Source organism: Barbus barbus (genome assembly GCF_936440315.1).
Source record: "Barbus barbus genome assembly, chromosome: 24".
NCBI classification, from domain to species: Eukaryota; Metazoa; Chordata; class Actinopteri; order Cypriniformes; family Cyprinidae; genus Barbus; species Barbus barbus.
Window position 1 is genome coordinate 12,119,317 of NC_136752.1, and position 144,179 is coordinate 12,263,495.

Sequence of the window (144,179 nt, forward strand, 5' to 3'; positions counted from 1 at the left end):
TTAATGAGAGGCTTAATAACAGCCAGTTTGAAGGTTTTTGGGAAACCTTCATGCTTAACAACACCCACTTAGCTGTGACTGTATTCACAATATACCACTGCCTCTCATACCTTATTGTTTAATTTCATTATTACATACTCAAATTATAAGCATTCATGCAATTGTCATTTAATTTTTTTAATACAAAATCCAGAGCACTAAAATGATTTGGCAATATATACTGTACAACTTTCTCTCAGTCATATACCGTGCACATGCAAACATAAGCAACCAGATGTCTTTAATGTAAATGAAACTAAAAGCGAGTGTGGTGCTGGTCAGTTTGCATATATCAGCTTTAGGTTTTTGAATAAATATAATTACGCATGCCATAGTTGTACTCATTGTAACACCTGCATAATTAATTTCTTCATGTTTGAAAAAACTTCAAACATAGAAGCTTTTGTGACAGTGTCCATATGTTAGAAAGGGCTTAAGTTATTTGAGACTGTCAAACAAGCTAGAAGGATGTATAACTATAGCATGAGTGATGTAATATTTGTTTGTTTAAAAGACTTCTGTAAAAGATTAATACAATTCATGATGGATTAAATAGAGTCAGAAATGTTGTAACTACAGCACAGTATTTAAAAGTGTTTAGATAAGAACTCAATGTATTTAAAGTGAAAAATAACATTCTGTCATCCTTTACTCACCCACGTTCATGACACTTTCAGAATCTTCAGAACACAAATTAAGTTTTTTTATCTAGATACATTTTCTTATCCTTTTTGTCCATTAACTGAAAGTTCACACAACCAAAACTTTCATGCATCAAATACAAAAAGAGATTTTAAAGTAATCCATATGAATCAAGCAGTTTATTTGAAGCCTATTTTAAAAGTGTTGTATACGATGATTTAATATTTAATTAACAGTGATCAGCACACATACTGTAAGAGCTCATCAAATACAGTATATGGAAGCTCAACCACACTTGCTATGTGTTAAGCAAGCATCAGCTCCATTTACCAAATTTAATGCGTGACTGATTCATATAAATCTGTTGAAGTGACTTGGAGAGGAAGACTTGGAGTAATGTAGATCAATATGGATTATTTTTTACAATATCTTTACTAAAGCCTTAAAAAGATACAAACCCGATTCCAAAAAAGTTGGGACACTGTACAAATTGTGAATAAAAACAGAATGCAATGATGTGGAAGTTTCAAATTTCAATATTTTATTCAGAATACAACATACATGACATATCAATGAAGAAAATGTATCATTTTAAGGGAAAAATAAGTTTATTTGAAGCTATTTCAAATTTCATGGCATTAACACATCTCAAAAAAGTTGGGACAAGGCCATGTTTACCACTGTGTGGCATCCCCTCTTCTTTTTATAACAGTCTGCAAACGTCTGGGGACTGAGGAGACAAGTTGCTCAAGTTTAGGAATAGGAATGTTGTCCCATTCTTGTCTAATACAGGCTTCTAGTTGCTCAACTGTCTTAGGTCTTCTTTGTCGCATCTTCCTCTTTATGATGCGCCAAATGTTTTCTATGGGTGAAAGATCTGGACTGCAGGCTGGCCATTTCAGTACCCGGATCCTCTTTCTATGCAGCCATGATGTTGTAATTGATGCAATATGTGGTCTGGCATTGTCATGTTGGAAAATGCAAGGTCTTCCCTGAAAGAGACAACGTCTGGATGGGAGCATATGTTGTTCTAGAACTTGGATATACCTTTCAGCATTGATGGTGCCTTTCCAGATGTGTAAGCTGCCCATGCCACACGCAGTCATGCAACCCCATACCATCAGAAATGCAGGCTTCTGAACTGAGCGCTGATAACAACTTGGGTTGTCCTTGTCCTCTTTCGTCCGGATGACATGGCGTCCCAATTTTCCAAAAAGAACTTCAAATTTTGATTCGTCTGACCACAGAACAGTTTTCCACTTTGCCACAGTCCATTTTAAATAAGCCTTGGCCCAGAGAAAACGCCTGCGCTTCTGGATCATGTTTAGATATGGCTTCTTTTTTGACCTATAGAGTTTTAGCCGGCAACAGCGAATTGCACAGTGGATTGTGTTCACCGACAATGTTTTCTGGAAGTATTCCTGAGCCCATGTTGTGATTTCCATAACAGTAGCATTCCTGTATGTGATGCAGTGCCGTCTAAGGGCCCGAAGATCACGGGCATCCAGTATGGTTTTCCGGCCTTGACCCTTACGCACAGAGATTGTTCCAGATTCTCTGAATCTTTGGATGATATTATGCACTGTAGATGATGATAACTTCAAACTCTTTGCAATTTTTCTCTGAGAAACTCCTTTCTGATATTGCTCCACTATTTTTCGCCGCAGCATTGGGGGAATTGGTGATCCTCTTGCCATCTGGACTTCGGAGAGACACTGCCACTCTGAGAGGCTCTTTTTATACCCAATCATGTTGGCAATTGACCTAATACATTGCAAATTGGTCCTCCAGCTGTTGTACATATGTACATTTAACTTTTCCGGCCTCTTATTGCTACCTGTCCCAACTTTTTTGGAATGTGTAGCTCTCATGAAATCCAAAATGAGCCAATATTTGGCATGACATTTCAAAATGTCTCACTTTCAACATTTGATATGTTATCTATATTCTATTGTGAATAAAATATAAGTTTATGAGATTTGTAAATTATTGCATTCCTTTTGTATTCATAATTTGTACAGTGTCCCAACTTATTCGGAATCGGGTTTTTTAGTTCACCCAAAAATTTAAATCATTAATTACTCGTCCTCATGTTGTTCCAAACCTGTAAGACCTACGTTCTTTTTCAGACCCTGAATAAACAGAAATGCAAGTATAAATGTTCAAGGCCCAGAAAGGTAGTAAGAACATTAAAATAGTCCTTGTGACATCAATGGTTCAACCTGAATTTTATGAAGTTATGAGAATTCTTTTTGTGCGCAAAGAAAACAAAAATAAAGATTTTATTCAAACATTTTTTCTCTTCCATGTCAGTCTTATAAAATTAAGATTGAACCACTGATGTCACATGGCTGTTTTAATGATGTCTTTACTACCTTTCTGGGCCTTGAACATAGTAGCTGCATTGCTGTCTGGATGCAGAGTCTGAAAGCTCTCGGATTTCATCAAAAATATCTTAATTTGTGTTCAGAAGATGAACAAAGGTCTTACAGGTTTAGAACGACTTGAAGGTAAGTAATTAATAACAGAATTTTCATTTTTGGGTAAACTGTCCCTTTAAAGGGTTGACGGAATGGACTTTGAATAGAGGGACAGAATTTTCTCTGGTTTCCTTAAAAATTATCTTTGTTCTAAAGATGAATGAAAGTTTGGAAGGTCATGAGGGTGAGTAACTGATGACATAATTTTCATATTTGGGTGAACTATCCCTTTAAATACCCATTTAATGCATTTCTAATGTTGCATGTACACTGAGCAAATGCTGTCACAAATAATCATGCGACAGGTCTTGTGGCACATCCCCAAAGTTCAAATGAATCCTACACCACCGATCCGTGCCGTCTTTCCTCTGAACCCATCAAAACTCTGCTCACCCCTCCGGAGTTCTCACAATTTTTTTTTTAACCGTCTCATTTGTTATCCAGGTGGAATCTGATTCTTATTCTCTCCTCTACATCTCCAGCTCCCTCTTTTTTATTTTAATCAGATGAAGAATATGATCCCCCAACTCTTCTAGAATTTAATTATAACAGAAACCTTGAGCAATAACAGAGCAACTGGCCGATCAATAATGCATATCTGAGTTTTACACTACACATGCACATATCCTGTGCTCTCCAGCCTTCAGATGTTTGATTGCAGTATCCTAATGGTGCTATCCGTCAATTCTGGACACAGTTTTAATATTCCTGTCAACACTCTCACGTAAAAACCTGCCGTCCATCTATACTCACCATGACAGAAGCTGCATCTGTGGTTGGACACCCAAACGAAGGCCTGATTTATACCCAAGGAGGAAGACTAACCCTCACAGATAGACAAAGAGCACATTGCTGCCGTGCATTGTTATGACTCTCGCAACATCTATCAGAGAGAAAATTGGGGCTCTGATAATGAAGCTACGCTAACGTGAACACAGAGCACGGTGCGAAATGTCCTCCCTTGATCTGTGCTCGCAGACTAAACCGTTAATCTACGCCATCTCCACATCCAGATCATCTAACAGAAATAGACTGACGTGCAGAGGGGACTCGTAAGCGAGTGTTTCGCTAACAATTAAACGGAGAAGAAATCATGACTCCATTTGTGTCATTCTGTCACTGTGATTATGTCTGGGGCACAGAATGGAGAGCAGAAGAGAGCTCTAAAAATACCGAGCACAGTACATGGTGTTGGCAGCCCTCCCGGCCTTCTTCATCAATGTTACAGCTACTGTTGATTTAGCTGAGCAGGAAGCAGATGGAAGGAGCTGCAGTGCCTCTCCCAACCTGTAGGGTGCAGTGTTTCCATTTTAAATGAACAATGGATGAGCGGTGGATGGGATAGTTTGTTTTCTGTTGTCTTGTGTGTGTGTGTGTGTGTGTGTGTGTGTGTGTGAGTGAAGAAAGGCCACTTACTTTAAGCTGAGGTGAGGTAAACAGCTGTTTTTTTTTTTTTTGTTTTTTTCCTCATTCTTTTCTCTCCATGTCTCAAGCTATATTAGAGCACCAGTGAGAGGTAAAAGAGCTATTATTAACAGTCTGAGATTGAGAGTGTAAGCTTGGTGACATGTTTTAGATGTATTTTTTATTAGGTTAGATTCATCATTACCCAGTCCTTACAAAGAATTACCCATTCGACAGCTGATCAAGAATCACATGGCAGATCCGGAGGACACCACGTGTCACTATTCATTTGAACAAATCCTGTAATCTTCAAGGTTTGCATCTGCTTTCAAAGGTACTACACTTTATTAGTCCCCAAAAATATTCTCAGCGGGTCATTAATCAGTTACACCTGAGATACAGGGGCTGATGTCACACTTTATATCGCAGGCAATGTTCGTTATGGGTTCAATCTCTGTTTTGGTATTGACACATATTTTAAAGACTTCAGCGGGGTATGTTGTCACGTGGGGTAAATTGTCACAATGGAAACCTGCTGTATTTTTTAAATATATTATATTCTTTTTTTTTTTTTTAATTCTGGAGTAAAAGAAAAAGCCATTTACCAGTACATATTTAAAACTGTATTATGGCTGTATTTCTTTTATGTATTATATATTTACATACATACAACAAAATAAAATAAATAATAATAATAAATCCAAAATTATACCATAGATAACAAATATCAAGTAATACATTTCTAATGAATCAATTATAATATTATATTATATTATATACGATAAGCATGACAACCAGGGTATAATTGAGATTTTTGTATTTTCTGTTTTCATTTTAAATTTATCTAAAGTTTTGGGAATTTTATTATGTCATTTTGTTAAATATTTATATCGTTTTTATATTTCATTTTTAGTTTCAATCAACATCGTTAAACTAAATGAATGCGAGAAATGCTGGCTTTATTTTTGTTTAATTACCTTTGTGACAGCTTGTTCTGATCTGACATTTATTAAAACACATTGTCCTGAGAACATAATTAACTATTTACAGTATTTTCATGAATACATTTTACCAATGTCCTGTATCTTATTGATTTTTTTATTTTTTCAGTGCTGATTTTATTATTTCTGAAGTTCAAACTGTAGTGTCGCACTTGCAAGACCGAGATCATGGGTTTGAAAATGTATAACTTGAATGCAGTGCAAGTTGCTTTAGAAACAAATGTCTGTCAAACACACAGATGAAAACATATGATTTAACTTACATATGGAAAAACAATGCAAATTATTGTGCATTTGTTTTGAGACGGTCTTATGCAATTAGACTATTGACTCAAAACCTTATATAGCAATTTCAGAATTCCAGCACGGCATCTAGCCCTACTTTCCATTATATGAAAATACAGATGCATTATGCAGGTAAACCGCATAAGTCACCTGCAAGAGATAAGTCGCTAAAGGTTCTTGATTGAAATCAAGAGATTGAGAGAGATTTGCTTAGAGCGAGAATGAAGATTTGCAATTAGACTTCGATGAAATCTCTCAGAAGCGCTGCATAACGACATAGCAGTTAAATTGAGGAATCAAATTGCAGATGGGTCTATTCCTTTGGCAATACAAACTTTCTGTGGGGTTTAATTAATTTGAGGATGTGATTATGCTGTGCCTACGTGCCCCAAATAATGTGTTGCATCTAAATGCATTACTATTTTTGCCATTACAGAATTCAATATTACTTCCTACTTCACCCAAACAGGCAGCAGGCCCAAAGCCCTAAACAAACCCAACATGTGCATTTAAGCTTCTCTGTTTGACAAATTTCTCCCCAATGCTGAAAGATTGAGCTGATTAAATAGATTTGTTTTAACCGACACGTAAATAAATCTATTTTATGCTTCTGTGTGATACCGCACACCCGAGTCCCCTGTCAGTGTGCTGTGTGTTGCTCTGGCTGCATAATATCAGCTTTAAAAGAGTTCAATCCTCAGAACAAACAACTCACTTCTGCATTTCATTACAAAACTGGTGTAGATAAGCTGACCTCTGATTTTTCTTCAGAGGCTTGAGGAATGTTTTTATAGGTGCGGCTTGTAGTTTTTTGGATGTTAAAATACTTTTTCATAACTCAGCTTAATGTTCGTTCGTAGCCTGGTTCCCTGAAATGTAAACATTGTGGTTCTGTGGTGCTATTAAAACTATGATGTGTTTGTTTGAGTGTTCAACCAACCCAATGGTCCAAAGTTTGGGGCAGGAGTTTTGTCTGACCAGTGGTAGACAGCAAGATGATCCCCAAGACTTTTGGGAAAATACTCTGTGGACTGACGAGACAAAAGTTAAACTTTTTGGAAGGTGTGTGTCCCATTACATCTGGCGTAAAAGTAACACAGAATTTCAGAAAAAGAACATCATACCAGCAGTAAAATATGGTGGTGGTAGTGTGATGGTCTGGGGCTGTTTTGCTGCTTCAGGACCTGGAAGACTTGCTGTGATAAATGGAACCATGAATTGAGCTGTCTACCAAAAAATCCTGAAGGACAATGTCCGGCATTCCATGTCATCATATAATTACACATCACATGTTAGTTTCACGCTATATATGCAGTCATGATGCCATTACCAATAGGGAGATAAATGTAATTCCAGGTCCCTCTCACAGCCAGACCTTCACTGCAGCCAATGTAACCAAGGAAACCAGAACTAAGGTGGTGACTGGCTCATTTTAGATAATTAGTACAGAGCTCTGTGCATTGGCTCAAAGGAAGGTCTTGCTCAAAACAGCCCTCATATTTAGACAAAAAAGCACTCATGCCCATCTGCATACGGACATTCAAAATTAATTTCACCAGATATAAAGATCAATGACAAGAAAGAGTGTCCACAATAAAGAAGGGGGGGGGGGGGGGGGGGGTGAGAAATCTAGTTAAAAGTAATTAAGCTTATATTTTTCTTAAATACATGTGTGAGTGTATCTTAATATTTTTTCCAAAAGGATTTAAAATATATTTTTCAAGGTAAATTTTTCAATTAATTCATAAATATCATTACAGTTTTGTGCAGTAACACTGGATGACATTTTATAACCTCAACTAACCTTTCGTTGTCATAAAAAGGTCAACATATCTAATATTTTAAGAATTTTCTGGAAAATGACACACAGTTTTGAGGGTTTCCTTCATTATTATATAATTTCCTCTTCTGTTTTTTTTCTTTACATGTTTTGCATATTGGTTGTACCACATGACTTGGCGGATAAATGTTTATTAGCAAAGCAGTTTTGACATTTCTTAAAATTATGAAATTATTTTTGAGTTGTTTTGAATAATCTTCTATTATTATTATTTCTTATAATAATACAATAAATGTGTTGCATTATTGTGTTAAGGAATAAAAGAAGATGTAGATGAGTTTGTTTCTTTATCAGAACAAATTTGGAGAGATGTAGCATTAAAATCACTTGCTAACCAATGGATCCTATTCAGTTAATGGGTGCCGTCAGAATGAGATTCCAAACAGCTCATAAAACATCACAATCCACAACTAATCAACATGATTCCATCAATTAAAAATTCCATTAATAATACACTGTTCAGGCATTTTAACTTTAAACTGTTACTTCTGGACAAAATACAATTCCATAATCTATAATAATGCTTCCTCCTGTTGTCCTCTCACATCAAAATCCTCAGACATATTTGTTCAGAACTGTTTTCACTTGTAAACAGTGCATATCTGTATATATTTCTTTCCTAATTTAGACAAGATGACTTTTTCACTGGAGAAAGCGGATAGACTTGTATTTTAGCCGGAAGCAATGGTTTGAAGTTAAAAGAAAATGTCTTTGTGGATTTGTTTATTACAAACACACAGCTTTTGGATTCATAAAGACGTTAATCAATGGATTGGTCAAGTATTTGTAAAATATTATGAGATTTTTATCAGCTGTTTGGACTCTCATTCTGACAGCACACATTCACTGCAGAGCATCCATTAGTGAGCAAGTGATGTAATGCTAAATTTCTCCAAATCTGTTCTGATGAGGGAACAAACTCATTTAAATCTTGGATAGCATGAGGGTGATATGTTCAGCAAATAGAGTGAACTATTCCTTTAATTCAGAAATGGAAAAACATGCTCCTTATAGACAGGGTGTGTTCAAGTCAATGTATGTATGCAAAATAGCTCTCAAATGTTCTCATCTTGAGTAAATGATTGAAATAGATGCAGGAACAATGGCAGATCAAAGCTCCAAGTCTGGGATATAAACAATTACTGCACAGCGGCCCAGTGACTAACGTTATGATTCCACTATTGCAGTTAAGCAGATATCACATGCCTGTCATAAAAGTTATGAGCCTGTGAAGCATATGAGATCAATGGGGCATGAAAGAGTGAACGAGAGAGAAAGATTGCTCAAATGAGCATGTAGCCTCATACTGTGTCTCTCTGAAGGTGGAGCAGGACTACTGTGTTCTTTGGTGTTGGGATGAGCATACAAATGCCCTTTTGCTTTCTCAGTTTCAGAATGCATATCTTTTTGTTCAAAGCCAGACAGAAAACGTATATATAGCATGTGACCCTCAGTGCTTTTCATAAACATATTAGAATCCGCAAAAGACAGCCAAGGAGTGATAAAGATACAGTCGGAGTCCTTACCATCTCAAAACGTCTTATAACAGCACATGGTTTAATGTCTGAATCACTCCATTTATCTGACAAGCTGTCAGTCTGTGTGCTGTTTGACATGGAGCGGATGTTACGGCTTTGGCTTCAACTGTATTCGTTGCCTGAGAACTGACAGAGTAACTTCCCATACTGTATATTAAATGTAGGTTATTTGATACATTAAAGCAGTATCACACTCATTTTAGCAAGTGGTAATCAAAATCAATTTGTGAGAATTAGCCCCACATTTATGAGATTTCTTTTAAATGCAAAAAACGTTAAAATAAAACCATCAGAGACTTTCAGAACTAGGCCACAAGGCCCTCAGTGGCATGTTGTTGCTTATTATTTAAAGGCATGGTAGGTGATTTGGTTAAAAAAAACATTTTTATTATGATGTCTCTTACATCTCGATAGCAGCCACTATATTAAATGGTCTAAATGTTTGTACTCATATCGTCTGTGTAAGCCGAAGGACCATAAAATGTTCATCCAATCATATCCCTCAGTCAACGTATGGATTTGCATACCACAGAGCACCCTTTGCACAGACATTGCGTTCCGATACACTATTGCACGTCAACCCAGGCTCATTGGAAATACAACATTTCTACAACATGGTTATTACGTACCTTATAGCATGTTTTGCTGCAGTTTCAAAGTGAAATGTCCAGAGAGTGGTGCTAAAACGCGTTTAAAGGTTAATGCTCTATCATGTTGGTAATATCCCCTACACCAAACCCAACCCTAAACCTACCCGATAGTGTTAACAAATCCAAAAGTGATAAAAAAAAAAAAAAAATTTATTTGTTGATGCAACCGTGCTATTTTCACTTCCTCATACGGATTTGAGCTGTTTTCCAAACCGTAGTTTCACGGTGTTCGTACCGGAGCTCTTCATCTCTCAAGTGCAACACCGTATCACGTGAGCTACCAAGCAAACCTACTGAATTAGAAAGCTGTTTATATAATGACAACGTTTCTAAGTATCAGTTTTTAAATCAAATCAATAAAAGTTGTCTGAGTTTTCCTGCCTCTAGTGTTCATTTCAACTGGAAACTGCAGTGATTTATACATATAGGTATGTTTTTTTTTCAGTTTTGCAGAAATGTATATAGAGGCACGTATTTCCAATAAGCCTATGTTGCAGACCGAGCAACAATGAAAAGGCATTATTATTGTAATAATATGCACTTTGTACTATAACTGTCAGGATTATGGACTGTTTTGTGTGTTTTGCTCCCCACGTGTTCTGTGACCCAGTTTCTTCCTCATGTTGATTGTTTAATTTGATTCCAGGTTTGTCTCCTTACTTCCCTCGTTATCCTGTCTTTAAAAGCCCCAGTACTTTCAGTTAGTGTTGGTTGGTCCTTGAATTGTCTTCCCTGCCTGTGATCTGTGTTACCTTTTGGATTTTAAAGACTCTAATTGTGAATTATCTGTTTCCTCATCTCCTCGTTCCCTGAGAGAACCGTGACAATAAAGTTTTCTCACCGGTGAACGAGACATGAGGTAATCTGACAGTGTTTCAATCAATCCTCCACCAACGCTGTCTCTCATCGTGTTGCTGGTTAGTCTCTGGTCCGCCTGTGTGCGTTTTGTTTTGGGGAAGGAGTGATTTGGAGAGTGATTTGCAGGGAGGGTGGGATCTTAAGCTTTCAAAGCTAGCTTGCTATCGCTCTCCAGAATTGCCTACCCTATACCTTTTATTGATTTAATTTAATATTTATTATATTTTAAAATGCATTTACACTTGATTTAACATGAATAACTTTTTGATACTAATAACTGACCAAAAAGAGTAAGGATTCAACTAAATACTCCCTGCACATTAACTTTGACTTTTTTGTTGTTTGCTATTCTTCATTTTCATTAGTTTTTCTTTCAATTCCAATTTCATTTGCAGTCTTTGTAGTCCTTGCAAATGCGTTGGCAATACATTGCTCCTTTTTTTTTTGATGCCAATAAAGCACATTTGAATTGAATTGAACAGAGAGCGAGAGAGAGAGAGAGAGAGAACATTAGGCTGGAGTGAAATTAGCGTGATTTGTTTTAGCTTTCAAGAATAGCTGAAGCCCATTTGTTGGATGTTCAATGAGTAAAAGACTGAAAAACAAGTAGGAGAGCAGCCCACATCAAAATAATGGGCCTACGGTATTTGAAGATGAGAGCGAGAGCAAACAGTCTCATCTTTCCTTTCTTATTTTCCCAGCCCAAAGTACACATTTGTCTTTTTTTCCATACATCGTCTGATTTTCCCTCAAGGGCTTCTCTCTCTCTCTTTCTCTTATTCTCACCCTCCCTCCGTCTCACATACTCTCTGGTATGTTTGTGTGTATGTTTTCCAAAAGCCTAACACGTGTGTTTTCCCACCCTGCTCCCATGTACAGGGCTGTGGCGTAAATCCAGGACCGGCAAACAGAGAAGGACAGTCTCTTGTGAGAGTTATGGGCTAAACTATAAGAATTTGCTATATCTGTTGGATCTCTGACAGCCCACTCAGTGCTATATCATTGTCATGGCTTTGGAGGGCTATATTTGTTTGCTGATTTACCATGCAGCTCGCCGTAAAAGAAAATGGCAGTCTTATGAGCCCACATTCTTCACCATATGGAAACACTCTCAGACAGCCTGCTGTGCCCTCAAACTCTTACATGACTTTCCTAGTTTTAATAAAGAAAAAGTCTGAGCTAAAGCCAAATTATTATGGCACGCTGCTTTCTCTGGGCTAGAGTAACTGTAGCTGGGGAGGTCTGGAGAGAGTTTTAAGAGCAGGCTTTAGGAAATGGTTTCCTCAAAGAGCTCTTAGCAACGGAGCCTCAGCAAATTTGATTATGAGTGGTAAGGGTGTGAATATGACACAACTGCATGTATCAGAGCGATTACATTTAATCTCTCGCTCGCTCTCACATCCCTGGCTCTCTTCCTGTGAATGTTTATTTGAAAGCATTTAAACTAATGGGGCTGACTTTTGCAGGTCAACAGGAATGAAAAAATTGCATCGAAAAGACGGGCACATTGGTAAGTCGCGCATTGAGGACAGTGAGGGGTAGAGCCTGCGAAAATATCTATAATTAATAAACTCTTAGTATTCAGGGGGTGTTTCAGATAATCCTGTTTGTCCTGCACCCTGGGGACATTTTGCAGACCTTGTACAGGACTAGAAAGTTTGATGTGGTGATAAAGGAATATTCCGGGTTCAGAACAAGTTAAGTTCAATCAATAGTGTTTGTGGCATACAAAAACTAGTTCCTCCTCCTCTTAAGAAAAAGCAGAAATTTAGGTTGCAGTTAGACATTAATAATTGAAGTCAATGGAGTCAATTTGTAAATGTTAAAATACTCTTATATTTCTATAGTATAGCCTCAAGATGTGATTTTTAATATGATTTTATTGTGAGAAAAAAAAAACATTTTGACAGAAGAAAAGTGCTTTGATAAGTTATGAATAAAAATGAATGAATGAATGAATTAACTATTAATTGTATAGTAGCTGTGGTTGCCAGAACTTAGTTGCTTTTCTACAAGCTGAGGTAAATACTAATATATAGAAGGTTGATTTATGTTTTATCACTGTAGATGACTTTTGTACTGTTCCAAAAGCTGTACATTTAACAGTATTTTACTGTAAAATTAGGTGAAACATCCCATTAGCTCTATTACAGTTTTTTTTGTTGATCATTAACAAGTAGAAAATAATGAAAACTTGGTCATCATTTATTAACCCTCAAATTGTTCCAAACTTGCATCAGTTTCTTTCTTCTGCTGAATACGAAAGAAGTTGTGTTGTTGATTGAACTTATATTGTATTGAACCCGGAACATTCCTTTAAGCATAGCCAAGCACTTCAAACTAACAAACAGGCCAAAGACACACCTGGAGCCAATCAGCAGACAGGAATGTGTTTTACAAAGCCCTGAATCTGTTTCTTATGCTCTCTTACTGCGTACACTTTTGAGTTTATCTGGGTGGGTTTTGAGAACCATTCCATGTGAGGGGCTGTTTTTAAGTCTGATGTTTGTTCATGATCCAAAATAACTCAGTGTAACTGCTGAGGGTGGTTTTAATAAGGGCCTCATTCGATCCTGAGTTATCCCAGTCTCTCTCCCACTCTCCTCATTTTCGTGTTTTCTGAGTATCTTATTCCATTCACCTGGTTGTATCTGCCCTCCAGATGTCCCCACAATCCCTTTCATCTCTGTGGGAACCCTTGTCAGGAAGAAGTTATTTGTTTTAACATTTTCTGCCAGGGGAAAAAATCCTGGCATGATACTGCCCTACCTTTTGGTCTACTGAGAACAAGATGAAAAATATCATTTCCTGGATTTGAACAGTGTGAACACACAGCAATGAAGTTTTCCCTCTGACTAGACCACATCATAGAACAAATAAGCACACGAGAACTTGTTTTAAAGGGATAGTTCACTTCAAAAACAAAAATGCTGTTATTATTTATTTGCCCTCATGCCATTCCGAACCCGTATCAGTTTCTTTCTTATGTCAAACACAAAAAGAGACGTTAGGCAAAATATTCACGCTGCTTTTTTTTTTCAGTACAATGAAAAGTAATTGGTGACCAAAGGCAGGCAAGCACCAAACGTGAGATGTAAGAATGTCCAAAGTAAGATGTAAGAGAAAGATGTAAGATGTAAAAGTAATCCAAATTATTTTCAAAGTTTGAAAGCTTTGTGTGTTTGAATTTCGGGCAATGTAACTGCATACACGACATACAAGAGCCAATTATATCTGACATAATTGACATCAAGTGTTTGATGTTTGAATATAGGTGAACATTAATACAATTTAAGAGCTAGAGCAGTGGATTATGAATAAATACAGTAATTCTTGCCTTGTACAAAGCTATCACATGGATTTACAAAATTTTTGGAGTTTGACAGCCCCTGGTTTCATTGAGCAGCATGAACATTCTGCTAAACCTCTCATTTTGTGTTCCACAGAATAAAGAAAGTCATATGTTTGACATGACATGAAAGTAAATAATGACTGAAGTTGCCTCTAATTGCTTAAATTTTGACGCCAACGTACATCATCTCTTTCCTTAATGCCACGTTTCCTTTTATGAGACAAAAATGGAGAAGATATGGAGAACGTGGACTACTTCTCTCTCTTTCTCTGTGCTGGGAATAAACGGGATGGGCTTTCAAGTCCTTCTCTTTCATCGCTCATGAAGGTGTAGGATGACATTTACAGCCCAGATACACCTATTTAACTGGTAGTGCTTTACTTTGGACTTGTTCTCTGTGTGTGTGTTGCTATGAAACATCCATTTAGGCAGTGTGTCAGTGCAGCCTGTCTGTGTTCCCTTTATCTTTCTGCAAAGATAGCATCATCAGATGTAGGTCTTTCTCTCTCTCTATCGCTCTCTCTCTCACACACACATAAACACACACACACACACACACACACACACACACACACACACACACTAATCAAAATCATCTAAGAGCTGCGGAAATCTCTCGAGAGAACTTTTCATGCATGGTCATGTCACTATTTAGAGCTGAAACTCACTAAATATACAAATCATCATCTAACTGATGGCAGACAGCATGAAATATTAAAGAGAGAGTGTGTATGTTGCAGCGTATGATACTAATTTGATACTTTAATGTAATCATTTAAAAGGGATGGCTTTGGTCTATTTAAAATTCTAAGCTCTGTCTTTGGAGGGCTGGAGGGTCTAATGAATATTTAAAGACTATTTTGATTTGAGTGTTTTTCACTGTTTTCAACTAGGAGAAAGCTGAAACTGTCTTGTTACCAAATGAACAGGACCAGTAGCTGTTATCACCCCGCTCTTATAAAAATTATTTCACACACTCCTTCCTTTTGAAGTACCCTTCACATTCTCAGAAAGGTTTTATTGCATTAACTCAACTGATAAAGAAAATATGTGGTTCTCTAAAGTCTAAAGTTTAATTGTGTTGTTGCCTATCTAAATGTTTTTTAATGGTTTGTCTTGAGAAGCTTGACTATTTAAAAATTCATTCATTATTAATAAATAATTTATTATTTAGCATACATTGGTGTATATAGTATTTATATAATGTATTTATATATTAAATGAAATAGTTCACCCAAAAATGAAAATTCGGTCATCATTTACTCACCCTTGTCTTTCCAAACCTATAAGACTTTCATTCATCTTAGAAACAACTTAAGATGTTTTCAGAGAAACTTTATAATATTCTGTCTCTCATTTGAAAGTGTATTCCCTCAAAACTATGATACTCATAAAATAGATCGTAAAATGAATCCATATGAGTTTAGCAATTTAATCCAAGCCTGGGATAGGATCGTTTTATATGATGAATCGATTTAATTTAGCCTTATATTTACGTATAAACATTGAACATTGCACATACATAGAACACATCAAATATGGTAAACGGCAAGGACTTTTCAGCAAATGGAAATCTGTTTTTATTTAAAAAAAATACCTTAATTTGTGTTTCGAAGATGATTGGAAGTGTCTTAAGTTTGGGACGAATAATTGATGACCAATTTTAATTCTTTGGTGAATTTTCCCTTTAAATGTTAATTAGTCAATTAAGGTAGGTAATGTATTTAATTTTTATCCCTTTTATTACACACGTTAGTCTGTATTTTTCAGAAAAGGAATACAGTGTATAATGCAAAATGACACCTGCAGTCATTATTGTCTTTTTTTATATAGTTCCATATCACAAATTTGAATAAAAAACAATAAAACTAGGCTCTGAGTTATTCTGTTTTATAAATATGATGGTAGATGTTCTCTGCTCAACACCGCTCCATGCTGCCATCGCACAAATAGAGTTTGACCTTCCTTTGGTGAGATGGCTGAAGCGATAGTTTTGTGCTCTTCCTGACAATTCAGCAGGGGTTTCATACATAATGCATTCGATGGCATACACTGCAGCTGGCCATGGCCACAGTCTTTAATAAATATCTGTGACAACAGACAGACAGAGAGAAGAAGCATTATAACCAACAACGAGCTAATGTCTCTGTGCACTTTCATGAGGCTGCGAATGCATTATTCAGCTTCAGAATAGATGGCTTCCCACTGCATTTTTCATGCTCTTCTATTATCTACCTTTTTATTTTCTTCCTTGCACTTTCAAATACTTCTTTTTTTATTCTCACTGACTCTGTATGTGTTCTCAGTCAGTCTCGTTGGAGCCTGGAGGTGTGATCGTGTATGTATCACCGTGCAGATTCTGATGTTGTGTTTATTTGCAGGCGTTGCGTCTGCCTGAAGAGATGCAGCTTCACACTGGGGCAAATAGAAAAAAAAAAAAACAGCACTTCTGAGATCTGAACTGAGACGACTTACAGGGTCTTAAGAAAAAATCTGTACAAAGAGAACAGACACTCTGCCATTAAAAGTGTCTTTAGCAACAGATGCATACATTTTCATAGAAAACTCTCTTTTTTCTTGCGGCATTATCTTTTTTGGAGTGGAAACTTTTTCATATATCTCAAATTATCCTTGTGAGCAGTTCAAGGTTGGGTTTACATCTGAATAGTGAGGCAGATCTTTAAAGGTAGTGTTTGTATGCTATTGTAAGGTCTGTTTTGTTTCATGTTCTTGTTTTCATGTCTTTTATTTTGAAGGTTAGTCTCAGTTACTGTTTGTGTCATGCTTCCCTTGCCCTCATGTCTCCTTGCTATTGTGAAGGGAAGTGACATTCAGCCAAGTATGGTGACCCGTACTCGGAATTCGTGCTCTGCATTTAACCCATCCAACGTGCACACACACAGCAGTGAACACACACACACCGTGAACACACACCCGGAGCAGTGGGCAGCCATTTATGCTGCGGCGCCCGGGGAGCAGTTGGGGGTTCGGTGCCTTGCTCAAGGGCACCTCAGTCGTGGTATTGAGGGTGGAGAGAGCGCTGGACATTCACTCCCTCCATTTACAATCCCTGCCGGCCCGAGACTCGAACCCACAGCCTTTGGATTACGAGTCCGACTCTCTAACCATTAGGCCACAACTTCCCAAAATTGGTTCCTCTGTTCAATGTGTCATGTTCTGATTGGTTGTCCTAAGTCATGTGTCTTGTCCCCATTGGTTTGCTCATGCCATGTGACCCTCACCATTTACTATAAGTAGCCACGTCATTGCCTTTGTTTCTTTGTCATGTATTTAATGTTGTTACCTGCTGTCGGTGAGTTTAGTTTGTTTCATGCCACGTCTGTTTCATGCCAAGTCTGTTCAAGCCAAGTCTTTGTTTGGATTGTTTGCATTTCACCATTGTAAATAAACTGCACTTGGGTTCATCACTACGCTTGCCTCCAGTGGACTCCTTTCAGTTATTAGCATGAAGTGAACATGTCATTTTCAGAACATGGCACAGACTCATTTTTTTTTTTGTACTTTTTCTAAATTCTTCCTATAACTTCGAAATGTACTGTTTGTATTGCTGTTGATTTCATTGTTTTGAGAAAAAGTACCAGTTTTAAAGGGGTCGTTGGATGTAAAATTCACTTTTCAAGTTGTTTGAACATAAACATGTTGGAAGTGTGTGTACACGTCCATCCTATAATGATAAAAATCCACCCAGTGTTTTTTTTTAAATCCTTATTTTAAAATCCCCTTTCTCAAATCAGGCTGTTCTGAGATTCCTGTCAGAATGACCTAGTTCTATAGAGGCTGTTCCCACGATAGATGATTGACAAGGCTGCCTTACCTTAGACCCGCCCTGAGTGAGCTGTAATCAGTCCACCATTGTGTCGACTCCGGTGCAGGGGAAGACAAGATGTCTCCGATTAAGCAATTGAGGTGTTTTGTTGTTGGATGTAATAATGTATATAGCATTTACTCTCGACATCTGAGCTGCTGAAGACACAGAGGATTAATGTTACTTTCATTTTGAAAGGAATGCGCCGATCCCTGATCTGCCTAAATGCTTCTGTTTGTGCGACTCATTCGTGATCCAGCCTCACCTACCGAAGAAGTGAGTATATATATATTACACTTGAAGATGATCTTACACGTATTCAAGGTGTGGGAAAAATACATACGTTATTACTTTTTTTACCTGATGGTTACATTGTAAAGAGTGATAAGTTGACTTAAAAAAAATTGAGTGAACCTGTTGCCTTAAAATGATCAAATAAATTATAATTTAAAAAAATAAGTTAAGTGAACCTGACAATTCACTTAATTATTTACTATTTACTAATAATTTTAAGGCAACGTATTTCCTAAATTTTTTTAAGTTAAGTCAACTTATCACTTTTTGGAGTGTACACCACATGACTCTTTTGAGTCATTAAATTTAAACCTTTCTTAAAATTGTAACTTTTTTTTTTTCAAAACCATGAAACCAACATTAATACAAAAAGTAAGTTATACTGTATTTTCTGTTGGCTACTGCATGCAGGATATGTGAAAACACAAGCACACATACATAATCTGTATGATTGTTAGTTGTAAAACGGAGTTATCAAAACAAAAGCAAAAACATCACCTCTAATATAATCGAATAAACATGTTGAATTCTTGGAAATAAAATTCAAATAACCTTGACAAAATAATTGGTAGTCATGCAGCCTTTGTGGCCTATGATGACTTCCTGTAACCATCTAGCTTGCTCTGAATATAGTTTTCTATTCTTGCCCTCATCTTTTATGCTCTATAATGTGTTTGGACCGTTAGATGACCCCTCAACCCCAATATCAGGCTTAGTCTAAGAGTTTTAAAGTGCTAGTTGAACATATTTTGCTCTAAAATAAAACTTTTCTTCATATGTCTTCACATGAAATACAGTGGGCTCTTCATTCTATAGCTTGTCAGGAATGACAAGCTTCAGTCTGGATGCAACCCTTAAAAGATCTGAGATGACCGAACACCTGAGAAAGATGATGCCAACCCCTCAGAGGACTTCGGAGGATGCCAACGCTCAGACAACATACAGAATTACCTAATTTTGTCATAAGTTAAATATATTAAGGTTCTGCAATATATAAATATATTGTGGAAACTTAAATTCCTGTAGAGCTGCTTTGCAACGATTTGTATCGTAAAAAGCGCTATACAAATAAACTTGAATTGAATTGAAAAATTCCCATTACATTTTAGATGGAGTTCATATTAAGGAAAATGCTTTGTAGTCTTGAGAACTTTCTTTACAATTCTGTTTGAATTAGTGCGTGTAGTAGCTGTACTTTACTGCAGCCAGTACCCAATCCTTTCGACTTGTAGAAAGTCGATAGGTGAAAGATATTTGTGTGCTTTTGTTGTCAAGTTTGTAATATTACCAAACTTATTTCAAAAAGCCACGCTTGTATTTAGTCTGTTTTAACACAGTTTTTCAGTATTATAAAGATGCATGTCTGTCTTTTCAGTCATTAGAGTGAAACTACTGCATCTAGAGTTGGTTTATGCTCCAAATCGGTTTGGCAGAGCAAATATGGACTGTGTGTATTTAATGTTAATTTTGAAATATTACCAAATGCATATTTTAAAAAAATGCCACATTTGTAGATTACTTTTGGTTTTATCAAAGCTTTTCCAGTATTATGATAAGCATCTTACTTTTTTGTCTTTGTAGCAAAACTATAGTGTGTCTTGACCAAATTTATGCAATTTGGCAAATTTATTGCCAAGTAAATATGGACTGGGTAAGGATACTTGTGTTTTTGATGTCAATTTTGAAAAAAATGCCAAATACATGTTTCAAAAATGCCACATTTTTATAGAATACTTTTTTTTCCACAGTTTTTCCAGTACTGTACTGATGAATGTCTTTCTTTTCAGTCTTTGCAGTGAAACCATGGCATATTAATATTACCAAATACGTGTTTCAAAAAGCCTTGATTACTTTGTTTTATCAATTTTCTTTTTTTTTTCCCAGTAGTATGGAGGAGGATGACTTGCTTTTCAGTCTCTGCAGTGAAGCCTTACTGCATCTAGGGCAGGTTTCTGGATCCAAAATTGGTTTTAGCAAGTATATAAATGTACTTAGTTACTACTTAAATGTTAACTTCATTTGAAAAGTATTGCATGGATTACATCACAAGAACTATAATCTGGCACTATTTTGTAAGACATAAATGTTGTGAGCAATTGAAATCAAACACATACATACTAAATATGCTCTACTAACAGATCAGAGAGCGTAGAGACTTAACGTTGACTTCAGTGGAAAATCTAGCATCAGATGTTTTTCCGAAGGTACCTAAGGTTTTTTTTTTTCTTAGAACTCTATGTGGGATGCATATGTGTAATATTCCTCACATTAAACCACCAAAAGAAACACATAAGGGATGAAATCACAGTGTGCTTCACAAATGTAACAGGTGCAGATTTACAGAGAGACCGCGACTGTCTCATCTCATATACGATGCTGTGACACAATGTGCTGTGGCGTTTCATGCAATTATACAGAAGAAAAACAGCTGTTTTTATACCGCTTAATGTAAATATTTACTGTTGGTCTATTTGGCAGTTATGGCAAAAAAGTTAACTTTGTGCATCCTTCAAGCGACTAAGCACATTACACAAAGTACTGTTCATATTTCGCTTTAATTGCATAAGGATGTGTTCCAAAAAAGTCAGTTCTTACAAATAAAAGCAGGTGCATGTTGCTGTTGCTCGACGGATTCTCATTTTGTTTAAGGGTTGACAGTGAAGTAGCACTTAAAAGAAAGAAAACGTTAATTTCTTTACACAGTAACACACATACGTACTAGGACAGATACACATCTAATTTATTTTCATTTGTAATGTTGTTGGAAATGGTTCTCACGTCTTTCTAAGTGCAGGGCTAGGTTTGAGTGCTTTGATTAAGGTTTGACAGTGTGATATTCTTTTGATTATGGAGACAGCATGAAGGGGTTTATTCTGCTTCCAGAGATGAAAATTAACTGTCAACGTCCAATAGAAGCACTTTGAAAGGATTGCGCTGAAAAGTAGTCACTTCTATTTTCTTCCGTCTCATTAAAATAAAAAGGGGAGAGATTCTGAAAAGACTTTTGTTTGCTTATTTATATGTGCAAAATCAGCAAATCCTCTCTTGATTATGTTGCTCTGGACTTTGAACACTATAAACACTTTTTTTCCACTTTGTCATATATTTAAATGAGATCAGAATCTATTAATCACAATGGAAAGCTGCACAAATAAAATCTTGTTTACTACACTTGGTTTAGTTTGTTCAACGTTATTAAAACATACTCTCTCTATTAATGTTGGTTTCATATTGTTTTAACTTAATACTTTTAAACTTAAAATATTATCTAATGGTAAATGTTATATTTTAAAAATGAATTATTAATGATTAATAAACATCATCAAGGCAAGAAACCATAATACATCACAGTATTAAGACAATACATTTTGTATTAAAAGATTTATAAAATGTTGTTTAAAAATTCAAATAAGGCACTATCTTATTAAAAATTCACCAATTTGAGGAGAAAACTGAACAGAAATCTGAATATGTGACATATATTACTTCACTTTGTTTATGTACAAGAGCTTTCTTTTTCTTTTTTTAATTATGAGTCTTGATTTTTAATATCTTTTTTAATCACTTTGGAAATCTAAAAAGTTAAAACAGTAAAAAAAAAAAAGGATTTACATATACATATTTGGACAGTTGCACCACATGACATTTTACAACTGAGCTAATCTTGAGAAAAGACTTTGTCTATATTTCTGCATATTGGTCATACCACATGACACTGATTAGTTGGACAAATGTTTTTCAAATGTTAGTAAGCAGTGGAGTAGTTTTGTTACTACTTTTTTGGTACCAAACAATTATACAAATAATACATTAGAAATTAAAAACATTCTCATCATAGAAGAGTATTCCAGTTGTTTTCCTACAGTGGTAGGCATTTTTTCTCTCTCTTTTTTGGTAAACCGACACTTTAACGACACTGTTTTTAGTTACACAGACCCTGTCATGTGGTTCTTAGCGTGTCTTAATCTGTAGTGTGCATGATGTATGAACACACTCAAAACATCCTGTGTGTGTCTGACACCCAGTGTGCGATCTCACACACCTGAAATCTATCTCATCACTGCTGCCTGCTTCTTGAAACGTGGAAAAGTAAATAGTGTGATATATCAGTTTCACATCTGTTGGCATGAGGATTCCACCCTCACTGGTGAATCACAGATTGCGTAGAAATCACTGCATGTAAATGAGACATCACAATGCCGCTTACCAGGAGAAAGCTGTCAGCCATGATTACCAATCACCTTGAAATGATAATTATCTTCCATTTTCTGGGTGTTATCCATAAGCAAGACAGGTCAGGGCTTAGAATGGATGTTCAGGACTTCTCTCCTTATTCAATATTTATTAAAGTTAGCTGGAGAGAATCGCAGCACTTTGCTTTGATTTAGTTGGTTATTATGCAAGACACTGATTAAAAGGGACAATAAAACTCGACTGATTTTTGAGATGCCATTTCAAAGTTTCATAGTGACAAGAAACGCTCTTTGATCCAATTGATTAAGGGATGCTCTGTTCCGAGTATGTAGGCAGTGTTTTAACACATCATTGTTGCATTCCTGAAGTAAAAACTGTTTCAAAAGATAGGCAGCTTAAGATAACTTAAAATGATAGTTTAGATTAACAATAAAAAACTAATATTTTTAAATTAATTATTATTAATAATTGTGCACACTAATTATATTAATTCAAAATTGTTCTGCAATTTAAATGCTCACAGATTGCATGTATTTCAGGCAGTTTTGGGTTATATCGCTTACATTTACTTTTATGCTTTTAGCAGAATTTTATTCAAAACATCACTTGATAAATGGCTGTAATAGAAGAGGTTATGTATAATTAACTTTTAGATTATACAAACAATGCATCAAAAGAGTAAGCTGAATACCCATGTTCCCTTTCAAGGGAACTTCAAACTGCGTCCTCTAGGGGTTGCTATGGGGAACGCCGTCAGCGTGACCCATGTCTGAAGCATACATACAAAATACATACACCACATGTTGGCCGGCGACAGCCTATGACATCACAACTAGCGTGACCACAGTATAAAGGGTGGGTCATCCTCTACGTATACCTATACGTCATCCTCTTCTTCGTCTTCAGTGACTGTTTTGTCTGAAGCGTGCATTCTACGGTAAGAACGTTTTTTTGCTCTTATCATGGCGAGCACTTGCAAGGCGTTTAAGAGATGTGTGGATCTGTGTCCTCGTTATTGACACCTGATGACACATACAATCTTTGCGTCTTTTGTTTGGGCGAGGAGCACGCAGGCGATGTCCTTGAGGGTGCAATCTGTGTTCACTGTGAGCTTTTTTCTATGAAAAAGCTCCGCTCTCGTCTGTCTCTCTTTTCGAGAAAGGAGGAGCAGCCGTCTGTCTCCCGCTGTTCAGGACCCGCCGTTGCTGAGGCACAGAGGAGAATGAGCTCGTGGGGCTCACAGGAGGATCTGGCCCATGAGTTAGAGAGGGAGCTTATCTTCGTCGGCTGTGAGTGTGAGCCGCTAGATAATGATGATGCGATCTCGCTGACATCATCTGATCCAGCAGCTAGTGCTCTGCTGGGTTCTGCCCAGGAAGAGCAAGAGATGTCTGAGGGCAAAGAAGTTGAGACTGAGCCCTCTCAATCCTCCTGCCCTGCATATGATGAGTTGTTGGAGGTTATGGAACGTGCCACGGCGAGACTTGCCTTGCCGTGGAAGCGGGCCAGGATGGTGGCACCGCAGGGTTGTCTCTGTGAGCGTTATCTCTCTGGCCATAGCCCACCAGCTTGAGTGAGCCTTCCATTTCTTCCTGAGCTCCATACAGAGGTTGAGAGGGAATATAAAAGCCGTTTTCCTCTCTCATTCATAGGTTCCAGCTTACTTGTTATGCTAACATTGAGGGGATGCGTGAAAGCAGTTATGAGCAGATGTCCCCTGTAGAAGAGACGGTAGCTAGCTATCTCTCTGGGCGAGACATCCTCTCTCAAGGCTCCCTCCTTGCCATCTAAGCCCCTTCAGGATACATCTCTCTTAAATGGCAGGGCATATGCAGTAGCAGGTCAGGCTGTCGGTTCTTTGCACACTATGGCGGTGCTTCAGGCATACCAGGCTGATCTGCTGAAAGACCTGGATAAGGGTCTAGGCTTGTCACCTGATGAGGAAGCTGAGCTGCGCCGCACCACAGATTTGGCTCTCCAGGCCACTTAGCAGGCCGCCTCTGCTATGGGCAGGTTTATGACGGCCATGGTGATAGTGGAGAGACATCTGTGGGTGAATCTGGCAGATATTGGGAAGAAAGAGAATGGCTTTCTTCTTGATGCTCCAGTTTTGCCTTCCGAGCTTTTCGGTACCTCCGTCGAGATGGTGGTCGAGAGGTTTAGGGAAGCAAAGGCACGCTCTGCAGCCTTCAAAACCTTCATTCCAAGGAGGTCCAGCTCTGAGCCCGAACAATGCAGGGGTCCTGGCCCATCTCGGTCTGAGGGTCAGAGATGGGCACAGAAGGCTAGTGTCACGGCTCGTGCCCCTCCCCCGTCTGCGGGTAGGGCTAGAGGGAGGCGCGGGTCAAAGAGAGGTAGGCAAGACCTGAGAGAGGTGGTCCAGTCGAGGCATTCTCAACGCTCTCGTCCGGACCACAGTAAAATTTGAACATCTACTCCCTTACCTCAGGTGGCCTGTCATTAGCCCTCATCTTCCCCTCTCTAATTCCCCTGCAACCACTGTTAACTCCACCTGACTGAGGTTAGGTGGGAACTTCCTGTGCTCACATTGCAGTCGCTATGCTGGACCTATGATGTTTTGGTTAGGTTCTATGTTTTATAGAAACTACCTTACTGATGGTCCGGACCCGACTCTTCAGACTTCGCCTCCAGAACTGATCTCATGCGCAGGAACCATGGATGGGTGAGTATGATCCATTTCTAATCGTTTCTCTGGTACGTTGTGTTTCCTGACTGCTAGCCATTTTTGCAGTATTTCTGGGACCTGACGTTTTGTGTGTTTTCACCTTGTTAGGGGAGGCCCTCAGTCAGCCACCTCTTGCTATCAACTCAGTGTAGTGATGACCTCACTCGTCGGTACTAGATCCAGGCTAGGGTGATAGCCCTGTTCCTGGCCTCGTACTCCTGGATCATGTGGCCAAGTCGTAGGTTTCTGTGGGAGCCTCCTTGGTCATCAGTTCCCCAGGTCAGCACTGCAATTCCAGGACCTGTGGGTCTTTTTACTATCAGTTTATAATGACTGGGACACCTGCCACTGTTGTTAGGTTACCCACTCAATCATCACGCATTATAATATTTTTTTTATTATAACACCTTTTTTTTTTTTATTATAACGCCTTTTAACGCCACCCTGCAGTTTGTATTACACTGCTCTTTTGGTGAATCAGTGTATCACCCCTCTATTGAGTGGGCTTGAGTACACTCTTTCCCTGAGGAATGAGTGAGAGGTGTTTTTTGCGGGTCTTAAGTGCTACTAGCTCTGAGGAGCAACATCTCTATGCGTGACCTATGCCCCATCATTCTAAGAACGAGGACCGGGGGTGCCGCTGCTCACTATGCAGCCATGTTGAGTTGTACTAGACTCATCTCTATCGGAATGTTTGATCCCCTCTTTGAGCTGGATCCCATTTATCCTTGAGCCCTACCTACATAGTGCTGTCTCCCCTGCTAGGGTTTAAGTAGACAGCCCACTCTTTGTGGTCTGGATAGTCTCAGTCAGTCCCTCTCTGGTAGCTTTCCTAGGTGCATGGCTATCTGAGGATATCTATTACCCCTTTTCCACCAAGGCAGTTCCAGTGCTGGTTCGGAGCCAGAGCCTAGTTTCAAACCGGTTCTTTGTTTTTCGACATCCAAAGCACCAGCTCCAGACCAGTAAAAGCGGTTCGTAAGTAGCACCACAACATTGCTGGGCTAGAAGAAAGAACCGCTTGCGTCAGGGGCTGGGGGCGGGGTTACCGTGACCAACAAGACGAACAGAAACTTGGACCGCCATATTTGAAATAGCAGCTAAACGTTTGATTCGCCGTGTTTGGATGCCGATGTAGGTTCGCAAAGCCATGAACATTAATAGCAACGCAACGTCCCCCATTGCTGATAGTTTGTTTAGGCTTGTCCGGGATAGATCGGCGCTGCGCGGCCCAGTCGGTGCGAGGCATATCGGGGTGCTGCGGGAGCGACTGGAAAGCAGACAGCTCTTTATGCTTTTGGATCGCTCTCGCGGTGCTTTAGTGTGTTGTGTGCCGATCGATTGATCTGCGTGGTGCTGATGCTTTGTACAGATGCCTGTTGTGCTGTGCTAGTGATCCGAAACATGAAACGTATTCAGTGACGTAAGACCTGGCTCTCTAGCTTGTGGAAAAGCAACCGGTTCTTAAAGGGCTCACCAGTCGAACTAACTAAGAACCGGCTATAGCACTGGCTCTGAACTAGCACCTGGAACTGCTTTGGTGGAAAAGGGGTATATGTGCTAACTCAGGGACTGCTCCCCTTCCTGGGGTTTTTAAGTAGCGGTCTCCCTGAGCCCTTGCCTAGAGTGTGCTTCTCCCCTGCTAGGGTGTAAGTAAATAGCCCACTCTTGTGGCAGCCTCTATTCCCAGAGCTCTGTGATTAAGCAGCCTCAGGTTGTTAGGCCTCTCTCTGCCTCCCTGTTAGGTTGCTCTCCTTGTTGGTCGAGTTAGCATTGCTCCCCTCACCATAGAGTGTCACCTATGAGCATGCCGCTCCCTTCTGAGCGTCTGAGTTCCATCTCATTCTGAGAGTTGAATCCTCCGCTCCCCAGAGCTCGGTGTTTAAAAATCCATGTTATGGTAAGTGCACTGTGCACTTTCTGAAAGCCACGTTGTGGTAAGATCGCACTTAAAGTGTTTTGCGTTCTTTCTAAAATCCTGTATGGTATGGGTTACGCGTTGCGGCTTCGCGCCCTTTCTCCTTAGGCCCCACTCTACCTATTTCTCCCAGTGTTTCTGGGCTTGAACAGTGGGTTATTACCAAGGGTCTGTTGAGAAAGTTCCCTCAGCGAGCTTGTGCAGAGCAAGCAGTAGCCCCTGGGTGATAGGCCAGGACCTAGTTACTATCTGAGGTGCTTGGTCGTATCCCCTTAAAGGAATCTTTTCTCTGATTCTAAGCCTTCAAGCTCTACCCTGGGTCCAGGAGTTCCGGCCCCTAACAGGTAAGTTTAGGGTATGCAGCTCGGGTCTTTGGCCAAAGGGGATAATGTCACTGACAGCCATCAAACCATCCCAGGGGCAACTCCCTTAGCCTGGTAGAGTTGGTACTTAGTGCTCGCCCTTGTGCTTGGCTTGCACTCCCCTCAGCATGGTGGTGTGGGTATTCCGTTTCCCATAGAGACCCCTAGAGGACATTTTAGGTTAAGTATGTAACCATGGTTCCCTGAGTAGGGAACGAGACACTGCGTCCTTTGCCGTCCTTTGTGCCATGCTTCGGACGCAAGCTTCAGACGAAGAAGTGGATGACGTATTTTCCCGACGCCCCTTTATACTGTGGTCGCGCCGATAGTGATGTCATGGACTGTCGCCGGCCAACATGTGGTGTTTTTGTATGTATGCTTCAGACACGGGTCACGTTGACGCCATTCCCCATAGTGACCCCTAGAGGACACAGTGTTTCGTTCCCTACTCAGTGAACCATGGTTACATACGTAACCTGAGACGTTTTCTGTATTTTTTTAGGCATTTTCAGTGCAGTACCTGCACTTCTTTTTTTTCCACTTCAAGCACTGGGCATTGTTGCACATTATCCCAGAGAGACCCACCAAATCGAGGTGCTTTAACCTTATACTGAAGGCTTTATAATCAATTAAGTACAAAAGAGTGAATATTGGTATATAAAATATCAGTCAAATTAACTGTTTGTCTGTCTAAACATCTTTTGGCCAAAATCTAAGGCAGTATTAAATATTATTTAAGGTCACATTTACTGTTGATCTGTGAAAATTTGCAAGCAAAATTGATTCATTTCAATAGGTCAGAGTTCCCCAAGCAGCTTTTGCTCATTGTCAAGTTGAATTCACCACTCTGACCAACAGAGAGCTGCTTGGTTTGAAAGTGAATTCTATGTGAGCCATGCTTCATATATATATATATATATATATATATATATATATATATATATATATATATATATATATATATATACTGTATGTGTGAAGATCAAACTCCATTGAAATCAATTGTAAGATTTATCTTTGTGAGGCACATTTAGTTGCTGCTTATGTACAGCAGAACATTACAAATCAGTCATCTGAGGTCATGATGGTTAAGATGCTGCCTTAAAAGGCAACTCCCGATATAGGCATTGACGCAATTTACTAGATTATGCAAAAGAACTAGATTAGAAGAGGATGTCTTGTTCTGATACTAATTATTGAATGCAAAGCTAAAGGTCTGAAGTCTTCATCTGAGACTTCTAATTGTGGAGATATAAAGTGCAGTTCTTCAGATTGCTGAGTGTTTCTGTTTGTATCCTGTATGAACTCCACACTGAGATAAACTCGTTTTCTTATCCACCGACTGAACACATGCCTAGATGTTCTCTCGCTACACACACACACACACACACACACACACACAGGACATGATGAGTGTGTCAGCTAATGCTTTTGTTTCAGATGAGAGCTGTAATGAAATGTGACAGGCTGTGTGTGGGGGGGATGTGTCGATGGCTAATTGCAGGGCTTGTTTAGTGAATAGGCTCATTGATAGACATCCGCAGGTCTGCATAATGTCATGTAAATGGGGCATGATGGTGTCTTAACCTCGTTTAACCATCCCCGCTCATCTGTAGGGCGTCTATCCCCCGATCTGTCCCCCTTCTCTCCCTCTCTCAGCGCTGCAAGGCCATATGATTTAATTCAGATGCTAAATGTCAGAGAGCTTCTGGATCCAGTTCTCTAATTGCTGATTAGTTGTGAGAGGTCCAAGAGTTTACAGAGCGTGCTGAAATTTGTGAACGAGTTGGCAAATCTCTTAGGAGCAGCTCGGTTTTGCAAGCGTTGTCGCTTTTGTTTTCCACTGTAAGTAATAAACGCCTTGGTTAGCAGAGTTTAATTGTAGAGGATATTTGAAACGGTTGTTGCTGTATCAATCACAATTCAGAGTATTCATGCTGTATCGGAGGTCAATGCGCTCTTGCTGGAAGCCATTTGTTCTTGCTCAAGTACCCGTGATGCTGTAGGGCATGAGTGAGATAAGGTCTGGTGTTTTTAATCAAAATACTTTTTTGCTGCTGGTCTCAACTGTGGTGTCATTCACATCAACAGCAAAATATGATCACGAGCCTTGACAAGTGTTTCAAGGCCAAGTCTTTCAAGTCATGTCTCAAATACGTTTTGTTAACAATTCTGCCGGATGTGCTGTTGGTTAGTTTTAAAATTCTGTTTCAGGCCGATTCATTTAGTATAGTTTATTATGATAAATAATATAGCAATGTACTTACATATACAAAACTTTGAGGTCACTGAGATATGTTTTGAAAGAAATTAATACTTTTATTCAGCTAGGATGTTTATAGTTTAATTCTATCCATCAAATAAGATTAAAAAAAAAGGAAATAAAATCAGTATCACACACACTATCTTGGGTAGTAACTGATTAAATGTAATCTAGATTACCTAATATATTTACTTGAATTAGCCCCTTAGATTTTAATGTAATAAGTTAATAAAACATTTGCATGTCCGTGGTTCTCTGGCGTTGGTTAATGGTCACAAGACATCTAGGTAACCTTTAGGAAACCTTGAAGGAGTGTTTAATGCACTTCATGTTGGTAATAACAACCAGTGGAATATATTTTCACATTCTTTATATTTTTTTATATAAATATGGTATAGTATTACCCAATTTAAATTATTGCAATAAATGTGTTAGTTCCCAAGTAATCTAAAAATAATCAAAAGTGGTCTAATTATATTACCTAAAAATGTATAATGTAAAAAAGTAAGTAAAAAAAAGTAAAGTCGTGACGTATTGTCAAGTATGGTGACCCATACTCGCAATTGGTGCTCTGCGTTTAACCCATCCAAGTGCACACACACAGCAGTGAGTAGTGAACAAATGCACACACACACACACACACACACACCGTGAACACACACCCGGAGCAGTGGGCAGCCATTTATGCTGCGGCGCCCGGGGAGCAGTTGGGGGTTCGGTGCCTTGCTCAAGGGCACCTCAGTCGTGGTATTGAGGGTGGAGAGAGCGCTGGACATTCACTCCCCCACCTACAATTCCTGCCGGCCGGGGACTCGAACCCGCAACCTTTCGATTACGTGTCCGACTCTCTAACCATTAGGCCACGACTTCCCCTGTTCTCCCATGTAATGGTTTATATTGCTAAATACAAATTTTTCATGTAGTTTTGAAGCAGTAACAGTATGTCTGTATATTTCTGAAGACTGTACATTACAGTTTGGGGTTGGAATGAGTAACGAGGACTGAGTTTTTATATGTTTTTGAAAGAAGTCTGGTATGTTCATCATCACTGTATTTTTTTTAACCATAAATACAGTAAAGACAGCAATATAGTGAAATGTTATTACAATGAAAAACTGTATATACAAATTCTATTTTAATATATTTATATTTCAATTTTCAATTCAATTTATTTTAAAATGTAATCTATTCCTGTGAAGCTACTGTGTGTGTCTTTCTGTGATGTTGACTTTTTTTTTTTTTTTTTGTCTTTATAGCAGACTGAATGTGCAGCAATGACATGATTACTGACAGTTATTTGAGTAATTCTCTCCTATATAGATCTTATTTATTTATTTATTTATTTTAATTTGATGTTTTTAATTAAGAATTTTATTTAGATATTCCTCATTGTTCCGGAAACAACATTCCTACAGTATGATTAGCACAGGATTAGCAACTGACAGTGAGTCCGACATTTTCATCCGAAATGTTCGCACGTTAAAAAATAAATACGACCTCACGTTGTGTCAATCATGTTTACACACTGCCTCTGAAACATTCGTCCGTCATAAACAAAATTCAGATCAGGTTCGATTTTCTGCATTTTTGCATCCGTAGCAAGCATTTTGATAAGAAAGGATGACGAATATGGAAAAAAAACGAAAAAACGCATACGAAAATTTCGGACTAAGTGTGCAGTGGCCTTAAAACCGGATAACTGTTATAACTGTTATTATGTTTCACACCTTTTCCACAAGATCCAGGAAGACTGTACTTGAGTGAATTCTTGTAAAATGTCAACTTCCCCAAAATTTGCTATCAAATTTTTGGTGTTTATAATGATGACCTGTCAAGCAGCTAATGGCAGTGGGTCAAATGTGGTGACAAAATGAAAATTACTAAAAATTAGTTTACAGTGGCTCAAAAAATGTTTCAGTGATTTGGACATACGCCTCCTACTTTGCCCTATTTCATCAATCACCAGGATGCCGCAGGGTTTTATTGAATTTCTGTTTTCTTAGAATTCACCCACAACATCCTACATGGATATATACAGACAACTACCGTTTTTAAAATTACTTTAGTATTATTTTCAAAACGTATGTTTTCTTTCCCTCTCAAACACTTTAATTCAATTTCATTTAAATGAACAGCCTTTAATAATACAGGTATTGAAACTCTTAATACCCTTAAACTCTCATACTCTAAGAAAAGAAAAGAAAAGAAAAGAAAAGAAAAGAAAAGAAAAGAAAAGAAAAGAAAAGAAAAGAAAATATATTTTTGAAGAATGTTCATAACCAAGCATTTTTGGTAACCATTGAGTTTCATTATATGGACAAACATTTCTCAAGATATCTTTTTTTTTATATGAATTATGATAGAATTTTAATTTTTTTGGGTGAAATATTCTTTGAATGATGAATAAATCGAATTCAAAATATGATCAGAAACTCATCTAAATTGTTTACCTTGTGTGTTCAAAATGAGCATGAGCATTTGTAGTCTGTCAGCATTCAGGATAGACTGCCAGGGAGAGGAACCAATCAATGACTGTGCCTCATCAGAGAGGTCAAAGAGGTGGACATGAGCCCTGTCAAACAAGCAGGCATGGGTCCCGTCAAAGCACTGGGGAGCAGGGAGCTGTTGTCAAATGAAGTCCAGGTCATCGTTACAGCATGCCATCTGATAAACAGAAGCAGTCAAAACCAGATATATTGAAGCAATTAAAAAGCTGTAGGAAATGCAGTGCCCACAATGAGTCATTTGTTTAATGGTCTGAAAATGATCTACTTTTGCCCACTGCTTTCAGCTGGTACATCATTAACATTTTACACAGTTTTATGCTCTTTTTTTTTTTTGCAACTCAGGGTGATAAAACTTTTCGGTTAGCTTGATGAATCCGAGTTAACCCCTTTTTTAATTGTTATATGGGAGAAATTGGTTAACACAAAATAATGGCTTTTGTAAGTCCAGCCCTCAAGATAAAAGTGCTAATAGTAGTGCATATATTTATGAAGACTGCAATTTAATTATCACAGCCATATTGCAATATAGAATTTATTTCATTTCAAAGCACCAACCACTTTATGGTTGTCCTTATGGTAATGGTGCAGTAACGTTGTCATTAAATGTTGAGAAATTTTGGTTTCAGAGATGCAGTGTTTCACCTTGGATCCTATACCATGACTCAAGCTGCTCCAAGATGCTGAAATACTGTTTCATGAGCTGCATGTGTGTAAATGAACACTGTGCCTTCATAGTGTTTCACTCTGAATCTGACAGCAAATATCATTTATTTGCTGGAAATCTCCCAAAATAAAAGCTTACTGGTTTAATTTTTGAAACTGAAGAGATTAAGATGCAAATACTAGTGATAAAATTCTACAGTCCTACTATAAAATGCTACAATTTTTATTATTTGATTAAATGATTTCATTATTGTAATATATTTAATTTTGTTCAATAATTGTAATAATAATCACAATAAAATCAATGGTTTGATTTTTCAGCTTATTTTCTATGCAGATGCACTGCCAATCAAAATCACGCAGTTATTCTATTAAACTCTATTATTCAATAATTCTTTACAATTCTTTTCAAATATAGCTATTCAAGTCATCTGGTAAAAAATCCCGTTTTTGCTTTGTTTTGTTTTCATATCGCAATATATCACAGAATACAACGTTTCATGTATATATGTATTTCTATCATTATTTGAGAATAAGAAATGATACAATACCTTTGCTGTTAATTTTTTATTGATTTGAAATATTTAATTGAAATATGAGTTTGTATTTATTTTACAGTACAATGGAATTATTTATTGCAACATTTTTCATTTTAATATTTTATTTGAATAATAATCATAAAAAAATCAGTTGTTTGCACTGCCTTGGAAAATGTTTAAACTTAATTTCTATGCAGATAGACTGTCTCACCCAATCATTCTAGAATTACTAATTCCTTTCAAATGTAGCTTACGAGTCAAATCTAGCTAAATACTGTTATTTAAAAACTCAATTTATCATGCTTTTCCTGTCAGATTGTCTTACTGATTCAGATATACTTCATTGAAATGTGAGTTTGGAAAGGCGTTTGAGATTTCTGAGCTTCCTTCTCAATTAGAATCTGTGCTTACATAACTAAAAATAGCTGCCTGAGTGTGTTCCCAAGATGGCCACCAGTTCAGCTGACTTCCCTTGAAGGGACTTCAATTTTATTATTAGTTAGTAAGTAATTATGGCTGAAATGTTGACATTATGGGCCATTAACGTGTTATGCTCATGATGGAGTGGCATCGAAGCGATCGTGGAGCGAGAAAGAACACAGACGCAAATGCTCCTCGCTTCTGGCAAAATCACACATACTCTGCTCCCAAACAGCTTGTTTGTTCTCTTCTGGATCACTCTAGTCAGACAGTAATTATTAGTTCTTGTTTATTTAGTCGAGAGTTTAATGTAAATGTCTATTTATTATTGCATCTGTGATTCAGTAGTCAGACAGCAGGGGGAATTACTGCTGGGTAAGCATTGTGAAATAGGGTGAAGGGTGTCATCTGATACTGACTGATGACTCAGCCACACACACACACACACACACACACACTCGCTCACATGTTTGTGTGAAGTTAATTCCAGTGTTTTATTTGGTCATGGTTTTATCTTTCAATTACTCTACTCTAAACAATAAAACTGCAGGATGGCACAGTGTCCAGTCATAGGTCACCTGAGTCATACTGTCACTGCGTATCCACACACACACACACACCAGCATCAGCGCACACACCATTTCCCATGAGTCAATGAGATTTATGCCCTGCTCGGTCCTAAGTAAGGCAGCTGGATGCCCCATGGCCTTCTGGGTAAAATGAAAAGTCTCTGGGAGATAAATTATCAGCGGCCTGGCTGATTTGGCCGTCGTGCTTGGCCACTCAGGCTAGCTGCTGTTTATAATTGATTAGCCTCCCACAATGTTTTCTCATTTAGCGACCTTTGTGAAACACGGTCACGGTCATAAAGCCGAAACCTCTCTCCCTTCCCCTCTGTGAACACGTCCTCAACCGACAGCGACAAACGAAGGCAAAGAAAGACGGAGGATGACGAAAAGGACACTATAGGGCACCTGTTCTGAAGATCTAAATCACTTACAGCAGCACTTTATCCACTTTGTGCTGCTGTATCTGATGCTGGATCAGCTTAAAATCCCGAAGAAAAGTCGAGCGTCAACAGGTGCTGTGCGATCGTACCAAGTCATGAGGATTTTTGAGATAAGTACATCCCCTGTAAGTCTGTTCTCTGCTTTTCGAATAGTAAGAAATGGTGATATGTTGGATTTCCAGCTCAAAGACTTTGGCACTTGGAGCCGTCCTTGACACTCTAATTACCCGGCAGCCGGGTAGGACCTATATATCACCATGTTTACACTTGCGGTATCGATCTTGATGTAATGGGCCAGAGATTTGTGCCTGTCAAAGCTCTCTCGCCCCATCCTCCTGCCTAAGTCTCATTTCTTGAGAGTAGAGAAGGGTAGATGTGGGAGGTCATCTACTCATCTCCCATAAGACACTTTTTTCTTTCTTTTTTTGTATTTCACTGTCTCTCTGTGTGTGTGTGTGTGTGTGTGTGTGTGTGTGTGTGTGCGTGTGTGTACATGTTTGTGTGTGTGTGTGCGTCTTGTCCTTAGCTGAAAACTCAGTAATTATATAGTGATGGGTCTCTAATGGATTTGACTTAGTGCATTAAGGTGCAGGCGCAGTCCCTGAGGAACATGCCCACAGCACAACAATCACATCAAAACAACAACAGTGACTCCGTAGAAAGAACAGCTTAAAAAGTAGTTGCCAAGGGCAGCCGCTGATAATGAAAAGATGAATGGTGACAAGGAGAAACCCAAATTAAAACTAAATGAAAACACAACAGGAATTCAATTTGCCAGGACGTTTTTAATTACAGGATGCGTCAAATGTGTTGATATTATGTAAGATGATATATGATCTGTGGAAATGTTTGAACTCACTTGGACTCCTACATTTTGAAAGTACAAACACTAAATTTTATGCAACATGTCACATATGAATGTTAATTAAAGGGATATACCCAAAAATGAAAATTCTTTCATTGTTTACTCATCCTTCACTTGTCGCAAACCTGTATTTTCTTAGTTCTGCAGAACACAGAGGAAGATATTTTGAAGAATGTTCTTCTATAGTATGAAAAAGAGAAAAAAAACTAGGGGTTGTTTCTTCTGTGTAGTAACTTTTGAAGTCTGTAACCTTTAAAAAAAAAAGGAAGACACTTGTGTTGTAATTTAAGGAAGTATTTTTATATGAGAACACTCATATAAACACGAGGAACATGAGGAAACATGACTTTAATCACACACAACCAAAATCTCACTCTTGTTCAGTATTTCAGATGTCACTCTGGTGTCTTTGAGGATTATTGTACATTATCCAGGACTAAACTGAAAATAGTAAAATATATTTTTTACCTATTTGTTCACTACTCTTATGTATATTTTATTTTCTGCTTTGAGACAAAGGCATTTTCTTTCACTTCTTTTTTACTAAGATCAAAGTCTGTCAAATTATGCAACCACCAAAATAACAACAGCACAGTTAAAGTAGAATGCACTTAAATAAGTTTTAACTCACTGAAAATCATCCATAGTCAAATCTGAAACTCGTTTAAAAATTTTAAGGTCGCTACCTTAAGAAAAATTATGATTGGAAATGTGGTGTCAGCCTTGTATATCTTGTGATGGTTGCTCAAAAATGTATGTGTGTAAAATTATTGCTACAGTAATAAAAACAGCATTCCCAATAAAACAATACAAACATGTTTAGTTTGACACATTTTGATTAGAGAAAATCAGATGAGAGAGAAAAAAGGAAAGCAGTAAAACTAATAAAGAAAAAACCAAATATTTCTTAATTGCCCTATTTTAAGACATGGCAAAAATGACAACACCCACTCAAACCAAAAGCTAAAACATTTACAGTTCACACCTTTGTTGTTCAATTAATTATGATATTATGATGAAAGAAAGCTGTTATAATTTTCTTTGCAAATTGTAGTTATTTTATTCAGATATGGACATGAAAATGGTAAGTATTACCTCTACACTTACCTCTAGCATATGTTGTGGTAGTGTACTTTACAGTATGTTAGCCTATAGCATTGTCAGCAAATAAGCAACTGAATAACTGAAAATGTGTGTTGTGTTCCACTGTGCTGGTTTTCTAATTGTTTTTATGTAAATAAGTGAGTGAGTGAGTGAAGTGACATTCAGCCAAGTATGGTGACCCATACTCGGAATTCGTGCTCTGCATTTAACCCATCCTAAGTGCACACACACAGCAGTGAACACACACACCGTGAACATACACCCGGAGCAGTGGGCAGCCATTTTATGCTGCAGCGCCCGGGGAGCAGTTGGGGGTTCGGTGCCTTGCTCAAGGGCACCTCAGTCGTGGTATTGAGGGTGGAGAGAGCGCTGGACATTCACTCCCCCCACCTACAATTCCTGCCGGCCGGAGACTTGAACCCGCAACCTTTGGATCACGAGTCCAACTCTCTAACCATTAGGCCACGACTTCCCCAAGTATGCACTTCCGCCAAATATGCATTACATGGGCATTTTTGATCAAGTCTTGCAGATTTTTCAGCATCTCACACTTGAGCGCAGCATTTTTAAGAATTCCACTTTTCAACATGAGTTCCCTGAGTTATTTTCCATTCATCACTGCTGCAGCACTGTAGTTGGGTACTATTGTAACATCTTGCCTTAAACAGCAAAAATATGTTCTGTGTGAACAGCCCCTAGTATGATTTTTGATGTGCTGCAAAGCATTTCAGTGAACCTCATAGGCCTGGGGTTTAGGTTAGATACAGTAAAAGTGAACAGTCTATGCATTGTGTGAGCTAAAGTTCATCTGGAAAAAGAGAGCAAGAGAGTACAATTAGTATCTCTCTAACATGAACACTTTGGTTAACTGAGCCGAGCTGATTTATTTACTGCTTCACGTCTACATTGATGCCATCAGTGATGCCACTGTAGGTCATGATAATCAGTCCAATTAACTCTGAGGTTCAGTCAGTGGTTCAATGTCCAGTTGCTAATGTGTGCAAGCGTGTCTCCACAATCCACACTATTGTGTATGAGAAAATGCTAAAGCTAAACAAGGAAATCTTCAAACGATGACATTTACTTTTGATAATTTCATAAATATATCTGTGTAAATCTCCACCTCTCTCTGTCGTGGGGATAGACAGTAATGTGTTTACAGTGCTGATAAAACTCTAACTTCACAGATACAATCACTACTATGATCAGACATGTTCTGCTTTCGTTACTGTCACTGTCTCAGGCTACGTCCACACGAAGACGGATTTCTCCGTATCCGATCTTTTTTTTTTGCCTCAAATTCCGTAAACACGGAGTCGTCTCAGGAAATATCTGCATCCACACGGAATCACTGAAACCGACTGAAAACGATGTAGTACACATGCCAGACCAATATGTGGCGCTGTAATTCTGCCACAGAGATACACAAAAAAACAGAGAAGAAGACTTGGACCATGTGCGTAAACCTTGCGCGCTGAATATAAACTAACACACAAAGCAGAAGATTTTGCTTTAATAAAACTAATGAGCTCAGTAGGTTCTGCAGCACGAACACAGGCACGTAGTCTGACATTGTTGTTGTTGTTGTCGCTGTTATGTGACGTAGCGGTGTCTGATTAGGGGCGAGACGTGGGCTAATGACGTCATCGTTTCAGAAAATATACGGATTCGCCGTCCACACGAAAACATGAAAACGGCGTTTTCAAATTTATCCACCTTGGGACCCGGTTTCAAAAATGATCGGTTTCACTCTTCAAAAACGCCGGTTTCGTGTGGACGAAACGCCTATACGGTAAAAAATGTATGTGTATACAGAGATACCCGTCTTCGTGTGGACGGGGCCTAAGTTAAACTGTCTTTCTCTCTCATTACTGTGGCTTAATCTCTGTGATGTACTACAGTACAAATAATGAACAAAGGATTAGATTAGTTTGCTTCAAAGCCCTCAGTGCAATCAGAGTCTTTTTAGGCCAGTCAGTTCACTCTGTGGCCATCTTGGTAACACCCCGGGGCAGCTGTTTTCTACGGAGGCATACAAATACAGATCCTATGTGCTTAAATGGGGAAAGACATCTCTAAAACTGTTTGTCAAGTTACATTACAGCAACATACTTTATATGTAAAAAATGGCATCATAAATATACCTCAAAATATCTCAAATCATGCTAAAAACTGCACTGTATAAGTGTGCTTCATGTGGTATCAACTAAATTAACTGCTTCTAACCAAGCAAAAAAACAAAACAAAAAAAAACTACATATATATATATAGTATGGCTGCATTGTGTGTTGTGAAGTTTCCTCATGTTATACTGTACTTTTAATTATTTTTTATTAAAAAAAAATTAGTAGTTAAATACAGACTTGCTGAATAATGTAAAATAAAATTATACTGCTTTCAAACTTTTGAACTGTAGTGAAAATAGAGATGATTTTATTGAAATCAAAAATATTATTTTATATACCTGTCAGCCTGATCACTTTAAGTTCAACTTAGTTAAAGTTCCTACTAAATTACAGAGAAATCACAACAACAGAGTTATAGAGGTATTTATTACCAAACAAACTCATGAAAGAATAGTTTTTTTACCTTTAATTATGTCATTTGAGATTTGAGATCTACAGTACCTCATGCCGTGAAAACTTTATTTTGTGGTTTTCAAGGCTGTCACGACTGAAAGAGTTTGAAAAGTCTTTTTTTATAATACATATTTTCTCCTCACCAACTCTTCCTCCTTCATGTTCTCAAGTCATATTCTCACTTGGGTCAGATGGCCTAAGAGCTTCTTCAGAGTTTCACTGAGGTCTGAACTGAGCTGTGAAAATCAAGGGCTCTGTCTCTCTAACACACACTCACACACACATATACACACACTTCTGGAAATGGAATAAGCTTAAAGAAATTCTTACATAAAAGCTGACATGAAGTCTCTCAAGCAAACCTTTCTGAGAAACAGAGAGGGTGGGAGAAAGAAAAAGAGAGAAAGACAAAGTAAACCGCAGACAGAAGAGTTGAGAGAGCAGTGATGGTTTTTGACTGGTTAAACCGGTGATGTAATGGCCGTGCGGCGGCCCTGTGGGGTCAGCAGAGAGCATCCATTACGATTTTGTGGCATTAATGTGATAATCTGAAGCCTAATGAGAAACCGCCTCAGGGATGTTGTTTGAGAACAAGAGGTTGGGATGTCACCTTCAGTCTTTAGCCCTCTCTGCTTTACCCTTTCAGTCTCCGCCGTCCTGTCTCTCTCTTTGTCTGTCTTTGAACTATGAGGTCAGTGCATTAGCCTTGCTGGAGGAGCTGCCTGGGGAGTGAAGTGTGCAGTCCGTGTGTTTAGCCGGAGTGGATGACCCTGCACACACACACACCTGTGGCCCACACATAAAACAACATTATGAAGAACAAAGTATGCTCTTTTTATTTTCCTCTCTGCTCCTTTGAACTTAAAGGACAAACACTACATAGCCAAAGGTATGTGGAAGCCCTCCTCTAATTGGTGGATTTTGCTAATTTAGCTGCACACATACTAACAAGGGCATTAAATTAAGCATAAAACATAAAATCTATCTATCTATCTATCTGTCTGTCTGTCTGTTTGTCTGTCTGTCTGTTCGTTCAAACTTTTTCCAAACGTTCAAAAAAGGCTTTGTCTTTACAAACTTTGTTTTTCTAGTAAAATTAAAATAATTCTACTTCCTTACATTCATATTTAAATCTGCATCCAGTTTGCATCTGCTCTGTTCAAATTAGAGTTTTTCTCAGTTGCTTTGGTACATTTGTCAGATCAGACCTGAAATTCTCAAAACTACTTGTGCAACTTCAACATCATCTAGTCACTTGTGCACAAGCAATGTTTTCTTCTTTTGAACAAATTGTGAATGCTTTTGTACTTTCATGCAATTATTTATGTACTCTTTCTGCTGTGTCCTACATTATCAGTTGCTTATATCATGTTGCTCAAAATATAATTTATACTGGTTCTCTGTATAAGAGTCTTACCTCCCAAAACATCTAAGCATTAGTCCATTGCTTAAATCATTCAATGCAAAATGGTTGAGCTAGTTGTCATAATCTGTCAAGCATACTTTCCATACATTTCTTTTAGACTTTTTTTATTTTTTGGTAAATGTGCTCTGAAATTATGAATTGCGCAGGTGAACCTTGAATGAATGCAAGACATTAGATCAGCCAGTGATCAACCAGCTCTCTAAAAGAGTAGATGAAAGGGCAGGCAGGCAGGCAGACAAAGAGGTAGAAGAGACCAAGGATGTAGCCACGATTCCTATTGTACTATTGATACTGTATATCATACAGTCATCAAAACTGTAGCCTTGGTTATACTGTTATATTGACAACATGGCTAACTTATTCGTGATCAGTGACACAATAACTTGTCATTCTGATGGCACTAATATGTTCACTGACATAAATACTTATTTTTGAGAGATGAACTAAGGATTTGGAGCACGTTACAGGCTTTTGCAAATAATCCATTGTGTGGTGCTATTTGTAAGAAATTATTTTGAGAAATGCACATACTAGTTTGCAAATATTAAGAATGATTCAAGAAATATAACAAATCGACTGAGAAAAACTGTAACGTTCAGGAATTTAATTGGAATTTATCAGTTTATCAAGGCATTCTCATTTCAGTTCTGAATGGTGCACGACCCACGTTATTTTGGCCATGTAATTCAGCCAGGCTACACAAACAAATATTTGAAGTATAATATACAGTTTTGTGGTGCTGGATTTTGCGCCAGTGAGATTTCACAGTGGACAGGGCTACCACATACTTTCCTGTCTCTCGCTGAAGCTGTGGCTTGTTAGGACAGAAATCCTTGTTTACACAAAAGAGATAACTTTTATCTGGTTAGGACAGTGTAAGTCTCTACAACACACCATAATGCCATATTTTGTTCCTTGCAGCACTGGCAGCAAAGAGCGGATATTCCTGTGTCATTGGTTAGTTTCTGCCTACTCGGCCATGTAGTGTAATTTACAATGCCATTTATTAATTTACAAGGTCATTATTATGCAGATCTGTTCCTGTGTGTGTATTTGTGTTTTGCCAGTAGAATCCACCCATCCTTGTGTGCTCATGCGTGTGTGTGTGTGTTATATACTCAATAAGTGTGATGTAGTAGACTAATTCAGTTACATTGTGATTACAGGAGCATATCTCAAAGCTCCCTATCAGGATAAGAATAAGATGAACGAGACTGCCAAGGAGAGTGGGAGGAGAGAGGATCGAGAGGGTGAGAGAGAGGGAGAAAGAAGCGAGAAGGTACAAAGAAGATATTGAGGCAGTCAAGATGACAAATAAAGGAGGGAAGACAGATTAAAAGAGGAGAATAACATGGTAAAGGAGACAGAAAGGACATAAATGGTGTCGTTTGTTGGGATCACACAAGCACACAACTCACAAACACTCGCATCTGTACACGCAATCTTACACACACAGTGGAGCTGTTAGATGTATTAGATTTTCTCTGCGGTGATCTGTCTTCAGTAATGGCTAATACTTAAAGACAGCGTCTGTGATAGTGAAGACGAGCAGAAGATGAGTTAGTCAGCGTAGGGGACCGGCTCTATGCCTGGGGACAAGCCGTAAGGGCCTGACTCTCAAAAAACATCACTAGTGCACCCTGATGCTCGCCCCTGGCAAACACTCAGCACCTTACTCTCAAGACGTTACCTCAAACGCCTTCTCTTCTCTTATTAAGACTAAAATACAGAGAAGGGATTCGCAGAATTTTATTTATTTCATTTTTCCTGTGTGTGCACATACAAAATAATCCATGCAATCATTAGTGAACAAAACCTACTGTTCCTCAGTGAGTAACTTGCAGTTTTATACCTCAGTCTAAAGTTGTGTAGACCTTTAAATCTTTTCTTTCATGTTTTTATCTATTCAACTCATCAATGACCCAAGTACAGACACTGGCACATGCTGCTTGTTGTTTAGCACCCGATTCAGTAAACAAATTGCACAAACAGTGCTATTAATAATGCTTTGTTGCTTCATTGCACATGAAACATAGCACAAAAGAAGAGACTGACAGACAGAAATAACACAAGAAAGGGAAAAAGTGTCCTTACGTTTCACTGATTTGAGTCTTTTCCGTAATTGAATTTTGAGCAGGAATTTCACTGTGCTGGAAACATTATCTTTCTCTTTGGGATGGCTGGGAACTTCATATCATTAAACAGCATTTCCAAAAAAAAAAAAAAAAACGTTGCATGAAACGTTGGGTCTTTTATAACAGCATAAACGTACACAGGCCCAAACACACATTCTTTGAAAAGTGTGAGAGAGATTTTCAGCACGATTAGCCCCACTAGCAGTCCTAATTGTTCGCCTGTTTCCATGGTGATCACTGTCTTCCAGCTGTGCTTGCGATGCCTGACGGGGGGTTGTATTGTTGGGTAACTGGACCTACTAAATTGGTCTGATGAGATGTGCTCCTTTTCACTCATGACTTAATTAAGAGTATGTTTGGCATCTAAATATGTTGTACTCACAAGTGTGGAAAAGATATCTTGCAATATTCTCACCAGCAACTTTCTTAGGTACATTTTTCTACTCTAAAAACTGCTTTGTAATATTTTTAACCCAGATGCTGGGTAAACAGCGCCAAACAGGTTAAATTTGTCAGTGGTCATTTTGTGTTCTTTCCTGAGACAAAACTTGACGGGAATCTTCCTGAATGAAATTTCCTTTAATGTACATCCCAGCTTGGAACACTAGCCTTCTAAATACGCAACATCCACCAGATCTACACTCAAAGCAAACGACGTACTGGTGCCAACAAGGAAGTGTCAGCTCCCGCCAAACGAATGCGCGACCAGGGCTAAAACAGCACGCAACTTCGCTGTTACATGTAACAAATTTCTATGCGCTCCACTGTCTACAATAGGAGCGCTATTGATTTAGTGCACCATTAGCTATGTTTCCATCCAATGTTACAAATTAAACTAATGGGCAAAACTGGAATATCACTAAAAAACTGTTGTGAATACGCATCCAGTGAGTTGAAGAGAACCAAATTGTCACTTCCTGATTAACTTTCGCTAAATATCACAAAGAAAAATTTAATTTGCCGCAGTAGGAGAAGATACTGTATATAATCATTTTTGTATACAATACATTTTGAGCTTCAGAGCATGCAGACAAAACGCAGTCATGTTATCTTATTTTCGGAGCCTGCTGTTTGGGAACTCAGTTCTGGGAGTTAATTATAATGAGGCACTTTGAGGAGACTTTTAAAATGACAAAACTAGCATTTCAGATGCTGTGCAACGAGATCAGACCATTGGTTGGTCCAGTTTTATACTGTCCCAGTGCAACGTCACATTTATGTTTTGATATGCATTAAGGCATTTATTCTGTAAAAGTGTTTCCATCGTAGCTTATGTGCATGTTTTCTTACTTAGTTGAGTGCATTCAGGCTTTTATGCACATTTTTAGAGTTTATGTGTATCTTGGCATTTCCATCCAGTATTTTTTTTATGCAATATCCCAAAATGTGCATAAAAATAGGTGGATGGAAACAGCTATTGTTGCAATTGTGGTCACGATATACGTTTGACAGGTTGAAACTTAAATGTCTGACAGACAAGATTGCACAAGGTAAAGCTGTTTTTTATGTAACTTTTCAATTATGAATATAAGTCATGAATTCATAAGTCATTTAATAAATTGGAACAACTTACCGATAGCAGTTTCTTCCCACCGATTCCCATTGTCTGCTCCTGTAAGGTCCTACAATGTTTACTGAAGATTTTAGAGTGCATTTTTATTATTTAAAATGAAAAGCCTTCAATAGGTTGACTGACCTAGCACTATGTTAAAAAAACAACCCAGCCAATGGGTTAATTAATGTATAAAACCCAACAGGCTGCATGGGTCAAAATAACCCAGCATGTGTTCTGTCTTACCCAGCGCTGGGTTGCCAAATAACCCAGTAATGTTTTATTTTAACCCAGCATTTTTAGAGCGTAATACCGGGTTGGACCCATTTTGTCCTCAGAAGTGCTTTAATTCTTTGTGGCATAGATTCAACAAGGTGAGTTTCTGCCATGTGATTGGCTGATTAGATATTTGCATTAACAAGCAGGTAAGCTTTAATCAATCTTCATTTTGAGGAACCACTATTGATGTTTTTGTCTTTTTTGAAGTCTTTTTGTCTGTCTGTCTGTCTATCCAATTTTTTTTATATTACACATGCTTTTTTGTGTCCTTTTTAAAGATTGCTCACATTTCATGTCTCACATTTCAGAATGGTTCAGATTTTTTGACATTTCTTTTCCATTGGTTTGCCATTGAGTGATAGATTCAATATCGTTCCATTTTTCCCTCAGTCCAAAAAGATTTTTAAAAGGCAAAGGCATTGTGGAACAGCAGTACTTTTCATTCGTACATAGATGCCATATTCACTGATGGCAATGAAAATGAGACCATGAGGGACAGTATGTACACCTGGGTGTCAATCATTCATCTGCAGCAACAATGAAAATGCATCTTTGCTCATATTTCATGTGGACAAAATGCTCATGAATGCAAGAAAAATAAATTGCTGTGTAAATTGCTTGTACATATTTCTACCTTATATATCATTTTTATTATACGTTCCAGTCTATGTCATCTAAGCAATGGTGGGTCAGATTTGGCAACATGCCCTGAGGGACAAAGAGAGTCTCTCCATCCGTTGCCAAACTGCTAATTCATCCGGACATGCTATTAACAAAATAGCCTTTGTCGGGTAAACAATAATTACTATTTCAGGTCTGCAAGTGCTTTTTTTTTTTGTTCCTAGCTGCAGGGAACAACTCACAGGCTTCTGCTCTGTGCTTACTTTGAGACTCTTTTTAAATTCAGGTCTCAGACCCACCGAGATGAGTTTAAGTAGCAGCAGGGAAATGCAGAACATGGCTGTTTTCATGCTGCGATCATAAACAAGCCTCAAAACACTCAAACACACACAAACCGCCTCAAACATACAGGCAGGAGGAGACCTCAGCTGAACTCTGCTGATTCATTAGGCTGCGATGATATCTGCGAAACATTACCCTCTCGCATGAAGAGCAGAAATGTTCATTGTGTCACACTGAGAAAACTATATGTGTCCAATCTAAGATAAAAGCGGCAAATCTGTGCACACAGCGCAGGGCTATAAGGCTGATTTGCTTGAAATTGTAATGTCATTATAAGCCCTTTAATGTTTCTAGCATAGATACTCAAGTCAAAGGCCTTGCTGGAAAGCTCCTGCTCGTGTGATTTCATTGGCTGAGAGATTTGGTGTGTCACACCATCATGGCTGGGCAGATGAGGTCTTTAGTTTGAATGGTCTCGGATTTGCCATTGGACGTCAGAGCAAACAGTCACAATCCAGAGATGAAGCTCTGAGGAGGCTTTTGGCCCAGTTTGGCCCCCAGTCATCTCTCCAAATGCCACTCTATAATGTTGCAGCGTTGGACTCAAGGCCCAAGCTATTTGTCTCTTCCAAATTTGCTACAATAGAAATGTGATGATTCCATTGCATTGTCTAGATTTTATGACTGGGGTGGCCCTGTGTGGTATAGACTCATTCACAAATTGTTAAAGTATATATTTATATAGTATATATTGTTATATAATAATAATTATTATTATTATTGTTACTATTAGCTTTTTACATTATAATAATTTTTAAATAAGGTTTTTATTATTTATATTGTATTATTATTATTATTGCATTTATGAGTATTGGTATCAGTATCTCTTATACATTTTCTGTCTGTTCTTTAATAATTCTGTAGTTTAATGCATTTAGATTTAGTTTCACTTCAGCTGTTCAGCCAACTGTTAAAAATAATGTTCAAAAGAGCAAAACTCAATTTACATAATACTAATTTCACTATAATATTATTCATGTAATAATTTCATATTATTTATAGAGAAAATTAAAAGTGTAATTGAATATATATATATATATATTCAACTACACTTTTAATTATATATTATTAAATCCTATATTTGAATTATTTTATTATCATTTAAATTATATTTAGGTTTATTATCAATTCAGTTGATTAGCCAACTATTAAAAATAATGTTCAAGGATAATAACATAAGAAGAAGAAGAATATATTTAATATATTTTGTATTGTTTATGTACATTTTTATGTTATTAAAAATGTAAAAGTGTTAAAATGCATTTTTATTTATTTTATCAAATGTGTTATTACATATTGTATTTAATCCTGCATTTCAATTACTTTTATTATCAATTAATTTACATTTAGGTTTAGTATCAGTTTTGACTTCAGTTCAGACTTTAAAACTTTCTCCAGTAAATCATTATTATGTTCTCAGTAAATATTTCAGACATTGCTTTCTACACAAAGCAGAATATAACCATATATGAGGTGATGTGACACATCTGACCATGTCAAGGAGAAAACGGATGATCATAGCATTTGGTGTCATGTTCCACTTAACACATTATCACAGTGTCTGCGATGGACGTAATCATTATTTATAGAGTCGCGCTTACACATCTGATTACTTCATGCCTCCTTGACTCCCACAGGCCAAGGGTGCACTTCTGGATCACAAATGTGACAATGCAGTGCAATCGACGGTGGTCTCAGTTATAATGAAAACTAAAGAGGTTCTATGTGGTTTGATTGAAGGTCTGCCTCTGACTCGATAGCCAATCATAATTTAGCATTTTGAAGTGACACCTGGGGTGCCCAATCAGATAGCAGACAACCCATATGGAGGCACCCCTGATGATGGAGCAAATATTACCACAGAATTATTTTCTTTTTTAAAATAACCCTCTTACCCCTCTTTAGCTCAGCTGCAATTTTTTGATTAGCAAATGTGAAGTGTGATAATTGGAGTGTCATGCGTCTGTGCGTGACTTTGCATGCCAAGGCATGCATGCACATGTTAGCCTGATGTTTGTTCCAGACTAAACGATTACCTGTTTCAGAATATATTTGCACTGTATGTCTCATGCGGACGTACTGTGAGCAGAGTCATGTCGTCATGGCAACCATGAGCTAGAGGGATGTTTTTTGGCCATATGTACGCAAGTAACCAGCAGGATGTGGCAGCAAAGTCCTCTGATCAAGGCTTCAAAATGTGATTGCTCTCCCTACACTTCTTTCTCTTCTCTTTTGTCTCCTTCTCTTCTGACTTCATACAGATGCTACAAAACTGCCGGCTAGACTGTCGTTTTGCATCATGTTGTGCGGCACGCTCTTGTTTATAGTGAGAATTTGCAGAAAAAAAAGATGTTCTTCTGATGTGTCTTGTCCATTAAAACCTGCGTGGGATTTAAAACCCAAAACTTTGTCACGAGTACACTCTTTCTCTAGGCATTTCTTGGAAACTTACTAAATACTGCATGTAGAATTTGAAAGACTGTCAAATGCGTACACCCAATAATTCACGCATATTGCATCTTTGAGATCAGAAAGAATGCACAAACTCTCACACACATACATTCACAAAAGAGCTATAGAAATAAAGAGAGGACAATAGGAAAATGTTAAGGATATAATGACTTTCAGGGATCTGAAACATTGATTTGATGCTAATTGCATTGTCTGGTTGCATAGAAAGAGAACATCAGTAGTGTTTTTAAGTGTAATCATTCTCAAGAGTGAGTACAATGAGCTAACTAACACACACACACACATATACACACCCGATAACTGCATTCATCGGCATCCCTCATTCACTCCCTGCCTTTTCTTCTTTTTTTCAAGGGATCTGTATTCATTTGGATGCATCTTCCTTCCTGTTAGACACCCTGCCTAAGCGTGAAATGGTTTCCGTCTGTACTTTCCCCCTGGTTATGCTAATACAGCCTGCTTTTGGTCAGCTGGAAATGAGCCAATCTGGTTGTTTTCTTTTGCATTAACATGCATGAGATTGTGATTTTATTGGTGGGGTGTTATTAATGCTGATACTTCCATAACAAACAAACAAAAAAAATCTGTACACACATTTGTAGTAACAAACATGCATTTGTGGAGCAGAGTTTGGTGTGGGTTTCCTCAGGGTACCCTGGTGACCCCACAATCCAAAGACAGGATGGGTATACTGGATATGCTAAATTGTCTGTAGGTGGGAATTAGTCATGTGATGGACTGGCCATCCATCCAGAATGTTCTCCTGTCTATGGCCTGAGGTGCTGAAATGGGCTCCAGCATCCCAATGACCCAATAGGACAAGATTTGGAAAATGGATGGATGAAAATGTGTTTATGCTTTCAGTTGTTCTCTTTTGATGATGGTGACTGAAAAGCAATATACTGTAAAGCTCTGGAGAAGAAGCTGATATTTGGGTGTCTTTTAAAACACCTTTTTATGCGTTCACTGGTTTGTCTACTAATATGAGTGTTTACATCAAAAGATAATTTTATTGTTTTTTTGCTTTGTTTTGTTTTTGCTTTGTTTAGCTTTGATTTGTCTTTGCTTAGTTTGCTTTGTTTAGCTTTGATTTGCTTTCATTTAGTTTTTTGGTTTGCTTTGCTTTTGGTTTTTTATTTGCTTCTGTTTAGTTTTTGTTTGCTTTGTTTAGCTTTTATTTGCTTTTGTCTATTTTTTGTTTGCTTTGCTTTGTTTAGTTTTAATTTGCTTCTGTTTAGTTTTGTTTGCTTTGCTTTTGTTTTTTGTTTAATTTGCCTCGATTTTGTTTAGTTTTATGTTCGCTTTGCTTTGTTTAGCTTTGCTTTTTATTTAGTTTTTCTTTGATTTGTGTTTTTTTTTCAGATAAATGAATACAAATTAATACATGAAAAAACATTTAATAACATTAAATGATATTGATATTCTTAGTTTGGTCAAGTTTTATTTTTAGATCCAATTCTCGCTAATAACAAACATTAACTATGACTTTTGCCTTAATAAACTACTAATTTGCTGCTTATTAATAGTTAGAATGGTAGTTGTTAAGTTTAGGTATTGGGTAGCATAAGGTACATAGAATATGGTCGTACAGAAAACAGCCAATATGCATGCTAATAAGCAACTAATGAGAATTGGTCCCTATACAAAAGTGGTTACTTTTAGTTTTTGTATATTTGCATTGCACTCATTGCATTTCTGTGGACATTAATTTCAGTTGGCAAGGATGCATTTTGTACCATGTCACCTAAGCAATGGTTTGCAGAAAAGTCTGATTATGTCAAAGGTTTGTTGGAAAATCACAGCAGACTGTGCAAACATTTTCCAAGACCCGATTAAACATGTTCAGTCAGTGAAAACAAACGCAAACAAATGCAAACACGATTAACATACTGATCCACCAAAATCCAACAACTGTTGGATGCCGGTCTTTGTTGGTGGTAGCTAGCCATTTGACAGAAGACTTTTGTGTTACCTGTAAAAATTTAGTAGACAAGACATGAGTGTCATGTGGTAATGATTGCTGTGAAACACCCAAAAATAACTAGTGGTAAAATAATGTTTAACAAAAAACCTGTAAAATCAAAATGTACAGTAAGTATAATATAATGTTGGCACATTGTTGCTTATATAAAAAATCATATGAAAACTATGTGACTTGATTAGTCTAGACTTGGAAGACTAATATTTATCTATTTATTTATTAGTGAAATAACATTATACGTATTTTTTTTTTGGGGGGGGGGGTTAATATGTTTTTCAGAACAATGTGTTGACATTTTGTATTTTGATTTTACATGTTTGATGTTACATTTTTATGATCTGCATATACCTTGATTTTTTTGTTAGTTTTTTTCACTTCTGCCCCGATCAAGGGTCATGGCCCTCTAAAATAAGAATACTTCGGTCATGACCCTTTACCTTTGCAAATTAATTCTGTCTGAATGGCTTTTGTCTTCCATTTAATGAAACAACTATTGCATTGACCATGCAAGCTTGCAAATATCATATTTTCTGGCAAATTTACTCAACAGAATTGATAAATCTTTGGAATTCATTACTTTTGTATAATCTGAAATCTTTAAACATTATTTTCCATCCATCATTAAGAAATGTTTCCTTGTCTTTCCTTGAACAGCTGTGCCTCTGAGCTTTAGTCACATCAGACGAATTCAAGTTCAAATCTGGAAGGCTCAAAATCTAAGTGTAGATTATTCCTCTCATAATCCACTGCTCTCTCATCCAGTGTGCTGAGCGGGATTAAAGCCAGACTCTGCCACTTGTGAACAAAGCAAACCACTACCTTACTCTTAGGAAAATCTTTCTTTTTTCATTAGTTCTTAGAGAGAGAGAGAGAGAGAGAGAGAGAGAGATAGAGAGAGAGTGAAAGAGAGATCAGTGGAAACCTTTCAGTTTCTTAGCCTCCTCCATTAAATATAACATGTATTATTGAAGGTGGAAGTCTGGAAGCACCATGCTAATGCAGGCGATTATCTGCGCTCGAGAACTCTTCCTGAATTTGGCACAGAGCACATTAAAAACATCTCCATTTCACATTAAAACAGTCATGTTTGTGGCTAATTTGTGAAGAAGCGATGTGCTATCTGACTGCCGTGGAAAGGCGGGAGGTACCTATGCAGCGTAACGAGTGAGACTTGTGTAAGTGCTAGGCTAAAACCCCGCAGAGAGCTAGCTGTGAACCGCTAAGTGCAGATCCAAGCAACGCTTCAGCCGCCCGCAGTACTCGCCAAGCACCTAACCCAATTCCCCTCATGCTCAGAGCTAGCATAAAATCACATTAACATCTGCTGAAAGAAGAGCGAGCCAGGGCTGTGGCTAATGTCTCCTACATGGTTAAGTGATAGAAATTCAGGAAGACACTGCTTTGAATACACTCACACACTGAGTTCAAGGCCTTTCCACACAATACAGCCAGACAAGATTTCCATTTATGTGACTTTTCAACAACTGGACGACTAGCCCCTCCTGTCTTGTTCCCTAAAGACACACACACACACACACACAATGTAAAGCACAAAACTATCCAATTGCAGTTTCTTTGTTCTCGTTTCTGGCTGATTGAGGATTTCATAGATGCGTCCAGTTTAAATCCAGCACCTGCAGCCCGAGGCCTTCTCTTTTATGGGCTGAACTCATGTTCTGTGCGAGAGAAAGTGAGAGAGGGAAAAGCCTGCAAAGATATTACAGCTCTGTCTTCTCTAAGGCTGTGTATATGTAAGTGATAATGGAGAATGTATAGGAGTGAAAATGTGATTGTGCGTGTGTGTATGTGTGCTTGCAAGGTACAGTTGAGGAGACCGGCTCTCCTGCCTGCAGCAAAAAAGAATCATAACCAATCTATTCCAGACAGACAGACAGAAGTAGATGGGGGGGGGGGGGATAAAAGAGAAAGTAGAGATGGTGAAAGGGGACTCGGCTTTCTGAGGAGGCTGTGCTGCTGGGCTCAAACACTTCAGCCAGTGTAGCGTTTTGCTCTTTCTGTCTCCCCTCATTTCATCTCCACATCCCACCCTGCTGATTTATCTCTAGTTCAGTGGTTCTCAACTGGTTTTGCTTCAGGATTTTGACATCAAGTGCCGACCCAACACAGTACCAAAATAGTTTATGGTTTTGCTCTAGCATTTCTTTCTTTCTTTTTTTCTTTAAAATAAGGTTCAGTTGGTTAACATGAGTTAGTTAAAAGCTTTAGACATCCTGAAATGAACATACTTTTACAGGATTTATTAAGCTATGTTAATATTAATTTCTACGAGTTCTGTCAAATTGAATAATCACAATTAATCACAATAAAAGTTTATTTACATAATATATAAATATATAAATACACACACATACAATTAAGAAATATTTAAGAAATATATTGTAATTGTAATATATATATATATATATATATATATATATATATACATACAGTATATATATATATATATATATGAATATAAAAATACACAGTACACATATATTATGTAAACACAAATTTTGGATAATTTTAATGTGATATAATTGACCATGTTGTCAAACCTTTATTTTATTACATTCTATCCAAATTTTATATTTAATGGAAGTTAATGAATACTTATGAGTTTGTGCTGGAACTACATGAATTACTTTTAGTTGACATTTGACATTAATTGAAAGTTGACATTAACTGAAAGTAAATTCTAATTCCCACCATGTGATTTGATGGTTGATTATTTATGTGGTATTTTAGTTGTTTTGGGGCAAGATAACAAAAAAGGGAACAGTTATAGTATTTATATTGTCTAAGTTGAGGATGTGCATAATAAATGTGTCAAATTCATTCAATGAGTGTTAGTTTTTTTTTTTTTTTGGCTAAAACCCAACACATATAACATTGGGTGGAACACATAAAATAATAATTCTGATGAAGTTGTATTGATCTAAATTGAGGGAAAACTGTTAATGTAACAACTGATTTGTGTGAAAATGATGTACATGATTGCATAATGCAAATTCAAAGCATTATTCAGCTCATGTTTGAAGGTGCTTCATTGTGACCAGGCTATCAAGCACTTACTGGCACACCAGCTTTTATTGTTCATTTGTTAACAAGAGGTGCATGAGTGGTGCTTGAGATCGTTTTCCTTGTAAAAGTCGAATTTGTAGAAATTACAAATGGATGGAGATTTTCAGTTCTAGGGCTGCTTGATTAAGGCATAACATCATAATGACGAATAGTTTGGTCAATATTGAGATCACACTCATTTAACACGATTACTCATTGGAAACATCATGCATTTATTGGCCTTAAACATTTGTTTTTTAACAGTGGGTATAAATTGTTGCATTTCACTCTGTGACAACCAACTGAAAACATATAGTCAACCTTTTTGTAAACTATGTCGTTTTTGGTCATAGCTGTGTGGGCAGCGCTTCGACATACAGTACAGTACTGCTGCGTCTCAGGTGACAGAAGTTCAAGCCCTAACTCAGTCCTGCTCAACCAACTCCCCAGGCAAAGAATAATGATTCAATTTAAAGCAACATCACTTCTACTCAACCTCGAAAACTCGAACCTTTGACAAGTTTAAAACACAAAGAGAAAAGATATAGTGTGCTTGCAACACCTAGTGTATTGCATCTATTCAACTGTTTACTTAACCTTGTTCATAATGGTTTTAAATTGTAGTTTCTATGAACACAAATTTAACAGCTTACTGTTTCTCAAACAAAGCTATTGAATGTCTATAGAAGAGAATGTAAATAATAGTTATAATAGTTCCCATTTTCTTTGGTTTGAAATGTTGTCCGGTTTCACTTCAACCAATACATGTTGTTTTGCAATGTAAATGTAGTTCAGTGAGTTCAGAGTGCTCAACCAAATCACCTTTCAAAGTAGAGAAGAACATAATGAAATTGCTTTTGTTAAATATATTTAATCACTGCATTGCTGAGCCTTGAGAATATCTCAGTTTAAATGTGCATGCATCTTAAAAATGAATGAAATACATATTTACATGTTGCATTTGACTATAGAAGGTCAATGCGTTCAAACTTGTTTATAATTTTACAAATCAAATCATAACCGGAATGTATTTTGATTATCAGGTATGAACATTTGCTTGTGTAGCTAGTAGAATGTAATGCTTTGAAAGAAACTTATTTTTGTTTTACTAGATGGGTTAAATAAACTTTTAAACTGATGTGGGATCAGTAAATACTTTTTTTTGTATTTTTTTTTAATTACTTAATATTGCTAAACTGAACATACTGTATTAATAAGTGTCCATATATGGACACTAAGTGTACGTTGGGTTGCAAATAAAGTGAGCCTGTAAAATCAAATGATTCCTTCACTTAAGTGAATGCGGTTAATCGGAGGTACTTCAGAAAATTGCTAATCTTGCAAAAACAAACAAAAAAAAATCGTAATTTATTCACGCACACACTCCAAAATGCACATGGGGCAAGTGCTAATTGTGTTTTCTTTTTTTATAGAGCCATGTCATTATGATTTGTCAGAGACTTTCTGCAGATAAAGCAAAATGAGAGAAATGATGAGGGGATAGTGTGAAGTCCTTAGCGGGGAATTGTTCATTAGCATTAGACAGTGATTAGCTGTTATTAGCGTATTATCTTTCTAAATTCTTTAGGGTTTATATATCTTATTCATGGGGTTGTGTATGGGATTGGGGCTTGATGTCTACATTCACAATTTTACACTAGTTTTCACCATCCATTGTTTATTTATGGTATGAAACACTCAGCAAAACAGAAAAGCTGATTCATTTAAATTATGCATAATGCGGCAAATTTGCATACGAGAGAACGGAGCTTCTTTTATTGGAGAGGGTTTGTAAGTTAATCTCTGATTATTATGGTAAAGATGTTAATGATAAAGATATCAATTTATTAAAATGAATATATCACATAAATAACAGGGCAATAAAATATCAGAGTTTTTTTTTTTTTAAGAAATGTCAATGGCTAATGTACAGGCTAATGACATCTTGTCTCTCCTTGTTGTTCAGTTTAAAAAAAAAATGGGTAAGCATTGCTTGTGACAATTTGAGGAATACTGTATGTGATTATGATTAAAAAAAAATATTTCACTTTGATGAAATTTAACATTTTGTCGAGAAGTGCAGCTGTCACTATGCACTGCTGACATAATTTTTTGTCTTGTAGTATTCATGATTTTTATGCCTACTGGTCCGTACTGCCAGATGGTGCTCACTAATTCTCTGTCGACTGAAGGTACTTCTCCGAAGCTCATTTTAGAAGTTAAAGTCAAGTTCAAACTTTATAATCAGTCATTATTATCAGCTATTCTGATCATACCAGGTACTGGAGTACATAATAGAGTGTCTTTATAGAGCTGGGCTACATTTCTTAGATGAAGATTCCCCAAAAATTAATATACTGTAGTTCTAGTTCGAATTTAATTGGCTACCTTTATTCTGCTCTTGAGTCTGGGTTATTCATGGGATTTTTTTTTTTTTTTAATTTAATTGCACTTTTGGGTGCAATTTCCACTTCATTCTTCACGGTGTTTCGGTGTTTCTTTATTCTGTTTTCTCAAATGCATTTGAGTATTAGTGCTGCACATAAGCAATTTTTTTGATTTGTGAGAAGAACCCACACCTCACAATAATGTCAACAGGCACTACTTTTTCTGATTTATTTCACTTTGTATCATTCGCCTCATCAGATCTGAAAACATGTTATCTATTGGATATCAATGGAATTCAATAATTCAAATTATCATGATTATGATATAACTAAAGTATGGAGTAATTCTGGAAGTTTTGCTGTATTTTTCCAGAAAATTAATCTCGCCAGTCAAAAAAGAAGCAGGTAAGTTGCATCGGTGTGTAAAAGTCATATTTTATTATTACATTTAGAAATAACTGTTTTCACTTGTAAACAGTGCTTGATCTGTGCATAATTTTAGACATCTTTTTCATTGGAGAAAGCAAAATTACTGTATGCATAGAGAACTCATTTGAACTTAAAAACAGATTTGGATTGATGTATTATTTTCTTACTAACATGCAGCTTTTCATTTCACAAGACATTAATTGATGCACTGGAGTTGTGTGGCGTACTTGTGAATTATTGCAATGTTTTTATCAGCTGTTTGGACTCTTCTCCTGACGGCACCCATTCACTGCAGAGAATCCATTGGTGATCAAGTGACGTAGCCTAATGCTAAATTTCTCCAAAACACTTTTTTGAATGGTTGACGTTAGTTGCATTATATTAAATAAGTTGCTTTGGAAATGGCAGCATGTTTCACATGATAACAAACGCAACTTATATTCCATAAAATATGATACACTGAGTAGGGAGAAAGAAAATAATTCAGATTGAAAGTGACTATATTTGTATGTTTGTTCTATACTTCAGGACAAACTAGATCTTTCTCATGTAAATTGTCCAGTCCTTTTAAGACGTCTGCTAGAGCTGCTACGATGTCTTGTGATGATAAGAATGTCCTTTTGTGGTTGTTGTCTGATATATCAATGAGATCCAGTTAGCATCAGCTGTGCTGAACTAAATGTTGTTGCTTTGGAGGCTTGGATCTGTGAGCGAGCAGGCGCCTTAGGTCATATCTTTTTGATGCAACTCTTTCCTAAACCCTGAGACATCTCCACTCGCTTCTGCTCCTTCTGTCCTCCTGATCCTTTTACTACTGCTAAGCTTTGCTGTTTTGAAGAGACACTTCTTTATTTCTCTGTTCAGCTTTTGTACACAAACCCTCAGCAGGGTTTTGACCGCACTGGACTGATCTTTGAGGAGCTCTGGGCTTTTGTACTTTTTAAAGCTGTTGTACTTGAAACAAACTGACACAGTCTGGAGCTCTGTCTCCCTGTCTGTCTCTCTTTCTTGCTTTATATGCATGTTAGTAAACCAGTATTTAGGTATTAACCAACATCTAACAGATTGTAAAGGGATTAAAGCAGTCAATCAGTCTCATCTCTCCTCTAATAGACATTAATCATCTGAGCCAAGACCGTATTAGTTATACCAGCTCAGAACCATACCGTTCACATGAGGGCTCCTCATGATCTATCATTCTTACAAATATTATAATTGTGTGTGTGTACACTGGAAAAAAATAAGTGTAATTTTAACTAAAAAAAAAAAAAAAAAAACTACTGAAAAAAATGTTAATAGGTTAACAGTAAGTTCCTGTACTCAATAAAGGGAAAAACTGTAAAAGATCTAACCAGACATTTCATGTAATTTTACAGTAAAATGCTGTTAATTGTACAGTTTTTAGAAGTAAAAATAACAAATCAATGTATAATTTACTGTCAAAAACGGTAAACTTATATTCCCAGAATTCCCTGCGTGACACTCCACATTTGAAAGTATTTTGTTTAAATAATCAGGTTTTTGTTATCAGTTATGTACATTTGGGCTTTATGTTACATCTTCTGTTGTTCAATGAAAGTTTATTGCATTATTTAAGTATCGTGTTACCATGATGTTGTTTTGTGTTTGCATGAATGACTCTGTGAACCTTCTATATATTAATATATACTTCTGCTTGTGGCGACGCTACTTGTGATGAGCTTTGATTCTTCGTGTGGCTTTCTCTTTTACCATCTGCATTATTATGGTGGTTGTCAGTATGTTAAAGTTACAAAACATTTTAATAGCAGTGTGTGTTGTTCAACTTAGTTGTTTACATTCAAATTTCCTTGTTTGTAAATTACAGTTTTATACCGTAAATTTTACAGTTTTGTTCTGTAAATGTATTTACAGTTTTTCTGTATTTTTTTTTTTTTTTACAAAATTACTCTGGCAACCACAGCTGTGATTTTTTACAGTGTACACTTAACTATAATTTGGGAGCATAGTTGTCCAAGAAGTGAAATAAATCTGACTAAATACATTCTTAGGGACTTATGGAGAACAAAAATGATTAATATGTTATTCAAATACTAAATGTTTTCTTTAAGGTCTATGTTTGGGTTTATATTCTTTCAAATTAGATTTATATAAAAACACTACATACTCACAAAAAAATGTTGGGTTAAAAATAACTATTGGTTGGTATAGCATAAATATAAATACATTAATTTATAAATATATATTTAAAATGTACTATTTTTATTTCAGATAAATGCTGATCTTTGGATCTTTCCATTCATCAAATAATCCTGAAAAAAAAAACTGTTTTAAATATTGATATATAGATTCAATGATCTATGCTATTTATCCTATGCTTCCTTCATTGCGGTGGATGTCCCATCCCACTCCTGCTTCTGTCAGACTGCCAATGAATGTCTTCACCTGTGCAGGTCAAGACAATCAGAACTGTAAAAATCATAAAATATATGCAACCAAATTCACCCAGCTATTTAGTTTACAGAGAAGTGAAGTGCAATCTGAGATTTTAACTTGTGATTTTCACAAGTTAAAATTGCAATGTGGAAACAGTTATTTCACTGTAATATAATGCCAAAAAATATATAATACATAATATGCATTATATATAATATTTAATATAATATTAATTAACTAATGACAAGAACCGGAACAAAACCAAATATGGGAAAACAGGAACTAAACAGAAACCAACATGTGACAATATTAATTAGATAACACTGCAGAGCATTTGTATTATATGCATAATTGATAAATGCAGTGGGGGATTTAGTCATCTTGGCTTTTATGTGAGTGTGTGTGCTGGAATAAGTGCAGAAACTGAATAAAACTTGTTGGAAAATAGGCCAAAACAGTCCACGACATGTTTATTTATTTAAATAGCCTAATTGCATGTATTTATTAAATTATGTATTTGTTTGTTTTTTGTTTGTTTAAAGTATCTATAATTGGCTAAATATTTTAAGATTTAGATCATTATCTAAAATGCAATAGTATATCGATAGATTACAGCAAAAAAAAAAAAATGTAACCCTTTATCAAACAAATACAATTCATAAATAATAATTTATGTAATCTATTTAGTAAATGTATTTATTTATTTATTTCAATAATATAACTATAAGTTCTAGGGATGCTCAGTATATTGGCAGATATTCAATATTGTAAGATTTAGATCATCATCTAGAACTAATTTAACAGATTATATCAAAGATTTAACCATTTACTAAATAAATAAATTAATTTATTTATCTAGTTATTTATTATTTAGTAAATGTATTTCTTTATTTACATAAATAATGCAACTATAAATTCTAGGGACTCACAGTACATTGGCACCATATCGGTTATTGAACAGAATCTGCTTTTTTTATCATTAGTAGATATTTATTGGCAGATATTCAATATTTTTCTATTTTAGATCATCATCTAGAACTAATTTACTGTGATACTGATAGACTTTAGCAAAGATTAATCCTTCCTTTCTTCCTTCATTCATTCATTCACTGGATGTGCAGTATATCGGCACCTTATCAACTATCGGATGAAATCTGCTTGTCTCATTTATATACTAGTTGATATTGGATATTTAATGGTGGATATTCAATATTTTAGGATTGTCATCATCAGTAATACTAACTTAAAGGGAAAGTGATGGATTATGGTCCTTTGAAAGCACTACCTCTTCAAGTGCACACGTCAAGCGAGCTGCAGCGCACATATAACAAACAAAAGAGCTGTGTGCGTTAGTGCATAAAAGTGCGTTTTATTTCTTGTCAAAAGTGCAACGACCTTTTACAAATGTTGCTTTGAACTGTGCAGTAAACTTTCAGACCACACACAAATTCTCTTGTATAACACTCATTTAAATCCACTGGTTATAATGCTCTAAGCTTGGACACCTTGGTGGTCCTGCTCCGACTCTTATCTATGAAGCTAAATTTTCCAAAACCTCCCATACTGCGAAAGTCACTGCCGAGGAAGCCAACTAAAATAAAACTAAACCCGTCAAAGTTCACCGAGACTGTTTTTGCTACAGCAGAGGTATACACACTCCTCCTGAAACACCAAACAATAACATTTCACCTTTATTAATTTTCCATGTATATACAGCAGAGCCTTTAAATTGGCTCCCGTCTGTTCTGGTGCTCTCTCCCGCACATTTATTCATTGTTGTTTGTGTATTCTTCCACGGAAGCTGCACTGTGTTTTCTCATTGCATTACAGCTTTGATGGATTTGCAGGGAAACGCAGCTTTGACATTTTTACCCCTCTGCTCAACGGAGTCTGACGCCAGTTTGTCTTGTGCCCCGCGTCTGGCTTTCAAAGATCACTTTGGGAGAATCATGATTTTTATGAAAAATGACCATGGTGGGATATTCAAAAAGTGGTAAATGTTTCTACAGTGGAAGAATGCCTCGCAGCGGCATGCGCTTTGATCTCGCTGAAATATATTCACGAGTTTTGCGCTTCTGTGACTCAAACCAATGTAAATGCTGATGACTCAAACCCAGAGCTGGAGTCCAAGCTAATTTGTTTTGGCCAAATCCCTGTGTGAGTTTTTAATGCTGTCTTCTGTTGATGCTCTCTGCACATTGTTTGCTAAATGTACGCAGCTGTTTAGATCGTTCTTGTTATTACCATCTCGAAACCTTTATTCTCGCATGGTCAATGTGATTCGGGCTGAAATATTGTCTCTGGGACGGCAGCACTGCATGTGCTCGGAAACTGTTCAATCAGGTGTTATTTCTCCGCCTGTAATGAGGCTACAGAAATATGGTAATGAAACAGACCTCGGCATATTCAAGTTATGGATTAGCTGGGAGTATAAATGAATACATTAAGAATTAATTTACTTTAAAGGCCATACCATACATAAACATGTAGATGCTGATCAGAGGTTGTGTACAAGCTGCTGCACATATACAGAGTATATGTATAAACACAGTTGGCATTTGACCTTTGATTGCATTTTAATATTTATATTTATGGCCCAGCATTCCTGCTGTAATGAGGGGGGCTTCAACTGGGGGTTCACCAATTATTGTTTGATCTCAAACAATTTTTTGTGAGAAAATGAAAATGCATTAAACAAAAACACAGTATTAAAGTAAAGTCACAGCTGAACCATCCAATGTTCACGAATGCTCCTCCTAAATTAAAATGTATGTGTTAATTATGGATGGAAATCATAAAGAATGTAACTATTCTGATTATCATTTTAACTATTCAGATTTCTTAAAGACACAGTTCACTCAAAAATGACAATTCTGGGATTAATTACTCACCCTCATGTAGTTCCAAACACGTAAGACCTTTTTTCATCTTCGGAACACAAATTAAGATATTTTTGATGAAATCCATGAGCTTTGTGATGTTACGAAAAAATGAAGAAAACTAAAATAACGACTATTTATAAATTTCTTCTCTTTCGTATCAGTCTTCAGTCTTCGTATCAGTCTTCAATCTTCAGTCTTCATGCTCATTCACAACAGTACCACAATGCATGTGACGAAGATGAACAAATGTCTCACGGGTTTGGAACGACATGACGGTGAGTAATTAATGAATTTTCATTTTTGGGCGAACTATCCCTTTTTCCAGTTACAATAAAAAAGGAAAGAAAAGAAAAAGTAATTGGTTGCAAGAAATTCAAAGGAATATAAAATGGTGACAATAATTCAGATATTATAGGATGTCATATTGGTGCCTTTATATTTTAGAACTTATGACTGCATATCTCATTACAGTTATGTCAACTGCTCACACACATTTTCAAAACTTTGCCTCTTTTTTTTCAAACTTTACACACAAATCCAAGAATTGCACATACAAAATGGAAAATGCCTCACATCTCTTGCAAAATTAAATGAAGCACTGCATTCAAAATATCCACAAACACATCTCAAAAGTAAACATTTGCAAACACATTTGCCATAATATTAATTCCTGTTTTTCCTGATTTTTGTGTGTTACATAGAGAATTGTGTGTTGTGTTTTGCAAAAAGTGTTTATGAAATTAAAAACTGAGTCAAAGGCAGAGAATTAGTGTATGGTTTTGCAGATTTAGTGTGTGGTTCTGGTGTTTGATTTCCAGGTTTCAGGAACTGTGTGACAAGTAAAAAATTAGTTTGTTAAAAAAAAAAAAATGTGAATGATATAATGTTACTATACCAAGCTACATAATATTAATATACCAAGCTACTTGAACTACTAAAATTCCATCACAATAAGGTGGTAAATTAAAATGTTCATAAACATGGCCAATGAATGAATGAATGAATGATATACTCTATACAATACAATACTCACATACATATATAAAAACACTGCAGTGTTGTTGAACCATATAGAATTTTTCACTAAAACTTTCAATAGACTTTTACTGACATTTTACACTGTTTTATAGGTAACAAATGAGATCCAGTAACTGGCCTAACTATATATTAAAAGCCAATACATTAAACAAACAAAAACATATTCCATTAATTCATTTTCATAAGAAAATACTATGCCAAAACTCATAATGTATGTCTTTAACTAGACCATATTAACAAAGAGTGAGTGACAGCATTAATTTAAGGCCTGTTAAGTATGATAACCATAACAATAAGTATAATGTTTTAAAGGGGTCTTCGGATGCTCATTTTCCACAAGTTGATATGATTCTTTAGGGTCTTAATGAAAAGTCTATAACATACTTTGGTTAAAATGTCTGAATGGTAGTGTAAAAAACGTCTCGGTTACGTACGTAACCCTCGTTCCCTGATGGAGGGAACGGAGACGTTATGTCGTGACGACATTAGGGGATTTACTTGGAAGCCCCGACTGCCTCTGATAAGAGAAAACGCCAATGAAATTTGGCTAGTGGATTTTGCATACCTGAGCCACTCCCCGTGCATACGGGTATAAAAGGGCGACAGGTGCATCCACTCATCAGGTTTTCCGCTGAGGAGCCGAGAACGTGTCCCTGGCAACCAGCGATGGTTCGAGATTGTGGCATGGGGACATAACGTCTCCGTTCCCTCCATCAGGGAACGAGGGTTACGTACGTAACCGAGACGTTCCCTATCTGTCGGTCACTACGAGTTATGTCGTGACGACATTAGGGGTCTATGGAAAGCGCCACAACCTGAACCCCGTCACGAACTTGTGGCATGCAGATGTTGACAAGCTAGCGCGTGACAGACAAATGCGATGCGAAGGTCGCAACCTTCCCGTCGCCCCAGCGCAAATTCGCTAACCTTGGTGCCCGCAGGGACCACTGAGTACATTGCTGCTGGAGATAGCCAAGCCGCTGTTCCTTTCCCCAGAAATCGGAAGGGATTTCGACCTTCTATGAAAGATTGCTTCAAGTCTTTCCTGTTTGTTGTTACAGCCCGGCAGTAACGACGGGGAAGCGAGCCTTCCGGAGAAGGGCGCTACGGAGGCCACACCCTGCCCGAAGGGAGGTAACGTGTGGAGACACTGGTATGGACTGGCCCAAGCCTGGGGCAGTGCTACATACGCCTGGACCCTGGGGCAGATCCTACCTAGGAGAAGGGAGGAAGGCTGCCAGCAGGGCCTGACAGAGCTCTGTCAAAGGGAAGACACGGGTTTACCATGAGGGAAACCGTACCGTGGATGAATACACGTGTGGGATCACCCGAAGGGAATCAGGCCGCACGGGCACCTAGCCGAGTACAGGGGCTGACCGGAGACCCGGGCAAGCTAACACCGGTACTGGGCCTGGCGTCAGACTGCTCCGCCCAGCCTGACTGCCGGGGGTGCTGGAGGAACTCCGCCAGGGTTCGCGGTTCGGGGAACTAACTGGAGGAGAGAATAGGCGCTCGTATCCCCGGGTAAGGGGGAATGGCGCAGCAAGCGTGACACCGGCCAACTCTTCCCGCCACTTACCTGTTACCCAACACACGGGAAGAGACTGGCTCAACGCGGAGACTGTAAAATCTCGCGAAGGTGTTCGGTGTCGCCCAGCCCGCAGCTCTACAGATGTCTGCCAAAGAGGCGCCGTGCGCCAGCGCATAGGAGGAGGCAACACTCCGTGTGGAGTGAGCCCTCACCCCGAGGGGGCACGGCTCGCCTTGGGATTGGTACGTCAAGGCGATGGCATCCACTATCCAGTGGGCCAACCTCTGCTTGGAGACAGCCTTCCCTTTCTGCTGACCTCCGTGGCAGACAAAGAGCTGCTCAGAGCTTCTGAAGCTCCGGGTGCGGTCCACGTATATGCGCAGCGCTCTTACGGGACACAGCAACGCCAAGGCTGGGTCTGCCTCCTCCGAGGGCAGTGCTTGCAGGTTCACCACCTGATCGCGGAAGGGCGTGGTGGGAACCTTAGGCACGTATCCAGGCCGGGGTCTCAGGACAACGTGAGAGTAGGCCGGCCCAAACACAAGGCACTCTTCGCTTACCGAAAATGCTTGGAGGTCCCCGACCCTCTTGATGGAAGTGAGCGCGGTCAGGAGCGCTGTCTTGGCCGACAGGAATTTCAGCTCGACTGAGTCCAGCGGCTCAAAGGGACCCCTCTGAAGTCCAGCCAGGACAATAGAGAGATCCCAGGAGGGCATCAGGGGTGGCCTAGGAGGATTTAACCTTCTGGCACCCCTCAGGAACCTCACGATGAGATCGTGCTTCCCCAGGGACCGGCCGTCCACTGCATCGTGATGGGCCGCAATAGCAGCCACGTACACTTTCAAGGTGGAGGGCGACAGCCTGCGCTCCAACCTCTCTTGCAGGAAAGAAAGCACCACTCCAATCGTGCATCTTCGGGGGTCCTCCCGACGAGAAGAACACCAGTCCGCGAACAGACTCCACTTCAGTGCATAGGCTTGCCTAGTTGAAGGGGCCCTAGCCTGAATGATGGTGTCCACCACAGCCTGTGGCAGGCCACTCAAGTCTGCCGCGTCCCATCCAGGAGCCACACATGGAGGTTCCACAGATCTGGACGCGGGTGCCATATGGTGCCGAGCCCCTGAGAAAGAAGGTCCTTCCTCAGAGGGATGCGCCAGGGAGGGGCTGTCGCGAGGAGGGTGAGTTCCGGAAACCAGGTCCGGGTGGGCCAATATGGCGCAACCAACAAGACCTGCTCCTCGTCCTCCCTGACCTTGCACAGCGTCTGTGCGATCAGGCTCACTGGGGGAAACGCATACTTGCGCAGAGCCCGAGGCCAGCTGTGTGCCAGTGCGTCCATGCCGAGGGGGGCCTCGGTCAGGGAGAAATACAGCTGGCAGTGGGAGGACTCGCGGGAAGCAAACAGGTCTACCTGAGCTTCCCCGAATCGACTCCAAATCAGCCGGATCGTCTCGGGATGGAGTCGCCATTCTCCGGGGAACGTGAGCTGTCGTGAGAGCGCGTCGGCTGCACGATTGAGCTCCCCCGGAATGTGGACGGCGCGCAGCGATTTGAGCTGTGACTGACTCCAGAGGAGGAGATGGCGGGCGAGCTGTGACATGCGGCGTGATCGTAGACCCCCCTGCCGGTTGATGTACGAAACAGCCGCAGTGTTGTCCATGCGGACTAACACGTGCTGGCCTAGAAGCAGTGGCCGGAACTGCTTTAAGGCCAGATGCACTGCCAACAGCTCTAGGCAGTTGATGTGCCAAAGCAGTCGAGGCCCCGTCCAGAGCCCCAAGGCTGCCTGCCCGTTGCATGTAGCGCCCCAGCCCATGCTGGAGGCATCTGTTGTGACAACAACATGCCGGGACACTTGTCCTAAGGGCACCCCGACCCGTAGGAAAGCAAGGTCTGACCAGGGGCTGAAAGAGCGGCGACACGACTGTGTGATGGTCACACGACGTGTCCCGCGGCGCCATGCCCATCTCGGGACCCGTGAGTGTAACCAGTGCTGAAGTGGTCTCATATGAAGCAACCCGAGCGGCGTGACTGCGGCTACGGATGCCATATGCCCCAGGAGCTGCTGAAACTGTTTCAGCGGAACCACTGTCCTGCCTCTGAAGGAACTCAGGCAGTTCAGCACTGATTGGGCACGCTCGTCCGTGAGACGTGCCGTCATACTCACGGAGTCTAACTCCACACCGAGAAAAGAGATTCTCTGCACAGGGGAGAGCTTGCTCTTTTCCCAGTTGACCCGAAGCCCCAACTGGCTGAGGTGCCGGAGCACCAGGTCCCTGTGACCACACAACTGTTCTCGCGACCGGGCCAGAATGAGCCAATCGTCGAGATAGTTGAGGATCCTGACGCCCACTTCCCGTAACGGGGCAAGGGCGCCTTCCGCCACCTTCGTGAAGGCACGGGGAGACAGGGAGAGCCCGAAGGGGAGGACCCTGTACTGCCATGCCCGCCCCTCGAACGCAAACCGTAGGAACGGCCTGTGTCGAGGGAGAATCGAGACATGAAAGTAAGCGTCCTTCAGGTCGATCGCTGCAAACCAATCCGCGGACTGCACGCATTTGACAATGCGCTTCTGTGTCAACATCTTGAACGGGAGCTTGTGTAGGGCCCGATTCAAGACTCGCAGGTCCGGGATTGGCCGGAGGCCACCGCCTTTCTTGGGCACGATGAAGTAGGGGCTGTAAAACCCCTGCCTCATCTCGGCTGGAGGGACCGGCTCGATCGCACCCTTTGCCAGAAGGACAGCAATCTCCTCGCGCAGGACAGGTGCATCTCGGACTGCCACCGAAGTCTCGAGGATGCCGCTGAACCTGGGAGGCCGCCTGGCGAACTGAATCGCATAGCCGAGTCGAACTGTGCGAATGAGCCAGCGAGACGGGCTGGGTAGCGCAAGCCACGCCCCCAGATACCGTGCAAGTGGCACCAAAGGCACAATCGACGTGCCCGCAGTGGTGCAGCGAGGGGGAGTAAGGTTGGATGGAACAGAAGGCGGTGCGTTCTGACTCATCCCCACAAAACTCCCTGAGTCCCCGGGGGGACTGGCTAGAGGTGCGCGGGGAGGCATCGCGTCCCCAGACCGCACTCTCTTGGCCACTGGCAATATGGGTCTCGGGTGAGAGTGAGGAGGCAGTGCGTCGCACACTGTCAGCCCGCAGACCTGGGAACCCGGAGGAAAGGGAAATTGCTCTTTCTTTGACAATGTGGGTACCACTGGCCCTTGAGCCAGTGGCGGAACAGAAAGAAAAGAAAACACAGGATTCTCCACCCGGCCCTCCTCCGGGGGAAGGAGCGACGCTAGCCTCGTCGTCTCCTGGGAAAGAGCAAATTCCTCCATCTCCGGGTTGTGCGCGTCAGGGCCGCTTTGTCGTCTTCCTGGAGGACTTGGCGGCCGGCTGAGGCGCAGGGGGCGCCGCACTCCTGCGAGAGGCTCGACGCACCGGCCTAGGTGACGACTCAGCACGGGGCGGAGCAGCTCTGGAGGACGCAGGAGGGCGCCCACGGCGACCAGCAGACTGGGGCCTGGCCCTTGGGCCAGCGGTGGCAGCTGGAGCATCCCGCCGTTTAGGGAGGATGTGCTGAATTGCCTCCGTCTGCTTCTGTACTGCCGAGAATTGCTGGGCAAAACCCTCGACAGTGTCGCCAAATAGCCCCGTCTGGGAGATGGAGGCGTCGAGAAAGCGTACTTTGTCGACGTCCTTCATCTCGGCCAGATTGAGCCAGAGATGGCGCTCTTGGACCACTAACGTGGACATCGCCTTCCCGAGGGACCGCGCCGTGACTTTCGTCGCCCGGAGAGCGAAGTCAGTCGCCGTGCGCAGCTCCTGCATCAACCCCGGGTCGGGACTACCCTCGTGCATTTGTTTTAGTGCCTTGGCCTGGTGAACTTGCAGGATGGCCATGGCATGCAGGGCAGAGGCGGCCTGGCCCGCAGCGCTGTAGGCCTTGGCGGCGAGTGCGGCCGTCAGCTTACAGGCTTTGGACGGGAGACGCGGACGATTCCTCCAGGTGGCGGCGTTTTGCGGGCACAGGTGCACCGCAACCGCTCTCTCCACCTGGGGAATATCCACGTACCCCCTGGCCGCCCCGCCATCGAGGGTAGTGAGGACGGAGGAGGGAGACGAGCGGCTTCTGGCCGTGAAAGGGGCCGTCCACGACTTCGTCAGCTCCTCATGCACCTCCGGGAAGAAAGGCACCGGGGCAAAGTGCGGCCGCTGGTCGCGTTTTGCGCCGATGAACCAATCATCCAGCCGCGAGGGCTCGGGACTGGGCGGTCTGTTGACCTCCAGCCCGATAGTCACGGCTGCCCGGGCAAGCATGGCCGTCAGCTCTGGGTCCGGATCGGCAGTGGCGACAACACCCGAGGGGGGCAGCCCCGCCGATCGTTCATCCTCAGAGGACGAAAGCCCATCCCCCGATGCCGCGATCGACATCTGATCCTCGGGCGGCGCACCGAATGAAATGCTGGCGGCCCCGTGAGGCGAACCAGCGAAATCACTCGGGAACCGGACGGAACAAGCGCTGCGGGAGGAGTAAGAGGTCCGCGGGGACGTGCCCGGCGGAGAAGCTCTTACCGTCACCCTCAGATCTCCCAGAGCGCCAGCCGGCGGTCCTCTGCTCGAGCCAGAGAGACCGGGACGGGTGGCGGCAGAGGGTGCCAATCCTTTCAGAAAGGAAAGGCGAGATCGCAGCGTTGCCATGTTCATACGCCCACAACAGGCGCATGACTCATCCACAAACGCATCTTCAGCGTGCTGGATGCCCAGACACTGAAGACAACGCTCGTGACCGTCATCCGAGGACAGGAAGCGACCGCAACCAAGAGAACACGGACGGAACGGCATCTTTAAAAAGACGCGAACCGCCCAGTGTTTTAGAAATTTGCTCTTTCAGGTGAAGTGCCCAGGGGAATCGCTGCTGCAGGGACACCGCTGTCTGCACCGTGACGCCACCCAGGAACAAACTCTTTTTCTTTGAGGCAGAAGGCTTTGTGGAGATCGCAAGACTTCTCATCCACTCGGCTCCGAAGCAAAAATCTGATGAGTGGATGCACCTGTCGCCCTTTTATACCCGTATGCACGGGGAGTGGCTCAGGTATGCAAAATCCACTAGCCAAATTTCATTGGCGTTTTCTCTTATCAGAGGCAGTCGGGGCTTCCAAGTAAATCCCCTAATGTCGTCACGACATAACTCGTAGTGACCGACAGATAGGGAACAATTTTTTTTACTCTGACAAAATCAGCTCTGTTTTCAGCAAGCTGTGTTTTTAGTCCATGTTGCTTTAAATGCTAATGAGCTATACTGACCCCGCCCCTCTCTTCTGTGGAGTGACTAACAGACTGTAACCTTCAGCCGCGAAACTGGCTAACTAGCACATTATTAGGAAAGGCGATTTGCAAAGATTCATAAAAAAAACCTTATACTCACTTCTTCTGTAGGTGATGCTGGATCACGAATGATTTGCACAAACATAGATGCATTTCCATTTAGGCAGATCGATATATATATATAATATATATATATATATATATTAACAGCCAATCAGAATCCACCAGAATTTAAAGCGCTTGAGCAGTCAAGGCGGCAAACCACAAAACTGCAGTGAATGCTTATAATAAATAGCATGTTATTGTGAGTTGGTGCGAATGCACATATATTTTTGGTTAAAGTTATCTTTATAGTTTTGTTGTGAACGAGCCATAACAATTAGTTGCAAGCTGCATGTATTTGATTCACTAAATAGAATCGACTCTTAAGAGATATTTATTCAGGAATTGGGTTACAAAGAACTGTACTATGCATTTTTGATTCCCTAAAAACACCTATTATATTAAATCCTAATATCAAAGATTTCCAGTACAAATCATATGATTAGTTTACAATCATATGCGGTAAAAATGATTGTGCGCGTCTACTTTGGTGTAATTTTAAGCAAGAGGAGAGGGACATATTCCAGAGAATGTTTTGTTCAGTCTTAAAGTGTGGAAAAACAGCTCAAGGTGGCTCAATGGAGATTAATCTCTTGACCTACATTCACCAGCTGAATATCAAGCTTAAAAAATTCTTGCTGGATGCCCACCAGCATCCCTCCCGCTGCAGTGAGATTTGCAGCAGTGTCCGCTGCGTTATTTTAATCGTTTCCCCAGGCGTACACTTACGATGTGACACCAAACATGGCCTCTGCGGTCCCCCGAGCCGCGCTGTGCCAGTCCCTCATTAAGCTTCGTAAGGATGTTATTATACTGCCATTACATTGTTATTAGGGACTAACACACACACTTACTCAAAAGACAAAAAGGAATTGATTAACTCACATGTAAACTCACAAAACCACATGTTCCTTGCCACTTTAAGGCCATTACCATATCTTTCAATATGCCAATTAAATAAAAGGGCCAATCAAACAGTGGGTGCTATTTTTCTTATTACTTTTGTGGATAAAGAGGCTACAAAATAGCTCTCTTTCCCATCCTCTCTCTTTTTGATGGGCCTTTATGGATCTATCATCCGTTCAGTCCCACTAGGAACAAAAACGAATCTCCATATTGATTTTTAGAGGGGAGGAATTCATTATATCATTGCAGCAAGTGGCGTGGCCCTGTATTGAGGCTGTAGATGCACCGATTCAAGTGCAAACCCTCGTGATTAGCTCATAAATATCGGTTGTGAATCATTAATATTGAATCTAATTATCCAGCTCATTTCTAGCTGTAGTGAAAGTGTCTGAGAGGTGATGGATCAGGGAGATGTGGGGATGGACCGGGGTAAATGTATTTGTTTATGATGTAGAAATGTGCTGAATTTGATCGATGGGAGAGCGTGAGCAGTGAAGGATTACCGAGCGGCTGTGGTGACAGATATTCTGTCCCACAGCTGGATGAACGCTGGATTAAAAACTCTGTTCTTATCAGAAAACTGCTTAGGGATTACACACACATGCTCTTACTGATTTCAGTACACACACACACACACACACACACACACACTGTAAACAACACACACTGACCAAAGGAAAAATCTTTTAAAAGTCTAGTTCAGAACACATTAGAAATGTGAGAAAGATTACTTTCTGCATTCGTTTTGATTTTGAAAAAGCTTTCTATGATTTGTCAGGAAAGATTTTGAATCAAAGAAGAAGAAAATTTAATGATTCAAATGGTGAAAACTTAAAGTAAAATATAATACTTTCCTTTCACCCTGAATACATGGGTGTACACATCTTATTTTATTTTATTTATTTTTTATGAACAGTTATAAACTATTAACTAATTTCATTGCGGTTTTTTTGTACGTTTTCTACCACATTTAATACCACATAATACGAACTTTCCAAGAAATCATATAAAGTTATATACATTATTATATATATAATCACACACACACACACACACACAAACTTTAATTTATAAATAAAACATATTTAATTTATGGATTTTATGGTATGGATTTTAAATGTCATTTTATATTATATTTTAAATTTGTAATATTTATAAAATATTCACACACAAACACACACACACTTTAATTTATAAAATAAACTTATATTAAAATTATTGTACATATGGATTTATTTGTACTCACTAAAAAATGTTGGGTTAAAAATAAATCAACTATGGGTTGGTATAGCACCTTCCCATCTATGGGTTATTTTAACCCAATGAATTGGGTTAAAATCCAGTTGGGTTAAAAGTTACCCAACGGTTGAGTTAATTATTTATTATTTATTCAGATCAGTATTTTTGTATAGAATTACTTAATAAAACTACACTATAGAACTACATTGTTTTCAAATACAGATTTAGTTTTTTTTAAATATGCAAATAATAATTTTTTAACAAATATATTTTTGAAATGTAAAACATTTTTAGTAAGTACTGTAAATTCATATATGTTTACAAAATAAATGTACAAGAATGTGTAAAAATATTAAATTCAAAACACAAAAGTGCACATACAACTAACATATTTTCAAGATGTACAGTGAATTCAAAATCAACAAATGTGTCTCAATTCATATTCATTCATATCAAAACATACACAAATGTGTACACAAATAAAACAAACATAACATACAGACATATATCAATAAATATTAATCATAAACACAAGTTATACAGTTTTTTTTTTACTGCATATACACAAAATCTTTACTTGTCACACAATTTCTGAAAGCTGACACTGAAACAGCAGAAGCACACACCAGATCTGCAAAACCATACGCTAATTCTCAGCCTTTGACAGCTAGGTAACTAGCTATGATATAGCTAGAGACTACTTTCAGGCCCTGCGTAATATCATTGCGCCTGCTGCACCCATGGTACGCCAGCAAATTTCCTTGATTACTACGGAATGAGAGTATAGTTTACATTTACATTTATTCATTTATTCATTTACATTTATTAATTCACCAAAGCGACTTACAATTGCTATATATGTCAGAGGTCGCACGCCTCTGGAGCAACTAGGGGTTAAGTGTCTTGCTCAGGGACACATTGGTGTCTCACAGTGGATTCGAACCCGGGTCTCTCACACCAAAGGCATGTGTCTTATCCACTGCGCCATCACCACCCCATGGCTAGTTCCTAGCCATATCGGCCTAGAAAATCACAGCTTTTCATTTTCCGTTGGTCTTAGTACACAATGTAACTACAGGAGAGTCAAGCCTCAAATAGGAAAAATATCTAAACTCTTTGGTCATTTTTGAGCACGATGCTAATGGTCTAATCAGATTCAATGATCTATGCTAAGCTACGCTAAAAGTGCTACCGCCAGACCCGGAGATCGGCTGAATGGATTCAAAAACGGTAAAACTCCACTGTTTAACTCTTGGGGAGTTGTGAAATAAGCCTATTTCCAAGAAAAGTGGAGTGTGTTTATGGATCTGGACACATTAGATCAGTGAGAATTATTTCTGTATGGTATATATGTGTGCCTATGCACATGTGTGCTCAGTTCACTGGGCAAGAGAACAGTAGTGTGTACTCAGCTCGTGTTTAACAAACACACTCCTTCGCTAGACCGGATCAAAGCTACGCTACACTCTATCTCAACTGTTCTGTGGGAGGAAAGCCCTGACATCTACAACTCTCTCTGTCTCCTCTTCCACCATGTGCTCAAAAACAGTGTCATATCCTTCTACAAATTCCCATTTTTATGTAAATATATAGCCTACGCCTGACAATGCATTTTGAACATCTATAAAAATCCATATTTGTCAAATAAATACATTTTGACCCCTCAAGACACTACAATTTTGTATAAATAGACCGGAAAAATTATGTAACATGCATACAATGCAGTGTCGCTTGCGGAATGTACCTGCCCTACTTTGGTCAGTATCATTGCTGATATTTCTTCAGTTTTAATCTCATTTTGTGCTCTTTAAATCTCAAATCAGTTTTTTTTTTAATATAATTTATTGTACCCCAGCTTAATATATTTATATATTGATAACTTACTGGCAGCTGGATGACAGTAAATTACTGTAAAAATGGTTACAGTATTATTGCTGTAATTGCATTTACAGTATAATAATGGCTTTACTGTATTTTCAATTACAGTATTATTACCGTATTTTCATTTACAGTATTATTACCGTATTTTCATTTACAGTATCAGTGCTGTAGTGTTTATTTTCATGTAATTTAAAAACATTTTTACCTGTAAAAAACAATCTAATTGTTTTACAGCACTCTAATCCATGATTTTTACCACCCCAAACCCATAAAAATCTCAATAACTCATGAGCATTAGTTCTGATAATATTATTTTTAATTGCTGAACGTTTTCTTTTTAAAAGTACAAATTGCAAGTCTTGATCTCTAGGATGAACTAGCTGAAAAAAGGGCATCACCACAGTCCCCTGGGCACTTTGCATCATGGCAAAACATACACATACACATACTGAAAAGGAAAAACAACTACACTTACAGTCAAGAATAAAGAACTTACTTAATTCTCTTCTGCTCACCAAGCCTGCATTTATTTGATCCAAAATACAGCAAAAGCAGTAATACTGTGAAATATTTTTACTATTTAAAATAACAGCTTTCTATTTGAATATATTTCAAAAGGTAATTTATTCCTGTGATCAAAACTACATTTTCAGCATCATTAATCCAGTCTTCAGTGTCACATGATCTTTCAGAAATCATTCTAATATGCTGATAAACATGTATTATTATTATTATTATTATTATTATCATAAATATTTAAAACAGTTGAGTACATTTTTTCAGGATTATTTGATGAATAGAAAGATCCAAAGATCAACATTTATCTGAAATAAAACATATTTTATAACATTATACACTAAAATATTCTATTCATCAAGGAAACCTTAAAAAATTAGACACAGCTGTTTTCAACAATAATAATAATTATATATATATATTTTTTTTTTTTTTCTTTTTTTTTTTTTGAGAAGCAAATCAGAATATTAGAAAGATTTCTAAAGGATCAAGTGACACTGAAGACTGGAGTAATTAAAAATTTAGCTTTGATGACAGGAATAAATTACATTTTTAAATATATTCGAATAGAAAACACTTATTTTAAATAGTAAAAATATTTCAAAATTGTACTGTTTTTGCTGTACTTTGGATCAAATAAATGCAGGTTTGGTGAGCAGAAGAGGCTTCTTTAAAAACATTAAAAAATCTTACAGTTCAAAAACCTTTGACTGGTAGTGTTAATAAAATGAAATAATACAGTAAAAATTAGTTTGTGTTGTGTTAAATTTCAGTCATTTTGACAGTCAAAGATGATAAGCTCTCCGATGAGAAACAGCAGGATGGGATTCAGGGAGAATTTTTCTTTGCACCCTCTTTCCAGAATTCCAACTTATCTGTGACTTTCAGTGCATTTGGTGCCACAAAGATTGACTGTCTAAATGAACCTGCAAGAAAAAAAAAGCATTATTTTTCAAAGCAGTGTTTACAGAATTTGACTCAACTGTCAAACTATATACTACATCTGAACACACCTACAAGGGAAGGTACATAATTAGTTGATAATCCATCACATTCAAATTATTAAAGCTCCATTTTAGAGGAAAATGCTAGAACGCTGAATTAATGGGTTTGATTCCAGGGGCAGTTCTAGGGTGAGTGGATATCCGGGGCTTAGCTCAGAGACATTCATTTATGTATCAGAATACACGGGATACAAGTCAAATAAAACAGGCTATGCTGGTTACACTGGCTAAGTGGCTTGATTTTTTTAAAAGTGACAAGTATAATTAATTATAATTTGCACTTACAAATTACATAAAATTGTGAAATGTTTTAAATATGAACACAAAAAATTTGAACACAAAAATATGTAATGATAGAAAAAAAAAAATAGAATGATATTTTTAAAAATTAGACTAAAACCAGTACCAGTAGGTGGCAGCAAGCCAGTGTCTTAATGACTGAGCCATTGAGTCTTTTATTCAATCAATTCATTAAAAACTGCTGATTCATTCAGGAACTTCTGATTCATTCATTCATGATTCATTCAGGAACGAAGAAACAGTTTTTAATGAATGGATCTGTGAATCACTGATTCAAGGCATTCAAAAAAGGTAAATTCATTCAGTAATGAAACACTGTTGTGTGCAGAGACACACAACATGCCTTTGTTTAGAACCATTTTGCGAAATAGATCAAAAAGACAATATTTTCTTCACGATTTAAACCACTTATTATTAACTTCTTGTTTATTGAATTTTGTTGCCCTGACACTTAGTAAAGTCTGCCACAGACCATGCTAAATGCTAACCAATCTGTTCATATGATCTAGTCATTCTAAATGTTTGTGTGTCCTAGAAAATCTGTGCTTATAATACCATGATTAAAAATCTATATTTGTTGCTATAGAGCAATAGTAATCTAATTTTGTCAGATGGGGATATCAGTATTATGAATTTATAGGCTACAGTAAGTTAAAGATACCAGAAGCAGCTGCATTTTGCTGTTTAAGTGCTGGTTTAATACATTTACATTTATGCATTTAGTAGACGCTTTTATCCAAAGCGACTTACATTGCATTCAAGTTGCAGTTTCTACATTTTTATCAGCTCTTGCTTTCCCTGGGAATCGAACCCATGATCTTGGCGTTGCTAGCGCCACTTCCATTCTTTTGAGATAAATAACGAAAAACATATACACTGTAATTATAAAACAACGCAATATATTTGCACTAGACAAGTGTGAAAATAAAGTGTATACAAAATTATACTCTGAACTCCACGTGGATTTACACAAACTAAGAAAGTCAAACAGTGTTAGGTTGTGCCCCGTGCTCCCCTAACTTTAAATACAATATAACTTGCTTTGGATAAAAGCATCTGGCAAATGCATGAATGTAAATGATGATTCTGCCCTCATAGTCAGGATCCTGTTTTTGCTTGGAGAAATCTCCTGTAACAGACAGAGTCACAACACCCTTTTAGTGTTACTATAGTTTATGATCAGAAAAAACAACAACAACAAAACTACTGTACAGTAATACACATTTTTTTTATAAAATAAACATTTTTGGTAACACTTTACAATAAGGTGTCATTTGTTAACATTGGGTAATGTATTAACTTACATGAACAAACAATGAACAATGCATTTATTACACTATATGATGTTTTATTAATAAAGTTCGGGAGGAGCGCGTCAGATACTTGGCCTAATTAACACAGGTTTGCACTCAAGTTAATCAACACACGGATATAAATACAGCTGACATACCTCTATTCATTTGATGGTTAATCAGCCACCACCCCTTCTCCACTCAAGAGGTATCACTATAGTTCTCACCACGCTATGGTGGGGGTACTCTGGGTTCGGGCCATTCCTGAGCTCGGAGCCTTTCCCCAGGACAGCACACCAACTACGCATTACTATACTAGCCAAATACGCATCACCTTACTCGTGCTAAATATACGTATGTAAGTGTGAACTCGTGAATTATTAATCTTTGTTAATGTTAGTTAATAAAGTTGTTGTTTATTCATGTTAGTTCACAGTGCATTAACTAACTTGTGATTTTAATAATGCATTAGTAAATGCTGAAAATAGCATGAATTAAAATTAATAAATGCTGTAGAAGTATTGTTCATTCTTAGTTCATGTTTACTAATGTTTTTAACTAATGTTAATATTAACTAATGAACCTTATTGTAAAGTGTTTTTAATATATATATATATATTGTTTATATATTTATAAGCAAAACTTACTATATTAATATATTGCTAGCCTCTCTTTAAAAAGTAAACTTGTTCTGCGAGTTAGTGGAGAACAGCAGTAATTTGGCTACTTTAGTAACATTAGTTAAATTGATGAAAGCGCGCCTGTTGTTACGACGGCAATCACAGGAAAAGACTCCAATACTCCTCCGATACAGATGACATGACCACAAGACCACAAACTTGAAAATAAAATACAAGTGGTATTTCTTAACTCAGTTTTCCTCAGTATTTCATGTTAGCTCGCTGTTTTATTTTACGTCTCTCATTGAATAGGGACCGTCTCTAAAGTTACATACAACATTGGTCCACACGTTTCTACCTTAAATAGCATTTGAAGAGAATTACACTTGCGACAAAGTGTATAAAAGATATTATGCTTCTCTATGATCGTTAACTTCGGCATTATTAACTTACCAGTTGATGTTATCATCGATTGGCATTCACAAGAAGAGGCTCCAAAATACACCTCTGACGTTGCAGACGAAATCTAAACTAGAAACTTGAAAAGAACAAACAAAAGAAGTACTTGAAAATACTGTTTAAAATCTCAACTGAAACAGTGTTGTTGCCTGCGCACTTTACCTCAGTAAAGTTGTTTCCCGTTAGTTCGTTGTTAAGGTTAAGTAATGGCTCGTCAGATGAACTAACTTGCATTAAAGGGCAGCAGAACCTACAAACATTTTTCTCAGTTTATCTAAGGTTTATTTCTACTAATATAGGTGGCCTTAATTTACTCACCAGTCGATGTTATCAACGTTATGGCGGCATTAATCCGGCCGTCAGTCATTAAAAAAGGCCCCAACTCCCGACATGAAAAAGGACACAATGAATAATGTTAGTTTGCTGTTAACAAGTTAAAACATCTTAAAATATCTCAGTTTTGCATAAAACAGAAATAATATACTAACCTTTTTGTCCAGTTAACAGTACAACGTTTCCATTGGCTCCCTTGCCATTGGTCAGTTTTTCGCGGGCAAGCTCACTACTGTAAATGTACAGTAGTTTACTGTAATATATATATATATTCTCACAATCCTTTGCAGTTTACAGTAAAATACTGTATATACATTTTACAGTATCTTACTGTACATATTAAAAAATCGGTTACAGTGTGCTTCATTGGAGCGGGCAGCCACAAAATACTTATTTTGGTGCAATTTGCTTGTTTAATTTATCTGATTGTTGGAAATTTCTTTGCAGAGTCATGGGTAATGTAGTTTTCACTAGAAATGTAGCTATTAACACCCCCCTTTTTTAAGTTAGTTGAAATAATGGAGGTTGACGGCTTCGATAACAGCATTTACCATTGATTAACATCATTGTAGCTCACAGTACATCTGTTTATAACCTATTAAATATCAACTGAATCAAAATTTCCCTATAGTTACACTTGATTTGAGTGCCAAGACACTTTCTTTATCAAATAAATACAATATTTTTGACTGTTGACCCTTTGATTTCTCTTTGTGTTCTTTAACAATCACATCCATTAACATTGTTAGCTAGATAGCTAACAGCTAGCTAATGGTTATTTGATTTGTTTGCTACATTTCTTGCTGTTGAATGTCATTTACAGGTAATTTGTTATAACTAGACTTATTTCTCATTGTTTAAGAGACGCATCACACATCGCGATGTCATGGAACATGTGAATTGCTGTGGGAGTTGCTTCACTGAAGGTGTGAATCTCAATCGCTGAAGGATCTGCCTCCCTGAGCTGTGAAACGCAATCGCTGTGTGAGTGTGAATTGCAGCAAAACTGGCAAGGTAGATTTGTAAGAACGGCATTGTAAGTAGCCACAGCTACAGCAGAGAACATTCAGACCGGTGTTGTGTGTAGATCTAAGTTGACATTCCTTTCCATGATGATGGTGTAGCTGGAAGAATGAAAATGCCCACAGAGCTGTTTTGCTTTAAATGACTATATTTTGGTTTTCCTTGTGGAAATTGTGTATCTCATGTCCCATAATCAATTTCTACTTATTTGATGTTTAATGTACACTACTGTTTAGAAGTTTGGTTTTGGTAAGATTGTTCTAAAGTTTTTAAAAGAAATCTCTTTTGTACTGTTTTCTGTTTTAATAGATTTTATAGTGTAATTTATTCCTGTGACGCAAAGCTGAATTTTCAGCATATTTACTTCAGTCTTCAGTGTCACATGACATGACAGAAATCATTATGATATGCTGATTTGCTGTTCAAGAAACATTTATGACTACCATTAATGTTTAAACAGTTGTGCTGCTTAATACTTTTTTTTTTGTGGATAAGTAGGCTTACATATTAGAATGATTTCTGTCATATCATGTGACAATCAAGACTAGAGTAAAGAGTAATGGCTGCTGAAAATTCAGCTTTAAAAACACAGAAATAAATAAAAAAAATTATTGTGTTAAAATAGAAAAGAGTTATTTAAATTGTAAAAAAAAAAAAAAAAAAAATCACAATATTACTTTTTTACCGTTTTTGATCAAATAAATGCAACCTTGATAAACATAAGAGTCTTCTTTCAAAACCATTTTAAAATGTTTGACCAGTAGTATATATTAAATAATAAAAATAGATAATATCAATAATGGATTAAAAAAAATAGAGAAACAATTAGATTTGGAACCAGGTTTGGATCAGCATGAGGATGAACTATTCTTCTAAGGGTTATTAGCTTAGGGGAATGTACTGTAAATTGAGTATTCAGGAAGTCAACATCGGTTTCATGTCTTTTTGGACACCGTCTCGCTAAGTCACTGAAGCCCTCCTGTATATTTTGAAACAGACTAGTCAAGACGATGATAACGGCAGCAAGATGATCTTTTCTCATCACAATAACAGCACCAGTAGAGAGGCACTATTATCTGGAAGTTAAAGCAATATGACAACGTCAAATAACAGTTCAGGAGTTTCACTTCTTGTATCCATACAATAAAATAAAGCAGGCTGAAAAGCCCTATTTCTATAGTCCTGTGTGTGTGTGTGTGTGTGTGTGTGTGTATGTATATGTGTTGGTGGTACCCTCAGGGAGACAATCGCTCCCCTGAAAATGAAAAATATTCCAAATGTGTTTTATTGCCGTCTCTCTGCACTCCCCTCAGCACTTGAAGCAAATGCATTTCCATCAAGTGCTGGAATAATTTACCACATACATTCCACGTTTTTCCCCCTTTCCTCACTGGTTTTCCCCTTGTGAAAGAGAAGAAGCGAGAGCAAAATAATCTGCAGTATTTAGGGAAAGTCATTTCGTGGCTCTTCCTCATTTGTATGTTTTTGTTGTGTCCTGTTTGGATTGAAGGTTGAGTCTGTGGGGAAGAGGAAGGGTGATGTATGGTTATGTTTGAGCGATGGTTCTGGCCCACCCCTCGCGTGTACAGTGCACTTGAAGGAAAAGAGCGATGTTGTGTGCTCTGGGACTAGTCCAAGACTCATGGAGGCCCTGGGGTTAAACCTGCTGTAAACACTGAAGAACGAGCCCCTGCTATTCATCCATCATTACGCCAATTAATCACATGCCGTTCTCTTAACATGCAAGGGGTTTCATGCTTTTATTTTTTTAAACAGGCCCAGATGGAGTGGTTGGTGCAGGCAGGGCATGCTTAAATATAAAGCCTTTGTATTCAGGAATGGTGTTGCATTATAAAATATCACCTCATTTTACTTCCACATCTACATACAGATGTATGTGTGTGTGTGCTGCTAATGCCTTTTTTAGGCAAATTAGTGTATATCCATGTTCATTAGTAAGTAAAATATTGTGAGTTTACTGTTCAGTTTTTAGGACTACGTCATGTATGTCCGTAATGTATGTGTTCAAGTGTAATCCTGTCACCATACTTATGATCCTCAGTGGTTTCTTGGATCCACATTCTTTGACTGCACTTAATTTAATTGTGGACTGTGGTTGCATAGGATGGAAGTTTTCTTAACATAAAATAACCAACTCAAATTCCTTGAGTTGGGGAAAAAAAATAGCCTCCAATAACATTAGACATGTCAAATAACAACTACAATTATATACAACAATACACCTTATTATGCTAAACTATGTATTAGTGTAAAAATATTTTTACAGTTTGTAATGTATAGTGTTAGCAGGAGGCACAAGAAGAGAATACTGTGGCTTTTGCACATGCATTGGTTTTTGTAACTGTGTTCTGTAATAAAAAGTATAAATAATACATTTCAGTGTAGCTATCTACTCTTTGTACTTAAATAGTAGCTTTACTGTAGCCTAACGTATAATAGTTTCAAAGTAGCTTCACCTTAATCTGTTGCAACCCTTAACAATTGTTTCTGCTCATAACCGCACTAACCTACTGTCTGAATGCTTGCTAGTGTTGCAATTTTTTTATTCCCGTCTAATGCATCCATCTGCCATTTACAAAGCAGATAATACAAGATATTTTGCTTCTGAAAAGGTCAGTCAACTCATATTAGCGATTCCTTTAATCAGACCAATTTCAGAGGGTGTGGTAGAGGAGCTTTCATCTTCAGAGTATCTGGACCGCATCTGTTGTCGGCATGTTGCCGCCTTACGCATTCGCAGTACAGCTACAGACATCTACAAAAACCTCTCTTTATGAATATTTAGGGCACAGATCAGCGATGTGATTTTGCCTTTGCCCTTTTTTTCCCCGTAGCAGATCAATTCCTTGTTTATGGGTTTTACTTTCCCATAAGCCCTTCGTCTGTTCACTAGTGGTGCTGCCAGTAGCCTGAGCTGTTAGCTTGTTCTGCTGCTAGCCAGTGATGGAGTGGATCTGTCCCCAGGGTGACTAATATCTGACCTTCCACCGGCAGCCCCTTTAGCCCACAGACCTGCCCAGAGGCGCGGGTGAAGCACAGCTCTGATTCTGACCGAGTCAGCACCTCCCTAAATGAGAAATATTGAGCGGTGGTGAGCAGCAGGGAGGGCTGGGGACTTGGATGCAGTGCGAGGGAGAAAATATTGGGTTTGTTTCCTCAGATTACCTGTCAGGTTAGGTCTCCAGTCTCTCCTCCACTCCATTCCGCGGCGTTACGTTATGTTCGTGCCGAACACACATCAAGTGCCTGACAACCTAATCTTCCCCAAAAGAAGCAAACAGTACTACAACCTGCAGAAAGTGTTCTGGCGAAGAGCCGATTCAAAGAGCTAAACAATATGACTAAAAACCTCTCTTGTGACGCCAGTCCATCTGGTGTATTTCAATAGTAGTTTAAAGCAGATCTGTTTCCCTGACGATATTGTCATGTCTTTGCGTTCTTCGCAGGAACATCTAATTTTTATTGATAGCTCAGCTCGGAAGGGACACCTCCTCGGCGTCTCAACCATTTACAGTGGCTTAATGAGACAGGAGGGTAAACTGAAGTAAACAACAATCTATTTCCCCCCGAAAACTTCAACTTTTAATTAGGACAAATCAATGCAACAGAATAGTAAGAGTGAAAGGCAAAATAAACTAAATAAAAGAGTAATTAGCCAATTACACCGCGCCTGTTCCAGAGACACCATAAGACTAATTAGTGTGGAAGGAGGGATGGGAAGGGAGCTGTGTGATCGGTGACAGAGGGTGGCGGCCAAACAAGGCGGATGGACACATGGGACAGAGATATGAGGACATCTGTATTCCACATGAACAAACCTGAGCATGTTCCCTGTGAAAAAGCTTGACATTCAGTGCTTTACACACTGACGTTTGCCAATTCCCAGGAAGCTCTTTGCCTGGTCAGGTTTTGCTGTCCATTAAAATCAGTTTTATGGCGCACCTGTTTAAGGCTGAATTCCACTCTCAGTAAAGCACCTGCGATTCTACAGCAGGCTGTACTGAATCACATATTGCATGAGAAGAAAAATGCCTTTAAATAGAAAAATATGAAGAAAAAGAACATTCTAGGATGAAATCAATGAAACCTAGCATTTAAGATGTACTGTACTTCTAGAGCACAAAAGATGCTATTTTAATCTTGATTTGGTGTATTTTGGAGGCGCAGACTAAAATATTGATTTTCTGATCAATCTTCAAATTAACAATCCTGATTTTGATTCTTAAAATCCCAAGATCGATATTGTACTTTATGCCATTTTCAGTGGCTGTATGAAAATATATTTGCATGTTCACTTGTTCAATGCATTTGAACAAATGATTCTTAAGAGATGGTTCCTTTCAGTGAATCAAAACCATACTGCCCAAGCAGTGTAGCATGATTCATTAATAAATCATTCTTGAGCGGTTCTTTTTAGTGAATCAAAATCATGGAGTGTAACCAATGTAACCTGATTCACAAAATAATTGACTTAAAGGGATAGTTCACCCAAAAAGGAAAATTCTGTCATCATTTACTCACCCTCAAGTAGTTCCAAACCTGTATGAATGTCTTTGTTCTGCTGAACACAAAGAAAGATATTCTGAAGAATGTGGGAAACAGAGCACTTCTGGGGCACCATTGACTTCCATAGTATTTTTTTTTTCCTACTATGGAAGTCAATGGTTGCCCAAAACAGCCTGGTTACAAACTTTCTTCAAAATATCTGCCTTTGTGTTCAGCAGAACAAAGAAATTCATACAGGTTTGGAACTACTTAAGGATGAGTAAGTGATAACAGAATGTAATTTTTGGGTAAACTATCCCTTTAAGAGTCTATACTTTTGGGTGAATCAAAACCATACTCTATGACTTGACCATTGTTGTATGATTCAGTAACAAGTGACTCTTAAGAGCCAGTTATTTTTAGTGAATCAGAGACATTTGGCACGATTAGTGTGGTATGTTTCACTGACAAACGACTCTTAAGAGCCAGTTCTTTTTAGTGAATCAAAATCATACATTGCGACCAGTGAAATCCGATTCTCTAACAAATTACTCTTAAAGCTATGGTCTACGATTTCAAAGATTGTTCATTATTAATAACCTCGTTTAGATGCTGGTTATGGTTCTACAGTACAATCCTAATAATATGAAGAGAAAAAAGAATGAAAAAAATCCATTCACTCTATTGGGTGTACACCCGCAGAGAAATTGACCAATGTAAGCTGTCCGGCCGGACAGCTTACATTGGTTAACTGCTCTCATCCAATCCCCTGCTCCACTCGCGTCTCCACCCACCGCACCCCACCCCGCCCCCTCCTGCGACATGAAATTTTGCGCGAAAGTAGGCAGCATCAACTCAGCAATGGAGAAAAACCAACAAACAGACAGCAGCAAGCGGCCCCTGCTCGCCCCAACAGTCAAGGTTAGAAGAAAGAGAAAGTCAATTGAGGAAAGAGCAGAGATTTAAAAAAAATGTGAAGAACGCCGGACTCAAAGCCGAATCAATATAGGGTCCACCATTGCCCGTTGGAGGAAGCTTCAGAGAAACCTTGGACTTAAAACCGACGCTGACATGGCTGACTTTTTGTTGAGCAGGTAAGCATTTATTTATATTTTATGGTGTGGTGTATTACATAAATAGCTTTTTATCAGTCTGACAACATGATCATGCTACCGGTCGGCATTGGAATGTTAGCCGACATCGCACATGGTACATCTCTGTTCCATGTTTACTCCTGCTTGACTGAGTGACGTTGTTCAGGTCGTTTCCCGGTGGGAGGGATCAGGTAGCACAGAGGGGAGGGGTGTGCGTGTGGAGGGGCGGGATGAGTTTTTTAAAAATTCTGGCTTTCTCGACTGATTTTCAACATCGTAGACTACAGCTTTAAGTGTCGGTTCTTTTTTAGTGAATCAGAAACATACAGAGCAACCGACCCAATTCACAAAACAAATGACTCTTAAGAATCTGTACTTTTAGGTGAATCAAAACCATAACGTATGGCTTGATCACTGTAGTATGAGTCTCTAACAAATGACTCTTAAGAGGCAGTTATTTTTAATGAATTAAAAACATGGCAACCACGTAACCTGATTCACAAAACAAAAGACTGTAAAGAACCATTAAAAACACCAACGTAGTACAATTCACTAACAAATGTCTCTTAAGAGACAATTATTTTTAGTTAATCAGAAACATTTGGCATGACCAGTGTAGTATGTTTCAGTAAAAAATTACTCTTAACAGCTAGTGCTCTTTAGTGAATTAAAATCATGCAGTGCAACCAGTGTAGTATGATTCAATAACGCATTATTTTTAAGAGCCTGTTCTTTTTAGTGAATCAAAGCCATACAATGTGACCAGTGTAATACGATTCACTAACAAATGACTCTTAAGAGACGGTTATTTTTTAGTGAATCAAAAACATACAGAGCAACCAATGTAACCTGATTCAAAAATCAAGCCAGTACTTTTTAGTGAGTCAAACACATACAGCGCAATCAATGTAACCTGATTTACAAAACAAATGAGTCTTAAGGGTCTATACTTTTGGGTGAATCAAAACCATACTGTATGGCTTGACCATTGTAGTATGATTAACTAACAAACGACTCTTAAGAGCCAGTTCTTTTTAGTGCATCAGAAACGTTTGGCATGACCAGTGTAGGAAGTTTCACTAAATGACTCTTAAGAGCCAGTTGTTTTTATTTAATCAAAACCATGCAATGTCTGAAACGGTGTCAGTTTGAATGTAATTTACAGCATTAGCAGAGATTGTCTTACAATTATAAGCAAAATGGATATTATTAGTAAATCAAATTGAATAGAATCAGAATTGAAGCAAGAGATTGTCAATCAGCAACAGATTCATATTGAGAATCTGTTTCAGTCTCAGTAGAGTAACTCCAGTGCAAAGAAAATGTGCTGTTCAAATTTGGGCCACCCTCCTGAATCTAAAGATCTGGTTTTCCTTAACAATCATTTCTATGGCAACACTGTCCCTAACAAGGTCAAGAGTTTATCTATCAGACAGAGTAAAAAAAAAAAAAAAAACCTTGACATGACATGACCTGACAGCATTGTGTGAAAAAGTCTATTTGCAGAGTGAAAAATTCAGCAAATCCAGCTGAACAATGAAGCCTCACATTTTTTTTTTTTTTGCTCTCTATGCAGAACTGACCCACTAACAGCCACCTTTTTTTGCCCTTTACTTAGTAGTGAGCATAATTTATAAAGCCTACTTCATGAAATAACTCCTGACTCAATACTCATTCATTAGATCTAACCAGTGCATCAGTGTGTTCTCATCAGCCATGCCTTTGTTTCAGCTGTGGCCCCCATGGAGCTTAATTTCAGCGTGTGAATATCTTCACCCGTGAGCGGCAACAGTCAGCCCGAGGTTGAGAAGTTGTGGATTATGAATAATACAGAGACAGAAGAGTCATATTTCCCCTGACACAGCCTCCCCTTTGAGTATTACACCCATTTGCACTATAAAGTGAGCATGAGGAACACTTGTTATCGAGATGAGGTAGACCCTGTCTGTGTGTGTGTGTGTGTGTGTGTGTGTGGCTGTCTGTGTGAGGGAATGAGAGAGAGAAATAGAGCATTGTGCTCTGTTCGCTCAGCTGAAGACTATTCTAGCCCACATAAAAAAGAAAAATCCTGCCTAAAACAAAGAGATTTCACTAAAAGAATGTCGATGCCTGAGTGTGCACCTAAGCGCATGAAGTCACATAGATTTCAATGTAACAGCAGGTCGGCTGTCTGCTGTGAGTGTGTGAGCTTATATGGAAATTGATCTCTTTTGGACATTTAGAGAGAAAATGGTGCCCATAATTTTAGTTGTTGACGTCAAAGTATGTACATCCAATCAAACGGTATTTTGGCGGAAATTCATCTGTCACTCGATTGAAGCCAGCCAAATTATCCAGATGCCAACATGGACAGGTTGCGTGGCATCATTGAAAACCATGGACAAAACTGTGGAAGGTGAAATAAAAAACAAGCCAGACTACATTAAATATGCATTCCATTTGCAGCAAAGGCAAAACAAAGTGTGTGCTGACCACAATGTTTATTTTATAAATATGTATATTTATAATTATATTATATATTATTTTTATTTGTAATAATAATAATAATGATTAATATTATAATGATAATAAATAATAATTTAATAGCATTTATCATTACTCTAAAGCAAAATTAATTGAGAACACAGGTTTAGAGACTGCTGTAAGTGCTGTCATTTCACTAAAGTTTGAGATGCTCTAAAATGGCTGGACTTTTCTCTTTTTTTCTGAAATGTATCTTGACCTCAGGAGTAATGCTGGACCTAAGCCATAAAGTGAACATTGAGTCTGTCAGTCCATATCAGGAAATATATAATTCCAAATCCACTTCTCTGTGTGATGGCCATATGTTTGCTCTGCCTCACCAGTCAGCAGTGTTGTGCAGCAGTATAGCTACAAATAATGAAGCTATTAGTTTAACAACATTTCTCAGTTGGATATTTTATTAGCAGGACAGCATTGACAAATGCTCAAACATTATTTTTTTTCCTGACAATATTTCAGAAACTGATTTGTATGTTTGATATTTCTGTGAACTATTTAAAATCCAACTCAGTGTCATGAGAAAATATACAGTAGCTATTTTACGTCTGGCGAATTGGTGAATTTGTATAATTTGAGTTTTGAAAAGAAAAAAAAAATACTAACCTGAAAGTCTGCTGCTAAACCTAACCCTTTGTCACATGTATATTCTGTTTTGTTCTGTTCCTGTGTTTGATTTGACCTATAGTGGCTTGCGTTCCCATTTCCTTCCAGTTTCCATGGTTCTTAATTCGTCTTCATCTGTTCTCTCTTCCTTAGTATTTAAAGGGATAGTTCACCAAAAAATTTAAATTCTGTCATTAATTACTCACCCTCATGTCGTTCCAAACCCATAAGACCTCCATTCATCTTAGGAACAAAAATTAAGATAATTTTTTTACTAAATCCAAGAGCTTTCTGACCCGCCATAGACAAAAAGGGTACTACCACGGTCAAGGCAAAATATCAGGAACAAAGACGTTATTGTTGTTTTCTTTGCACACAAAATGTATTCTCATAGCTTCATAAAATTATGGTATGATGTCACATGGACTACTTTAACAATGTCCTTCCAACGTTTCTGTGCCTTGACCGTGCTAGCACCCTTGCTGTCTATTGCGGGTCAGAAAGCTCTTGGATTTCATCAAACATATCTTAATTTGTGTTCCTAAGATGAACAAATGTCTTACGGGCTTGGAATGACATGAGGGTGAGTAATTAATGACAGAAGTTTCATTTTTGGGTGACTAACCCTTTAAGCCCTCAGTTATTTCTGTTCTTTGTTGTGTGTTGTCAATATTATGTGCTTGTAGTTTGTTTTTCTGTTGTCTGTGTGGATTAAAGCACCTTTTTGGAATTCAGTTTTTGTCTTGCTCCTTGGATTTTTACAGCTAAATTGTATGAATATGTACAAATGTGATTCATATGAATTCACAAACGACTCTCCAAAACATAAATTTGTTACAAATTGCCATGAGAGTGTTTTGTAAGAATCAAAAGTGGCACTTCATTTACAAATGAATCAAACTTTTGAATCAGCTGTTTTGCAATCATTTATCTTGTGGGTTATCAAAACAGTCTTCATTGATTGGCTATTCAGTTTGAACCGTTGTGATATCTAGTGCACTGAATCATTTGGAGAGGTTTCTCACTAAGTAAAACACAATATGAATGCAAATGCAAACCTACAAATGTATCCTTATTGCTTAATTGCCAGAGATGAGGAAGCTAAGTTCAACACCGGCATGTGCAGCTTGTGAATGACACTGCAGGTAAAGACTCTTTTACTTCATTAACGCACACACACACACCTGGCTAAAATACAATAGCCATTTAGCTTTAGTGTAACTTTTTTACAGTGTACCTGCTCTCTAACACACAAAATATTTGTGGGAGTAGTTACCTAGCTAACAACTTCTTGATTCACTGAATGTTTCCAAAACATACATGTTTAAGTTTTGTTCTTGGTTAGCCAAAAAATGTGTGTTTACAGAACTAAAGCATTCTGTTTAGAATTGCAGAACATTCCCCTAACCTTCCACTAGCGTTCTCCTAGCCTATAGCTAGCTACATTCAACTGAATATCTCACCCAACACTGCCAGTTAGTCCTCCCAGCTACCGCCTACCTCTGAGAATGTCCGTGAGTGTGTCCGTGTCACATATCATCCCCTCCATCAAATTGTTTGATTATGTTTTAACTCACGCAGACCCACACACACACTACACCATCTTAGCTCAGAGAGTCCATTAAGAGCCAGTGATTTAGAGGCATTTGGCTATGTTTACATTCCTGCCTTCTTGAAACGGGTGTCTGAGTGGACAGCTGAAAGTCACACAGTCAGAGACTCTCTAAACACACTCATTCTTCTCTGCGCTACAGGCCGAATGGACCCATTTCACCTCTCCCTTTGCCTTCCATATGGAAGTGTTTGAGGAAAGTGCCTGAGATCAAGAATGTGCAAAAAGCGATTTTAGGTCTATCCTACAGTACAGGAGCTTGTGCCATTGAATATGAAACATTAATTGCATTTACATATGATAACTGTTGGCACTGAGATTGTGTAATGAGGTCGAAAAATAAACAGTGGAAGAAGATAAAAAGAAAAGAGGAATGAAGAAAAAGAAAAGTGAGTTTTTTAACTTTAAGGTTGGACCGATTTTATAGTAACATGCTGTGTGCTCCTCTTAAATGTGCTTCTCATAGGATTTTACTTGGAGCATGTAATTGCTTTTGGAACGTAAGAACATACATCCTATCCAAGGAGGCACTGAATAAATTATGAAGCCCTGTTTTTCCGTCGTTCATCTTTAAAATCTCTAGCGGAGCGCTTGAAACGCTCTAGAATCCCCCTCTGGTCATGTCATTCCCGTGATCTGAACAAATCCTCCACATCTGGAATAAAACCAAAGATAGGAATGTGGGCTACGAAATCTAGTTCACCCAAAGAAAGAGCTCTTCGCTTTACAGTCCTCTCATTTTAACACAAATATTCTTGACTTATGACTAATCTTATCAAAATAAACATGTTCTCGCCAACAGTGCTGGGAGAAAACAGGATAGAAGTGTGGCCTAATCTTCACTTTTACATGCAAACAGAACTGCTTTCACTCTAAATAAGCACAAGCTGCCCCAAGGCTCTCTGGATGGTAATTATACCATTCTGTATAAGGCAGCACAGCTGGGAATGGTTCACATTCAATTATTATATCAAACATTAATTATTAGCCCATTACCTACACTATAGAGTGCATATCCTGAGCACACCCCCTTATGTAAACCCTCAAAAATGAGCTTTTCTGACTGAGAAAAATTACTTAAGTGCCATAAATCCTCACAAATACAGATTAGTTCTGAAAATGCAGACTTTACGAAATCCCTCACAACATGACAATGAATCCTTACTCGGAGTGACAATGAAGCTTAGGTATGCTTCGTTTTTTAAACCTTCTTTAAACGAAGTTAGAAGTGCGTTTACACGTGGTCTTCGCCCTGAAACGCTCCTTCTTTTTTCACTCCACGCTTCATTGGTTCCGGAAGAGGCCCATTTATTTCACTCATCAAATCACTCACTCATCTGGTTTCCATGGTTTCAGCAGATCATCCTCTGTTTGAGGCCAGAGATAGTCCGTCGGCGTTATGATGGGCTGTCACATGAAGAATATGGAAGAGTATATCTCAGATTGAAATAATAATAATGCCTGTCTATCATCATAAGCCTCCTGATGAGCCTTCCTGGGTTTCAGAAGGCCACACGGACTTCATGTTTGAACCCAACACGACTGCCGCCCACCAAAAGAGCTTACATATATTCTAGTGATCCAGTCAATACAGAAAACAGTCTGACAATATCATGAACAGCTTGATGGTGAAAAAAGCGCAATGGAGATGTCTTGCTGTAGTTTAAGCAATAGATTGTGAGACGGTGTTGCAGTCGTTTTCCAGCGAATCCGCTCAACCATGGGAAAAATCACATTGATTTATTGTTTTTATAAAATGGTGGAAAGAGCACACAAAAATCTTCCATAGTAATATTCAGAACAAAAAAAAATAAATCAGCTGCAAATTAACTTTTTTATATTGTTTTATTTTATTTTTTATTTTTTTTAATTGTGAAATATTATTTAAATTTTAATTTCAATTTTTGTTTTCTATTTTATAATTTATTTATGTGATTGCAAAGATGAATTTTCATCATCATTACTCCAGTCTTCAATGTCACATGATCTTTCAGAAATCATTCTAATATGCTGATGTGATGCTCAAGAAACATATTATTTCTTATTATAACTTAATGTTACTTATTATAACTTGTTGAATAAGGGGTGCTGGTTAATATTTTTGTGGAAACTTGATACATTTTCTGAGGATTCTTTGATGAATAGAAAGTTCAAAGCAGCATTTATTTTATTTAAATGAATATTCTATATATTAAATGTATTTACTGTCACTTTTGAGCATTTCAGTTATTTGAAAGTGCACATTTCACCGCCACGCGCCATTTACCATCATACCGCCCAGCTCTAATATAGTTCATTAGCCTAACTTGCAGCATTAATATACTGTAGAATTCAATTGGTGTGTGCGGTCACAGGTGTGTGACTCCCTCAGATTTTTAGAGCCTGAACTGTAGATTTTATATGAAAAAATCTTTTTTTTTTTTTTGCATGCATGCATGCATGTACCCTCTGATGAACTCCCATCTGAAAGGTCTTGTTTACCTAAATACAAGCTTTTAACCTGTCTTCCCTGTGCCCTTCTCTTTATAACAGTTAAAGAGAACTACACAGATCTCTACAGAATACTAGCAAATAGAAATGCACACTTAAAGGTTGATGGGAAACAGCAGCTCACTCATGCGTGAGGCAAGCAAGCAAATGGCTTTTCAGGATGTAATACATGGTTTTTCTATTCTCCATAACAGTTCGTTATTTAATATTTCTCTTGGCTGCAGAATCTAACTACTCTGTCGCTGCATGCGTAACCATTGCTTTATACGGATATTAACCCTCTAAAGCCTGACGTGAAATAGTAGTCAGAAAACAAGTTTTTTGAAACTAATCTTTTGAAATGGAACAGTTTTTAGACAAAATATTAAAATGTTATACTGCATGTGTTTTTTGTTCAGTATCTTATTTGATACATCAGTCTTTTTTTATGGATCATATAGCATTATATAGTGAGAATATTGTGTTCATACGATGTGATTAATCGCTTGACAGCACTAATATATATATATATAAAACACTGGTTGTCACTCTATATCTCCAAATAATATGTCTTAGAGGCAAAGCATGAAATTTTCCTCAAAAGCCTGTTATATTGCCTATTATACCTCATATTATGGCATATTTAAAAAAATAAACAAAAAAATTAAAACATTCGATAATATTTAAAAAAAACATTAACAAAAAACATTAAAAATTGGTTCGATAATCAAGTAACCTTAAGATGCTTAATTTTATATAACACTATACAAGTTTTGCTTATGTTTACTTCATAAAAAACAGTAGCCTTTTACTAAAAATGTAACTACCAATCAAACGACAGAAGGCAGGCTATTTTAGATTGCATACAAGAAGATTTTGATCAATTTTTTGATAATGTTAATAATTTGGAAGGCTTAGAAATTCATCAAATATGTCACAGTTGGCTTTATAGGGTTAAGATGTTGCGGCTCTTCAGTGGCGACGATGCATGAATTGTGCCACCGCGGATCATCTAAGTTGAATTGTTTGGATCCGGCTGGGAGCGTGTGGCCGATCGGGGCTGCTGGGGTATTGTCCTGCAGGAGAACCGCAGGATCCTGAGTGCACGGTTGTAACCCCCGCAGCTCTGTCTCACATGCATTAAACATCAGCTGCCACTCAAACTTTAACTGCAGGTTCACAGTGTAATTGCTTCCTATTTTAGTGAGGTCGATGCCAACTGCCTAGCAATGAGACAACAGCTGCACACGGACACACACGCACACTCAAGCATACACAAGCAGCCACGTGTTCGCCCAGGCTCTTTCTCACACGCTCACTATCCCTCATGCATACATGTGCAGACGCTCACAATCAGAGCGAGCTTTCATTAACATTGATTAATGTAATGCATCTGCTCCTTGCGGTGACAAGATCTCGCTGTCAGGAGCGAACATAAACCGATACTTGATTCATACCAATGAACATAAACCGTGAATACTTGATTCAAACCAAGTCCTACCTGTCTTATCTGGGGTCAGGCATTTAGTCAAGCAGGTTGGAAGTGGTTATCAAAGGCTGATGCTGATCTGGGATCAGATGAGCAGCCTCCACACTGTTTAAACTAACTTATGGTGGATCTGATTTAGGATCAGGCTTAAGGGATTTGAGACTCTAGTGAACAGCGAGCGCTCATCCAGGCAGGATTCTGTGTGCAAGAGTTTGATCATCTCACTATTAGAGAGAAAGATGAAATTCAATGGAGTAACAGTTAACTTGAAGCCTGTATTAGAAAGGGCTGCGGGCATCAGCAGGGTGGCTGAATGATAACAATAATACATCATATTTAAAATGTCAATAATTCATTATATAAAAAAGTTAAAATGTACAAAAAAAATCTTAAAATATAAATTAAATGCTAGTTGTAAAAAGTATACATTTGAACTTGCCTAAATTTTAAAATAAAAACTTTGGGGGCAGTATTTTATTTATTTATTTATTTATTTTAATTAGAAAATGAAGTAAAATATGAAGACTGGAGTAATTATGCTGAAAAATCAGCTTTGCCATCACAGGAACAAAATAACATTTTAAAATATATTAAAATAGAAAACAGTTATTAAGTGTAATAATATTCCACAATATTGTGATCCACAGTTGTGATATAATATTGTGTAATGCAGCCTTACAGCCACTTTCTTTTTTGTTTATATATATATATATATATATATATATATATATTAGGGGTGGCACGGTTCGCGGAAAAAAACCGAACCGCACGGTTCTCCACACACGGTTCGGCACGCGCTAGGACCGCGGTTCAACTGAATTCTGACAACGCATGTGGTTTGTTATAAATAACATGTAAAACAAATAGGGTTCGGCTAATGTATGTTTCTGTTAATGGATGCGCATTCTGGCTTCCCAGTACATTATAACAACAGCGTTGAGAAGGAAAAAAAATAAAAATAAGTGGACAAATCATTCACTCTTGTTCAATGCGAGTGCGGTATGCTGGAATATGAGCATTTATTCCGTCATCACCCGGTGCTGATAGCGCGCGCACAGGTGAGACCTGAACAGCACACGTTGATATCGGTGTTTAGACTAAAGTCATGTAAGCTTTGCCAGCTCAAATATTTAAGAGCCAGAGGACGCGAGCTCGCGCGCGCAGTGAGAAGATTTGTGCGTGCGCTCATCAGAAGCGCACAAACCTGCGCCTCAGAACGCGCGCAAATATGAAGCTCTCTCTGAAGTATTGTGTTTTAATGGATAAATTCACACAAAATTCTGTCAAAATGCCCGTCTTGGTAAGTATCCTATAGCAGACATAGCCGGCTGGGCGTACAGTATCAGTGCTTTCTCTTAAAGTGACAGTTAATATTAAATAAACAGCAACAACAAAGAAATCACTCACTGCTCTTGATTGAATCGCTTTTGTAACTTTAATAAAGAGTAATCTTTAATTTATACAGTCAAATATGCAATGCTGTTTTACCTTTGATTACTTTAATCGTACTTCAATTTCTGTACCTAAAAAACCCCCTGAAAATCACTGATATTTTATTTGTATCTTTACTCTATTGTATTTTTATTTGTGCTGTTGCTTGTAGTTAAAGGTCTGCTTTTATTTGTGTACACTCACAATGAAAACAAAACAGATTTTATATATATAACATGTAATAATATTTAGCATTTTCACATCAAAATAAAAGAAACTGAGCAAAGTAGATGTCTTTTTTTTTCCCTGTTGTACCGAAATTGTATCGAACCGTGACCCCCGAACCGAGGTACGTACCGAACCGTGACATCTGTGTACCGTGCCACCCCTAATATATATATATACAAAACATTTAAAATAATCTTCCTAACCCCAAACTTTTGAATGGTAGTGTAATAAGAACAACATTAAAGTTGCATATTCTCTTTTTAGTATGTTTGGAATAATAAAACTTAATTTAGAAATTAAGATATTAACTGGGCCTTTAAAGATGTAATATAAATAGGCAAGTATTGTAGACTATTATAACTGAGTTCACTATGAAAAGATACAATGCATTACAATGTTTATTATAAGGCATTATAAGTCATCAAGGATTTTTATAACACAGATGCATGTAGATTTGAAGTAAAATTGTGATAAAAGGTTATATCCTATAGAGATGATACATTCAATGGTGATGTCGTTGATTAATTGTTTCCATTGAGAAAGGAAATACTAAGTCCCCAATGCATATAAATTCCCAGTCCTACTCTGACCTTGTGTGTGTGTGCGTGCGTGCGTGTGAGGAAAAGGACAGACGGGTGATTAAGTGAGAGTGGAAAGCTGTTTATGACCCGATTTTTGAGTGTGTTTACTGCAAGTGTGTGTGAGCAAGAGATACAGGGTGGCAGTAAAAAAGAGCAGGAATTATCAGTATTAATTTGTGATTGAAGTCTCCTTTATCAGTTCAACCTGCATTGCCTCTTTATCGGCTGCTAACCGATCCTGCAGCTTTCCGATGAAGTGAGTGGATTATTACGGGATTTCAGTGTGGCAGGAAACAGGGTCCCTCAGAGCACACGTGTAAGACACAACAGTATCCTGCACAACATATACACACACACACCCTCCTGTATACAAACACACGTTCATGGGTTCCCCCTCCTCCTCCTCCTGCCGTCACAAGAACACACAAGCGGAGTGTGACGGGGAATGGTGTAACCAAAAGCAACGAGCAGAGCGGGGAGTTGAGAGAGCCTTGTCACACTTTTGGTTCTCATGCCCATGGGATTGTTTGTCGTTCTCGCGCTCTCTCTGAGGAAGATGTTATGCATTTTGACAGGATTATAAAAATAAATAATGAGGTGGAAGTTTGTTAGAAAAAGCGGAACCATCTCAGAGGCCCTGAAGTATGTGTGAATAATGTGTGTTTGTGTGTGTGTGTTTGTGTGTGTATGTGTGTGTATGTGCGTGCGTGCGTGTGCGTGTGCGTGCGTGTGTGTTATTGTACAGGAATCCTACAGTTTTACAGACTGCCACTACAAAATCTGTTTTTGCAAAATGCCTAGTGGCTGGTGAGTGTGTTTGGGGCCTCTTCTTGAGCGGACAGAGCATATTTTTGTTTTTCAATTGCGTATAAATATACAGCCAGAGGCATCATGCACTTCCAAATAAAAAGAAAAGAAAACAAAACAACTATAGCCCCTCTCCCAAACAGCAGTGATAATTCTATGAAGCCATGTAGTTTATGCCAGGGCACTTGTTAGCACCCCCTATGCAGCATTTATAAACACTTATCTTTATTTAATTTTTTGTTTTGTTTTGTCTTGTTTTGTTTTCATCCAAGGCAAATTTCTTGACAAGAATAAGGTAAGTTCTAACATTTAAACACGGCTAAATAAATAAATAAATGTATGAGTCAGGATGTTTGTCTTGTTTTCTAGTACAAATAGCTAAACATTTTGAAGTCAAGATGCATTTACTTCAGAAGCAAAATTACAAAATTAAGTTTATCTGCCAATGGGGTAAGAATGTGGGAAGTCGTGGCCTAATGGTTAGAGAGTCGGACTCGTAATCCAAAGGTTCCAGGTTTGAGTCTCGGGCCGGCAGGGATTGTAGGTGGGGGGAGTGAATGTCCAGTGCTCTCTCCACCCTCAATACCACGACTGAGGTGCCCTCGAGCAAGGCACCGAACCCCCAACTGCTCCCGGGCGCTGCAGCATAAATGGCTGCCCACTGCTCCGGGTGTGTGTTCACGGTGTGTGTGTGTTCACTGCTGTGTGTGTGTTCACTGCTGTGTGTGTGCACGTTGGATGGGTTAAATGCAGAGCACGATATCTGAGTATGGGTCACCATACTTGCCAGTATGTCACTTCACTTCAGAAAATAAGGTTACACTTTATTTTGATAGTCCACTTTAGACATTCTCCTAACTATAAGTAACTTTGCAACTACATGTCAACTAATTCTCATTAATTTGCAATTACAGGTCTACTAACGCTCAGAGTAGACTGTTAGGCAGGGGTGTGAAGTAACGAATTACAAACACTCACATTACAGTAATTAAGTAGTTTTATCAGTAATTGTACTTTTTGAGTAGCCTAGTTTAAAAATTGTGTCCTTTACTTTTCCTTGAGTACATTTTAAGTGATGTATAGGTATTTTACTCCGCTATTTTCCTCTGTTTGTGGTCGTTACATTCTTCTTTTAATTGTATCCATTAATGTGATTGGATGGAGAGATAGTAATCGGTCTCGTGACTTTCGTCAAATCAAATTGTGCATAGAAAACTTTAACCGCCAACTGCTGTTTATCATGGCTGCTGGAAGTGCATTCTTCAAGCATCAATTCAGTCACATCTTCCTCTAATGTTTATTGCAAAACACTAAAGCTGGCACCGTTTTGGAGAGAAATGGGCTCTCATTTTATCCCATATCATGGTGTGTGATGCTGAACTATGTGTATTTGCACTGTTCTAAACATTAATATTTTGGGTGCAACAACAGCATGCTGTCTCAGTGGCCTTACACATGATTTTAAATCTATTTTTCAAACTTTATGATTTAAATGGGGATAATTGTACTGAGAATAACTTTCATCTTTTCTTCAACTGAATACTGTTTCCGTGCTGTTTTGATGTGTTCGAAAGAGTTGGCAGTCAAAATTAAAACTGTTGGATGATAGATATTCTTCATTCTTTATGACAAACAAGATAATGTGAATTACAACGCTTTTTAAACGTGACCATGGACCACAAAACCAGTCATAAGTGTCAATTTTTCAAAATTAAGATCTATACAACATATGAAAGCTGAGTAAATAAGCTTTCCATTGATGTATGGTTTGTTAGGATTGGACAATATTAGGCTGTGATCTGGAATCTGAGCGTGCAAAAAAATCTAAATATTGAGAAAATCGTCTTTAAAGTTGTCCAAATGAAGTTCTTAGCAATGCATATTACTAATCAAAAATTAAGTTTTGATATATTTACGGTAGGAAATTTACAAAATATCTTAATGGAATGTGATCTTTACTTAATATCCTAATGATTTTTGGCATAAAAGAAAAATCTATCATTTTGACCCATACAATGTATTTTTGGCTATTACTACAAATATACCCCAGCGACTTAAGACTGGTTTTGTGGTCCAGGGTGACAAATGTATAAAGTGCAGTGTAGAGTGGTTATTATGAGGGGGTAGAATCCACAGCTCAGTACTCACTACTCAATACTCATGAGTACTTTTAAATAGGCTACTCTTTTACTCTTACTGAAGTAGATTTTTTTGGACAAGTACTTTTACTCTACTCAAACTAAATTTTTTTGAAGGTAATGGTACTTTTACTTGAGTATATTTCTTCAGTACTCTTTCCACCACTGCTGTTAGGTTAGGTTTAGGGTTAGTAGAATAAATTGACATATACTCGCAAAGTTTCTCATAGTCAGTATATTGTATGTTGTGGACCCATCAAAATAAAGTGTAAGACTATATTAAGCAGACAGTCTACTAATACTCTAATGACTGCTAGCTGACATGTAGTTGCAAAGTTACTTACTGTTAGTAAAATTTCTAAAGTGGACTATCGAAATAAAGTCTTACCGTAAATAAACTTAAAGGGTTAGTTCACCCAAAAATGAAAATTCTGTCATTAATTACTCACCCTCATGTCGTTTCAAACTCACGAGACCTCCGTTCATCTTTGGAACACAAATTAAGATATTTTTGATGGAATCTGAGAGCTCTCAGACCCCCAGACAGCAAGGATCCAAACATGATCAAGGCTCAGCAAGGACATCGGTAAAATAATCCATGTGACATCAGGGGTTCAACCGTAATTTTACGAAGCTATGAGAATGCTTTTTGTTTGCAAAGAAAACAAAAATAACGACTTTATTCAACAGTTCGTCTCCTCTATTTCAGCGTTGTACCGTTTTGGAGATTATGCACTGAACGCAAACTGCGTACTTTATTCTGTGTCAGCTGCACCGCGTGGATACGTTTTCTACGTATATTTAAGCTTTGATTTGAACAAAAACAGTGCATCCGGTATGCAGCTAACACAGAAGAACTTACGCAGTTTCTGTCCAGCAGATATTCTCCAAAATGGCGCATTTTTAGGGAGGGGATTTTTGCGCACAAAAAGTATTCTCGCAGCTTTGTAAAATTACGGTTGAACCCCTGATGTCACATGGATTATTTTACCGATCTGCTTGCTACATTTCTGGACCTTGATCGTGTAAGGACCTTTGCTGTCTATGGAGGGTCTGAGAGCTCACGGGATGCATAAAAAATATCTTCATTTGTGTTTTTCCGAAGATGAACAGAGGTCTTACAGGTTTGGAATGACATCAAGGCGAGTAATTAATGACATAATTTTCATTTTTGGGTGAACTATCCCTTTAAGGTTTAAAGGCAAAACATGTTTATTTCTCATATCTCACTTACAGTTGTTTTAAGCTTAAAGTGATTAAATGTTGATAGATCTTTCTGAAAACAAAACTTACATGTCTTATGTATCTTGCTTTTTAAGTAAATGTATCTTAATTTAAGAATATTAGATACTTGGAAAATAAGACAACATGTATAGTAAGACAATGTACATGAACTTTAATATTTATACAGAATGCATTTTGTATGACTTTAAAGTATATACAATATACGTCATGTATTTCCTTTTTTTCCAACTGATGTGCTCTGAGAAAACTCGGCAATAGATCACATATCTAGTTAAAAGCATGACTAGAGTACTTTTGTACAATTTATCTTAAACTAAACAGCCTTTCACAGTGAATGGCTCTGCAGTCTGAAATGAGTGTGCTTAACCAAGGTATCTCTCTTGTTTGTGTTTTATGTGTATAGCAGCAGCCCTCTGTTTTTATATTAGTTGCTACATATTGCCGGTCTTATACCCTGCTATTCCAAGCAATAAAACCCGGCTCTCACAGAGCAATTGTGTAGAAATATGTGCTGAATCTGCTGTTGTAAAGTTAGAGTAATTTAAAGGGGAGACTTCTCTAAGAAAGGGAATATTGTGGCCCATTCACTTTCTTTCTCTCTCTTTCTCATACAAGAGACAAGTCTCTCTTTCTCTGTCCATGTCCTCCTGAATATTTCCCCTCTCCTTTTGCACAATGGAAACAATGAAGTGTTCTTGGAAAATTCTCCAACTAAATTTCAATGTAGATGCAGACAACAAATAAAATGCATCCAGACGCCAGTTCACACACATTTGGTGGGAAAACACATATTTAGTTGCGGCACAAAATAAGAGAGTGAAAGAGAAGGAAGGAGAGAGCAAAAGCTAGGCCTCAAATCTGGCCTAAAAATCTGCTGAATTAGAGGTATTGCATTACATAAAACAAGAACATCCAATAGAAATGTAACCTACATAATGGTTTCATTCTATTAAATTTGATCATTGTTTGTTTCTCTATTTTACTTTGCACTGATTTTTGTATTATTATTATTATTATTCATGTTACAGTTTTATTTGTTAATATTACTTGTATGACTAGCGATATTTTATTACTGTAGTTATTTTTCAAGCAATGAAAATTATTTAAAAAAAATATATTATGGTATATACACTCAAGAAAATAGTGTAGGTTTCACTTCAAAATAAATAGTACATTTTACAAAAATGAGCAAGTATACACATTGAAATAAACATGACATTTTTTGAAGTAGAAAGACTGAAGTAGTATTTTCTTGTAAATCATCCTGTGATAATCTTTGAAAAATAGTTGTTTACAGTGTAGATTGAAAGGATTGGCTTCTAATGGTGTCCATATTCCCAAGAAACCATGTGAACATACTTTGGACTGAAAACGCAAACAGAGAGAGGACTGTGCCACCTTCTTTCAGAAGCCCACCACACACACTACTGCTACATCCAGTATTCCCATTAAAACAGAAATGCTAGTTTTCCTTCAGTGGCTCTGTCCCTTTGGAGAGTTTCATGTCTATGAAAGAAGCTTATCAAGTTTTTTTAACAGCAGGCTCCCAGTCAAACAGTCATGCTTTGCGCCCCTCTGAGACTAGCATGATATGATTTTAATTGTTTTCCTCGCTAGTGTAATGCCAAGATTTATTAATGGCAAATTAATAGACATGTTCATAAACAGCCGATCAAAGATAGTACACCACTTGATGCGTTTGTTCTTAGGTAGCACAGAGATTACAGAGGAAAGTTACTTTTAAAAGTAATGCATTACAATATTGCAGGAGAAGGAAGGTTCAACACTCTTCAGCAATAAAAAAAACAATGAAGCACAATTGTTAGTTTATCTAAAGTCATTTTTGCTTATTAGTATGGTTGAACTGGATCATCAAAGGTCAGCAGCAAAGACATTGGTTAATAAAATGGGATTAGATACATTTGTGTTGTTTAACATATTTAATTATTGCAGGTTTGCGTCATATTCTAAGTTTGCATTTCACTGTTTTAATTCATTTTGATGTATACTAAATCTGTTTTTTGCGAGTGGGATGAATTAATGCACATTCACATTTAGTCTAGAACTACAGTAACAGCATGTTCACACAGCGCACTGTCAGTCAATAAATGGGAAAAAAGTAACTAGCGTTACTTTTTGAAAAAGTAACTCACTAGTTACTTGAAAAAAGTAATATTATTACGGAATTTGCGTTACTTGTAATGCATTACCCCCAACACTGTCTATCAGAAGTTTTAAAGGAATATTCTGGGTTCAGCACAAGTTAAGTTCAACCTACAGCACTTGGCATTTACAACATAGAAAAAAAAATCTCTTGTCCCTTCTTTTCTTTAAAATCTGGGTTTCAGTGAGGCACTTACAATGGAAATGAATGTGGGCAATGCGGACACATTAAAACACTCAATAATTGACGTAATTGACGTGACCCTCTCTGTGAAATCCAGGCTGAAGTCTCAAAATCTAATTATAAGATAACAAGCATCAAAGTTTGATTTTAACCATTCATTTCACTATGATTTCACTATGATTTTCCTATGATTATTGACATGGTCTTATTCAGTCAATAATAAAGATATCAGTGTTACATTTTCACAGAATGTTCTTTACCTTATGAAGGATGATTTTATGTAGAAAACAGTAAATCACCAAAAAATGACTTTAGCTGGGTTTTCACAGCCTGGGTCACATACTTTATATAGTAAAGCCCCAAGATGTAAACAATATATATCTTACCAATGTTTTTATGTGAATAAAATCACTCCTCTCATTCACACCAAGGATAACGATAATTAAAAGGTTTTAAAAATCATTCTAATCCAGTGAGAATATACGGAGGAAACTCCACACCACAACTATAATGATAACCAGAGGAATGATATTGTTTGAGTTTATTTTGTCTAGCTGATGAACCATAAAAACATTGACAGCCAATCAGAATCCAACCGACTTTAAAGGTGGGGTAAGTGATTTCTGGTAGCCAATGTTAATATTTGAAATCACCAAAACAAACAAGCCCCTACCCCAAAAGGGTCTCGCCTCTATTTTGATAGCTCTGCCCCACACATATGTATGCAACCCAGGCAAAGATTAGCTCTGTGAAACAAAGCAAAATCACTGTTACTCACCGATTGAGAACAAACAAAGCAACCTCTGCGTGCGATCGCAGGCCTTCCCGCTCCTTTAGTTCTCTCCAGCGCTGGAAAGCTGATCTGATATTTCCACGGATCCTACTTCTTACCTTATTGTAACACCGTGTCTACATCGGACGCGAGCGGCGGGGCGTGACAAAATACTATAGAACTCATTATAATCACGCTGTCTACACTGGATCCCGACAGTAAACTGCAGCCGTGTTGTATTTATGATGTATTGACATCAATTTCGAATGATTTTCAACGGTCGCTTTGTCGGGTCCAGTGTAGACAGACTTTAGCCACGCCGAAACCCAACAACTGTCGTGTCTGGTGTAGACATGGTGTAAAACTTGTTCCACAGACGTGTTCCTCTTTTGCTTTTTATCTGTCATCTCTATCATTCTGTCGTCGCTCGGCTCGACTAATATCCGTCCTGTGCACTCTCCCCCTCATCATGAGTAGACACGCCCCTTACTTCTGATTGACTACAAGTTTGTTTCGTTACGCGGCCCGACTCATTTTCTAAAGCGTTTTTTAAAAAAAATACATACCCCACCTTTAAAGAGCTCAAGCATTTAAAGTGCCATACAATAAAATGGCTGCACACATTTAAACAAAGTTATTGTGTGTTGGTGCTAATTTTAGGTTTGAAAATGTTGAAAATTCATATAAAAATAAAGGGGAAAAAAATCAAACGTATTGTATTTTTATTTAATACTCATATTTTTTAACACTCTTATCACACCTAATTTATTATTTTGTTTATTATTTTATTTAAGGAAACTATTAACTATTACTTTTATTAACCCCATCAATCATCATAACCTTGAAGAAAATGATTTTTGTGGTAATCAACAAACAGTAATGCCACAAATGCTTTTGACTGAATCTAAGTTATATTTAATTATTCCTTCAAATATCAGAGCTATAGCTTCAGAAAACCCAGCCGATCATTTGAAATGTGAAATTGGTATTTGTGTGCCGTGTTTCCAACCAACCAAAGATTTGCAGCGACACAAGTTTCATAGTCACCTTTTAAATTAGAGTGATGCAGAATGCTTTTAAGCAAATCCTGTCATCTCCTAGCAACACATTTTACCGTCTGCATCACAGGCGAACAGGCTATATAAACAAATTTCCAGAGTACAGAGGTACTCTGAGAGACGCTCTCGCTTAATGAATTTAGAGAGGTGCGCCGGGCCCTCGACAAGCCCTTTGTTGATGATGTCATTGTTCTCTTCATCTCATAGTTCATTTCAGTGCACACATAACACTATTACTGAACGAAGGAGGTTGTCTAAACACACACACACACACACACACCTATAGACAGAGTCAACATGCACTCATGGCCTCCCGTAATTGACTGAAGAAGACTGCAACGCTGTACACATGCTGATTAAAACGCTCTCTAATTAACCAAAGTAGAACTTCTGCTAAACCGCATTTTGGCCGAAGCATCTTCAGAAGATGCATGGACGTGTGTGGATATTTACAAGCAGACGAATGAGAACGCACAGCCATAATCAACACATCACAGCTGTTAAACATTTTCCAATATCGAAAGATGGATTATCTGTATCATCTCCCCATTCAGTGCCTTTCAAAGCAAATGATGGCAATTTGTGTTCAGCACTCTTGATTTCCTTCTGGCTTCTCAGCTGTTAAGTATATGGTCTAAGAGGCTGTATTGGATTGAAGCTAGTTTGACAGATACAGTGCGTGATCGTAAGCTGAGGTAAACACAGCACTGGTGAGCAGGACAATCGGCTTTTAGCTCTCCTGAGCATCAGGCGGCATATCAACAGGCCATGAATAGGAATATTTTTACTAGCACTTCATATTCTGATTAATATTTATTTTTGTCTGATTTCAGATCCACCCACCTCTAAACATCATGCTAAACGGTGAACGTTTAGTTCGGTCGTTTGATGTTTCACGTCAGTCCTCTTTCATAAGTTCTGACTGGTTTGTGGGCTTTTAAGTATTTTGGCATTTGATATTGAATATTGTAGCATGCCATTGCAACAGACTTGGTAGATAACAGAGTGTAGGTGAGTACTTTAGCATTTACTTTATTTTTACATTTAGAATATATTTGCCATCAATTACTTAAACTTGAGCTTAAACAAAACAAACAAACAACAAAAATGTATTGTAATCAGTGTAATCTTTAGCAAATCTCAAAATAACTATCCATTTTACCAACCACTATAATATTGCGATGCCTAAATGGACTTAAATTTAAAATATTAATTTTAGTTTTTGTTAGTTTGTTTGTTTGTTTGAGTTTCAAGTTCAATTTGTTGGTTATAGGCCATAGCATATTTGATAATAATAAATAATAATAATAATAATTATTATTATTATTGTTGTTGTTGTTGTATTTGCTGTTGTTATCTGAGTTTTCACTCTTTCACTAGATTGGTAAATACTTGATATTCTGGATCTTAAATATCCAGAGTTCTCAGATGCCCATTTTCCACAGATTGATATGATTCTTTAGGGTCTTAATGAAAAGTCTTCAACATACTTTGGTTAAAATTTCTCAATGTTAGTGTAAAACAACACATTTTTTACCTTATCAAAAACAGCTCTGGTCACAACGACCTGTTTCAGTGCATGTCCCTTTAAATGCTAATGAGCTCTGCTAGCCCCACCCCTCTCTTCCTTGGGATGATGAGCAGTTCTATGAGACTGTTAACTTTAGCCGCATTTAGCTGTGGAACATGCGAATTTGCGCATTATTAGGAAAGGCGATTTGCAAAGATTCATAAAAAAAAACTTATATTCGCTTCTTCTGTAGGGGATCACAAATGATTCCCATGAACATAGACGCATTTAGGTAGATCGGGGGCACATTCCCTTCAAAAACAAAAGTAATCCACTGCATCTTCAGCGACTCAGGTGTGGGGAGTAAATTACCACTGCTATGTTCATTATGACATCCAACAATAAAACACCTCAGTCGCTTAGGAGTCATTCTTGTCTACGCCTGCTCCGGAGTCGAAACAATGGCGGACTGTCTACAGCTCACTCAGGGCGGGTCCAAGGTAAAACACCAGTGTCAATCAGCAGTCGTGGGAGCAGCCTGGGTCTGTGTAATGTCACAGAGCCAAGAATATGACACTGGCTTGATCTGAGAAAGGGTTATGATTTTTGGAGATTTAATATATGATTATAGGGTGGCAACACACATTTCAGTTCAAACAACAATGTGCATTTTGCATTCGATGACCCCTTTATTAATTATAAATAATATAATTGTAATGCTTTTATAACGACCATAGTAACATTGAGACGATTTTAAAAAAAGGATTATGATGCACACAGCCACGTTTGTTTACAATGAAATGCAGTGTGGGATATTTCTGACAGCCAAGTTCATCCACTTGCCCCATAAGGGATGGAAATGAGTTACTGCTGAACTGGGATAAAGCGCCAGTGGAGTCATAAATCACAAGGTGATTTACTCTGTTTTTGTTTGCTACAGACATCAGTGCATAGATATGACCTATAAACTGTCATTCTAGTATTTCTATGGCTATTCAGAACAGTAGTATTTTATGATTTGGTGAACTGGTTGCATATGCATACAAATTAATTTGTCTATAATTGTACAAATTTCAATGAGGGCTTACATCACTGAGGATTTCATACAGTGCCTACTGAACCAATCTGGTTGGATTTTTTGAATGTCTGTGACAATAAGATATTGTGTGGTTGAAAAGACTGTTTGTGTTGCTGTTTTATAGGGATAAATGACAACATCTTTATTTGGATCAGCCGATTTGACTTTTATATGCCTCAGGGAGAAGCCTAGAGTGATCACACCTGTCTGATATCATGTACTAAAGGTTTAAATGAGCAATTTTTGGACAGAATAATCAAGAAAAGCACCCCAGACTTCTTTCCAAAAGTCAGAATTCTGCTTCTACTTCTAAATCCATATGGGTCAGAAGTTTAAGTCTTAGCTTGAAAGTGAAATGTGTCATATGGACATCCATTAGCATCGCTTGGGATTTAGCATTACTGATGTATCATCCAATCACGCAGCCCAGCCTCTGCCACGCTCGGAAAATGGGCCATTATTTGAAGCCTTCCCTCCTTATTAGTGCTGATTCCTGACAGATTTAAAAGGAGTGAATCTGTTTAATGAGGGTCTAAAAAAAGCAGTTGCCAACCATGTGGAAATCGATGAGTTAATGACTGATGTTGAGGCTATATTACAGAGCAAATTCACTGTAGCTGCCTGTCTCGTAGCTTTAAATTAATGGACATCTCAGCGCCGTGATGGGCTCTTCGCTTTGACGAGGACGTACAATCACACACCAACATACATAATCGATGATGTTCCCTCAGTCCAAGAGTGACGGGCTAGGGGAGAGAGACTTATTCAACTATGCCATCCGTGTGGTGAAAATTGGAGCGAGCAGGGCTGAAGTGAGGATTTTTTGGAGTTAATTAAAAAGTCAGAGCATAATCTTAATTTATGACTTATCTGAAGGCAGGGAGAAGGGGCAAGGGAGACGAGAGGGGTGAGAGAAAGAGGAGTAGACGTTTGATCTTCCTATTAGAAGTTAAAAGTGAGGTCTGTTGGGCGAATTTGCATGAATTCATTTTGGCTCCGGCTCTGCCGCTTCTGCGAGTTATTGGCAGGAAACGATAGCCCTCTCAAACCCTCATGCACAAGTCGCTCTCCGCCTGAAAGCTGCTCTCGCAGAGGGGATAAGAATATTACGATGTTTAGGAGATGCCAAAGACTCTCCAAGAGCAAGAGAGAGAGCGAGAAACAAGGAGAAAAAGTGGGAAGCCTGGGGCTTTGATCAGTGGAGGAAGAGTGACAGAAATTTAAAGGCAGCTGTTGTGTTGTCATCTTAATGCTGCTGGGAGGAATGATACAACGGCCTCATATCAGCTCAGGCGCACCATTGATCTGCTGAATGTCATTGCGACAGCTCACCCTGGCAAAATACTGGCTTAGACCAACCCCCAGCATCAAAAGCCCGTCAAAGCGTGCGGGAGACGGGCCGCGTCAGCCCTTTGACAGCTCTCGGCCCAAGCTTCATTTGCACTGCTCGTTTGTGCCTGACTCAAAACCAAAGGCTTATTTACAGCTTTCGCAGATTGGTTCTCGCTCTTTGATTGGTGTCTTCGTCAATCTCAGCTTCGTGACTGAAAACGAGAACTTTTTTCCCCATCGGAGCCATTAGGGAATGAAAAGTTAGCTGTCGGACGCAGCTAATAGCTAAACGGATCAAAGCTGATGGAAACACCTGAGGGAAAAATGTGCTAGGACCCTCACCCACCCATGTGGAGACAGCTGTATGAGCTTTTACAAATGTCGTACGGGGCTTAAAGAGAATGCATTTGCACTGCAGCACCTCATTATGGAGGTGGAGCTCCATTTCCAGCTGGTTGAAGGAGGTTCATGGAGCCACTCACATAGCCATCAGCACTTAATAGGAGAACCTGCTACAACATAATGGGTGATGTTTGTCAGCTCACTCAGAGTACTGTACCCTTTGCAGTGAAGATTGTGTTTTTACGGTGATGTGTAATGCACATTATTGGCTCTGGTTTGATGGCTTTAATGAGATGTGTTCTGTTAGCCTACTGTTTAGTAGCATGTCCTGAGACATCTGCATTGTATTTGCTTTGTATTGCCTGTACACTGTTATTAATATCATTTTAATTGTAAAAGACTGTAAATATGCTATGATAAAAGACAGTTAATTGGTTAATAGTGAGTTCCTTTAATACTGAGTATACCGTGAAAAATGTATATATTGATATTCCCAAAATTCACTGTGGAACACTTAACGGTTTATGTTTTTTTTTTGCTGAAATAACAATTAAATAAATAGGTAAGTATAGGTAGGGATAGTGTATTAAGTTCTGTCAACCACAGAGGTCACAGTTTTTTTTTATGCCATATTGGTTATAATTTTCATTTATTTATTTATTTAGCACTGTTGCAATTAATACAATCAATATGAGGCTGATAATATTAATATTGGGTCTGACAATTTTGCAGATTAACAATCCACTCGTACTTTAATTTCAATCAATCAATCAATTATAGGCCGTTCAAATTACCATAAACTGTGTCATAAACAAGAGGGTTGAAAGATGTGAAACTCATATCTTTGTTGAAATTCTTGCATTAATTAAAAAAAGTATATATTGTAATGTGTATATAATGCATATTATAACTGTGTAATTTTGGCTTTAAATGTGTCTAAATTATCATGAGTTTTCATGTTAAATGGATCCATTTCCGTGCACTGTAAATGGCATACTGTAACAGCATTGTTTACTTTTTTTATTAGTTAAGGGACTAGTTGTTTTCAATCATCTCAATAATTTTCTCCAGTGATTTCACAAATACCGTCCATATAGCTTAACTTATTGAACCAAAAACATTGTTTTAGGAGCTCAGCTACTTGAAATTTGGTTTTATGAGCACTGACTGTTACATAACACTTCTATATAAATTGTGAAGACAGGTACATTAAAATAAAATGAGAGAAAAGTGAAGAGCAACAACATTGTCTATTTTGTATATTGTGTTTGTGCTATTTTGCACATTGTCTATTTTGTATATTTGTATATTATTATTTTTATTATCTCTGTCTTGTCACTGTCATTTTGTCGCACTGTGGAGCTTCTGTCACCAAAACAAATTCCTTGTATATGCAAACATACCTGCCAATAAAGCTACAGTAATTCTGATTCTGATTATCTCAGATAAACAGACAATGTTCCCATCTCCTGACTGTTTCCTCTAATCATCGAAATTAGCAGTAAAATCTAAGATATTTCTCCGTGTAACATATTTCTTTCAGAAACACAATCAAAATGGAACAGAACCAGGCAATCATTTGAACGAGGGCCAGAGGTAAATGACTATAGTTTTGTATTCTAGGTTATGCGGGGTTGTGTCTGGATTGCTAATTGCTTCATTTACTGTCCGCCTGCATCTGTATGGGCTGTATTTAAAAGAGCCATGCACTAGAGAACTCAGCACTGGTAGATGAGTCCAGCTCCATACAGAAGAGTTAGACTACATCAGTCATTGAGTCATCACATGTCCTCACCCTCCACTTTAGAGAACAATAGCCACCCCAATTACACGGTTTTAACCATTACTTTGGAAGATGCAGGTTTTCCAATGCTTGTTCCAAGAAATATAATTTAAAAACTGGATGTCTTTGTTTAGGGAAAGAAAATTTGGTGCTTTCGAAATGGTTCAAGAAAAAAATGGATGTATGTACAATATGTTTCCAGCAGTGAGTGGCAGGAATATTTGGATATCATCTGCAAATGGAGGGCAACGTTAAATGCAAGGTTTCTTTGGACTCTTATAGTGACCCTTAATTGTTCATATTTAAATAGTGGAAGTGCATCTACACTGTCCACAGTCCGTGAGAGGTTTTAAAGTGGTTTGTTCATGGTCTTTCAATGGTTTTAAAGTGATTTGGCAATGAACAAATGTAGGCAGTTGCATAGTTTTGTGAGCTACCCTTCCAAAGATACATGTGGGCACATATGCACTATTATGTTAGCTTCAAGCAGGACATAGTGCATCATCAAACTCATACCACTGAGTAAAAAAGGAATTAATTCTCCAGTTGTAATTTTATATTCAATGCTAAAAAGTTAGGGATAATAATAAACAGAAATTACTTGTGTTTGTTAAATGCACATCACAAAATGCACAATTTTGTTGTATCGCCACTCATTTGTTTTGTTCATTTTTTTTTTCTAAAGAATAAAAAGTTTTCAGTATATAAAAATTATTAAATGAAATTGGACTGTAGCAATTAGCCACTCGAGTGAGTAATAAATCAATCATCACAAACCTATAGTCCTGGATTCTTCTGCATGCTTTGTTTCCTCATTTGGGTTGAATCATCAGTGGATCGAACAGTTCAAGTGTCATAAAAAAAACAAATCAAATATTTGTATTCTATAATTTAGAACTTTTTTAGTTTAGTTCTTCAAGCAGTCCATTTATGTAACCACTGTCATTTATCATTTTCTCGTATTTTAGCATTTTATGTAGAATTTTAATAAAATCGCGGGAATCGTACCTTTTGGAGCATTCTAAAGTAATTTATAAACATTATCAGACAGGTGAAAGTTTGATAAAACATTCATATTAATTGGTGTTAAAAAGTAATGCTTTCTTTGCAGTAACTCACTCTCAAAGCTGTTAACAAGCTAGCATACCGAGTGTGTTTATGCAATTGTATACAGACTCATACTGTGTGCTTAGATGTTTGTTTCCTGAGACTGAAAATAGAACTGACAGTACTAATTACTTGATAAACCAAGTGCTAACTGAATTCCTGGAGAAGCTGCTGCAAACCATGCTGAAAACTCTAAAAATGGTGTTGCAACAAAACTGTTACATTTTTTGCTCTGAAACACTTTTCTCTTACTTATTCTGAATCAGAATCTAGCTTTTCAATGGTTCACCTTGTCCTGAATATTATAAACTAATAAACCTTAATTGTCATCCTTGCTAGGGTTTTGTGTTTTGTAACCTGAACTGATCATATAATAATCATATAATGATCACAGATAATTATAAACATGTTTATATATATATTATTATAAACATACATATATGAAGAGTTAATATGCAAAAACAGATAACTCTGTTTTTAATCATTTTCAGAAAGCACACACATTTCTTGTGTAGATTTTTTTTACAGGTGTTTTAGCCGTGTTTTAAATTTTGTACTTCATTGAATTGTGTTTAAGGATTAACGGAGATGTCCATAAATTAAGAAAATTATCTGTACACACACCTGCGTGTGTGTGCGTGTGTGTGTGTGTGTGGTCTTAGCCTAAAAAGTGTCAAAAACCCCTCTAAAACCAAGCCAAGAGACGATTCTGAGCAGATTAAGGTCAGCAAACCAACTTAAACTGATTTATTTATTTATTTTCAAGAGTTTTGACGTTTTTAACAGGGTTCTGGGTGCTTGTCAGCTAGTCAGGATTGAAGATGATCAGTTTGACCAGCTTAACATCTGTGTGGCTGAGCCACCAACATAAACCAGCTAAGACCAGCAAACCCCCTCAGGCTAGTTTAAGCAGATCTTTTCAAGCGCATTATAAAATAAGTACAGGAACATGCATGGCAGCTCTCCTAGAGGAGATAGCCTACCTGTGATTCATCTCAACTACAGCCCAAATGAGAGAGAAGAGAAACCAAAAGAAAGACGCAGACGGGAGAACGAGAGTGATGTTTTTCACACACATTCTCTGATGGGAGCAAAGCGCCAGTGGTTTAGAACATTTTGACCAGTTCGGAGCAGTACAAAGTGTAGCATGTCTTTGAGTTCACAAGACATCAGCCGAACCTCCCTTTAGTCCACACAATACATAAATAAGTGAAAGGCCAGCATAAGAGACGAGTGCATGAAACCTCAGGCTACTTCAAAGAGAAGAAAAAAATTGAGAGCAGAGATGAAAAAGAGCTTTGCAGACGCGTGACTCTGTTAGTACTCTTGTACACTGCCCACACACTGACCCTGAAGCTTAGAAGAGACCTGAATGCACTCTTGCACACCCATTCTGATGCAAACACAGGTGTATTTGCATTCAGCCATGTTCGCACACATACACAGTCCGATACATATTCATTACGACGCTTCCTTCCACTCTCACATCCACATGGCAGCAGCTGGATGACCTTTTGCTCCCATGACACATAGGTGGAGGAAGGACAGACGAATACAATTCGGAGGACAGAAAAACAACAAAATTCTGATTCGGTGATTTGTACAAAGCCAAACCGTGGCTTTCTGAGAATCCGAGGATTGCATTATTGCTGATATAGATTGGTCAAGTTCCTTTGTGTAAGGCTCAGGTGCTCATATTACTGACCCGCTCCGTGTTCAGAGAACAGGATGATTTCCTCTGGGTTCCTCAACAAACAGTCTTCATTACGAGTTTCTAACTCCAATGTTGCCCAATAAATTCCTTGCGCTCTTTCTCTCGAATCTCAGTGTCAGCGGATATTTGTCAGGAATTCCAACATTCCCAAAGCGACTGAAGTGGGAGAAATTGTAACTCACAGACTATCAAAAAACTACTGGCCAGCTTTTGGCATTAGAAACACATTTTTACACACATTTGTATGCGCCAAAAGACATTACTGTAATACCCTTTACTCAAGAGGGTTTTTGCTGCTTATTTAATTTAGTTAATAAAAATGAGCTAATGCAACACAAACACTTCGTCACAACTCAATTTCAGTGCATTCAATCAAATGAAACATATACAATGGAAATTCACTTGATTTACTTTGGGACTTCAGTTTCACTGGAATCATTTTCACTGGTCATAACTGGATGTACAAGAATCCAAATCCATTTTCTGTTGAGTTTACTAAATGAATACATGGTCATTTGTTTATTTCTTTTTAATTATTTATTTAAATCTTTTTTTAAAGGCTGTTAAATTGTATTAAATATGGTTTTTCTGCTTCTTTGATTTAGATCATAAAAAGAGCTAATGCAACACATTTTGTATTTATTTATTTTCCCCTACATTTTAAGATCATTGAACATTGTTATTTTTAAGTGGATTATATGATTGCTTTTTCATTTATTAATATTACATATTTCTTTAAAATGTTAAAAAGTTCAAATTCCAAAAGTACAACTGCTAAAATATATTGAGTAATCTATCTTCAATCTTCAACTATATATTGTGATAAAATAGCATTCATTAAGCATATTTCAAAATTCACTATTTTATTTTCATAACTAGTTACAATTGCACTGACCTCAAAGATATGAGGACTGAAAAGCACTGTAAAAGTGATCAATATGAGTTGTCTAGTCTGCAATTGGAGAAGAATAGATCGAAGCTGTTATTCACTGAACCTCTTGACATCTGCTTGGAGTTCTTGAGAGATACAATGTTTTAATAAAAAGTCAATGATTTGGAAATGAATCGTTCTTTTGTGTCATATCAGATATATGTTATTATAGTAATTAAATAGCACAGGGAAGTAAAAATAAATGCAAAGGTATAGAAAATAGAAAGGAATATCGGCGTATGCGCTTCTCTCTCAATCTCCTTTACTCCGTTCTGTTGAGAGGAGTGCATTTCCAGGGAAGGTGTTGTGTTTTTGTTTGTTTATATTTTTGTGTTTGGTTTTATTTTGGGATTTAGGAGTATGAACGCCCTCTACATTAATCTGCTGTCAAAAGGGGGGCAGAGATATTAATGTAGTATGCACACGCATAAACAACCTCTGTTTAATATTTCATGTTTTCACGCTGAAGAAGTGAAAACTGAAATAAAGAGTTTGATGGAGTTCTTCTCTCAAAGAAGGGGCTATGAATTATAAAACAGCTCTTTGTACTTTTAAACCTCAAATTAAATTTACTGCCACACTCCTCAGACTAGCTTAACAATAAATATATGCATATGTTCACACATTTTGCATTATGTGGGAGCGACTAAAGTCCTCCGTGACCTTCATGATAATATTCCATTTATTATCAAGGCTTTTTTTTTAGTCAAGAATAGTAGAATAATGATTTATTCAGATAAATAGGATCCAAAAATGTATATATATTTACATAAATGATCATGTGACTCTGATCTGAAGACTTCAGTAATCACTGCTTTGTCATCACAGGAATATATATTTAAATATATTCAAACATAAAACATTTATTTTAAATTGTAAAATTATTTCACAATATTACTGTTCTTATTGTATTTTGTATTTGAAAAATGTAAAAAAAAAAAGTTTTAAAAAATATCCCAATCTTTTAAATGCTAGTAAAAATGGAAATTCAATTAACCGAAATAAAAAATGAAATGAAATCAGAGCATAACTGCAACAATTTTCACGCTGAAGCAAAATTAGATGGAAAAACGTATCTATATCATCATGATATGGCTAGACATGTACGTCTCTTCAATTCTTCTACATCCTGCATTTAATAAACATTACTGTTACATGAACATCTTCCAGAATATGTCTTGTGTTCTTTTTCCAGAATATGCTTTTCTCCACACACACCATGAGTATGGAAGCACTGTAATGTGGGAATTCAAGCCTAAATTGGTTTCCCACTTCAATGTGAAATTCAATTAGAATATGTTCCAGCGATTTGCCAATTGAATTTATTTTCAGTGAAAAAAAAAGTAACTGGTGGAGAGATGTGTGGAGTCCCAGCATATCCATAAAGTGGCATTTTGGGGTCTAATTCAAAGGCATTAGTCCAGGTAAATGTGCGAGGCTGATTGCTCCAGACCCGCTGTGAAAATGTCTCCATGTCTCTTTTACCCTTAATGAGAATCAGTGCAGCCCTGGGGGGGCATCGCACTCAAGACAAGCATCAGACTCATTTGCACCCTCTTATACACACACACACACACTCATTATATGCTATCATGTTTTCATCTTTAAATGAGATAAAGCACTAAAACTTTGATTAGGTGAACTCGGGAGGAAGAGTGTTGTTGAAAACGCTCTTTGTTACTGAAGTCAGTATTTGCTATAGTCAGTGGCACTTAAACATAAGAAAGATATTCAAGAGCAAAACGCCATTTACCCAAATGCATGTTCTGTATCTATTTACATATTCAGCCACAAGACAATTAACAGAACAAAGTATAAAGTAGCAAATGAAACTGCATGTTTCAAGGGAAAACCTGTGTGTGTGTTTACATGGCTTGCTAATGTCTTTGGGGGAGAATGTTTTGTAACATGGTGGGCTGTAAACAGACCCACCTACAGAGCTCAAAGAGTGATCACTTTAATAAGTTTGTGTGCGCAAGCACAGTCACAGTCCTGTATGTTTGTGCAATTTTTGATCTAGATACATTTCAAGGACTCAGAAATCCCTTATATCTATGACCTTTACCTGACCTATAGGTGACCTATTCTGTCCTTACAGCAGATGTAAATGGTAAATGGTAAATGGCTTGTTTATTTCGTGTGATCTCTTCTAAGGTCAGATTGCATATTAATAAGTGGTGCTATCTGCATATAAATCATGGATGGGCTGAGGGATGGGAAATATAAGGAATTGAACAATTCTGCTTCTGATTGCTCTTAAATTTGGCATGAACTGGAAATTCACTTATTTGTTTTCTAAATACATTTATTGATCTGAATGATTCATTCATGCATTCATTTCTTTTCTTTACTTTTTTAAATGAGCTTGTGATTTTTAATCAAAATCTCATAAGCCTTCTCTCTGGTGACATTTGTAGGACTTCTCTCAAGATCATTCAATCTTCTTAAAGGGACAATTCACCCAAAAATGTTTAATTTGTCATCATTTACTCAAACTCAGGTTGTGCCAACCCTATGAGTTTCTTCCTTGAATAAATCTTATTTCTCAATAATTCTCACATTTAAGGAAGAAATATTTGGAAAACAGTAATGAACTTCTATTGCCAGATGCTGTGATAATAAATATAAAATGACAAAGAAAAAAAACAAATATATATGGTAACATTGTATTACTATTACCACTGACAAACCAATAATGTACAGTATACTGTATCTTTGTCATATGAGCAGCAATGCTGTAACAACACTGACTTGGAACATTTAACTGAAGTAGGACATATAACAAAGTGTAAGTTTTCAATGTAGATTCTTTTGCTAAGGAATCAGACTTAACTGGTCACACTGTATGATTCACTAAAAAGAAAGAGCTCTGAAGATCGACTCATTCAAAAATCATATTGTATTACTGAAGAACCAACTCGTAGTCATCTTTTGCTTGGGAATCAGACTTCACAGGTTGTGCTATATGCTTTTGATTTGCAAAAAGAAAAGAACCAGCTCATAGTCATTTGCATGAGAATCAGATTTTATTGCATCCATACTGACAACAGAATACAAGCAAGAGAACCGATAACAGAATTAAACATCATGAAAATCATGAAAATAATAAGTGCTGGATGCATACATTTTTTTTTTTTTTTTTTTGAAGTCAGCATGATTGGAGCAATTTTGTAATGTGACATAAAAAGCCAAAACAATACCTAAATTAGCTGATAGCATTATCTGAAACCCCACACCGACGAGTCAAGTCAGCAAAGTCATTTCAGAGGAAGAGCAAGCATTTTGATTTGAGATTATGAAAAACGTTTTTCTTCGAAGTAACATGAAGCAATGAATTGCTCACAATAAAGCCAGGAATAGGCATTGAGAAACTAAATGGGGTTCATGTTGATTTTAAATTTGTGGTGAGACACATATTTGTGCTATTGCCATAATGAATGAATGAGGGAGTTACGGAAGAGGATGAAATACTCCTTGTCCTTTGAGAACACTTACGGATGTTGTTGTCTTAAAAGCCGTAGGAGGTTCAAAGACATGAAGAAATACCCACACTGCTACAGAATTATTCACATGTGCACAAAGCATACACACACTGTCCTGCATGCACACACACACACCACACATTGATTAATACATGGTGTCAGTGGGAGATGTGCAGCACTTGTGAAATGGAGATTCATTTACATAATAAAATCACTGAAATATCACACTCGCACACACTGACAGCATAAAATCTCAGCAGAGATGGAAAAATGAGAGGAAAGGAAGATTGTACAGAGAAAGAAATGTGGTAATAAGAGGGATGAGAGGAAAAGAAGTGTCTGTTGAGAGATACTCGATATTTACTTGGCCTGAGAGCAATCTATAGGCGCATGCACAAACACAAGCATATTTCACTAGCAGTTTCCAAGAACATGGTACATTTTGGTCTCCTATAACCAAATTGTGCCATGAAGCATATGTTTCTTGTGTGATCTATTAAACTTTACATATAGTTGTGTAGACAATGGCCATGCATTAAGAATTTGTTCCCACATTTGATCAGTTCTTTCCCTTGTTTTACTTGAATCATTACCATGATTTAACTAAATTAAAACAAGGAAAGGAACTTTGCCTAAGGGAATGAATTAGTACAATGTGGATGCAATTTACCTCAGGGAATAAATTACTCCCTGAATTATTAATATTCTGTTTGACCACCTGAGACCAGACCCCTATTTTGTACCCTGTTTGTGGAAAGAGCCTATTCTTTTAGACCCATTTTATATTTTATTCAGTTTTAGACTCTGTATATCGCTTGGCCTCTGTCTAAAATCAGTGTTGATGCATGACAGAAGTAGCCAGGTGAGTCTAACTGACCACAGAGTGCTGTTACAGTTCTGCTATTGACGAGTGGTCCTGGGGCTCTTTCTTCATCCAAAGTACAAAGTCTAAACAGTATTGATGGCTCCATGAGGACTGAAAGATTGTTCCAGACCACCATGCGCACTTCACTGTACAATATTGCTTCTGTGTGGTATGCACATATTCAGTATGATGCATATTGGCTATGAATGGGTATTCAATGTATTTTATTCTCGAATTATTCTGGCTATTTGTAATATTATAAAATACAATTTTATTGAATTATTCTTAATAAATACTGTGAAATGTTTAATGCTCTATAAATTGTTCCATGTGACTTGCACTTGCTTTTATGCATTTTTGGCTCAAGATCTACAATATCCATATACAGTACTTAATGTAAGATGTATTCACTGATTTATTAAAATCTGCATTAACTTTCCATGTGTTCTTACGTAATTTGCAGAGTGCTCATTTCTCATTCCTGTCTATGTGATTAAAATCACATCAAGAATGCAGCATTATGTAGTTTATTGCCCTCTGATTTTAACTGGAGCAACAACAAAAAAGCCAACATTATTTAAAAAAAAATTTAATTACATTATACAGTAATGGGAAAATGGCTATATTGCTTGCATTACCTAGCTTTTGTTAGACTTGTTAATGTATATTTGATTGCATTGACATTCATTCATTAAGCATATGCTATTACAAACAGTAATTTACAAATGTGGATGCTACAAAAATTTTTAGTAACAGAGATCTAGAAAAAAAAACTACAACTAGGACTATTAATAGAATACCTGATTCTGATTAAACATTTTTGTTAGCTATAATCTCAGATTTTTAATTTGATAAAAATTGAAGAATATATGTTGATTCCTTTCTAATGTAACTTTTTAAATATAACTTTAAAAAATAATGAGATGAAAATATATTTCTATTAAGATCTGTCTGTACATGAGGGACTGTGTTGTGTTTGTATTGAGCATGGACACCTGATGAGCTCTTATTATAACTCTTCAAAAATCTGAAGAGAACTAAATAAAACCGTTTAATACCAAATGAGGTTAATTTGTTAATGACATATATGGTTATGTTTCATATTTAGGGTACGATTACACAACAATGCTAAAACTAAAAAAGTTTTTCTCTATGAATTTCTTTTTTTTTTTTTTTGCCGTATGAATTGACACCATTGTCAAAAATATCTGTGTTTGCCAAAAAGACTAAAAGTGGTGTATTATGCAAGCAGGCCAATAGTTGGCAATGCCACTTTGTAAAGAAACACTACTCCCATGTGAACATACCTATAGACTGGATGCGTAATAGGTATGCTCACCGTTTTCATAAAGTTTACACAGAGACAATACAGATATTGGTTTCAAAAACTTGCACTAGGAAACCAGTTAAAAATGCAAGCATTTGCATTTTTAGGCCCCCAAAACACCATTGTCATGTAAATGAATCGCTAAAACTGATAAAAAATTATGCTGTGTAAGTGTCCCTTAATTATTTTCAAAATTATACAAAATTATAATTTGATTTAAGTAAAAAAAAAAAGCAAATTTTTACATGTAAATGCAAATGGCAATAGATTATTTCAGTGATGTCAGTAATTATCAGGGAATTCCCAAAGTACTGTTTTGTTTCAGAAACCCCTATTGGCTGGCATGACACATTAGAGCTCTGACTGGCCACAGTGTTTCCCACTGGCATTATGAGCGGTTAAGATTAATGTCTGTCATTTAAGGCAGTTACAGTAGTAGTATCCATGGACAAACAGACTATGGGAGTGTGAAATATGAGCCTATTTACAGAGGAAAGGCCCAGGGCTGTGACTTAACATAAGCACCATGCTTCAGTCTCTGTTCACCTGGAGTTCAGCCCCCAGCAAGGCTCTAACTAATACACCTGTCAACCCATTTCACACCCACACGTGCGCCCAAACCCACACACATAGTCTAACTTCGTGTCTGTATCTTTTTCCTTTTGTTTTCTCATTCTTTCATGTACAAAGACCTGCACACCTGGTCTAGGAAAACTCCCCTGACTCTAATTAAGATTCCGCATCTGCTATCAAGAAGTGATATGTGAAGTCACTTGACTTGACACCGCAAACAAATACTGAATCGTGCACCTGTACGTGTCAAGAAAGGAGAAAACACGCTCGATGTGTTTGATTGAAATATTGGACAAAAGGTGCAGTCACATTATAGAAATTTTGCTGCCAGAAAGGTTCATTGTCAGTAGTGTAGTGATGTATCAGAACAGCTCTCACAGAAGTCAATTCGGTGCATTTGTGTCACCAACTGAAACAGTTGTGAAGTTTGCATGGGAAAGTTTTCGCCCTCACATGAAATTTTTAAGTTCATGTGAATTTCCCTTGAAATGACCCACCAAACAATTAACGGTGTGGTTGCATCGCTAAATTTTGCAGACTAAAAAAAATCAGTTGTCTATTGTCAATTGTGTAGATGTATGAAGCACAGCTCACACAAAAGTCACTTTTAAACCAAACAACTATCTGTTAGTCAACACAGCAAATTTGATTAATTATATGTATTGAAAAATCTTTTGGCGTCTCGTGAAATTTTATATCTTGCGAATTTCTCTTGAAATGACTGGATTTTACCCACCAAAAAATTAACGGTGCAGTCGCATAGCTACATTTTTCACATAGCTTTACATTTCGCTGGCTAAAAAAATTCAGTAGTGTCAATAGTGTAATCTGTCAGTAGTGTAGATGTGTGCAGCACAACTCACACAGAGCTCACATTCAAACCAAGCAACTATCTGTTGTTCAATATGTAGAATTTGCATGACCAACTGAACCTGCTGCAAAATTTTAGTTCTTCTACCTTTTCACATCACATAACACACCAGAAAGGCATTTATTTATGATAAAAATGAAGGAAATAATTGAAAAGTGGAAAATAATCGGTTCATCGGTTAAGGTTAGGGTTAGGTCTAGGGAGGGTTTTATTGTACCAAAGCAGCATCCATTTAATAATTTTAATAAAACTTATAATTTACTCTGAATATGTTATTATTGTATACTATTTTATAATGTACTACAATACTAAGGTGCAAATATCTGCCACTATTTGCACTAAGTAGTATAAACAGCATGTAACTACTATTATTGCAATGGAAATAGCCTACTCTTATTTTTACATAGTGTAAATAGAATAAATCACTATTTATGATTACACTCTATTTTAAGGTGTCCTTGTTACAGTGTAATTATACATTTAAGTACTGAGTAGTATTAATTAGTTACATGTGCTTACTATATGGTTCGGGATAGGTTTAGGGTAATGTGTTTTAATCTCTCGCAGCCAGACCTTCAGACTGATGGCTGAAGATCTGGGAACTTTGACCGCTTTGGATGACCAAGGCCCATCCAAGAGGCCATATGACTGACAGGTTTGTTTCCCGTGTCATGTTTAGACATATTTTAAACATTCTATGCCACGAACTTTAAAATTTTCACATACATTTGAAAATTCAGTGTTTAGTTGATCCTGACAAGCGCTCGTCGTCAGTTGTAAACACGACAGCTTTCTTCTTTTGCGAGGGGGTTTGGCACCACAGCATTTTTGTTTCCAGGTGGAACATTAAAGAAGGTGACACACACCTCCCGGAAATCCTGTATAATTCAACCAATCTGATGATGACTTCGAAACTCCTGAAGTGTTTCCAGATAAGTGTGCCATATGCACCAGACGTTTAGCCAACGTTCCGTGGGCGTGATGTCTGAGGCTGAGACTAGGTTTAGGGTTTGGCTTAGGGTTACTTTCATGTAATTATACATAATTAATTGTTATAATAGTAAGTACATGTAATGTGTAACAAAGACATCTTAAACAGCACATCGCTAAAAATACTTGACAGTGACATGTGGCCAAGTATGGTAACCCATACTCAGAATTTGTGCTCTGCATTTATCCCATCCAAAGTGCACACACACAGCAGTGAACATGGCACCTGGGGAGAATTTGGGGGTTCGGTGCCTTGCTCAAGGTCACCTCAGTCATGGTATTGAAGGGGACAGAGTACTGTACACTCACTCCCCCCACCTACAATTACTGCCAGACCTGAGACTCGAACTCACGACCATTGGTTTACAAGTCCAACTCTCTAACCATTAGGCCACGACTGCCCTGAAAAAAACTGCTATTTTCACTTAGTGAAAAAATTTATTTTGTTAGGAGTTTAGATGTATGAAGCACACCTCACACATAAGTCACTTTCAAACAAAGCATCTTTTTGTTGGTCACTGCAGCGAATTGCATGACCAACTGGACTCATTACGAAATTCACTGGACGTTACATGAAAATCGCGATCAAGTGAATTTCTCTTAAAATGACTGGATTTTGCCCATCAAAAGTCACCAAACAGTGGTTAATATGACCACACCTTAAAGAATTTCGCCCACAAAAGGTACAGTCGCATTAGCCAAATTTTAGAGAACATTTTGCAGGAAAAAAATGTCTGTTGGTGAGAAGTGTAGATATATGAAGCAGAGATCACACAAAGCTCACTTTCAAACCAAACAGCTTTTTGTTGATGGTTAGCTGTCTGTTGTCACTTGTGTAGATGTAAAGCACACAAACAAGTCACTTTTAAAACAAGCAACCATCTGTTGGTAAATGGGGAAAATCCATATGACCAATTGTGAAATTTGCAGGTCTAAAACTTTCATCCACATGCGAAATTCCAGATCGTGTGGGTTGCTATTGCTGGATTTTGCTGGCAAAAATTTGTTGAGTAAAGGTGGAGGCACATTTACTCTTGCTCAGCGAAATTCCGAACGCAAAATCCAGTAATTCCAATAGGAAACAGTGTGATTGGGAGTTTCGCACTAGGACAAAAAAGTTCCACACATGGATTTTGCTCATGTTGAAGTTAGCCATGCAAATTTGCAGCGTGGAAAACAGAAAGATGCTTGGTTTGACAGTGATTTCTGTGTCGCCTGTGCTGATATATCTCTATGCTATTGACAATGGGCCTAAATTTTGTGACAGCACCTTAATTGTAAATGTGACCGCATCTTAATAAGGTTAAAGGTAGAATTTAAAAAATAATGTCAGCCGTAATTTTGATAGCTTTATAGCGTGAAATCAAACGCCCACTCCATCTGCTCCTTCCTCTTCAGATAGCAGCTCTCCATTGAGATCACACACTTCATTTACAGCCCTCAGACTTCTGTACCAATTACACCTCATATCAAAAGGCACGAGGGCTGACATGTCCTACAAAGAGCCTGATTAAAGCCTCACATAAACACACGTGTATGCTCACACGATTTATTAGCCGGAGGACCAAAAGGATATTTTACCTCAGAAGATAGCATCTCCACTCTTAAAGGCCCACTGAACAATCGCACACACACACACACACACACACACACACAGTGTGTGCAGGAATGGCAGGTTTTCATAGCACATCCTGTGGGCTCTTTGACTGGCATGGAGGAATGAGACAGGTTCTCCACTAACAAGCCAACTTTTTTTTTTTATTTCCTCTCCTGTCAGATGGCTCTAATATTAATCCATGGTGCTATGAGACAGGAAACTCCTAGCATGCAATTTCCGTCTGTTTCTTGCAAAGGAGAGATCGGATTGATCAGCGGATGTCTGCGAGTGTGCACGTGGGCATGCTCGTGCATGTTTTATATATTACGTGCACGTCCCTCTCAAGGACGTACTTCAAACAGGAGGCCTGTCAGTCAACTGGTGGCTGGATTAAATTGAAGAATGCGTTTGGAGCCATTTCCCTTCCTCCCAACCTGCAAACACACACACCCACACACACATGTGCATGTGGCATTTTATCCTTTACCGTAGTAAACATGTAGAATTGGATTTGGTACCTGAGGCAGGACAACACAGATGAATGGATAAGATGACTTTAAATTAGGGCTGTTTAATTGAATTAATTATCTGATATGCTGATTATTTAATCCAATCATGTGCATGTATAAATATTTGTTGGGCAAATTATTTAATAAATTGTGGCATTAAAAATGGCTTTGTTAATATATAATATAATATAATATAATCACAAAATATTTGGGATTGGTCAGATTTTTAAAGATTAAAGTTTTTGTCTGTATATACAGGTCGATTGCAGTCTTTCATCATGAATTTAAGATGTTTTAAGTCAAATGTAAAAATTACTTTAACTTTGGAAAACACCTGCATTCTTTTCCATTCTGTTGTACTCTATCCAGATGTTTTTGAATGTAAAGTGGTGTCTTCTAGCAGTTGAACAGTGATTTGCTGTGTCAAAGCAACTTAAAAGTATTTTTTTTCAACAAGACCTGGCATTTTCTGGCATGATTTTCTCCCCCCAAATCAGGGCTGCGTTCAGCCCCGACAAAACGGTGCAAAACGTTTATTAAATGGAAACGGTGGTGCGTTGAACAGCCTGTTCTGATGATGCAAGTGTTGCAACTATGGCAACTGAGAAGGCCATTCTTTGTGTTCTTTTTGAAGAATTTTCAGAGCCTGATGAAATCGGGATAAATGCGTGTTTAATACTGCAAAATGCGCTCGATGCTACAGTCACTGCCGTCCAGAATAAAAGAGAACATCCCAAAGTGTAAACTTTGTCCTGAAATGTGAGGCAAATGTTGGATCACAATAAGGAACCACAAAGACAAACATTTCAGGTGAAGGATAATCCACTTCTTACCTCCAAGACTGTGTTATGATCTATATGACATCATTTTTATTGTGAGTATTAGGCTTATGTTTATGTTACATTAATCAGTGTCTAGCACACCTACCTAACGAAAGGATATGAACCAGAAGACATTGCAATTACTACATGATGTTTAGACAGTCTTAAAGAAGTTCCAGATATATACTTGTTCTCTTATTATTTCAGTTATTTTGCCTTTAATGTAAATAAACGTGCAAACAATATACTTGCTCTTGTGAATTTATTTTGATATTGATTTAGCCCTAGATGTGAATCCAACCACACCCCCTGGATCTTGTGTTCTGCACTGAGGACCATCTCAAACATTGGGCTTGAGCTTTGAAAATTGAGCTTTGAACATCAAACATTGAGCTTGAACGTGCCCCAGTTAAGCACAAACACCACACCTAAGTCCATTCTAAAGATTTCATTGGTCATGTCACTTACAATTCTGATTGCCTACAATTCTGAATAAAATAAAATAAATAAATAAAAATACTAACCTCTAACCCTGCCCTAAACCTAAACCCTAACCTTATAGCATGGTAGCACATTGCAATAGATTGTATTACTGTTTATCACAATTGTATTTTATTTATTTTTGTCTTGAAAGGCGACTGGATGACTGATTTAACCAATAAAATCCATTGTGGGGAAAGGTTTGTGCTGAAAAATCATACACATCAGTGACCTTTGGCAACAAATTATTATTGTTATTGGCTTAGAAATTATTAACTTAATTTAAATGAGCAGCAATTCAGTGTGACAGCTGCTAATGTTAGTGAAGCTCATCAACAAGATGATTTCACACTTCTATATGGTTTTGACATCTATATGAAAAATGTATGCATGGAAAACTGTCAAATTACTGTCTTTTTGACTGAGTTTGATGCATGCATTCCTAATTGTTTGTCTAGTTAATGATATGATGTATTTGCACTGCTGCAAGATAAAGCTAATTCTTCCCATTTTTTTTTTTTTTTACAAGCAATACATCTCATTCGTGATCAGATTTTCAAAGCACACTAAATGAACACATTAAATTGACAGTTCTAGTGTAAAATCATATCTGTTTCATTGGCTGAGAATGATCACAAATGAACCGACAAAAGAAAGCCATAAATTCATGAACACTGATTAAATATTTCATTCATTCTTCAGAAAACAATTATAGAATCGGTCTGAATACCATGAGAGCCAGATGTGTTTTGAAGCTCTCATAGCTCTACATGTCTGTGAGAGAAGTAAAAATAATGATACTGAATAATCACTTAATGATATATTTTGACATAGGCCAGTTGGCAGTCTGCCACCCTTACAAAAAGAACAAAATACCATGGCGGAAGAGTTAGGGATTATTGAGAAGGTTTAAGGTAGAGAACACCTGCAAATAAGGTAACTGATTACATTGATTTCTTTGAGATCAACTGTAGAACTGTAAATTGCAGGAATATCGGCTTTGCTTTTTCCAACAATAAGGTTTGATTTTGGCATCTGGAACTCTGCGTCTTGACTGATTCTTCAAAGAGAGAGACAAGTTGCTCCACTAGAACACAAGCATGCTTTTGTGTAAATGTCTAAAGATTGGGATGGTATGTGGGAGTGAAACAGAGAGGGGATGATTGAGCTAATGATGTACTGTGAGAATCCAACACAGTGAATTATTAAAATATCAGTATATCATGGCTGTATGTAATGACTTCGATGCATGGAGAGAGAGAGAGAGCTGGTCAGAGACAGCACTGAATCATCAGTATCACTGCCCGCAAACAACTCATACCTCTAATAAATAGCTTTTATAATCACACTCCCCCCCCCCCCCCCTCACTCTCGCTCCATTTATTTTTCCATTCTTCTGTTGTTTTGCTGGCTTCTTTTCCTTCGGTCACGCTCTACACTATCTAGCCGTAGCAACGCATGCAAGTATTTCCGGTGCTCTCAGGCTCTAAAGGATAATGTTCTGCATCACGGAGACTGCAGATGCAGGAAGTGCAGGTGGCTCTCCGGCAGTGGTGATTGATTTCCATGCGCAGGGAAAGCGGCTCATATTCCCTGATGTGCCCTGACAGGACTTCCTAAACACCCCTACACACATACACACGCACACACACACACACACACACATACATTTTAACCTGTGAGAGATGTGTTTAGCGGAGTGAATCTGTCACCTCCACCACTTCATCATCATCATCTTCCTCGCAATGGTGAAGATCAAGTAGTTCTACACCTGCAGACTAGGTTTGAATGCTGTACAGGCACTAAAATATCTTGTCTGATATCATATTTGTAAAATTTGAAGAATATCCTGGTCACTGTTTTTAATGTGAAATATTTTAGATTGTTACTGTTTCTGTTTCATTTGGAAATGTATCTATAAATTAAACCCAGTTAAACAAAGGTTAAGTAATTTGCAGTATTTAGTAAACAATTTAGTCATTTACACGTATAAAATATCATATTTTGGGCAGAAATTGTTGAAAAGACTATAAATAAAGCACATATATGTACATAAATCTACCATTTAAAAGTTTTGGGTTGACATAAGATTTTTAGTCTTTTTTTAGTAAAAAATATCTTATGCTCACCAAGGCTGCATTTATTTGATTAAAGATACAGTAATGTGAAATATTACAGCAACCACTGTACCATTCATCAGTGTCACACGAGCCTTCATAAATCATTCTATTATTCTGATTTGATGTTTAAGAAACATTTATTATTATCCATGTTAAAAACAACTGTGCTGCTTCTTTTTGTGGAAACCATTTTTCCAGGATTCTGTGCTGAGTAGAAAGTTCAAAAGAACATCACTTATTTGAAATCTTTTGTAGCAATATAAAAGTCCTTACTGTCGCTGATCAATTTAATGCATCTTTGCTGAATTATTTCTTTAAAAAATCTATAAAAAGCATACTGTGGTGTATGCATATAAGTGAGTAGTTTCAAAAATATAGAATACTATTACAGAAATGCTGTATATAATTCCACAACAATTCAGTTACACATTTTATTTATTTTTTTTCTTAAAAATGTACTGCTCAAGTACATTGCAGAAAAATAAGATATTAATCACAAATTGCTGACATCAAATTGCTGAATCTAGTGACAGTTTTATTTGATAGTTTCATTTCATCAGTCACCAGAGGCTGTTTATATGCTGCCTAAAGTATCTATTTAGTACCCTGGATCAGTACCAGAGCCAAAAATGTTGGTATTGGTCCAAGGCTACTCCAGACAGCAGTTAGCATCTCCGCAGGCACTGACTGAGCTTCACTTTCCTTGAGTTTGCAGAACTTTGGCAAATCGTTTGCATCTTAATGATCGGGCTCTAACAACGTATTAATTACGTCAAATTCAGTTAATAATTTTAAATGCCATAACTGGCATGTAAATGTGAGCATGATTATTTTTATAGCACAGAGAGATGTTTTTCCAGACCTGTTGTTATGGGGATTTGGTTTTAGATTGGAAACAGGTGGTTCATAATTACACAAATAAAAGATCATTGTTCTAATTGTTATTCATCCAATTATGTACAAAATGTGATTTGATGGCACGTGATGCTGTGATAAGAGGGAATGTGGTTATTCAAAGCAGCTGGAACAGAAATAGTAAAAATTAACATGATTCAGCTTGACTCTTTTCAATTATAAACCAATGTGTTTCCATATACAGTCAGGTCCATAAATATTGGGACATCAACACAATTCTAACATTTTTGGCTCTATACACCACCACAATGGATTTCAAATGAAACGAACAAGATGTGCTTTAACTGCAGACTGTCAGCTTTAATTTGAGGGTATTTACATCCAAATCAGGTGAACGGTGTAGGAATTACAACAGTTTGCATATGTGCCTCCCACTTGTTAAGGGACCAAAAGTAATGGGACAGAATAATAATCATAAATCAAACTTTCACTTTTTAATACTTGGTTGCAAATCCTTTGCAGACAATTACAGCCTGAAGTCTGGAACACATAGACATCACCAGACGCTGGGTTTCATCCCTGGTGATGCTCTGCCAGGCCTCTACTGCAACCGTCTTCAGTTCCTGCTTGTTCTTGGGGCATTTTCCCTTCAGTTTTGTCTTCAGCAAGTGAAATGCATGCTCAATCGGATTCAGGTCAGGTGATTGACTTGGTCATTGTATAACAGTCCACTTCTTTCCCTTCAAAAACTCTTTGGTTGCTTTTGCAGTATGCTTTGGGTCATTGTCCATCTGCACTGTGAAGCGCCGTCCAGTGAGTTCTAAAGCATTTGGCTGAATAGGAGCAGATAATATTGCCCGAAACACTTCAGAATTCATCCTGCTGCTTTTGTCAGCAGTCACATCATCAATAAATACAAGAGAACCAGTTCCACTGGCAGCCATACATGCCCACGCCATGACACTACCACCACCACCATGCTTCACTGATGAGGTGGTATGCTTAGGATCATGAGCAGTTCCTTTCCTTCTCCATACGCTTCTCTTCCCATCACTCTGGTACAAGTTGGTCTTGGTCTCATCTGTCCATAGGATGTTTTTCCAGAACTGTGAAGGCTTTTTTAGATGTCGTTTGGCAAACTCTAATCTGGCCTTCCTACATCTTGTGGTGAACCCTCCGTATTCACTCTGGTGAAGTCTTCTCTTGATTGTTGACTTTGACACACATACACCTACCTCCTGGAGAGTGTTCTTGATCTGGCCAACTGTTGTGAAGGGTGTTTTCTTCACCAGGGAAAGAATTCTTCGGTCATCCACCACAGTTGTTTTCCGTGGTCTTCCGGGTCTTTTGGTGTTGCTGAGCTCACCGGTGCGTTCCTTCTTTTTAAGAAAGTTCCAAACAGTTGTTTTGGCCACGCCTAATGTTTTTGCTATCTCTCTGATGGATTTGGTTTGTTTTTTCAGCCTAATGATGGCTTGCTTCACTGATAGTGACAGCTCTTTGGATCTCATCTTGACAGTTGACAGCAACAGATTCCAAATGCAAATAGCACACTTGAAATGAACTCTGGACCTTTTATCTGCTCATTGTAATTGGGATAATGAGAGAATAACACACACCTGGCCATGGAACAGCTGAGAAGCCAATTGTCCCATTACTTTTGGTCCCTTAACAAGTGGGAGGCACATATGCAAACTGTTGTAATTCCTACACCGTTCACCTGATTTGGATGTAAATACCCTCAAATTAAACCTGACAGTCTGCAGTTAAAGCACATCTTGTTTGTTTCATTTGAAATCCATTGTGGTGGTGTATAGCGCCAAAAATGTTAGAATTGTGTCGATGTCCCAATATTTATGGACCTGACTGTAAATAAAATTATATGGAAACACATTGTTCAATGTATTTTTGGCTCAAGTCTCTATATGTAGACCACATGTAATATTTATAATGTTGTGCAACAGATACGTGGTGCTTTATGCAATCAGAAATCAGTGGCGCTCAGAAGAGTAGATACCACATGAAAATGATATATAACAGACACAAGATAACCATGAATAATATGGAATATTTACTAAATAATGCATGATGCGGAAGGACTGCTTCATCTCTTGGCTTGCATTACACATCTTGAATTTCTCACTTGGAGGCGTGTGAGTTATTGGGAATGTATAGGTAATGTACCATGTATATGTGGTTTGAATCTCATCTTCACGTTGAGACACCAGGTGCTATGACCCGAGATCATAACAGTGTTGTGGAAGCAACTATTGAAACTGCAGTGTGAGAGCACCTATAGAAATGCATAACCTGCAATTAGAGCATGTATTCAACACACACACACACAAAACTAAATAAATAAAAATAATAATAAATAACTGAAGACCCCCTGAAATTATTTGATGAACTAAATTTTCTGTCCTTTCTCAATGTATGTTCTATTTGAACAAGTTGGAACATTAAAGTCATCTATCTGTCTCTTTGTCTTGTTCATTTATTATGTTTTAAAATAAAATTAAGTCACAGTTATGAACCATGGTTCACTATTGTACTTGCTGGGGAAGGAAATGTCCAACCTAAAGAGCATTTAATTGATAAATTAACAAAAATTTATTTATTGCAGGATAAGCTATCATTATCTTTTTTGAAGAGAAAGACTATTATTATTAGTAGTAGTAGTACTAGTATTAAATACACTGCCATTCAAAAGTTTGATGTCAGTATGTTTTTGTTTTTATCCAGCAAGGAGCTTTAAATGAAATTCAATTTATTTATTTTTTTTTGAAAAGTGAAAAAAGAAGAAAAATGTGGCATTACAGCGAAAGAAGAGAGAGAGAGAGAGAGAGAGAGAGAGAGAGGGAGAATGTGTGTACTGTAACAAAAGACCCCTGCAGAGATGATTTAAGGGAGGATAATGGAAGTGACCGATTGCATAGAACTCACATACTCATACTGCGAGTCTTTCTTTCATTCTCTCCTCCCAACATGGGTGTACGCTCGCACATAGAGTTGAGATGCATTTCTGACTCGGACTTTAATGCAGGGGCCATTACTCAACTTTCTGAATACCCTCATGCATAATGTATAAGCCGAGAGGTGATTCCTATTCCAATTCATTTATTATTGCACTTAGAGCCAAATCCTACTGTAATTTCATTTTCAAAGTGAATCATATTCTTGCACTGCAGAAATATTTAGACTGATATCAGTAGACCTTTGAATCAATCATATCTCAGAATCGCCTAGAGTGCTCACGGTTGTAGCCTCATATTAATGATACTACTTATAGCAGCAGCACTGCCTCCAAAACCGCAATAAACTCCACGAAATAAATCACATTGTATATTACTTATTTCATTTTGACCACAGCTGTAGCATTTCTCTGCAATATATCTTTGCTTTCCAGATGGTTAGAGGCTTGATGTAGGTAAATATCTAATATTCAGATTTCTCTGGTGGTTCCCAACATGCCACCTCATTCGTCTGGGCTATGTCACTGTCTGCTTCTGTCTGACAAACTGTAAGTACATTTCCAAAATATAAAGAGACACCTTTACCAACGAGTGGTGTGGCCAAGCACTATACAGCTCTGTTTTAATGTCTGAGCCCACAGATTAATCCATTTTTACAGATATTCCTCTCTTTATGTAGTGTTGGAAGATCTGATTTATTCTACTGAACCCGTTTGTTCTAAAAAGTGTGCTGTAGTGATAATGTATTTTGGTCAGCATCACCCTAGTTTCCTCAAAAAAAATTCCTTTTGGATTATTGCAATAAATAAGTTCTGTGACCAGCAAAAGTTTTAGATTTTTTACATGTTTTTTTTTTTTTTATCATAAAAATCTTCACAAATGAGCACAGCTGAAATTTGTAGCCTAAATGCATTCGCAAGAATTATAACAGTAACATGCAGTTGCATAACTTAATTTTGCCACTATTAAACTTCTGGCAACACTTTTATTCTTAAATAAGTAACAAAATAAATCCCTGAGGGTTTGAGTCAGAATAGTTTGCAATTGTGCAATTATAAACGCAACAAGGCTATGAAAGCCGACTAGTGAGTAGATGAGTTTACCTGTTCGGCATCATGACGTTTAATATCCCCCAAACCTTTGTCACACTTGTTGGAAACTGCCTTTTTAAGTTATTTTATGTTAAGCAAAGACCTTATTTCAGGCATTTAACAAAAACCCCATAAAAAAACAACAACACACAATTGACTTCAGGATGATGGAACTGAAAGTGCTGAAAGTGCTGAAATGCTAACTCATTTCCGGGCTTTGGCCTTCAAAAATTCTCATATGAAACATTAAAGATTCCCATTCATTCTAGTGAAATGGCACATTTTGAACGATTCTCTTTCATGCTCTTTCATGAAAGTCCAATTTGTTCAGTTAAATGGGTTTGTTCTGAGTGGTTCTTTCTTATGCGTTCGAAAGTCTGAAAAGTCTGTTCATTCAAAATATTGGTATATATGTTCATCTCTCTCGTATGTATGGCTAAAAAAGTACACTTCATTGTAGTGAATCAATTTGTTGTAAATGGTCCTCCCCCCATATTAAAAGTTGGAGAATTCAATTCATTGTAGTGAATCAGTTTGTTCAGATGGTTCATGTAAATGAACTGCTTCAGAGTCAAGATTATGATTCTGAGTTTATGTACTTGTTTCATTTATAATAGGCTTTAAATGGACATGTTTGTGATTGATACTGTCACCATATTCGAGATTCATTCAAAATATATTATTGTTTTTGTGCCAACCAAAATACAGCTCTGATCAAATTAAAACTTGTAGGTCTATATGTAATTTAACTAAATCAGTATGTATTATTGCACTGCATGTAATATTGTATGTGGCATGTAGTAGTTTATGAACCTAAAAAAAATGTTTAAGATTTATAGCTAAAAATATACTGTACTCCTATGTAACATGTTAGCTACTTTTTGTTTGTAGCTTTTTCCTGCCTCAAATTATGATTAGCTAGTTTGAGAGTAGCTCCCCCAACACCGCTGTCTATGCAGCTTATTGTTTGAATGATTTCCTGCAGAACACTCATGTTAAAAAGACATTTATCAATGCAAACTTCCTAATACTTATTATCAGCATCTCTTTGGAGTGCAGGAATATTGATCACAAAACGTCTTGTAGACTCCATGGGGCGCAAATTGTGAACCAGTATTGATTGCATTGCTTGAATATCAATTGGACTGACCTTAACCCATCCTAAGCACCCTCCTTCCCTCGATAAAAAGTGTTATGCTAATGAAGCATCCTTATGTTGATGCAGCATTTAAACACAAGGAAACACAGTTGAGACAGAGTCGGTGGTAGGCAATAAATGAGCAAAGTCAAAGTTCATCCTCAATCGTGCTGTCAGTAAGGTGTTGCAATACGCCTCTCTAAATTAGATTCAAGATTTCGCACAAAGGAACGCCTCTGGCTCTGAATAAAACATTTCCTTTTCACAACTTTTGGTGCTTCGATAAAGCAGCAGAAAAAGACCAAATTCAGGGAGATGGAAAGAAAAGAATGCATGGGGGCTGTCATCTTCCATCTTCCATGACGAGGGAATTGAATTTACATGGATGGAGTTGCAGGCTTTGTCCGAAAGAGCCGTGTCTGGAATAGTAATAGAGATATTCACACTTTTTTTTATAACGCTTTTTATATATAAGTATAAAACATTGTAAAATGTTAAGAGAAAGTTGTTTTTCTCATCATTAACAGACCTCAACTGATTTTTTAGTTCTCAAAGGTTATAGGGGTAGCAGAAATAGTGTTTCTTTTGCTCATTTTATCAGAAAATGTTTAGCCTAACCTTTGAAATTTTGCCTCAAATATATTTGCAGTTATAAACTGTATAAATACAATCTAAGGTTTAAGTGAGTCAGATTAAATTTGGAGTCAATTAAACTGTAAGTGAAGTGAAGTGAAGTGAAGTTACATACTGCCAAGTATGGTGACCCATACTCGGAATTCGTGCTCTGCATTTAACCCATCCAATGTGCACACACACAGCAGTGAACACACACACACCGTGAACATACACCCGGAGCAGTGGGCAGCCATTTATGCTGCGGCGCCCGGGGAGCAGTTGGGGTTTCGGTGCCTTGCTCAAGGGCACCTCAGTCGTGGTATTGAGGGTGGAGAGAGCGCTGGACATTCACTCCCCCCACCTACAATCCCTGCCGGCCCGAGACTCGAACCCGCAACCTTTGGATTACGAGTCCGACTCTCTAACCATTAGACCATGACTTCCCCAATCCCCAAAAGTACTTTCCCCAAAAGTACAAAATAGTCTGTTACATTCACCAGTGCTGTATAATTGTACCAAACAGTGGCATCTAATAAATTTAACAGTATATATTACAGCTCGTTTAATGTAAATTAAAAATGTGTAGATGTCACATACACAATACATACTCAAACTCTAGAAGTTTACTGGCATTCACATCAAATTATATGCAAGCACACAGCAAACAAAACAAACAAACATGTTTAATGGAGTATATTTTAATACATTTTAAAACATTTTAAATGAACAAGAACATCAGTATTATTATTTATTTTATTTTATTTGCAATATACTGCTACTAATCAGGTCAAAACATATACATACGTAAACTTTAAAAACAAAAAAAGAGATGAATGTTTTAAATGTGAATTGTCTAAAACTAAAAAAATACAGGAAGAAAGGAAGACACTTTTGCTTCAAGAGATAGCTCACTCAAAAATTTCTGTCATCAGTTTCTTACCCTTGTGTTGTTCCTCATGGAATATCCAATGAGTGGCACTAAAAGCGTGTTTTATTTGAGACAGATGAACGTGAATCTGGTGTAATCTGTTTTATTATATTAGTTGTATCACAACAGTTCATAAAATTAAATGTCTGGTACCAATAGTGTTAACAAAAGCAAACACAAGATACAAATGCATTCGCCAAAGCAACCATGCCACTTTTGCTTGCTTCTACAAGTCTTTAAATTGTTTTATCATTGTGTTTCACAGTACTTGCGAGTACAATGCTGTACCAGGTGAGCTACCGAGCAAGTTTACTACGTCAGAAAAGCCATACATATGAAGCTGATAAGGTGATGCAAACAGCAAAATGCATTAGCTGACAAATAATGTACTATAATAAAAGTGTTACATAGTATTGTGCAACAAAGCACACAGAGAAATGGCAAGCAACACCTTAAATTAAATAGGACATTTTGAAGACTGAAATTTTCTTGTAAAACATACTCCAATATTCCAATTTTATCTACAGATTTTAGATGATAGATAGACTGACATGCAATGAAAGTCAATGAATCCAAAGCAACCTTAGATTCCAATGAGTGGAGAGAAAAAAACACCCTGAAATAATTTCACAGGTAATGTTCAAATCAACAATAATTCCCACAGGAGCAATAACATTAAATGATCATGTGTTAATTTAGCACATTATTGTCATGCGGTATAATGCTATTACATTCCTGTGCTGCGGTAACTTATTGCATATTCTCAACATAATGACACTGCTGCATGTGATGAAGGTGCATGTCAATGTAGCTTCATGCTGAGCATGCTGGAGGCTATATTGGATCTGTGTTGGTAATGGGGGGCGTTCGAGGGCAGGTTGCCTTAGCCTCATGCTAACCTGGTCTGTCAGCAGAATGTAATATGATGAGGCGTTGCACTTCATTGTTTGGCTTGCCGCCTGTCTGATACGCTGCTGCTCTGCTGCCTTTGATCATTAAGCCAAACCATGTCACCGCCCCTAGTGTCATGAATTATAACTTGCCGATCTTTGATCTTGACAAATATTTTTTCCCATTTTCTGGCCCTTGGTGGGTGATGTGTTACATTCCCTAACAAGGCTGGTCTGTTGTGGATCACAGAATGAATAATTTACCTCTAAAAGCAGCACAGCCAAGCAGTTTTCTCTTTTATTCGTCACTATTGTGCATGCGTCTCTGTTTCCTCCTTCTGGCCTTTGCGGAGTTTCAAAGAGCGCAAATAGAAATCTAGTCTGTTAAGTTTTGTCAAGTAGCAATTCAAGGTAATATTATTCAGCATCCTGAAGGTTTCCAAGAATTCTTTTCAGTTTGTCATGCTTAACGATTTGCTCCTGCAAGACTAAAATGAAAGTCAACAGGAATTGTATGGAACACAATTCGACAACAACCAAGTTGGGGACGCTTCATTTCCAGCGATATCGTCGACCTGATTGCAAAGACACTATTTAAACTTATTGACACATTATTTTCCTTTTTTGATATTGTGCAGTGCTTTGTCACAATTTGCATTGTAAAAAGCGCTATATAAATAAAGGTGACTTGACTTGACTTGACAATTAAGATGAAGTATCTGCATCAAAAGCCAGAGAAACATAAGCAAGGAAAGAGACTGAAGATGTCTTGCCGCTCAATTTGTCTGATACACTGTACACTCTTAGAAGAAAAGGTTCTATCAGGCTCTACATATTTGGAACCCCTAAAAGGTTCTATATATATCTTTGTAACCAGGCAAAAGGTTCTATATAGAATCCTTTAGGGGTCCCCATCATGGGATCATTCTTTGGATTAAATTTTTTTCTTTTTTTAATTACATTTTAAGGCTTAAACAGCTCACGTTTTTATTAGCATTTACTGTGACAAGCAATATATAACACAGCAATTCATAGTGCAACAGTTACAGAGATTAACATAAATCCATGTTTATTTATTCATACTTTTTAAAATTATTTTCACCTGTCTAAAATAGCACTCTCCATTTTAGAAATATTGTTTTATCAACCCCCTCCACCTTACTCACCCATCCAACATGTCAGTCACAAATATATGTTGATTGCTAAGAAACCACAAAAAAACAACTGAATGGAATGTTAACTTGCACAAATAAATAAACTTAAAGTTAACTTGCAAAAAAATATTATTATTATTTTTTTAAATACATAAGTAAATCTAGAATGTGAAATGTTTGTCATCAAATAGTACCGGTATATTAATGATACTGTTATTTTGCATCATACCACCAGGTCATTACCCTTTACCTTAAATAAATGTCAAGTATTTACTCCACAATCTCCTATAAACCAAGTAGTCTGACTTTCTTTTCTTTTTTTGTATGCTGCAACTTTCCCCAATTCTGTAACCCATGAAAGATGGTTAACCACATGTTTCTGAAAAGGGAGCTAAAAGATTAACTATAGTATTGTTTTAAAATTTATAAGCATTAAATATTAATTTTACATTCAGATAAGCATTTAAACAATGAAAACAAAGGACCCACGACAATTTCAGCACTGGGAAGGGCTAAATAGTGCTGACTGAAATTAACTGAGTGATGGCTTTTGGATGCTTCATACTGAACAAAAAGTAGACAGCAAACAGATACTTCTGGCCTCTCTGTGTTATTGATCAGTGACGCATCCATTTTGATGCTAACTCTCCTTGCGATGATTAGACTTGACATCCTAAGATGGGGATACATGTCAGAAAAACGTTTATTAGAACTATGGAAAGTACAGAACAACAGGAAAATGAAAGGAATCTCTCACAATTAAATCAAATCGTAAAACTTACTTGAATTAGTTAGGAGTGTGGTGTTTTCATCTGTATGTTGATGAACAAACAAGTAATACTGCACTCCAGAGTCCAGACCTGCAGTGACAGTGCAAAATATTTATTTATTTATCAATCAATCATAGGAACCTGCATGATAAAAGGTGGAAAATAGAAGAAAAAAAGTTATCAGTAACTTCAGATTAGCTGATTGATGAGTTTCAGTTGGTACTGTGAGGAAAAAGAAATAATGTACCTTTTGTGTTATGTTTTGCAGCAGGTTGGTCATGTTTCCTCTGACTTCCACTTCTCTGATAAACTGGTGGTAAAACCTTTAAAAGTGCTCTCTGAATTACATGAACATCTACAACAACCAAATACAGCGTGTTTAGAATATTATACAATTACTTCAGCAAAACAAATAATTATATTTTATTATAACTGCAAACACCAATCACTCGCAGTTATCCACAGAAAAAATGGAAACATCTCCATCAGCTTCTCTCTTTGTTCTTCTTGGTGTTAATTCATGTTTTTAACGGCAGTCTGACGGTGATTTGACCGAAACATTGTTTCATATTTTCCTATGACGTTACATATAGGCCCAATACAATCTGCAGGGCAAAAAAAATAAAAAATTACATTAGACTATATCATGAACTCTCGCCAGCATAACAGTTTTTATCAAGATACTTTAGGGGTTCATGTTTTTTGCGCAGGCCTGGACAAAGCGATAAACCACCTTTCTTCTTTTAGCTTCTTGAAATAACCATGTAACGTTAGGCTAACTAAAAATGACAAGGGTTTAGGTCAAAGTAATTAAAATAAGCTCAAATGAATTCATTTTCTCACTTATCAATGTAACCGTCGTTCTCCCGAGCACCGTGAACCGTTGAAGTTTAAAGAGTAGCGCTCGCAACAGTAAAAGAGCTTCTAAACAGTAGCGCTTTTAAGTGGTCACTTAAGGCGTGTGACTGAAATGTGCAGACGGGACAAAACTGATCAGCGCATAGAGAAGTTGTTTGCCGTTTATGTCAAAGATAATTTTATGCATCTGTTTGAAGGGATGAGTTATAATGAAAACCTTTTAGAATCTAAATGAAACACTGAAACTCGATATGAGCATGTTGCTTGTCAATAAAAGATCTGCAAGACATCTTACATGACATGATAACTAGAACTTGCAATCATGTTATATGCTGATTAAAAAGAAGACTAGCGTGTACCTATTAATAAATAGATCAAAGTGTCCAGATTGCTATATGCTGCTAGAACACATGTATTTCTGGATCAGTAGATCAGTTTGTTGTATAATAATAGGTTGCTTCAGTGCAGATGTAAAAGTTTATTTTCTTTGGAATAAATGTTTGTCAAAGAAAATTGAAATAAAAGCACAAATATAATGTAGTATAATAATGTTATATAACCTAATGTGTAAATATACACTCACCTAAAGAATTATTAGGAACACCATACTAATACTGTGTTTGACCCCCTTTCGCCTTCAGAACTGCCTTAATTCTACGTGGCATTGATTCAACAATGTGCTGAAAGCATTCTTTAGAAATGTTGGCCCATATTGATAGGATAGCATCTTGCAGTTGATGGAGATTTGTGGGATGCACATCCAGGGCACGAAGCTCCCGTTCCACCACATCCCAAAGATGCTCTATTGGGTTGAGATCTGGTGACTGTGGGGGCCATTTTAGTAGTGAACTCATTGTCATGTTCAAGAAACCAATTTGAAATGATTCGAGCTTTGTGACATGGTGCATTATCCTGCTGGAAGTAGCCATCAGAGGATGGGTACATGGTGGTCATAAAGGGATGGACATGGTCAGAAACAATGCTCAGGTAGGCCGTGGCATTTAAACGATGCCCAATTGGCACTAAGGGGCCTAAAGTGTGCCAAGAAAACATCCCCCACACCATTACACCACCACCACCAGCCTGCACAGTGGTAACAAGGCATGATGGATCCATGTTCTCATTCCGTTTACGCCAAATTCTGACTCTACCATCTGAATGTCTCAACAGAAATAGAGACTCATCAGACCAGGCAACATTTTTCCAGTCTTCAACCTTCCAATTTTGGTGAGCTCGTGTAAATTGTAGCCTCTTTTTCCTATTTGTAGTGGAGATGAGTGGTACCCGGTGGGGTCTTCTGCTGTTGTAGCCCATCCGCCTCAAGGTTGTGCGTGTTGTGGCTTCACAAATGCTTTGCTGCATACCTCGGTTGTAACGAGTGGTTATTTCAGTCAAAGTTGCTCTTCTATCAGCTTGAACCAGTCGGCCCATTGTCCTCTGACCTCTAGCATCAACAAGGCATTTTTCGCCCACAGGACTGCCGCATACTGGATGTTTTTTCCCTTTTCACACCATTCTTTGTAAACCCTAGAAATGGTTGTGCGTGAAAATCCCAGTAACTGAGCAGATTGTGAAATACTCAGACCGGCCCGTCTGGCACCAACAACCATGCCATGCTCAAAATTGCTTAAATCACCTTTCTTTCCCATTCTGACATTCAGTTTGGAGTTCAGGAGATTGTCTTGACCAGGACCACACCCCTAAATGCATTGAAGCAACTGCCATGTGATTGGTTGATTAGATAATTGCATTAATGAGAAATTGAACAGGTGTTCCTAATAATCCTTTAGGTGAGTGTACATAAAGCATAGGCTGTGTCCAAATTCAGGGTCTGCATCCTTCGGAGTACTCATTTGAAGGATGTTACGTCACAGCGCCGCGACGAAGGCTGTCCAAATTCGTAGGATCCTTCAAATGCGGCCCACAAATACGTCCTCCTTTTCCCCGAATTGGAAGGATGGGTGTGGTGGATCCTTTCCCGTCCTACCTATCCCATAATTCTTTTCGGCAGAGCGTAATGGCGGACGAAGCGAGCGGTAGCGGAGTGGGAGAGGAGTTTCTCTGACAAAACAAGCTAAAGTTTATGCTTCGGCTCAATGAATTTGTAGGAGAAATTAGTAGAATACTTAGAAACAAATAAAAATAGGCTATAATGGCTTACCTGGATGTGACTGTCTTGTAGTCTGATATAAAAAACTCTCCGACAACGAGCAAAGAAAGTATTTAATTTATTTAATTGCTTTATTTCTTCCAAAAGAATTAAAATGAGGAGAATAACTCTTTGTTTGTCCATTTTCCCGCTTCTTGCTTGGCGCTGTCACGGTTGCTAGGCGACAGGATACGAGCAACGGGTAAGGGAGGGAACTGAAAGAAGGGTAGGCTGTCCAAATTCACAAACACCGACTTCCGGGTTTTGCGGACGTCGGAGGATCCCTCCTCCTTCAACCGGGTAGGAAGGATCCTAAGGAGGATGCAGACCCTGAATTTGGACACAGCCATAGTTTAGCCCAAATAACCCTTTTGTGCCAAAAAGGGTTCTTTCTCCTTATATAGAACCTTTTTGGCATAAAGGGTTCTTTGGAGTTGAGTATAGAACCCCAAAGAACCTTTTTTTCTTAGATTGTACTGTGACCTTCACACCATCAACCTCACACATTCAAGGTCCTTTCACACACACACGCACACACACACATTGTGCAACCTTGTACGTGAGGGTCAGACTCTTTCTGAAATGGAAATGCACATCCCCTCCATATGGCATCATTGGCTCTCATGTTTAGTGTGATTAACACACACGCACACACACAAAACTGTCACTTCCATTTATTCATAAAGTAAATTTAAGAGGAAGAGAAAAACGCCTACACAACTCCACAGGATAGACTGTCTTGGTGATTTTAATCTTCACACTGTAATGCATTTGACAGCCATGGAAAATTAAAGACATTAGCTCAGCACTTCAAATTGAATCTACAGGTCTGAATAATATATTATGTTGAGATGTTGCATGTGTTCAGTGATAAACAGCCCCAGTGAAATGCCCTCCGAGTGGCAGCACAAGAATTATTAGCCCTTGCTAACTATTGGGCTCAAGAGCACTTTGCAGGAGGAAGCGCAGATGTGAGTTTTTGCTCCCCAAACCACCAAGATTGTGAGTCGTTGGGAACTCAAAACACCTGGATAATCCTCCCCCAGATGGAAGGAGTTTAGGTATGGCGGCACAACAGCACTGTACGTGAATGCTGACATTATAGAACACATAAATATCTGTGTACTGCAGGTGGAAGACTAAAAGCTGTACTAAATGTTTTAGGATTCTCTGTAGTATGCCTCAGTGGAAATACAAGACAAATAAACTGATACACAATGTATCTTTTCTTATTATATTGCATGCATTGCATATACAGTGCTTGTTGACTCAGCTTTAGTGGCTCATCTGTAGCAAACTGATTTACTGTGATACATATTGTGATACTTTCTACATTCTACATGTTTCTTATTCCTTCCCTGCTGAAAAAAAAAAAAAAAAAAAAACAGCTTTAATCAGCCAGCAAACCACCTCAGGCCAGTTTAAGGTTTTTTCTTTTTTTAAGCAGGATGGTCAATCTGGTTTAGTTTAGTGGTTTTAGAGTAGTTTTGGGTACTTGTATCTTGGCCAGACTGGGATACAAGCCAAACAAGATTAGATTAGTAAAACAAGACCACCTTAGGCCGGTTTAGGATGTCTCTCTCTCTCTCTCTCTCTTTTAAGCAGGATGTCAATCTGGTTTAATTTACTGATTTTAGAGTACTTTTCATCTGTTGAAGATGTAAAATTAGCCAACTGAACAACCGAAGATCTGCTTGGCCAGAATGGGAAACCATGTGAACCAGATTAGACCAGATAAAACCAGCAAAGCACTTCAGGCTGGTTTAGGATTATTATAATAATAAAAAAAAAGAATTCCCAACAAGATTGTCAATCTGGTTTAGTTTACTGGTTTTAAAATGATCAGCTGTTGAAGCTGGAAAATTAGCAGGCTGAACAGCTGAACATCAGCTTGGCCAGACTGGTTAACCGGTTAAACTAGCTTAAATCAGCTAAGACCAGAAAATGAAATTATGTTGCTGTTTTTTGTTCAACAAGGTCAGGGTTAAGCTTGTTACATTACACAGTTGTTTTACTAGAAAAGCTACACTATTCTAAAACCAGCTATATAAGGAACTGAAATAATGTAGGTTGATTTAGTTGAAAAGCGCTTGAAGCAAAATATATAAAACAAAGTAAATGTTAATCAAGTTAATTAACATATCATATAGTTAAACTCATATATGTTTTGTACGAAATTCGCCAGCATGACTTGGCTTTGGAATCATGTCAGCACATCTAATAATGATTTAATTCTCTGTATCAGTATTAAAAGGTTCTTCTCTTTTTACTGTTCAATTTAGCCTAATTGCACAATGACTCCATGTGAACCCAACCACAGTTAGAAATTCTCCCTAGAATTGTGCTGCTGCAATCAAGTCTTTTAGACATCAAAAAAGACATTCACAGTGAATATGACCTTATTTATCAACAAGTTAAACACTGAATCAAATAAGGCCAGTCAATGATTAACTGTATACTGCAGATATTGTTTTTCCAAGCACAGATTGTTCCATTGTTTAATTATTTCAACTGGAGTACAGATGATAAAAACCTAATAATAAGCAGAAAGCATGATGGACATTATACTACTTCTAAACTCCAGAAGAGCTGGCAATAAAAGTAAAGCATAAGAAATTATGTCAAAGCTTTGTTGTGTAGCATCTGCAGGTCTATAATACTGTATCCTTCTGAAGGATAGCAGTGTTAGGAAAGAGTGGCTGAATTGTTCTTTTAACGAGGAGCCTGATCCGACTTTATCAGTTTATGCTGCACATTTCAGTGTGGATTGTTTTATGAATCTCTCACAATGCAATGTAAGACTTACAGTGAGGCTGTAACAAAAGAATGGGGTACCGCATGGGGTAACTACATTTGAAGTTATATATTATATATTACATTATACGTGAGGTTTCCCATTTGACATGTGAAGAGAGCATTTACTTTAAGTTTTACAGACACATTAGCCTTTCAGGAAAAAAAAAAACAACAAAGATGCATTGATTTGATCAAATAAACAATAAAACTGTAAAATTGTGAAATATTATTACAATTTAAAATATGTTATAGTTTTTTTTTTCTTTAAATATTACTATACATGGTGAGAAATAAAGACTCTGAAAGCAAGAAGGTCAAACATTCATACAGAGCATCTGCAAAGTGTATGACAACAGACAACTTTAAACTATATCAGGCTGTTCTCTTAACAAATCATAATGCATATCTCACTTTCCTTTTTATGGGGCCCCTGCCTAACAGAAATAACACTTCTTGCCTTGCACTTGTCTCACACTTTTTCAACATGAGCATACATAAAAACACAGAAGAAGCTTCAGAACAGAATTTTGTGTTTTTTAAGTGGCAAGAGGTAAAAATATTAATTTTGAAATAACCATTCTTTTCCCCATTTAAACATAGAATCTAAGTTGTTGGAATCCAAAAAAATAAGTCAATCTCAACAGAACATAAAGGTTGAAACACGCATAGACATACACATACAGATATATTCACTGATGTGCTTTTGTGCACAAACACCAAAACATCAATGCGCATACAAACAGAAACAAACACGAACA